General features: G+C 35.6%; 12 protein-coding genes and 1 pseudogene across 21 annotated transcripts; 5 read left to right on the top strand and 8 right to left on the bottom strand.

The window, feature by feature from the left end:
• The first annotated feature begins 4,813 nt into the window (after window positions 1-4,813).
• Window positions 4,814-9,769, top strand: LOC145562590 (uncharacterized). The gene is made up of 5 exons (XM_081622911.1): window positions 4,814-5,563; window positions 6,077-6,339; window positions 6,872-6,989; window positions 8,220-8,428; window positions 9,027-9,769. Exons 1-5 carry the CDS (start codon window positions 5,099-5,101, stop codon window positions 9,442-9,444), a joined length of 1,473 nt encoding a protein of 490 aa, XP_081479037.1. The 5' UTR covers window positions 4,814-5,098; the 3' UTR covers window positions 9,445-9,769.
• A 1,990-nt stretch (window positions 9,770-11,759) lies between these two features.
• On the top strand, window positions 11,760-16,082 carry LOC145562589 (zinc finger CCCH domain-containing protein 12-like). The gene is made up of 2 exons (XM_081622909.1): window positions 11,760-13,121; window positions 15,576-16,082. The coding sequence occupies exons 1-2, from the start codon at window positions 12,374-12,376 to the stop codon at window positions 15,839-15,841; spliced, it is 1,014 nt and encodes a 337-aa protein (XP_081479035.1). The 5' UTR covers window positions 11,760-12,373; the 3' UTR covers window positions 15,842-16,082.
• Window positions 16,083-19,674: 3,592 nt separating this feature from the next.
• LOC145562588 (protein RGF1 INDUCIBLE TRANSCRIPTION FACTOR 1-like) lies at window positions 19,675-22,501 on the bottom strand. Its single transcript, XM_081622908.1, has 3 exons — window positions 22,034-22,501; window positions 21,718-21,933; window positions 19,675-20,481 (listed from the first exon to the last, which is right to left on the bottom strand). The coding sequence occupies exons 1-3, from the start codon at window positions 22,259-22,261 to the stop codon at window positions 20,185-20,187; spliced, it is 741 nt and encodes a 246-aa protein (XP_081479034.1). The 5' UTR covers window positions 22,262-22,501; the 3' UTR covers window positions 19,675-20,184.
• Window positions 22,502-31,969: 9,468 nt separating this feature from the next.
• Window positions 31,970-32,975, top strand: LOC145564200 (putative gamma-glutamylcyclotransferase At3g02910 pseudogene; annotated as a pseudogene).
• Window positions 32,976-36,216: 3,241 nt separating this feature from the next.
• On the bottom strand, window positions 36,217-39,635 carry LOC145564198 (uncharacterized). Of its 3 annotated transcripts, none has more exons than XM_081624529.1 (6): window positions 39,315-39,635; window positions 38,766-38,898; window positions 38,544-38,619; window positions 37,846-37,919; window positions 37,641-37,711; window positions 36,217-36,634 (listed from the first exon to the last, which is right to left on the bottom strand). In XM_081624529.1, exons 2-6 carry the CDS (start codon window positions 38,850-38,852, stop codon window positions 36,580-36,582), a joined length of 363 nt encoding a protein of 120 aa, XP_081480655.1. In that variant the 5' UTR covers window positions 38,853-38,898; window positions 39,315-39,635; the 3' UTR covers window positions 36,217-36,579. The 3 variants fall into 3 exon arrangements, with proteins under 3 accessions (XP_081480655.1, XP_081480654.1, XP_081480653.1); XM_081624528.1 differs by having other exon boundaries at window positions 36,218-36,634; window positions 38,766-38,893; XM_081624527.1 differs by having other exon boundaries at window positions 36,219-36,634; window positions 38,766-38,843; window positions 39,315-39,634.
• A 716-nt stretch (window positions 39,636-40,351) lies between these two features.
• LOC145564197 (uncharacterized) lies at window positions 40,352-43,935 on the bottom strand. The gene is made up of 5 exons (XM_081624526.1): window positions 43,784-43,935; window positions 42,601-42,736; window positions 41,869-41,965; window positions 40,824-40,907; window positions 40,352-40,728 (listed from the first exon to the last, which is right to left on the bottom strand). The coding sequence occupies exons 1-5, from the start codon at window positions 43,920-43,922 to the stop codon at window positions 40,588-40,590; spliced, it is 597 nt and encodes a 198-aa protein (XP_081480652.1). The 5' UTR covers window positions 43,923-43,935; the 3' UTR covers window positions 40,352-40,587.
• Window positions 43,936-44,804: 869 nt separating this feature from the next.
• On the bottom strand, window positions 44,805-54,604 carry LOC145562586 (protein PARALOG OF AIPP2-like). 3 transcript variants are annotated; one of them, XM_081622906.1, is made up of 11 exons: window positions 54,189-54,604; window positions 52,087-52,725; window positions 50,701-50,786; window positions 50,126-50,610; window positions 49,534-49,998; window positions 48,809-49,454; window positions 48,473-48,703; window positions 48,239-48,363; window positions 47,163-47,590; window positions 45,840-46,992; window positions 44,805-45,257 (listed from the first exon to the last, which is right to left on the bottom strand). In XM_081622906.1, the coding sequence occupies exons 2-10, from the start codon at window positions 52,597-52,599 to the stop codon at window positions 45,844-45,846; spliced, it is 4,128 nt and encodes a 1,375-aa protein (XP_081479032.1). In that variant the 5' UTR covers window positions 52,600-52,725; window positions 54,189-54,604; the 3' UTR covers window positions 44,805-45,257; window positions 45,840-45,843. The 3 variants fall into 3 exon arrangements, with proteins under 3 accessions (XP_081479032.1, XP_081479033.1, XP_081479031.1); XM_081622907.1 differs by lacking the exon at window positions 44,805-45,257 and having other exon boundaries at window positions 45,481-46,992; window positions 47,163-47,275; window positions 47,363-47,590; XM_081622905.1 differs by lacking the exon at window positions 44,805-45,257 and having other exon boundaries at window positions 45,481-46,992.
• Window positions 54,605-57,818: 3,214 nt separating this feature from the next.
• On the bottom strand, window positions 57,819-64,360 carry LOC145562585 (putative alpha,alpha-trehalose-phosphate synthase [UDP-forming] 7). The gene is made up of 4 exons (XM_081622904.1): window positions 64,129-64,360; window positions 61,803-63,915; window positions 61,444-61,717; window positions 57,819-58,685 (listed from the first exon to the last, which is right to left on the bottom strand). The coding sequence occupies exons 2-4, from the start codon at window positions 63,788-63,790 to the stop codon at window positions 58,374-58,376; spliced, it is 2,574 nt and encodes an 857-aa protein (XP_081479030.1). The 5' UTR covers window positions 63,791-63,915; window positions 64,129-64,360; the 3' UTR covers window positions 57,819-58,373.
• Window positions 64,361-69,171: 4,811 nt separating this feature from the next.
• LOC145564196 (GPCR-type G protein 2-like) lies at window positions 69,172-80,121 on the top strand. Of its 3 annotated transcripts, none has more exons than XM_081624525.1 (14): window positions 69,172-69,317; window positions 69,996-70,096; window positions 70,491-70,598; window positions 71,575-71,695; window positions 71,768-71,897; window positions 72,551-72,629; window positions 73,575-73,663; window positions 75,402-75,494; window positions 75,937-75,963; window positions 76,050-76,136; window positions 77,124-77,195; window positions 77,428-77,558; window positions 79,338-79,494; window positions 79,600-80,121. In XM_081624525.1, exons 2-13 carry the CDS (start codon window positions 70,006-70,008, stop codon window positions 79,486-79,488), a joined length of 1,179 nt encoding a protein of 392 aa, XP_081480651.1. In that variant the 5' UTR covers window positions 69,172-69,317; window positions 69,996-70,005; the 3' UTR covers window positions 79,489-79,494; window positions 79,600-80,121. The 3 variants fall into 3 exon arrangements, with proteins under 3 accessions (XP_081480651.1, XP_081480650.1, XP_081480649.1); XM_081624524.1 differs by lacking the exon at window positions 69,172-69,317 and adding an exon at window positions 69,351-69,839 and having other exon boundaries at window positions 79,597-80,121; XM_081624523.1 differs by lacking the exon at window positions 69,172-69,317 and adding an exon at window positions 69,351-69,839 and having other exon boundaries at window positions 79,600-80,120.
• Window positions 80,122-80,708: 587 nt separating this feature from the next.
• LOC145562584 (growth-regulating factor 5-like) lies at window positions 80,709-84,635 on the bottom strand. 2 transcript variants are annotated; one of them, XM_081622903.1, is made up of 4 exons: window positions 84,127-84,635; window positions 82,924-83,308; window positions 81,248-81,651; window positions 80,709-81,170 (listed from the first exon to the last, which is right to left on the bottom strand). In XM_081622903.1, the coding sequence occupies exons 1-4, from the start codon at window positions 84,332-84,334 to the stop codon at window positions 81,163-81,165; spliced, it is 1,005 nt and encodes a 334-aa protein (XP_081479029.1). In that variant the 5' UTR covers window positions 84,335-84,635; the 3' UTR covers window positions 80,709-81,162. The 2 variants fall into 2 exon arrangements, with proteins under 2 accessions (XP_081479029.1, XP_081479028.1); XM_081622902.1 differs by having other exon boundaries at window positions 80,709-81,651.
• A 3,338-nt stretch (window positions 84,636-87,973) lies between these two features.
• Window positions 87,974-91,718, top strand: LOC145564195 (gamma-tocopherol methyltransferase, chloroplastic-like). 2 transcript variants are annotated; one of them, XM_081624522.1, is made up of 6 exons: window positions 87,974-88,419; window positions 89,783-89,952; window positions 90,230-90,334; window positions 90,612-90,815; window positions 91,166-91,268; window positions 91,376-91,718. In XM_081624522.1, the coding sequence occupies exons 1-6, from the start codon at window positions 88,011-88,013 to the stop codon at window positions 91,477-91,479; spliced, it is 1,095 nt and encodes a 364-aa protein (XP_081480648.1). In that variant the 5' UTR covers window positions 87,974-88,010; the 3' UTR covers window positions 91,480-91,718. The 2 variants fall into 2 exon arrangements, with proteins under 2 accessions (XP_081480648.1, XP_081480647.1); XM_081624521.1 differs by having other exon boundaries at window positions 90,227-90,334.
• Window positions 91,719-92,121: 403 nt separating this feature from the next.
• LOC145564193 (uncharacterized) lies at window positions 92,122-97,884 on the bottom strand. The gene is made up of 2 exons (XM_081624520.1): window positions 97,126-97,884; window positions 92,122-93,378 (listed from the first exon to the last, which is right to left on the bottom strand). The coding sequence occupies exons 1-2, from the start codon at window positions 97,689-97,691 to the stop codon at window positions 92,742-92,744; spliced, it is 1,203 nt and encodes a 400-aa protein (XP_081480646.1). The 5' UTR covers window positions 97,692-97,884; the 3' UTR covers window positions 92,122-92,741.
• Window positions 97,885-103,512: 5,628 nt separating this feature from the next.
• On the bottom strand, window positions 103,513-115,759 carry LOC145562583 (dual specificity protein kinase YAK1 homolog). 2 transcript variants are annotated; one of them, XM_081622901.1, is made up of 18 exons: window positions 115,047-115,759; window positions 114,498-114,697; window positions 112,101-112,254; window positions 111,911-112,020; window positions 111,762-111,831; window positions 111,601-111,683; window positions 111,414-111,492; window positions 111,299-111,339; window positions 110,863-110,985; window positions 109,940-110,090; window positions 108,685-108,799; window positions 108,503-108,585; window positions 108,322-108,396; window positions 106,922-107,005; window positions 105,939-106,759; window positions 104,948-105,106; window positions 103,964-104,238; window positions 103,513-103,849 (listed from the first exon to the last, which is right to left on the bottom strand). In XM_081622901.1, exons 1-18 carry the CDS (start codon window positions 115,215-115,217, stop codon window positions 103,824-103,826), a joined length of 2,820 nt encoding a protein of 939 aa, XP_081479027.1. In that variant the 5' UTR covers window positions 115,218-115,759; the 3' UTR covers window positions 103,513-103,823. The 2 variants fall into 2 exon arrangements, with proteins under 2 accessions (XP_081479027.1, XP_081479026.1); XM_081622900.1 differs by having other exon boundaries at window positions 103,513-103,779.
• Window positions 115,760-120,519: the final 4,760 nt, after the last annotated feature.

The raw sequence follows: 120,519 nt of genomic DNA, 5'->3' as shown, positions 1-120,519 counted from the left end.
AAATGGTTGGAGTGATGGACAAATTTTCCTATTCTAGACTATGAACTAACACAAAGGGTAACAAACTCCAATCTTGCAACTGCTATATACATTGAAGGACTGTAAAATACAGAGAGATTTAGGTTACAAATTAGAGAAAATCTATTAGTTATCCCATATACATTCATGTGAGGCATACATCAAATCATACGCATTTAGAGCTGACTGGCATAAATGTACATCATTCATCATCATAAGTGATATGAGAACCCACAGTACAGCCGGGAGCCTCAGGGTTTTCAGCACCACAACAGTCATAGAACTTGGCAGCATATGGCGGATCATCAGGGCCCAATTCATAGTACCTATACAAAAGACAAAACAAGGACTGCTTGTTCATAAGAGGTAAGGGCAGAGACATCAACAACATTACAACAATAACAAGGGAAGGGCAAAGGTTGCACGCTGGTGTTAGGGTGAATAAACTACCATATAACATGCACATCGAGACCTAAGAAAACAAATTTCTGCAAAAAGTAATTGTTCTTTTAATCACCAGTTATGCTTCCAGTCTACAAGATCAACCAGCAAAACTCAAAACTATGGTCAGCCCAAATCAAACAGCCTTCACACCATGACTGTGAAACATGTAGCTTGCATTGACTGGTCTCAGGGCAATCAGTAATTCAGTATAGCTGATTTAACATTGCATTCTCACCAGGCATTGTAAAACAGTCATTGGTGCAGTACTGCTCAGCCAAATTTGATCTACGTGCATAATTCAGTTGAAAAAATTGAGAAGCACAGAAAGGGGGACAAAGATGAAGAATTTGGTGAAGGGAATTATGTGAACTTTCATTCTGAATTCAAAATGAACCAAGATAACATGATAGATTGTAATTAGGTAATATAACATGATTAATAGACCAAAGCATTGCTAATAGCTTAGGTTTGATACATCATGCTAGCTTTGCTTTTGCATCATTTATTCAGTTTTGGTGAAATAACTGGTACCACCAAAACCTAAAATCAAACATAACCGATGCTTCAAGATTTACAATTATATTAAATTTGGTGTAAGTTTGTAATTCATATACATACAATGATTTTTTTTTTTTTTTGTAAAAAAGAAAAAAAAAAAAAAAAGGGAGATGCTTTTGATTGCAGTGCTGAAAGGTTTGCTTCTAGGAAGGCAAACAGTTGATAATACACGTAGCAACATATCTACGTGCACAACAAATCACAAAGCAGGGCGAGTGTTCCAGTGAAGTTTTATTTAGATATTGAGATACAAGGGCTCCAAGATTGATAACCAAAAACAGCCACAAGAGACAAGACTATCGTGCAACACATCAACTAAATCTGAATTCTCTATTGACTTAATTCTTTAATACATATAGATTCTTCCTTCTCAGAACTAATTTGATAAAGATAAGAGTTCATAGATTTACACACCAGCCCAGTCTGACTCATAACTTAACAAGGGACCCAAATCCAGAAGAACAATAATCAACTTCTTTATACTTAAAGAGAGACTCGTAAAAAGAAGAGAACTCCCACTCAATAGCATCACGTTCCCTACTAATAACTCCAATCTCAATTTATCTCTTATCTTTGAAGGGTCTCATCTTAGTAATAAAGTAAATTTGAAAGCAAAAACCTTCATGATGTCACGACTTACAAGAATACTTCCAACCAAAATTGAAACAGCATGTTTATTGAAAGAAAGTGAGAGCACAGAAAAGAGGACAAAGATGAGGTAAAAATGTGAAGGCACCTATGCGAGCTTTTCTTCAACAACTTAAAATCAACGAATACAACATGGTAGATATTTGTAACTAGTGGATATGGCATGATACATAGACCCAAGCATTGCTCATGACTTAGGTTTAATACCACATGCTAGCTTGCTTTTGCATTGTTTATCTATTTTGGTGATATAACTGTACCACCAAAACCTATCAAATCAAGCTTAACCAATGCTTCATGATATACAAATATACTCCGTACTAAATATGCTGTGGGCACCATATATTCAATTATCAGTGAAACAATATTTTTCCCTTTTGAATCCGATTACGATCCCGAGTTTCTAGACACGAACGGTGCTAAAGGTTGTGGGCACCATATCAAATCAAGCTCAACCAATGCTTCGTGAATCATGATATACAAATATGTTAAATATGTTGTGGGCACTGGGCACTGGGCACCAAATGCTAGAGGTTGATTTCCCTTTTATCCATCTTCCTTATTTCATTGCTTTACAATTACATGACATTATTCACCTATAAACTACTTAAACCCATCATCAATTCATCACAAAAAGATGGTTCTAATAAAACTACTACGTATAATGAAGATAACATTGATTAATCCTACAAATTAAAAACCCCTTCTTTAAATTTTCACAAAAGCCCTATCACAAACACCCAATTTATATCATTTCCGCAAAAAAAAAAAAAAACGCATAAAAATCTATTCACATGCAATACTACAATACCCATTTCACAATAACATGTTCAGAAATTGAAAAATACAGTAGTAGATTAGAATAAGAGAAGACTAGAGAATACCTCTTCTGATCATCGTGACGACGACAAACGAAGAAAGAAGGATGAAATCGGCAGGAAGAAGGGGTGTTTGAACAAGGGTTGAAGCTTGATTTGCATCTTTTGCAAACTTTTTCTCTCTCTTCTTCCTTGTTTCCTGTAGTCTCCTTCATTTTACTCACCAATCAAAACCAGAATCTTCTCTCTGTGTGTTCGTCTCTCTCTCCTTTTTTATGTTGGCAACTTCCAGAACTGGAAAATGGAAAACCTCTGAGGGTTGTTTTGGACTGGTATCAGCGCCAGAGGTCAGTTATATAACCGGGCATTTAGTTTCGGACCCAACATCGATTTAGTCGGGTCCGGTTTTAGGTTTAGAAAAAAAAAATATCCCTACCTTATAAGAAGTGGAAAATTACAAAAATTAGCAACTTTAAAATAGAGATTTAGTAAAAAAAAAATAGTTTGATTCAGTAAAATTAATTTAAATTCTGTAAAAATAATTTCTATTCACCAAAAATAAGGTAAGGTGAATTGGGCTTTACTACTTGATTTCAATGTTAAATCCATAAGTGAAAAAAAAAAAAAAAGTTTTCTTTGATTCACCGGTAATTTTGGGTAAGAGGCGAACAAGCCTATTAATTAGGGAATGCTGTTTGGAGGCAACACTCGAGCTCCCACGTAAGAAACCCTCGACCCCTAACATCAAGATGTGGTATAATGGCATAGGGGGTGACTGAATAAGTGTGTTCTATTCACCTAATTTTCGCTTTTTTGTATTTACTATAATTTATCAGACCATATTAAAACTATTTTAGTTGTAATCTGGTATTTGGATAAACCTTATTAGAACTTGTGTTTTCGTAAATTGAACTTAACTGAACTTGTTTGAACCTATTACATATGAAATGGGTGAAAATAAAGTAAACATAACAAGCCCTAAGTTATAATAGACAATTTAAGAATGCTATTAGAGGAACCTTATATAGTTGAGTTAAAGCACATGTATGTCCCAATGTAGTTTGTCCATTTTCCTTTTTTGTAAGTCTAAATTTAGTTTTGGTCCTTGAAATGAACCATTTTTATTTCCAGTATTCTTTGATTTTCACTAATCAAAATTAAAGTCTCACACTAACTCAGTAACTCCTATTTAATTAGAAATAGCATTCGACTATCTACCACCACATTTACGACCTTTTAAAATAACAATTGATAACCCTCCACAAAAACTCCACCAGAAACTTTGTGTTATAATAATTAAGCATAATAAATTAAGGGCCTATTCACATTTACTGAATTGACCTGAATTGAATTGAACTGAACTAATTGGAGCTGAACTGAACTGATTGGAGCTGAATTGAAATGAACTGAACTGAACTGATTGGAGCTGAACTGAACCAAATTGAATTGAGGTGAAATGAATATTTTATGAGAGAAGAAAATTAAGAGATGAACTGAATTGAATTGAAATTAAGCTGAAGTGAATAGACCCTACAACGCAAGGTATAATACAATGTGCATAACTTTTGACCTTTAATATCTTTTGTTGAAATTTGTTAAATATAGTCATAGAGACTAGACAAATTAAGACCTTACAACTAACATGTGAGAAAGCGATACTTAAACAACTCTTATAGAATACTATGACAAATAATTAGCCTTGTTTTATGCAATTTACTCCATATTACTTTTTTTTTTTATATATATAAATGCATCACTTCCCCTTTATGGGTTATTTATTTAAATGCATCACTTCTATATTTGGTAACTTTATACTATATTTTGTTATTTCTCTCTCTTACTTTAAACCTCGTTCAAATTACTTTATCATTTTTCTATTTTCCATAGTCCTCACTTAAATGATAGAAATATTTATTGTCTCACATATTTTCTCTTTCATGATCTCTATCTTACTTTTATTATGATCATAAATTATTCATCCACTTATAATAATATACTATTTTTTATAAAAAAAAAAAAACTGAGGGAGTTATATGTTTTGTTTTAACAAAAATTGCAATAATGCAACCAAAGACAGCAAAATAAAATCGTGGATGAATTATTTGAACAACTTATGAAGCATGCTGTTTAGCTTTAGCTATATAACCCACTTTCATGGGTCATGGGTCCGACGTCAGCAGGCACGAAAAAGGCCCATTTCCTTATACTGGGTTTAATGAGGCCGACTGTAACAAGGGTAAATCAGTAATTTCCACAAAGGGTTACGGAGTACTTGGGTAGGTAGATTTGGATAGTCCGTATAAATATAACAACGTTTCATACTTTCATCCACAAATCCAGAAAAAAGAAGGGAAACTTTGAAAGGATAAGCAACCTTCCAGATTACACCATTACAAAGGGAGTTGAGCGAGGAAGTCCCTCTCTCTCCTCCACTGAATGTAGCTGATAAACCTTCTAATTCTGTTTTATCCTTTTAACTTTAGTAAGTTACGATAATTCAGAGCCTATTAGATTCCGACTAATTCCAACTCGACCCGAACCTCACAAAGTGTAGCACCACATTCTAGATAGATTAAAATAATTTCAATTTTGATTTCATTTCATTATTGACAATGTCAATCTCTCTCCAATTCTTAACCACTACTACCCCAACAACCGCCGCCGCCGTTGTCGCCGCCTCTTCTTCTCTATCATCATCTCTAATTCCGCCGACTGGAGCACTTTTCCGATTTCTCCGTAATCATCATAAACAGATAGTTAGTTATTCTAATGGAGTTGGACCCTTATTAAATGGAGCAAGTAAACTAAATTTAATTAGACCCAAACCCGTTTTATTCACTTCTTCGGGTCATTATTCGGGTCGATTATCAAAGGGTTTTGAAGATTCTCGACTTACTATCGCCGCCGCATCTGACGGTTCTGCTTCTATCGGGAGTAGTAGCAGTAGCAGCGCCGCCGAAGATGATGAACCCTTTAAAGATGCTGCTGAAATTGTGAGTGATGCTGAAGAAGAAGAGTTTGGGTTTAATCTTCCTGATGTTGACCGTTGGGATGTTTTGGGTCTTGGCCAAGCTATGGTATTATCTTTATTCCCATTTTTACCTAATCAAGTGTTTTTATTTAGTTATATTTTGGTTCGGAATTAGTTGTCACGTTGATAATGTTATCTCAATTAGTAATGTGACAATTGAATTGAGACGATAGAGTATTTAAGTGGATGTTGTTTTCTATGTGTTCTTAGTTTTGCTGAGTATGCTAATGGGTTTTTGCACATTGTATGATTTACTGGTTGTTTATAGCAATATTATCTCCCCTCTCCGGCCGGCGCCGTTGATAATGCTAGTTGTTAACTTCATATTTCAGCATTTGAATGACATGATCATGTATACCTGCTTTAAAAAAAAGGAGAAAAAAAAAAGTAGAATGTTGATTGTGTATGAGAGAAGGTTGTTCTGATGCAAAAGATGTTGTATTATCTTAGGCAAAAAGAGAATTTGAAGTTGTTTCTAGCTTTGAACTCCCTTATTATGCCATTACTTTTCATTGGTGTATTTTATTTCAATCACAGTCTATGTCTTTCATATGTATAGGTTGATTTCTCGGGAGTTGTCGATGAGGAATTTCTTGAGAGGCTGGATTTAGAAAAGGGGACAAGGAGGCTTGTGCATCATGAGGAAAGAGGTAAAGTTTTGCGCGCAATGGATGGTTGTAGCTATAAGGCTGCTGCGGGTGGATCGTTGTCCAATAGTCTTGTTGCTCTTTCAAGGCTTGGTAGTCTTCCTGTAGGAGGACCTGTTCTGAATGTTGCCATGGCGGGCAGTGTTGGTAGTGATCCATTGGGTGGATTCTACAGGTGAGGGTTTTTCTCTTTCATATTTCCCTTCAATTGATTTGAAAAAGTATACAGAAAATATGAGATGCTTTGTTAGTCCTTTATGGATGAGGTATAAGCACTGTGTTAGATTTTGGATGCTTATTTGATTCTGTTGAAAATTTTACAGTGAAAATACAGTTACATTATCCAACTATATATATCAAAAGAAAGTTAGAATATACAAACTGTCCATTCATCTGTTGCAAGTTGAAATCATTCATAGGTTTTTGTCTGGTTTTTAATTGTTACTTGTTGCTGTTGACTTAGTCTAGTCCTTTATACAAATCTGCAAATCTGCTTCATGGTGCAGCCTATGTATCCTTAGTAAAATTTGTATTCCTACGATAATTAGTTTGTGGGTGTATACAATGCGGAAGACTGCTCTTGCTGAAGCTTAGGACTTTGCTTTGTACGACTTTATATTATCTATTTTCTTAGTTTTATACATTTTTATACAAGTTATTCTGCAATTCTCTACTAGTATTATTGACGTTTCCTGCCATTTTTGTAGGGCCAAATTGCGTAGAGCAGGTGTTGATTTTCTGTCGACACCACTCAAGGATGGGACAACTGGGACAGTTATAGTTCTCACTACTCCTGATGCCCAGCGCACAATGCTTGCATATCAGGTATTCAATCCTTTCTCTATATCTTACGGTAATCGGTCAATGTTTGTCAAAAGCCTAAATCAATGTAGCTCCGAGGGTTTCTAGGAAAGCCACTACTTTCATGGTTATGAGGCAGGTCTTTGTCTTGGGTTTACCTGTGTAAGATTTACAGAGTTGCAATTGGTTTGAATTTTATTTTATCATCTGCTTTAGAGGGTGGTATACTGAATTTACTGATTTTTTTTAATGCTGCTTTAATGTGTAATCTTTGCCTTCTAGCTTGTGCAGTTTGTCACACATTGGATGTTTCTTTAGTTACCATTTGCTGTGTATGAAACCCCCTCAAAGTCATTTTTGAAAAATAACTAATAAAAGTGCGATTATAACTTATCCATATATTAGTAGAAAAGGTCCCGAGAAAATAATGTTGTTGATAGACTGATAGCTACAACAATGACATTTTGTTTTTTGGGGTACAATGGTGCTACTTTAAAATTTAATCAAAGTCGAAGTAATAGCTTGTACAAGAGATTTTACGTCTAGTAGCACTTTCTCCTTTCAAACCCTGTCATCACCTAAATCATTATTAGGCTTTGCCATAGAGTAAAAACAGCGACAATGACAAAGAAAATGATAGTGTTGTTGCATTCTCACAGGATGTAGAAATTCTTTGATTATGTACTATTTTCTGAAGAAAGCTGAGTTACAGTTTGACCCTAAAAAGGACTAGGAATACACCAAATATCAAGTATTTTGACCCTAAAAAGGATTTGGAACACACCAAATATCAAGTATTTTGACCCTAAAAAGGATTAGGAACACACCAAATATCAAGTATTTTGACCCTAAAAAGGATTAGGAATGCAGTCAATGAAGAAATATTTTTTAGTTATATCCCTGACAGCTCAACTGATAGGGTATGATTGCAAGAGATCATTAAGGATTTGATTGATATCTTTGTGATTTCTTGCTTATATCTTAATAAATTATTGATACCTTTCTGTGATCTTCTGTCATTAGTTTTATATTTAGAAAAGAGTATTTTGAAACAATGCACTAACATACTGACCTGCGCACATGCTTGTCTGAGTAATTTTGCCTCTCCTAAGTGTTCCTCGATCTCCAATATTTTATTGATTAATTTTCTCATACTCTATTTTTTGCCCTTTCTTAAGATTTGTTTGAAGCACATCTAATCTATTCAAATTTCCAATTTGAAAGACTTATATACCTCTATCAATCTGACTGCAGGGAACATCGTCCAAAATTAACTATGATTCTGGACTGTCCGACATAGTTTCCAAGACAAGCATTCTTGTTGTTGAAGGCTATTTATTTGAACTCCCTGATACTATTAAATCAATAACAAAAGCATGCAAAGATGCACACAGCAATGGAGCCCTTGTTGCAGTTACAGCATCAGATGTGTCCTGCATTGAGCGGCACTATGATGATTACTGGTTAGACATTTGCTATCCTTCATTTACTGATTGCATGGTTTTTTTTAGTACAGAGTAAGGTATTAATGTGAAGGAATTGTGATGAGTTTTGTGTATTTAGGCATTTGCTATGACTCATCCCCTTATTTCTTGGTGGTAATGGATGGTTAATTGGTGATGAAAATTGATTAAAATCACATGGTTGCTAGTGGATATACAATATCTTGATATCAAATAGAATATTCCATGTTAAGTTACATTCAAACATGATTAAGATTTCCTTCGTTATCTCATCATTCTCAACCTTTCATTGTCAATGGTAGCCTTCCATGCTGCTGACTACATTTTGCTGTATCTTGGTACATAAGGTTTGAAGTCTAGAGAAAACTGGATCTATCAGTGTAGTAAGCAGTATACTGTGTACGAAGTATGTGCTTGCTTTATTAAGTGGCTTTTTCTGAAGTAATTTTGCACCAACATTTACATTAAGCAGGTCATAAGGCTATTATATAACGTTGTATTTCAACCTAAATTATTCCCTTTGAATTCCCTCTTTTTTTTTTTTTTTTTAATTAAATAATTTCCATGACTGATATATGTCACCTCTTCATATGTCCAGGGAAATAATAGGGAACTATGCTGATGTAATTTTTGCAAATAGTGATGAAGCTAGAGCTCTGTGTAATTTTTCATTGAAGGAAAGCACAGCTTCTGCAACAAGGTATCTAAGCCATTTTGTCCCACTTGTGTCTGTGACCGATGGGCCCCAAGGATCCTATATTGGAGTCCGAGGAGAATCTGTATACATTCCTCCATCACCTTGTGTACCAGTAGACACATGTGGAGCAGGAGATGCCTATGCTTCGGGGATTTTGTACGGTATATTACGAGGAGTATCAGATGTAAAAGACATGGGTACATTAGCAGCTAGGATTGCAGCTGTAGTTGTTGGCCAACAGGGGACTCGGCTTAGGGTTCAAGACGCTGTTGAATTGGCAGAGTCATTTGCTTTCCATCTTGAGGATTCCTCTATTTGACTGGAATATATCTGTTCCTCTGTGCCTTCTTGTATGTTGAATACACCATCATTCCATATTAGTTCACTTGTTCATAGTAATGTTTATTCTTCATTGTACATCACCGATTATATTCGAAAATAGGAAATCACTTTACTTTCTTCCCTTGTCCTCCATTGATGTCCTCTACTCCTCTTGGCTAAATATGTTGATGCCCTTAGGATTTAGCACTGCCTTAGGTAACGAAATCAGTTGTATCATCTGGACATAATGTATGATTAAATGAAGGTAACGTGGATGGTACGAGTAGACGAACTATTGGGTTCTTGCTTGGTGCCTTCTTGTACATCTGTTCCTTGGCTCTTATTTGAATGAATTATCTCTATTTCCTTAAATTTGTTTTATCTACTTGATCGTCTAATAATTGTAATAAGCAAAGCTCCAAAATACATAAATAAAATTTCGGTAAAACTTACCTGTAATTGTAGGAAAATGAGCAAGAGCAATACTAATAACACGTTTATTCAAGAGAAAATAAATCAGGGATTGAAACCTTGTCTATTAGGGATGTTAATGGGGCGGGACAGATGGTGGTCTTTTCATTCCCATCCCCACCAAACATTTTCATCCCCATCCCTGCGGCGGGTCTAAAATTAATCCCCATCTCCGTCCCGACGGGTACAACTCCAAAACCATCCCCGCCCCACCCCCCACTTGGATATCCACCCCCACCTAATCCCCACCAAAAACCCGTCTAATCCCCACCTAAGACCCACATAATCTCCGCCTCACAAATACACAACTACATAATTAATACGGATTACAATTAAAAAAAAAATATTTTTAATATTACACACGTTTTTATTTATAATATAAGTGTAGTAAAAAAATATTATAATTATTTTATAAAATATTATAAAAGTATATAAATTTGTTTTTAAATATATATAGATGTGGGGATGATGCGGGTACGAAGCGGGGCGGGAAGGGGATGGGGCGGGTACAATTTAAAATCCACCCCCGCCCCATCATCCATGGCGGGTATGGTTTTTATCCCCATCCCCGCCCCACCACCTGCCAAACCGAGACCCATCCCCACCTCACTGGGGCGGGTCTCCTACTTGACCCGCCCCACTAACATCCCTATAATGCCAACCTTGGGTAAGACTAGTGACGCGTAAAACTTTTAAAAGTGAGCTTGAGGGGTGGAGCTCCGGGGGTAGACAAGTTTATATCAAATCTTGACATTGTTGTGTACAATAACTATGCATTATACAATTTTTTTTTGGATCGGGTAATTAGTGTGACATGATTCATCACGAGATTTTACATATCTTCATCTTTGACATTGAATTCTTAAATGTATCACACAATGACAAAGTTTAAAAGATACAAGGCACATTCTTGTGACTGGATGATTAGAGCTACTTAATATTTCATTGCACGCCTTTAATCTTAATGTTGAAATCTTAAATCGGTGCATGATTTTGAAAAACCAAAGAAAAATTTTCATAACTGAAAAATTAATTAGATATAGTTCTTGAAACTAAATGATTTTATATGCCTTCATCTCTATCATTAGATAAGGTCGGACCTAACCCATCACGAGATTTTTCACTTCATTTATAAATGTTCTTATATATTTTTTGTTCAAATTTTGCAACGCTACTCAAATTCAAGTTATCCTCTTTTAATTACAATTCAAGCAATTCAGGCCGAGTCAGTTTCATCAACTCCAACCTTTACTAAGACTATCTCCAATGGTGAGACTCAACTTTTAGTATTGAAATACAAAATGAGTTGGTTTTTTTACCTCTAATGGCGATACCCAATCCACTTCTCAATTTAGCAACTCATGTAAAGTCTAATTTTTCAATGGTAAGACTTTCTAAAGTATACTAATGTCACTTTCAATTTATGGCCCAACAAATCATATTTTAAGTTTCTTTTAGAAAAAAAAATAAAAGTAAAACTTAAATAAATTACAAAACATATTATAATATTGATAAGGGCCCACACTTTTTGTCAAATGAGACTCAAAATTGAGTATCTAAACTTAGCAACTTTATTTTGTAGTTGCTAAGTTTAAATACCAACTTATTGGTATCCTTTGCAAAAAATATTCTCTCTTCTAAAAAAACTCACTTAAGTCTCACCATTGAAGAGAGTCAGACAAAAATATTTTCAATAGATTTGCCTTATCCAACTACAATCCAAAAATAGCAAAAACATATCAAAAAATTTCATGTAACTAATCTAACCATGTTATGTAATAATAATAAAATTATGGTTAACTCATAATTCGTAAAGGTTTATAAGAATATCTACTGCTATATTATCTGCCATCTTCTCTACTTCCTCGCGCTCTCTTCATCATCAGTACACCAAACAACACATCCTTGAAAATGGTACAATCTTAATGTCAATCTCTCTCTCTTCATCTTCATTTTCTCCCACTTTTCTTTGTAAGTTGTCAGCTTTCTCTTACATCCCACCACCATTTTTCTGCAACTCTAAGATTTCTCTAGTATATCCTCGATTTTCGCAAACTCCCAATTTTGGGTGGAATCTGCTCATCTTATCTTTAGATTGTGACTAAGTTTTCATGTTTTACTATCTGGGTACTTGTAAATGTGAAATTTTTTTGAATTTCATGTACATTTTGCAGTTTAAGTTGAGAATTTTTCAACTGTAATTTCTGGGTTCTTCACATTCTGCTGCTGGTGACTGATGTGTGGGTTTTTCTGCATTTGAATGTTTATTGCTTTGATTTGATTTTAGTTTAGTTTATAGTGTGGTGCAAAATTCCCCCAAAAACTTAGCTATGATTTTGCCCTATTGCTTGATTTTTATGTTCATGAAAAATTAGGGCTTTTGGGTTACTTCACCGCAATTGGGGTTTAGATAATTAGGCTTTGTTTTGGGGGGATTTTTTATTGTAATTTTGAGGATGGATTTTGGAACTGAACCTGGGTTTTCGGAAATGGGTGGATCATTTGACAATTGGGGTGGGATTAATCCAAATGATCAGGCAATATGGGCTACTGAAGATGAATATAGAAGTTGGAATGGCAGTGAAACACCAAGTTCTAATTACTACCTACCTCCGTCCCTGCGGTCGGGTGCCGGAGCTGAGCCACCCAATAAAAAGACTAGGAGCTCCCAGAGTGGTGACTCTGCGGCGAGCAGCCGCTCGAAAGCCATTGGGAAGATGTTTTATAAGACTAAGCTATGCTGTAAGTTTCGTGCCGGGGTTTGCCCTTATGTCACTAACTGTAATTTTGCTCATGGCTTGGAAGAGCTCCGGAAGCCGCCTCCGAATTGGCAAGAGATTGTGGCTGCTCATGAGGAGGAAAGGGGTGTTACTGTTGAGCAGAGGGAGGAGCACCAGATACCTACTATAAGCACCACTGAATTGCGGAATGAATCTCCGAGGACCTATAAAGGAAGGCATTGTAAGAAGTTTTATACTGAAGAGGGTTGCCCCTATGGAGAGAACTGCACCTTCCTTCATGATGAGCAATCAAGAGCTAGAGAGAGTGTGGCAATAAGTGTGAGTCCCACTGTTGGCGGCGCTTTTGGTGCTAATGGTCCAACTCAGAAGCCTTCGAATTGGAAGACCAGGATTTGTAACAAGTGGGAGACTACCGGTAGTTGCCCATTTGGGAGCAAGTGCCATTTTGCCCATGGATTAGCAGGTATCATTCGTCCGCATTTAATATATCTGTTTAGTGTACTTTGCTTTGATTTCTTATAATGATACTATCATGTGGATAGAACTTGTAATGAGTATATTTAAAAAGCTGGTCAGATTTTGTTAAGTTTCTTATTGGATGCTATCATCTTATCTGAGTTTGCTCAACTTAAACAGACAAAAAGTAGGAAATGCAATCCATGTTCCCAAATCAGGGTGAAATAGCTTTCTTTCGGGTTGAAATAGCTTTCTTTCGGGTTCCAATGGGGGCTTTATACAAGTAACATACTTTCTCACTATAAGCAACATAATATTGGAACTATGTACAGCCGAATGAGGGAGCTGATTAATCCTTGCAATTACTATTCCATATATGTAGCCTTTTTCCTCTTACATGTTGCTGTTCTGGTAGTCCCTTCCATTTACACTAAACTCTTGCTATTCTGGCATTCGCTTCATTGTAGTTTGAAATCAATCCCATTTTAGCAATGGTTAAATCGCCATGCTTTACTTGATAACTATCTTCCTCTAGATTCTTAGTCTCTTCTACCACAGCAACGCTGTCCCATTTAAGACTCTTCTACCACAGCAACACTGTCCCATTTAAGACTCCAGTAATATACCATCATTTTAATAAAAGGTTTTTGACTTGATTATTTGATAATTTCCCTTTATGATTTTGTATTTTTTTGTGTGAAAAAGTTTGGGAAAGATTGGAAAGGTGGTCTTAAGTCTTGATGAAAGACTGAGTCCATAATTTGGCTTCCGTAACTTCAATTGTCCATAAATTTGCAGCAGTTGGTGGACTTGAGTTCCTTCTATAGATAGTGGTGAAAATTAAACGTTGTAAAACCTGATCTATGCTCTTTATGAATAGTATGTAGTACTAATGGAGTCACTTCTTCGATTTGTAAATTGTAAAAGCTTAGAGTTTCATAGAACATATAGTACTCTTATGCATAGCATGTGATTACTCTCAACATATACTGTTAGCACCTTTCTTATTTGACATCGAAGTTTCATCTACCTGTTAGCACCTTTCTTGTTATTTGCAAGCCGTTTGAGAGTTTTCTCTTATCTCTTATGAAAGATTTTAATTCCTTCTTTGAAGTCTCATGACTTGGTTTGTTTATATGAGTCTATGACATGTTTGTTCATGTTCGGTTGCATCTCTTCTTATTGTTTGAAGCTGAAACTAGTAATTATTTGTTTCTCATGAAATCTTTTTCCTTTTTGTATTTCTTTGATCATTTCTTGGGATTTTTTTCAAGTTTATAGAATCAGAGGCATGTGCTTTTGTAATTCCTTCATTAAAACTTTCACACTTAGAGATCCATTGAAGCCCCCCTGCCCCCATTTCATAGAAGCACATGATAATAATTGGATGGTTCTGTGCATATATACTGAGGGAGTTGTGTGCTCTATGCTATGAAGACTTGAGCTATGATTTTCGTGATTCCTCTTGTTATTTCCCAAAGATTTTCTAGCTTGGTTGTGTTTGTGCTGAGAGAGGGGGCATTTTAAAAAAGGTTACGAAGAATCAGTCAGCACGTATGTTTCGTAGGTTTACAGCTGACTCAATTTCAAAGCTTATATTTCTAGTTAGATTTTAGCCAAACTTGTTTTACAAGGGTCCAAGCATTTTCTAAGTAACTGTAGAACAACTAGATTTGCATTTGTTGACCAAATCAACAAAATATCTTTATGACATATGGCTGGAAGCTTTGGAATCAAATGATGTTGAAATTTTTTTTGCGATATTGTGCAACCAGCTACACGGTTTTGGGTTTGTACGCAGACATGTACTGTGCAATCTGTCTTTTCTGAAGCTGAGTGCTAGAGATCTTTATGCTTCTATCTGCACTTTCCTAATTAGTGTAAAAGAGTTTTATTTTGGAAGCTTTCTTCTAGCTCTATTGGACTATTTAAAAATAAAATCTTCGCATGTCGTGGACCTCGATACCTTACTTGAGACAGAATATATACTGGTGCCTTTTGTAATTGTGTGAATGACATTTAAGGATGTAACAGGATTACCAAATTAGTGCCAAATAAAAATTCTTTGACATTGTAGAGGATTCCTTCCCTGGATATGGAATTTGCAATTTCTATTCTTGGACCGTATACCCCCGCCCCCCTCAACCCTTCCCTAAGTAACTCACATCTCTATCTTGGCCTGTCCAAATTCATGAATTATTTTAGTAAGTCAAGCTAGGGGAACCTATCTTGTACCTGTTTGAGATTATAAGTTCTAGAGAGTAAAAGACAGTTATGGAGTACTGGGAATGGGGAATTGGGGAGTGTTTATTTACAGTGGCTTCTTGATTTGTCTCCTCTTGATCCCCAATTTAAGATAAAGAATAAAAAGAGTGGAAAGAAAGAGGAATTAGGGCTGTATTTCATGGTTTATCTTTATCCAGGGGATGCATATGGCTAACATCTTGTTGCTGTGTGGCAGAATTGCACAAATTCACTGGTACTGAGGGGGAAGGCAGAGACTCCTCTGTGCTGACAGAAACAAAGCCAAGTGGTATGACCACAAAAACAGATGCATCTCCAAGTTTATCAACCCCTCGTCAGGAATATCACCATGTCGGACTAGGAATTCCATCACAGAGGACTTCAAGTATACCTCAGGCAGTTGGGCAAAGGCCTGCCCAGAAATGGAAAGGACCTGACAAGATAAGCAGGATATATGGTGACTGGATTGATGACATTGAATAACTCTGTGATAATATCTTCAGGTTCATCGAGGTTTTCCGTTCTATGTCTATGATTACAGAGGAGGGACTGTAGATTTCTGTAGGTTGGCCCAGGAGGTCATTGTGAATCTGTCATCTAGTTTGTATTTTGTGTAATGAGCTGTTGAGTTTTATATACATATGTGACTCTTGTGTTCAAAGCCAAGGCCAAAACTTTTTGTGTCATGCGTTTTCTCTGATAAATCAATTTTATCTTGTATTTACCTATGTGCTTAACTTAGTGCAGTCTGCAGTGCTTAAGGAATTCGAGAGATTTATCTTGAATTACCTCCTTTATACTGTTGTTAATCAGCTTGATCAGTAGGAATAAAGCTGTCATTAAGGTTTGGGGCAGAACCTCTTTGCTCAACTGTAAATATATATTCTGGCTAAGACTTTTGATTTTGCCTTTTAGATTTGATTATTGATGGCGATTGCAGAAGGATATCTAGCTTCAGACACAAACGATGGTGCTGATCAGAGCAGTCATAAAAGCGTCTTGAGTTAGAGTGGCCTAAGACCAAGGAATTCTCTGTTCTGTTCTTGTAGCCAACCACGGAACCACCAGCTTAGCAAGGTATCAGCAGGACAGCAGGGGACCAAAGAAGCTGATGGGAGACTGAAATCTCTCTTTCCTTTACACCAGTGCAGCAGCAGGGCATCAAGGAACATCCGTTACCAATCCGGTTAGTTTGGGTTATATATTATGGGGGTATTTGCATTGATTAATACACTAGGGTCCTTGAATTGCAACCTTCTTTCAAAAAAGCACGGAGTACACGAGCTTTGCACCAGCCATCTATCTCAAGTATACTCCTGTGAAAATCGACCGAGTGAAACATGGAAGCTCTTACTAGTATTACCATTTCAACTTCTAATGGTTAGTTACCCTATTAGTCACTAGTTAGCCACCTTCAATCTAAATATCTCTTCCCATAAAACCAAAAAAATAATGAAGTTTCTAATAATGAAAATTAACAATTTATAGACTTTTGAAGGTTGTATGAAATGTAACTCCAAATTAAGCCATATTTGGTATTGAGAAGGAAATCACTATCTCAAGTTAAAAGGAGTACCTTATGAAATAAACTTTTGTAATCTGACTATATTATTTTTTTACACTGTTTTTATTATGTGTAAAATAGATGAGGGCATATTTAAAAGTGTGGTGTACGTGGATTAATTCTACTTTCTGAAAAGAATAGCATCAGAAAGCATTTATTCCAAGTCACATGCCATTATTATTCATTTTATCTCGATTTCTAAATAGTGCTGTATAAATCATTTTACCACTCAAATGTTAGCATTGTCTAATTACTATTTCCACGAGATGAATATAACAACTCATATGACTTTATTTTACTTAATGTATAAATCACAAAAAGATACTCCGTATTAAATTAAATGATATACAGCGATAGAAAGAAACTAAAATTGGATCAATTATTTGATGATGGAAAAAGGATAAAGCACAATAAATATGAACCATAAATTATTAGAAATATTTTTGGCATTTAAAAGTGAGTATTGTACCATTGTGGTTGATCGCCTAACCAACGAAAGGCACTGAAAGTACAATTGATGTTTAAGGGGGCCATCCAAAATGAAGAATAATTTGGTATTTTGGCGTTGCTTTTCAGCATAAGTTGCAACTAACTCTTTATTCCAACGATATATAGGCCCTCCTATATCTAATAATAATAATAATTTATAAAAAAATAAAAAAAAAAAAAAAAAAACGACCATCTCCAATTATTGGACCGTCAATATACGAGCCATCAAAATAAAAGTACTCGTACAAACAAAGTTACCTAATACGGAGTAGATGATTAATTTATGCGAAACTTATTTGAAACTCGAAAAATGCATGGGTGACGATGTACATGAATTAGGTGTTATAAACGTTTTGTATCCTTGAAAAGGCATGGGGCAAGCTGGCTCAGGAAGTACTGAAAGGTTTAGAATGATGAATTTCTATTATGCATGCTTTCTACTCTTTCCTAGCCTTCTTAAACTATAAAGATATGATGAATTTGTGGTGAACATTAAATTGAATTATACTATTCTAAGATGGAGACATTTTTATAAGCATAAAGTAATTATGTGATGTTACTAATTACTATTTTAGTATTAATTAAATTTTGTGTTAGTAGTTATGGTTACTGCAGCATGGTAGCATGCATGGAGCTAGACACACAAAAGAGTGATATGACGCATACTTAAGGCTACTTGTTTTGATTAATTTTATTCACTTGTTTTACTGTTCGTCATTGACTTGTACCACCCACAAAGAGGGAAAAAAAAAAAAAGGATTGTGTCAATATTAATGATTATTCCGTGATTCAATATATGTTGGTAATGTGGATGCTAACCAGCCTATTAAGTTAAGTCTCATAGTTGATTTAGCCCATTTAAGATCAAACACCGTATCATTTGGTAAGAAGGGCAAAGAAATATATTTGCAAGTAAAGAAGCAGAAGCCCTATTAAGGTGGCCGAACATTTAGAGATATAGAGTCGAGTACAAGTTTATAATATGTTACAATAGCTAAATTACAAATTACATTTCTTTCGAATCTCACTAATTGTAAAATCTTAATCAAAATAAGAGATTAATTCTCATCAAACTCATTTATACTGTAAATTAGTTCAAAATGCATCACTACAAGTAAAACTTGATCCAACTTTTTTTTTTTTTTTCAAGTAAAATTTAATTTACTTTAATGTAATAGATGTAACATATTGTCAAAAAAAAAAATTAAAAAAAAAAAAAAGTATGTATGTAACACATTACACATTTGATTAATATACGTAGATGTTATATTTAAATGTCTAAATGATTGAGTCTTTAAATCTATCAATATTTTTGCAATCAATTATTAATATAATATTAATATTTGTTATGAATAAATAATTGCATAGGCAAGAAGGCATTTGTTGGAATTCGAAAAGTGGCGACGATTAATGGCAACGAATATAGGAGCATGGTCAGCTGTAGGGTGGATTAGCTAACCACATTACATACATCTTCCTCTCAACTGGGCCCCACCTTCTCACTCTATCTTTCTACTGTACATTCTCTAGAAGGGCAGCTCTTCCAGTTATAGAAGGCTACTTTTACCGGTATTACCGGTAATCTTTAAACCTTTATTGAATTTGATCTCAGGTCTCGAGTATTATCTATGGTCCCGTGATTGTATCAAGCACTTCCAAGTAGTTGGTGATCACCCCAACTTTCGGATCTTGCACTTTCCTTGTCACCCAATTGATTAAGACAAATCCCATAATTTATGTGTATAGTTAACAACTTTTTGGACATAATTATATGTAATTAGCTAGGGGTAGATGCTCTACTTCTCTAGTTTTCTAGTGTAAAAGCAGTTGAACTTGTTTAGTACAGTAAAAGAGTTGCAAGAAATAAGCCAATTCAGAACGAACCTACACACAAACCGATGATTATACTCCGTACCTTTGGGTATGGATCAACACTTGTACACGATGAATCAACTCGTCTCATATATAATAGTTCCGAAACAATCGAGGTTGATAAGTTAACCAAACTTGAATGTATCGTAGCTTAGCAAGGCATAACTAAACAACCTAACTCTCACAGGAGACGATCATCACCTACTCCTACAATCTTGCTTTGCCAAAAAACCCCAAAACAACAAATAAACTGAAACAAATCCACCAGTTTTAGTTTATGGATTGCTTCTACTTCCTACTTTCTAAGTTGCGTGCTTCTGTTTTCGCGCACTTACTACCAATAACATGCTTTTCAATCACAAATCCAACTTCATAAATTATTGCTAACAAATATGACAAGTTACTTTCATCATTCAATTATATACAAACATACATTACATAATTGTTTTCACATTACCTAAAGTATTATGATCGATTTATTCCAATTTTTCTTTCTTTAAGAAAATAACAGAACCTCCCCTGTATCCGAACAAGCGCCATATACCTACACCATTACATTACATATACGTAGTATATCGGTATTTACATCAAAGTTCGATTTCCTCCCCACATACATATACCTTTGTGTGTGTACCAAAAAAAGAAAGGAAAAAAAAAAAAAAAAAAAAGCTCTTAAACTTACTTGTATTGCTTCTATTCATATCTTCTATAAGTCTTTCCTAACTGTCTATATTTATGTACATATACAATACTCGAGAAGAGAGTACCTGCAGCTATTAGTCTTGTGTAATTTACAGAGTGCACTCCTGCACGGACTAGTATAGATCGCGTTAACTAGCAAAGATGTAGCGAGCTGTGGTAGCTGTAGTAGTAATATTGTAGTGGCAGGCTGGCAGCAGTTTTAGTACTGTATGAGAAGTGCCCCGAGAGGGGCTCTATGAGGTATACCCTTCCTGCGCTTTGCAGACCTGTAACCTGCACCGCCTGAGCCAGATGAAGTCGTTCTTGGCGGTGTTGATGGTGAAAAACTCTGCAGCTTCTTCCTGTAATTGTAACTGTAATTATAATTGTTATAAGCAGCACTCCCCTTCTCATTGTAATAGTTATTCAAGGACTCTTCCGAGTCTGAATTTGAATTTCCTGTCTCTCCGATCCTTCTCTTATTATCAGTCCAGAAATTTTTTGATGTCCCATTTATCTGAAAAGATGAAACATAAGGAGAATGGTTAAATTTGAGAAAAATCTTACTAATGTAACAATTTTGCTCTGTAAAATTTATCAATCTCAATCCATTCTTATCAGTTTTGATCAGTAAAAAAAACAGAAATTACATAGTTCGTTTTGCAGTCGATTTTAATCACATTTATGCCATTGATCTAAATTTATTAGTTACAATAAAAAATGTTACGGTTTACAAATGAAAAAAGAATCTATGCCATTGATCTCAATTTATTAGTCAATCTCATTTTTAGCTCAACAATGTTCATTTGTTAATGCAATTAGCACACAATAACATTGTAGTCATTGTAAGAAAATCCGTCATACAAGTAACAAAAAACCATTGATGACGAGGTAACATTGATTAAAAGAGTATTAGTGTAGTTGGGAAAGGTCGTGATCAAGAAGATGGGAGTTGTCGCCACAAGAATGGTTGAAGAGAAAAGTCAAAAGCTTAATAGTATAAGCAACCATACTATAGTTAGCAAAAAAAGTAAGGTAACCGTAATTGAATAGGACGCTTGTGGTTGTGGAAGGTTAGAATGCCTAGATTGTGCAACTGCCGCCGCCCTAATCACCTAATCAACTAAACTAATAAACTTGTTGCCCGATCCAACTTAGATTAGCTTATCTAAATGTACACGCACATTCTATCTCGAATCATCTACCAATTGATCATGAATCGATAACAACGAACTATATTCGTTTTTCCCCAAAAATTGGAATCAAGCATATACCTAGCATAAAGTTAAATCAATTTCTTTAGCATTTTTTTTATGATGATTTACCTAAAATTACTAGACCATCCGATCCCTTTTTATTTTAATGTTGCACAGAGTACGCAATTGGCAATAATGTGGACGAGATTCGATCTCATTCGTACATTTCAAGGGTACAGACGGTCACAAAGAGCAAATAATACAAGTAAATTCAATACCCGAATACCACCCAATACTTTAACCAATTTGGGGTACATACATGAACTCACATTGATTAAGGGTAACATATTTTACACTTACACCTCCTAGTAACACTATCAATGATTAAATTTACATTATTGAATGGTTGTTAACATGTTATCCCATCATTTTTACCAGATTTAGAACACAATTAACAAATTAATTTCTTAATTTAATTTTGTGCTGGACCAAATTCATACCAATAAAACAAACAATAAATTGACCAAGTAAAATTAGAAAGAAGAAAAGAAACTAACCTTGCAGGAAAGTGAGCAAAAGGAGAAGGAATCAAGCAAACTACGGTGGCAAACAAGGCAAGTATTGGTAACGCCTTTACCGGGGCGAGGCTGCGGCCGCTGGTTCAAGAATACGATGCGGGCGCTATTGATAATGTAAGTCTGTATCCCTGTTATGTCCACATATTTTTGTATCTCCGTTACCCTTATCACATCATGGTAAGAAGACCGCCTTATCTGTTAAAAAAAAAAAACAACAATTCCACCGCCTCCAAAATGTCAGAAACGGCTCTGCTCAAACGAGCAATTAATCAATCAAATAGAATAACAAAAGTACCTGGATTGCGCGGTGATCCTTGTGAGACGATAAGCAAACAGAGCAAAGCGCGCCGTCCATACAATCCAAGCAAAACATATTACATTCACTTTTATGAGCATCTGGATGAGTCTTACATTGCCCAAAGAAGCTAGTTTTCAAAAGGGGTTTCAACCAAATAGGCCATTTTATCTTCTCTTCATCTTCTACTACTTCTGTTGTTCTCATCATTTGTTCCATTATTCCCATTTTTTTTTTCCTTCAAATCAGATAAAAATTCTTGACCTTAGTTTCTATTTTATAGTGGGAATTATTTTTTTTTTTTTTTTGGTTTTTTTTGGGTGTTAATAATATAGCCCACTATTTATTGGCTAAGTAAGAGAAGATAATGATCTAACGATCAAAAAAGAAAGGAAGAAAGTACGGGAGGTGTTGTGTAGAAAAAAATAATAAAAACTTAAAAAGAGGGTGTGAGAAAAAAAAAAAAAAAAAAAAAAAAAAAAAAAAAAAGACTAGTGAAGTGATGAGGTAGTTATCAATTATCAAGCATGACAAAGAAGAAAGTGGGAAGATTAAAAAGACGATACTTTTTCTTTCTTATTTTATATTTTCATGTTTATGTGTGTATGGCCGTGTGGGTCTTGGTCTATCGTCTATGTATGGGACTTGGGTGGGTGGAATTTTTACTTGTGCATTTGTGCTTATCTTCTCCTTTCCCACCCCTTTTTTTGTTTTTCAATACCCTCTCTTTCTTTCACACATTATTATTATTATTAAATTTAATTAATTAAACACAGAGTATCGAATAAATCCAAAGATTTTTATTGTTTGGTATCGCTATTGATTTTTTACATTGTTCATATATTAAGGTTGATCATAAATTTTTACTAAAGTATAAATATAATTGTTATTATGAATGTAAATGTTGCTCCGTATTAGTAGTGGTTGGGTTCGTATGTTAATGGCTTAATGCTCATGTATTACTGAGTAGGGATTTTTTATTTTTTATTTTTTTTTTTGAACGGACTAGTATTTAAAATGGTGTTTCTAGATTTCTATTCCAATATATGTATGAACAATAAAGTTTGTTGAGTGAATGCCGATGGTGGAACTGAAACTTTATATCAACCATGTTTGGGGAACACTCTGATTATCTTTTTTAAGATGCGATATCTTCATCTAAACTTATTAAACTAAATTGTTAGATAATATAAACTCCTTCATTAGAGTGATTTCCATTGATCAATATTTATAGGGTTACAATGAGAAACCTAATCATATTAGGTAACTATAAGATATGTACAGATATCAAAGATAATCTTATACAAAATATATCCTAAACCTAAGATGATAATATTCTATGGATATTCTCTATCACACCCCCGCAGTCAGAGCGGGAGAAAATCGGATGCTCAGACTGGATCTGAATCACGCATCGAGCGGTAAGGATAGTATGGTAATCCATGATCAAAAGAGAAGTAGTAGACATGTGCCGGTGATGACGATGAGAAGCAACAACCACGACCTACATACAGTAGAGATAAGCACTGCTAGGCCGGAGGAGAAGGAGAAGAGCCGCACACAGACTTGGGCTAAGTTGCAGATCCAGAGAAGAAGAAGCTAAGGGATCAAACCATCATCAGGGAGAAGACACAACACTACTACATGAAATCACAGTTGAATAAAAACAAATAAAATAGCGCAAGAAAAGATTAAATTTCACCGCTTGAAATTAATCTCAAAAGAGAAACCCAGGTAGCAAGAATCAATACTCCACAAAGATTCCAAGTGCTGCAACAATAAGAGGAGCCAACTTGATAGCAAAAGAGATCTGCAAAAGTAGTTGACCTTATTCTGATATACGACCACCAAAACAAAATCTATGTGATTATGTGTAGAAAAACCAATGGGGCAATGTAAGAATCATTATTGTTGGTCATGAGGAGGTGGAAATAGAGTGCAGCACATGGAGAAGGTTAGCAGATGTGGTTACTGCCAGTAGTGGGAGGCGGTAGTGTATGCGATTGCCACCAATGATGGAGGCGGCTTTCGCGGTTGCTACTGTCGGTGGGAGGCGCAAGGTTACATAAAGATTCTAAAAAAAAACTTTGAGAAAAGGAAAAAAAAAATTTATATGTGTGTGTTTGCGGAAGCATAAAAAATTTGTGTATATCCCGCCGGTGGGTTTAATTTTCCAACCCACCGGCAGGGTGAGAATTTTTATATATGATCCCAAGATCTCACCTAAGTTGTGATAAGATAATATAAACTCCTTAATTAGAGTGATTTCCATTGATCAATATTTATAGGGTTACAATGAGAAACCTAATCATATTAGGTAACTATAAGATATGTACAGATATCAAAGATAATGTTATACAAAATATATCCTAAACCTAAGATGAGAATATTCTATCTATCATAAATTAGTCATAATTTTTAGTTTTCACCTTGCATAACTTATTTTTGCTAAAAGTGAGTGGAACATACTTGTATACCTTACAGCAATACAGCCTAGCTACTCTCGTCACTTCTTGAATTAACTTGATTATTGTCAATAAAGCAAAGAAGAGGCAATGGAATTTTATACGAGTATTTTTTTTAATGCAAAGTCAAACATACATTTAAGTCAATAAATTAAAATATGTAAGTACAACAGTATTCTAGAGACAAATAAGTGAGGTCAAATATTATGTACTCATATAATTAGTCGGGCAAGAAGGCAAAAAGCTGGCACTCTTAATTCATAAGTCCTCTCAGATGTATGAAATAATTTGCAGATTTCCAATATCGTGTATGGATTCTCGAGCCAAAATACTCTTAGATGTACTTCCTCCGTTTCTTTATATTTACAACACTTTCCTAAAATGGAAATGTCATAATAGTTACAACACACTCTAATTAAAAAGTATTTTATGTCAAAAATTATACTATTATTTTTATTATAATCTCATCACCCACTAAATTATACTTTTAACTACCTCTCTCCTCTATTTTAATATTTTTAAATCACATAATATTCACTTTTCTTAAATACAAAAAACGGATCACGGATTAAAAAACTCGATATCGGGTATGGATTCCCGAGCCAAAACTAAGTAAACCAATTATAGGCCACGGGGGGAAGAGTTGCGTTCTCTTAAAGGAACTTCATCTTCTCACGTGCTACATCTTCCTCTCAGCTTTTCCTTATTTTGTCGCACATTTCTATATTCTTATTTACGGAGTATTTATTACTCCTACATTATTATCTTTAAAACAAATTCATAATTAAAAAAAAAAAAAAAAAAAGTTGTCATTGGCAATGGAGGCTAAGATTCTTTTTACTTTTTTCAATATTTATTTATTTATTAAAGAAATTAGTTAATTGAAGGCCGCATTATTTAAGTTAGGTTGGAGGGCTAATGGCCACAACACATATCCACTTGCAGAAACTGACAAGTGTCCCATTCAGTTTTGCCACTTGATCTCAAAATTTGACACGTACTCATCCAATACTGCTCCCTTTTTTTTAAAAAAAAAATTATGCCCCTTCAAAATATAATATTTCAAAGCTTTTTTAATGACTTATTTTAGTAACAAGATATGCTCCATTAAAAGTTGAAAAAACAAAATTAATACTACTCCGTACTAATATAATAGATAATCTTTAGATATGGTGGTCAAGATATCCTCGAATCCAACTACGTACTATCCGTATAAACTTTGTTTGTAACAATGAATTTATAAAAATAAAATCATCAGTGAAATTAATGCTTTTTGTAAAGTTTGAATGCATTTGTAAGATATGTTTATGTTTGATCTTCCTATCTCATTTATAATTTTGTAATATCTATGTGACTCATTCAAATTACACAAAAAGTTAATAAAAAACAGGAATATTGCGAATGAAAATAGAAGAAGCGTCAAAATGGACCGCATTTTTCATGCCTAGCTAACATTTGGTTTCTCTTGAAAGTCTAATGTTAGTCTCATTTTAATGCAATTTTGTTCATATGAATTCTTTATCACATACAATTACCACGAAACTTACGTTGCATTACATTTAACATTTGGTTTCACTTGAATGTCTCAAGTCACCTATTTGGACGAATTATTTAGATTATTTACTATTTCAACACTTTAGTTAGTATCGGCTACTATAACAACTACTTCTGTTCCCTTTGCTTAATTTCAGTGCTGCTCTAATAAGTTCAATTCAGTTTAGTTTCTAATTTCATTCTCTCATAAACAATTCATTTTAGCTCTATTCACTTTAGTTTTGTTCAATTTAACTTCAATTAGTTCAGTTCAATAAATCAGAACAGGCCCTTATTTTAAAAAGATGTGATAAAGAAGAGACAAACAAACAAGTATTTACAAGAGGCAAAACTTAGGGTCAAGGTGTTAAAGTACCCTAAGCTCCTTAAGAAAGAGGGTATATGCACTTTTGGATTCCATGATGATTATGATATATAGCTGAGTTTGCTATCTACTTTTTCTCCACATCATTTTGTAATTCAAAAGCAATATAATACTTGTAAAAAAGTAAGGGAGGACATGCAATTGAAAGTGCCAATTTCTTTTTACCCTTTGAAGAAGTTTGATGAGGTGATTTTTGGTCTTAAAGTTGAAATACTAACTCAAGAAAAGTTCGTGTTTGATTCAGGTGATCAAAGTTAGAGAGTCTAACTTTTACACGTTTCTTAGCAAATCCCTTAAACATTTTCTAAGAAGAAATGTCCCACACCAAACTACAAGGTTAAAATTCACTAGATGTCAATCCGATCCAATTTAATAAACTAAATATTTTCAAAGTGAGAAAAAAAATAAAGATTAGAGATTTTCATCGTTAAAGTGCTTTTAGTGGGGATTAAAATTTTAAACACGAGTACAATCATAGGTTTGGTATGGGAAAAGTTAAGGCTATTGTTTTAAAAGAAAAAAAAAAAAAAAAAAAAAAGGCTAGTATCATATTATCACTATGCAAACACAAGTGCTCCAAGCTAATAGGAACCCTTGTAGTTCAGATAGATAAGGCCTCGTCATTCAATTTTTTTATTTATTTTTTTTTTTTTTTTACCATTTTCGATGTTTTTTAAAATTTAGTGATTTTTTCTATTAATAGTGATTAAGTTTTGGATGAGTGTCTTACTACCTTGTAACTTTATCTAATATAGAAGAGCTACTTAAGTCTCGGATAGCACAAGGAACGATAAAGAAAATATTGTAATTATTATGAGACAATGTGTGGTGACTGTCATAAGTATATCAAATTTTGTGAAATATAAATAATTTTTGAATAGATTTTGTTAAAAGAATTCAAAAAATGTGTACAACATCACAAATGTATTGTCGGGAATAAAGACAAGAACAGTTTGACTCATTAAACAATCATCATCGATTTCATATTAACAAGTAAAGATCGATCAATAACCTAACTAAACCTAATCATTCAATTAGTCACAATCCCTAATTGAAAAATGAGAGGAAAAAAAAAATCTCATTATCAGAGAGTTCAATTTTCTAGAAATAACTTGTACACATAATCTTAATTTTATCTGATTATCTTGTCTAGTATAGCCTGAACAAAACAATACCTAGGTCTACAGGTGCCAATTCACAGAACTAGATTACATTCGGTTGAATCAAGTCAAGTCCGGTTCGATTAAATCTAGTCGGATTAAGGGTCTTTTCACATTTACTGAACTGAGCTAAACTGAACTAATTGGAGCTGAACAGAACTGAAATTAAGTTGAAGTGGACAAGCCCTAAGTGTGAGTCATGCTAAAATACTGCACCTATATAGATTGAATTTTAACCGAGTTTCTTTCAAATCAAACAAAATAGTAAAATTGAGTTGATTTTTGACACCTCTACTAGTATCACCAAGCATATCCTAGAGGACTAGACTAAGAAAGCCATAGTATGTCACCATCAATTTAATCAAGAATGTTCAATATATATCTATATATCGTGTACTACCAAAATAGATATAAAAATAAATTTAAATTATGTAGAATTTAATGGGAGTGCCTTGTGAAGAGTAGCAGTACTAATAAATAACTTGGTATAATGGTCAGAGTCAGCCATCTCTGCATTCATTCTGCAAGTTGAAGACAAACAATTCAAGCACTCCATCTTTTATTTAACGTCATGATTCATGCTTTCTTTTTTAATTTGTCAAATTTTTTGTCAACCCTTTGAAAATGAAATGAAGAAAATTAATAAATAATAATCCAATTGATATCAACTTTTTAAAGAGTTGACCCAACTATAATTCTGGCTTTTTCCATGACATTTTATCATGGGCTTATACTCTTGCTTTTAATTGATGGACTTAGTTGGGCCAATTGTTTTGTTATTGGGCTGAAATTCCTATTTGAACTACTTTCTTTATTTGATACTAAAATGGACCTACTTTGTGTCCTTCGAATAATTTTTTTTTTTCTCTTTTCGGGGTTGAATTCTAGTATGAGACGATTTTATATCATTTGACGATATCACCCTCTTCCTCAGCGATAGTCCATTCATGATCAGCAAATTCACCCATTGTGAAAAGTCTCATACTCGTAGTATTATATTTTTTAGGTGAAATAGAGAGCTATAAAGAACAATAATGTGGACGAGATTTGATCTTCTCCCAATTAAGTTACCGACATCCACAAATAAAATTCTAGTATAGATAGTCAAGCTAATTTTAGCTTACATGTGCTCTTGTTTCTTTTATACGGATCTTGAAAGCTTTTAGACTCCGCAGTTAAGTTTTATAATAACATTAGGTAATCTCAAATTTGAATGTCATACTTGCAAATTGTTTTAGAAGGATCATTATTATCTTACCTTATAATCAACAATAATGGTACAATGATCTAAAATGACAGCCAGGCAATGATTGGTGAATGTTGTAGTTAGTTGTACAAATCATAAAATATCTATTGTTCCTAGTGACAAGAGGCAATATATGAGGAGGGTGTATTTTGTGGAATTTTAATTTTGTAAGGAAGAATAATTGTTGCTTCAAGTCATTCTCAATAATTTAATTAGTGAAGCAAATTGATTCCTTAATTTGAATAAGATTGCTTACGAAGAGAAAGATTCAATAATGAAGATTTCAACAATTCTTTAAAATATGTGGGTAGTAGAGGTTTATTATTGGTCTTTTCAGCATGATGCATGACAAAGATATAGTGAATTTGATACGCACAGGTTGGGATTGCAACTAGCTGTTTTAATTCAGGATAATTCGGTTGTGGTTATAGGCAGATGGTGTGTTAGTCAATTTAGGTCGTGTATGGTTTTGAGTTGACTAATCGAGTCAAGTTTATTACTATCCGCGTTCCATATTTTTTGCAATTTTGTAATATTTTATATCTCTTAAATAATACCTTAAAGTTGCAAATAATATGAAATGGAGATAGTAGATTTTAAAGGCAATGTTATAGTAAAAAGTTTATAAGAATTATACTATAAACATAAATTCGAGATGGACATAAACCTATCTAGTTATTTCTGTGTACAACATGTTTAGATGAAATGTATTTCTTTAATTTTAAATGGGGAAAATTTCTTGAGTTCTTTTCTTAGGTTAGATGTAGATGTACAAATAGAAGAAAAATGATACTCGTACAAACTAAATCAAAAATAAAAGATGAAGATGAAAAGGTGAAAATCTATAGAAGTTGGTGGGAGATGAAACGCATGTACTAATTACGGAATACTTGTTATCCTTTTGCCAAAAGCTACAACTTAAAGAAGGATTGGTGGAAGAGGGCTTGCCTTTGGTTGTTGGTAAAAGAAGGATTGAATAGATAAACACAAATTACACAACTTCTTACACAGAATAGGTAACACAGATTGAAGTACACTCTACTAATAGTATGATTTAGAGTGTGGACCAAAAATGTATATCCACCGTCCAAGCAACTAATAAACGTACCACTTGTACTTTTAATTTTCACAAAATGTACATTGTGCACATGGGATGTCCATTACTAGATATGGTAGGTAGTACTCTTTTGTACGGAGCATTTTATGATACTCGTAGATGTTTGGATGTATATTTTGTTTAGCGAATGTAGTTAATATGTCAAACTCTCTCTGTATATAATGTTTTGGTAAGTGATATATATTTTTAATTTTATCTATAAGATATAGGGCGCGTTTTATTCATTTGATTTTTACTTATCTAAACTTATTAGAATTTATTTTAGTTATTATTAAACTTGGTAGCTCTGATTAACCCTTATCATAACTTATTTGAATTTGTTTTTCTTAACTTATTTATACTTATTAACCCTTATCTAAACTTATTAGCCCTGAAATAAGTAGAAATAAAGTGAATAGGGTTTTAGGTAAATGTTTTACACTTTTAAAAATGACTAACTTAAATAAGTTATTCACAATTTGATATCTGAACCACTTATGACGCCTTTCTTTTAACATGATTTGATGTTTGGTGGTTAATATTCAATCCAATACCAAGCAACTAACTTCCCTAATAAATATAATTTCCTTCAAGTTGGCATCTAACATTCATATGCTACATTTTCGTCATTTCATATAAATATAATGTAATACAAGTACTTCCTAGCAAAGTAAAACATCTTATAATGTTTAAGTGACTAGAACTGCACAATGCACATTAAATTCAATGAAACGATCACTAAAATTTTCACATCTCAATATCCATCCAAAAAAGCAAGTACAGATTCATTGTACAAAGAAGAAAGCTAAAATTTCATCTTTCTTCGATACTAGAAAAAGTAAAAACCTTTAGAATAACTCCATTTGTCTAATGCAATTGTTAAGATTTTTTCAAAGTTTCTTTCGCCAATTGGCCGCACTTTACACCTGCCTACCCGTACTCCAACTTCACTGCTACGAGTTAAAAAAGGTACTAAACCCGTACGTATCAAATTTTAATAATTTTTAGATCCCAATAAAATAACAACCGTCCACCTGTCGAACCTTATAGGTTCACTCCTGCCAACCGTCCAAATTGCGAAACCCAAGACCCGACTAACCCGTTATCTATCATATCATATCTCCAATATCACATATCACATGGGATTTTTTTTTTACTTTTTTTTTTTTTTAAAATAATTTTATAATTTTATTTATTCACCATTTCACCTGGTTCGTCACAAAATGATGTTTTGTTTCACAATTTCAATACGTGGTTAATCACATCATGTGACAATTCATCATGAAACCTAACTTGTTAGCGTTATAAGAGTTACTTGATCAATATTACAAGAGTTATTTTGTGTTACAAGGGTTATCTGTCAGTGTAATAGAAACTATTTGGTCAGTATTACAAGAGTTATTTTGTATTATAAAGGTTATCTGTCAGTGTAATAGAAACTATTTGGTCAGTATTATAGGGCTTACTCAGTTAGTATTCCGTATTAGATAGGTTCTCAATCAGTGTTATTGATATAGAAATTACTCTGTTCTTTTACTGTATAAATTTTAAAACTTTGAAAATTCATGTCAAGTATAGAGAAACTGATTTTGGTATATAATAATTGATTTTAGCACATCTATTTTATGAAAAAAGTAATGAGTATACTAAAATCAATATTTGATATTGCAAAATTATTTTTCTATGTATAGTTATATATTAAGGAAAATGCTATACAAGTATTATACTTTAAAAAATTGCTTAAACACACTAATTACACTAATTTACGCGTGTTTTTAATCATGAATTTCTAATATAAAATAATTTTTTAGTGTATATTTAATGTTTATATGTAACCCTAAGGGCTATATATATAGCATTGCCCTTATATTAATGGTATTTTTTTAAGTTAAAATATTGTATAAACTCAGTTAAAATAGTGATCGGTTTTAAAAACAGAGAGAGTATTTTTTATTTTTTATTTTATTATTTTATTATTTATTTTAGTTTATTTATATCTAAAGTACCTCCCATATAAATAACCTAATTCTTGAAAGCATAGTCTTTTTCTTCACCACAAAAAAAATACTCCTCCATTCCCACAATTATCATCTACACCAAAAAAAAAAAAAAAAAAAAAAAACTCAATCAAATCCTCTCCCTTAGTATCAATCAATGGGGGCAGAGAATAACAACAACAATGGAAAAAGAAGACTGATCTTCACCTACGGAACATTAAAAAAGGGATTCTGGAACCACCGATTAATGGTGGAATTAATGGCGGGGGGAGACTCAACCTACATCGGATCATTCCGAACAGCAGAAAAGTACCCCTTAGTATGTGGACCCTACAGGGTGCCATTCCTTCTGAACCTCCCCGGAAAAGGTGAGATGGTATGGGGTGAGGTCTATTCGGTATCGGAGATGGGCCTCGCCCGCCTCGATGAGCTTGAAGGTGTCTCTCGCGGTCATTACCAGCGATTGCCGGTTGAGATTGCAGGTTTACCAGATTTAGATTTGGGTACGGCGGAGGCGGAGGCGTATTACGCGGATCAATCTTATGCACAAGAGATGTGGAAGAGGAATGGTGAGACTGCCTTTGTCAGTTATTCTCATAAGGAAGCTAAGGGTTATGTTAAGCGTCAAGATCGTCCCCAGAATGTGTCGTTTCTTCAACATATTTCTCGTTTTCTTTCTTCTTCTCCGACTAATAATAATTCTTCTTAATTTACTAATTTCTCCTTGCTACTAGTCATATTTCCTTCGTTTTAATAAATTTTTTTTTAAAATGTTTGCCACTTGTTGGTTTTCGATTGGTGTTTTTATTTGGATTTTTCGGTCGGAAAATTATAAACTCTCTCTAGATTTTGATTTTAGATGGTTTATTTTAAATTATTCTCGCTCATATCACATTCTATCTTCAAGTACACTCAAGGGAAGAATGTATTCTTGTAAAAAAAAAAAAAAAAAAAAAAAAAAAAGGAAAATGTGAGAAGTGTAGGATGAAAGTTGTAAACCTTTATTAGTGTGTATCTATAGTACTCTCTCTGTTCCTTTATTATACGCCTATTTCTAGCATTCCTTTATTAGTGTGTATCTATAGTATTCTCTCTGTTCCTTTATTATACGTCTATTTCTAACATTTATTACTCACATAATAAAGAGAAATAGACATCTAATTAAAGGACGGAGGGAGTAGTGAATAGTGATTAATATTTATTGTACTTCAGTTCCAAAAAAAAAAAAAAAAACTTTAATGTACTTAATATATACATAGCGCATTAATGCGTTCTCAATTATGTTTGTACATATAACATATTTAATCCGTGCTCTAAAATTATTAATTCTTCACTTCCAATTCACAGTGTTAAGTGGATAATTCAAGAGAAAAATTACAAAGATTGTTTGCACCATTTACATTTACAAAGGAGTCTCGCTTTTTTCTTTCTTGGCTTTGCCTCCTTTGAATCCAAAAAAAACATTTACAAAGGAGTTAAGAAGTCAACTTCCCACCCCCAAAAGGTGGAAAAGACTCGTTAACTATCCTACGCTACATATTTTTAGAATTTGGCCTCTCTATTTGCCTTGCTTAAAGCATTTACATAATTAATAAATTTATACTAATATATTAAAAGGCGTTTCTAACAACGTCCACGTGTCACGTAAACTCTCATCATTACGCCATGTCACCCATGCAACTACTCATAACGTCATGTGGCTCTCCCTTCCATTTGTTTTCGTTACATGTCATGCATTTATAATAATAAAAAAATAGTTCACCACAAGATTCGAACTCATTTAATCCTAAAATTAATTGTCTTACCACCAAGGTATGTGATTTTTTTTATGTGATCTTTTGAATACAAAATATTAATATATAACATATGACATAATGAACAACAAATTTAATTAGACGAAAATTGAATCATAAATTATAACATATATTACTGATAAGTTCCATGTAATAATCCGGGTCATCGCCCGGGCCCAAAAACTAGTTTACATTAAACCCTCGTCGCAGTGCAAATTGAGACTCGTATGATTAATTACAAGGATTTAATTATATATCATAATACTAACTACTTCGGGAGTATTTGACAAAATATAATAACTGTGCAAGTAATTTTTAGCTGTTTCATATATAAATCAATATTATTTCCCTAAAACTATAGATTAAATTTTCAACAGTTACTTCTAATTTTTAAAAAGCTAATATTTATAACTTTTGATAAAAGCTACCTCTACCACTAAACACTACTCCTACTATTACATTGCCAAATTCTCATAATCAAACCACTAAAACCTTTTAAAACTATTGCTGAAGACGCCCTTCGTATAAATATATTTTGGTAATCGTCAGTTGAGTATAATGTTCAATCTTTGATCAAGTCAAATAAGTTTGGCCACTAGAATCTTTGAAAAGCTAAATTTTCTAAGGATGAAGAAATAAGTCCTTAGTCCCTACCCTCCAGTCCACCACCTTATAGTGTTAACTTTACAAATTAATTTATTAATTAACCAACGAATAGATTCATTCAAAGTTCTACCTCTGACTTTCATTATACTTTTATTTCTTTTTCTAATATACAATTGTAAAATAAAATTTCCGCACATACTTTAACAAGTTAACAACACCCTTCATTTTTAAAAATTTATTAGTAATAAGTACAAAAATGATATAAGCATACAAAAAACTAATACCCCCTCTCTTTTATTTATTTATTTTTTTATTTGCATCACTTTAGATTGGACAAAGTTTTAGTAGAGTAATATAATATTTGAGTGAATAAATTATTATATTAATAGTAAGATGGGAACCATAAAAGAGAAAATATGTGAGAGAGAATAGATATTTTTATTATTTTAATGGAGACCGTAGAAGAGATAGATATGATAAAATGAGTTGAGTGGGGTTTAAAGTAAGAGAGAGAAATGATAAAATATAGTATTAAGTTATCAAATATTAAAGTGATGCATTTAAAAAAAAATACCCCAAAAAGGAAAGTGATGTAAATAAAAAAAAATACGGAGGGAGTATCATATGTTTCATAATACTTTATGTAAGAAGTGAAGGCCTGTTCACTTCATCTTAATTTCAGTTTAGTTCCTAATTTCCTTCTCTCACAAATATTTATTTCAGCTCTACTCAATTTAATTCAGTTCAGCTCCAATTAGTTCAGTTCAGTAAATGTGAACAGGATAATATTATAGTATTAATTAAACAAAGAAAATAAAACAAACAGGGACAAGAATGATGACGTTAAGTAACGCAAATTAATAAATAAAAAATTGAAAGCCATTTTCAATTACGTAAAGTTGTAAAATTATATGCATAGATTATGGTCCTAAGAAATGTCATCTCTCTCTTTATTATTAGAATATCATTATGTTTCAAAAAAAAAAAAAAACATCATTGGGTGAAGGTAGAATCATTCTAGTAATCTAGATTATACTAACCTATTTTCTTAATTATTGTACTCTGCACTTCATACTTTGTAGTAGTTTACTCCACAGTATTAACTAGCCAGTTTCTTTCCAAATCAAAATGCTCATTCTGGACTTTAGAGGCATGGCCCATGGACGTCCCAAAAGACTCCACTCTTCCTACTCGATTGCGCAACCGGTCCTTGTGGACTCCTCTCTTTTAAATCAATTGAAAGTTCTACGACATTTTATACAACAGTTGCATTTGACTTTTTAAGGTGGGATCGAATGATAAGAGGTATTCTAGTAACTCGTCCACAATTTGAAATCATTGATAGCAATTAGCAATTAATATCTTGTAGAAGTGTTGCACCTAGAGCAAGAGTTAGGTCTCTTAAAACAAATTTATGGGGAAGATATTTGATTTTTGAGACTTGCATCCAATTTATACCACTCTTGTTCGAAGATTGTTTGTCACATTTTACTTTTGTTACATAAACTTCCAACTTAGTGCGGTGGATATTTTCCAAGGCATATTTTGTGATAACCAATCTTGTATTTGATACTTATGGTCCTACTAACCATTACCAAAACTTTTGATACGACTTTCTATATTTGCTTAGATTTTGTTCACCCCTACAAAACTCTAAAAGATGTCACTCATGACCTTCCACAGATATTTCACAAATTAGTGTAGAGTCTGGTGTCATCTATGGTTCATATGGCGTGTATAGATCTTATCGACCCAAATCGAGGAGACGACACTCCTTTAATTTTCTATCAAGACTTTTTCAATCAGTGAAGTTGTATTTCAAAACAGACCTTGCATCATTGCCACGACAGTTAACAGCATCACCTAAGCTTAACCATTTCTTCTGAAGTATGTTATTTTCTCATTCAATACAGAATAAAACAGAAAATTGTGTGTGCTATTTTCAGGGTATCTTTATTTCATAAGTACAAGAGAATGAGCTCAACTGAGAGCAATAGATTATTAAGACACCAGTGAAGAATGAATTTCTCACAAAGCACTTACTGCACCTTAGCATTACTACCCTAAAGCCATTTTCAATCCCTAACATGCTGTGCAAACCATGATAGCCCTGAGATACAAAATACTAATAACTCTCTTTTACTATTGTACAAGTGCAACAACTTGGTCCTTCATCTCGCCCTCCCTCTCCTAACTTTATAGACTAATCATAGGACTCCACTCTTTGTAATTGTAGTTTGGTAAACAAAAAAAATGGCAGGACACTCAAACTTTACCGTCTTCACATTCATTTGCTTCCTTGAGGTGATGATTATGAGACCTACAACAAATAAAAATGGGATGAGAACTGGAAAGAATGGGAACTAGCTAACCTCAAAGAAATAAGGTGCACAAAGACCTGGAGCACATCATTCATCAAAAGATCTTCTAGTCTTACCTGTATTGCTAATGAGTGAATTTTTAATCTCCTTTTAAGAGTCTTCGGTGAATAAAAGTCATGGAAAACATGCATATGCACCAAAAAAGACTATCCCCGAATCTATTGAAATTAATTCTATATGTTGAGACCACCTCTACTAAATTACTTGTTTGTGGATATCTGACACAACCTTAGTGGCTTTCCTCACGTGATTATACTTCATAGCACTAGAAAGGGTAACCACCAAACTATCATAGTAAAGATACTCGTCCCCAATCCACACCACAAGAGCTAATGCTAGAAATCAAAAGAGTTTCAACATAAGTGTTGGGTAAACCAACATGGATGATTGCCTTTGCTACCATGCACTGTGGTGTCTCACGATGAAGGTATTTCATTATATTTTCTAATTGGGCTTCAAGTTCTTTTAAAGATTACAATTTGTCAAAAGCAGAGTGCATAAACCTGGCAGCAATGAAGGATCAGAGATGGTCTTGACTCTAGAACTAAAGCCCTACATAAGATATTGGTCATGAGAAAATACCTACACCTCTTCTTCTTAGATAAAACTAGGATACACACAAAATGATAGATTGATGAGCAGGTTTCTTCCTTTGATTCCACTTTCTTTCGGTGAATAAAATGAAGTTCAGCAGCCATATACTTCTAAATTTCACAATCATTCAACAGTCCAATAATCATTCAACCACCATGACCAATCACAAAAATTAAACTCATCTTTCGTCGAACCACCAAGCTAGGCGATTGATTACCTACTTGCTTACTGCTAAGCTAATAGGATACTTGATAAAATTTCAAATCTGCAGGAGAGAAAGCAAAAAAAGAACTCCAATTTTTTTTTGGAATCAAAGAAAGTCATTCAAGGGTAAATTTAGCATTGTCATACCAAAGAGAACAGTGATTGATGCCAAGACCATTGCAGGTTAGTATCATTCCTTTGAACCTGGCAAGGTATTCCTGGATTCAGGATCAACATCAATGGATTAGCCATACCAATTAACAAACATAACCCACACAATAACAATTAACACAGAAAGCATATAATTTTGTTTAGTCTCAAATAGCAAATTAAAGAGTACAGATAACCTTACCGGCAGAGAGTACTTATCAATCTCATAATCCCCACTTAGATCATATTCGAGTCGTTTTGTAGGATCACTCAAAACTGACAAATCAAAACAGATTAGCAAAAGAAAGAGTGAAAAATGAGAATTTAGCAGAAAGCCAACATACTCAAATACATTGAGAAATAACGGTGAAAATCTGAAAAATAGTCAAGAAAAATTTCCTGGAATTCAAGAGATGATTCAATCATGACCACTAGTCCAAGAACTTTGGAAAAGAAGTAGCAGAACACATTGTTTCAAAAAAGCAAGACCACAGAATGAAGCAGCCATTGGTTTTGAAAGGAATAGTAGTGAGTGATCACAAATTTACAATGGACATACATTTGCGTTGATTGTGAGGAAATTTTCCTCTTGGAAAGAAAAATAACATAATAACAGTCCACGACATCAATAAAATGGTGGTACCAGTGACAATGAAATCACATAATTATAACAGAATGCAGCTTCTCTCAGCCAACTTAATCACAAATGAATTATATATTTCAAATAACATAAGAAAGTTGCACTATAAGAGAATCAAATGATCAATGAAAAAGAAATACATCTGTCCATAAACAGTACAATTGGGATAATGTCACAGTCAAATGCATGAATGGATTGGTGGTTTCAAATGTTCAATTCCAAGTACCTTGTTAGTATAATGTAATTAGCATAGAGAATACCTCTGTAAGCTTCGTTAATATCTTGAAATTTGGCAGTAACAGCACTATCGTCCTTGTGCTTGTCCGGATGCCATTTCTGTGAAATCAACGTTGAATAATGTGAGCATAACAGCACAACTAAATTTTGAAGAAAAAAACTGCATAAACTCAGCATTGCCAATAAGCTATCAAAATCAACCATTTTAGTTCTTCATAAAAGTGACAATATAGGATTAAACTCACCAAAGCGAGCTTTCGATAGCTTAATCGTATATCCTCGTCCGATGCATCATAATCAACTTCCAAAATCTTGTAATAATCCTTTGTCATAATTAATCCCAGTTAGGTAACATCTCACAGCAATGACAACCCTAAACTTAAACGGAAGTTAAATTTCAGATTTGTAACAACAAATATGCCAAATTTACACAAACCCAATTTCACATTAAATCAAATCAAACGAAAAATGCAGCAGAAAATTGAAATTAAGTCAAATATGAGGATGATTAATGCCCCAACAAAAAAACCCAGTTCAAGAAAGATTCACGATATGTGCTTATCATTCTAAATTCCTTCCTTTCTTCACCCAAATTACACAAATTTATACATTCTTGACCTAATTTACATCAAATTTTGCAAGAAAAAAAAATTCAGATAAACCCCGGAATAAATTGAACAGCTTACAATACAATTCCATTAAAAATCTTACTAGAAATATATAATTTCATCAAACCAAGAACATTAATTTAATTTTTAGAAATGTAATTAAATTAAAATGCATAGAATGAATACCTTGTAAGTGGTGGTGTTAGAAGAAGTGTAATCATTGTGTTCCATCTGAAGAAGAGATTATGTTATATTCTAAATCTAATAAAGTTGTAATCTTTACACACTTCATTTGAGAATTTTTACTGCGATTAAATTAAATTATTGTTCTTCCCGGAAAAAAAATAAATTAAAGAGGTAATTAAATTAGATTTGTAAAGAGGAGGAAAGACAGAAAAACGCAGGATTTCTCAGGGATTGTAGCTTTGCCTGTAAGAGGTACTGAAGAGAGAAGATTTTTTTTTTTTTTTTCTTTTTACAAATTCTTTCTCTATTAATTATTTTTTTTTTAAAAAAAAAACCATTATCTACTATACACGTGCGGCGCATGTTGCTCCAATGGCTTTTTTTTTTTTTTTTTTTTTTTTTTTTTTTTTTTTTTTTTGACATGTTGTTCCAATATGAAATATTAGAGAAAAAATGTTACAGAGAAATTTTCTCCTCTCTTAATTTCAGCTAATAAATTCTAATACAATAAGGTCTAATACGAATACGACACATCAATAAAATCTCCTTCATATTTAATTGTATTTTGTGTTATTAATTCATTATCCTCTATGCATGTTTGGTGGATATTGCTCCAATCTTAATTTTCTTTCGTTTCCTTGATGAGAGATTGAAATACAATTTTTTGAAAAATATTGCAAATAATATAAAACAGAGATATTTTAATTCCTAATTAGCTGTATGGATATCCCTATTATTTTTAAAATTTGCGTATTGCATACCTGTTTCATATCCATATCCAACTTTGTACCCATCCTTACGCAACTTGGTACAAGTATACAAGTAAAATTGAAATTTACGGCAAAGATAAGGTTCGGTTAAGTACCCACATCCCAACCATGACGTTTGAGGCTTAATTTTCATTTTGTGCAGAGGATAATCAACAGTTTCAACTAGTCAACATGGTTCAAGAAAAACCAATTATTTAATGCAACAAGAAGTCTTTAAGTAATCATTAATGTCTTACTGATGAGTAATAAAAGGCCAGATAATTAAGATGCCACAAATATCACATTCAATGGCTTTGCATTACAAGTTTAACCTAATAGACCATATATTATAGACTATTGTCGACGTTCAAGAGTAATGTATTCACAAAGACCATGCAAAGAAAAAGGAGTATAAGGTTGGTATCAATATGGCTCAGCAAGACGATAACAGCAGATCATGGTTGCAGCCTCACAAAAGCTTTGCTTAAACCAGCAACAGCATCATATGTTAAAATAACCACAGTTCACATTGTAGCTTCTACTTCTGAATCAGACTCTGCAGGCACTGAAGCAGTATTATTGTTTCCACCTCGTAGACGAGTAGATACATTGTCAATTGCAGCATTCAGTTGGCTCAATTTGGTATTGAGGGTTTGTCTAGTCTTCTGATTTTGTCCAAACAAAAAAGGAGTTTCAGTATTTGTGTATGTAATTAAGATGCCTCAAGTGGTATGTCTAGCCTATATAGTAAAACACATACCTCCAGGCCCTCATCATCATAATACATTGGTCGCCTAGCTTTCCGGAAACCATATTCATCTTCATTCAGCAGAGATCTTCTGATCTGATTGCAAAAAGAAGCCAAACACCATGATTCCTTTCACTTTTTTTCCCCTTAAACAAGACAATATGAGAACAAACCTATCATTTGGTAAAAGCAATTACTAAACAGCATACACTAAGTAGCAATGAAGGTCCCAAGAATCTGCACTCTGAAACTAGTCTCCCAATAGAATAATCAAAACCACCATAAAACAATTATAATTGATCTGTTATCAATTCTCAAAAGTTCTTTGACTCTTCAAGTTCTTATCCACAACATTGAACAGTAAAGCAGTTGCATACTCTCCATTCCAAAAGTATGTCTTTGCTCCATGGAAACTTCCTTCAACATGTGGCACTTCATCTGAACCAACAATATGGACACCTGACACTACATTTTGGACCACGCATTTTTTCATTATATAACTGGGTCTAACAACAAGCATACCCATGTCCGCAACAGACAGTATTAATCAAGTCTAACACTGTGCTAAAACAGGTTTCAGGGACTCTTAATTTGATCAAAAATATGGATCACTCTAAGATAAGGTTCTTTTCCCAAATTATCCTCATCCTATCACTTTTTCACCATTTAATGAGTATTTAATTATGGAAGCAGTAAAAGACATCTCGGTCAAATTATAATATGAAGTATTTACTTTCTTCCTTGTTTTAGGAATATTAGGATTCTTGAACAGGTGACTACAGCTGTTTAAACCTTAAAAGATATTTATATAGAAATTTAAGTACATAAACAAGTACATAAAACAGTTATAAGAAGTAAAGTAACAGCTAATTCCTCACATATTATAAGTACATAGAGCATAGCTGTGCTAAGTTCCTACATGTTTTAGTTCATCAATCACTTACTGTACTAAAATATATAGGTAAGGTCAACTGCAATTTACATTTACATGCAAAGAGCTCTTATGTGGGAATTAAAGAGTTAAGCAGTTAAACCTTAAGTGCAAAAGCCAAATCACCTGAGGAGCAAAAATATATGCCAGAGTTCCACAAACTGCACCACCAAGAAGAAATCCAGCAATAAAATCACCACCTCCTCCACTTCTTTCAGAATCGCTGTGCATAATTGAGTGAACAGCATAAGGACACAAAAAGAAAGCTCTCCTTCAATCTAATGAAATGGGGAAAGGGAAGCCACCCAATCATATTTTGTATTTTTTTTTAAATTCTACCCACAGTAAAACCAACATATGGTGAAATATTTGACACATCCCTGAGCAATGCACCAGATCAAAACACCTACAGAGTACTATACTCCTGTTTTATGAAAATGTGACAAATTTTCTTCTATGAAAAAACCTTGTCAAACTGCGAAAAAACAGTCTTCTGAAAGAATTTAAAATGAGAGTGGAGTTATTCTAACAACGAGAATTTTACATTATAATCCCACAGCCACTTTAACAAGTTAATGGTCAAAGTCAGCAAGCAGTGACAGCCTATTATTCAGAAGTAAAGGAGTATAGACTATATAGGTCAATATAGGCAAGGTTTACAATCCGTATCCATTTTACAACCAATTTCTCCATGACTAAAATCATTATTACACAAGGAATTGGGACCATAATTACAAGTTACAACCATGGTGAAAGCAAAGTTACTTATGTATTCTCTTCTCAGCTTTCATTTCATTTTTGGGTGAGGGATGAAGAAGACGCAAATAATGGGCAAAGATGTAAAGGTCAAGAGTAAACCTGTACTGAGCACGACAAGCAAGCTTATGTTGCACTTTTGATCGCTTCGACTTTGTTGGCATAGCAACTATTGACATATTTCCTAAGGAGGTACATTTTGAGAATGGAAGCTCACAAGTCTTGATATTAGATCCACCTTTGTAATAAAGAAAAGTAGAAGGCGCAACATGAGCTTTTATTAGTTGTGACAATATAAATTATAGGAATGAAACCAGTGGCATATCATATTCATCATCAATAACTAATGCCAAGAGTAAAAGATATATCAAGGACATTGTTAGTAAGATGACAGACATCATATATCATACTTGTATTATATCAACCTTGCAGATTTCCATCACTTATCTCCAGGACAGATCGAAATTCGAGCCATCCAGGAAACATATTAAATCAACCTTCCATCATTAAATTCTAGAACAAATCAAAATTCAAGACATCCAGAAAACATATTAAATCAACCCAGCATCATTTATTTCCTAGACAAATCAAAATTCAAGACACCTAGCAAACAAATTAACTCAACCTTGCACATCATTTTCCCAAACACTTCATAATTATGCATACCACATAGTGACACAATTCCCTTCACTCAATCTTAGGCTCTTAGCAAGGGTAGTATAGCAGAAAATCAATCACAAATTTTTTCCCAGGCATTTTAAAATAGTATACGAGACTAACATCTCCAAACACGAGGCTAATAAGCGAAAAGTCATATTTACAAAGCAGATCCACAAAGACAAAGACCAAAAACTTTCACATACGAATACACTTCAACAATAAATACTCCACAGATTACAATACTGCAAGTCCACAATCCATTGTAAGATAATCAGGTCTGAATTAACTCCATTCACATTACATATACCCTAATTTCAAGAAAAACTGCAAAAATTCACGAAAAAACCACTCATTTCTAGTACAAATAAAAAAATTCAAGCCATGCTCACAATTAATCAACTTATGTACATAATTAAATCATGATTAAGCAATAAAGTAAACTAAGAATGATTAATCTGTCATCATTTCACCATTTTTAGTTCGATGTTTCGGATTATCGAAAAACCTCAAAATTTCCGCCAGTGAGTTGCAGTGAATTGATTAATTTTTGCAGCAAAAGTAGAACTGAAAGGATGATTGAGAAGCTTATAAAGAGAGTAATGGAGGAGAGAGAAAGAGAGATTACCAGAAATAGCAGAGGAAGAAAGAGAAATCGCCATTATTAGTGAGAAAAAACACAGTATAACTTCGGGAAGAGCAGATGAGTTCAGGTGTAGCCGTGTAGTGTATTGTTGATTTGTATAGCCGTGTGGCATGTAGGCCATCGGATAGAAACTCATAAAAATTAATAATAATAATTTTTATTATTAAAAAAAAAAAATTAAATTAATTTTGAGAGGAAATATTGGATATTATTTCAAAAAAAAAAAAAAAAAAAAAAAACAATTCAAATACTTTATCCGTTTTCTTGTCAAAAAAAAAAATACGGAGTTCATCTGTTTATTTTTATTAGCAACATATGAAAGCTACACACGTAGTATTAGTGTCTTATTAGTACATAAAGTGGTGGTACAATTATAGGTCTAGGTGAGCAATGACATTGTCATTGCTGGTCCGTGGCAAAATTAGTTTTTATTATTATATACGAATTGATATAAATGGTAGAGTAGTAGTTTAAGAGGTCTATTTCCATGGGTGGTCATTTGGGGCGATGGGTGGCTACTCACGGTTTCCACATTAATGACATACAGAGTATTATTTTGCATTTGTGAAATGATGATTAGAACAATTTTCATAGTGTTCAAAAACTATTGTGTGATTTGTTTCATGTGATTGAAGGAAAAAAATTTGAATATTGATAAGCTTATAAGAGTGTAGCAACAACAGCCTCGTAGCCTACAACATGGATGAAGATCGATTCACTCCACCTTCGGGATGTTACTAGGTTAACGCGGAGATAATGGTTGCGAAAGACAGCGAAGGCTTGATTTTGTTACTAGCGGAGAAAATATTCCAGTGATTGATTGTGCCTGAACTTTGTAGACTATGAAGCTGTTTTGTTGCATGCTCTTGTTCAGCTAATCTATACTTGTATACAAATTGTACACTTTTGCTCTTATTAAACGATCAATAAAATAAATTTATCACGTTAGTATCCAAATTTCAATGATCAAGTGTAGTCATTATTAGATGCTCAATTGAATATAGTTGACCAACTGGATAAAAAAGAACGGCACGTCTCAGGATTTTGGAGACAACCAGAGAATTCAATGATATTCTCATCTATTTTCCTCACCAATGAGAAGCCAGATTGATTACAAATTCGAACTCAGAAAATTTCAGGCAAAGATCAGTAGTCGTCTCTACAGATGACAACATGCTTCCCAAAACATGCATTTCCCGTTGAACATATGCCCTACAACAGGCTGCATCTCAAGCCCGGTTCCAACCCTTTCTATACAAGCTGCTACTTTTCCACTAGTTCTTTGTCTTTGCATTATTTTTGGGTGGGTGAGGAGAGATATGGGGGAAAGGATCTTGGTACAACTATACAAGTATCATATACATTGTGTTCATTTAGTTATCCCAAACAATGGTCATCTGAGCAGAGGTCCAAGCAAAGCCAAGATCAGAAACAGTTCAGCTTGCACTCCTAGCCACTGGCAAGATGAGAGACTCGTCGAATCAGAATACAGCATGAATATTCTTGGTGCGCGACTTACCAAAAATGGTTTGTAATGATAATCTTTAACACTTGTTACAGCTTAGTCCTACAATCTGGCCTTGCCCACAAGCGCCAGTCATTACTAACACTATTCTCCACCAGTACAAACTATGTATAAATTCCATCATCCTCTACTTTTTACTCAGAACAAGAAAATATTTCAGAGACTTATTTTGCTATCTTGTAAAGAAAATGTTAATTGAAGTACATTAGACAAAACTAGACAACAATTTTCGGTACATAGAACATCAGTTTGGATCATTATGCATTTGTGGACTGTGACGGCTACTATTCTCTTTATATACAAAGAGCCGTGCTTATGCACCATCCAAGAGAAGATTAAAAAAAAGACAGAAGGGATGGGGATTTTTGAGTAAGGGCAGGGTAAAATATCAACAAATCCTGTGGGGTTATGAACATGAGGCATTGGTCCTCTCAAAAACCCATGAGAAGGATCAAGTATATGACCAATTGATTTGCCATATGTGAAATAAATAATATACATATGATTACTGACCTGTCTACTTGCCTGGTGTACCCCTGAAAAGAAGCAGAGAAGTATTTGCCTCATGCCTTGCAGGAAGCGCCTGTTCCAGATTTGTCAGGGGCCTCTCAGGCCTCACCGGGCTTTCCTTACCCGAGAATGGAAATGCAAGGGAAAGAGAGAGAGAAGCACTGGCATCTTCATCATCTTCCTTTGAAGATGGTATGTCAGGAGGCCTGTCAGGACCTTTTTTATCAACTATCCCAGCAAAGAAAGGCAAGACTCCTTTTCTTGACTGTTTCTTTTCAACTCCTAAAGCAAGTTCCAAGTTCGGAGATCCATCAGGTAGCCGATTCTCATTTCCTAACAAAGACGACACTTTCCAAGGCGATGAGTGATCTTCTGATGAGTTACTTTGAGCAGCATGTGGGTCCACAAGAAAGAAACATCTCTCAGCTGATTCTGAATTCACCAAATTTGACTTCCCATCAACAGCTTCATTAGATGTATTTTCAATACACGAGCTAGTGCTCACATCACGCATTTGAGCTGCAAACCTATCACTGAAAGCACTTGGAACACTACGTAGATCACAACCATATAGACCATCATCCTCTTTTAATCTTTTGCTGACGCATGCTTGTTCACTACCTTCTGAGCCGTCTTTCATTTCCGCCCACAGCCTCTTTTGGCATGGGATCACAGAAGTAGCTTCTATTGTAGGTTTTGATTCTTCATCTGAATGTCTTTTGGGTGAACATTGCAAGACAGGGAGGGCTTCCATGCTACCATCAACAGAAACATTTATATCCACAAACCCTTCTTGCTTTAATCCCTCCTTCCAATTCAAATTGACTTCATCATTCTTCCACACAGAATGATTCTTGTCCACTCGCCCCACACTATTCTCAAGTTTCGCCTGGCATCCATTTTCCTGTATGTTATTCACACACTGATCTTCTTGCTTCAAGTGATTCTCAGACTTTTCATAAATTCTGTTGCATACTGTATGCAGCACTTCCTGTTTTTCTATAGCGGAAGCAGAGTAATCTTCTTGCTTACTCTCCATAAGCACTTTGGAAGAATCAGATGAATTATCTCGTTTCTCCGACACAAGATCTGACAGGGACTTCTTGGGTTCATGATGCTTTAAAATTACACAAGGGTCTTGCCGATTCTGATCTTCCTACATACAGTGGGGAAAACTAGTCAGGATTACATACAGAGAATCAGTACAACAAATTAAATAAAGGAGATGTATGACTGGAATGCAACAAGTGAAGATACATTATCTAAGTAAATCCTGCCAAAAGAGCCGAAAATAATGAAGAAAAGATCAAGGAAACCAAACATTACCAGAGCAACAGTCCGTGACACAGAGCATGCTTTTGTACCTAAAAATGAAGAACATTTTTCGGTTATTTTATCAAGGTCCCTTTGGCTGGTTGGTGAGCTCAAATTGGTCCGACCTACATTATATCCCTGGTCAGAACAATCTCCATTAGACAAACTGCCAGACTTTTGAAGAGATGACCCATCTAAAACTGGAGGCTCACATCTCGGTACAGCAGTATCATTGCCTGATACAGATAAGTCTTCTACTGCGGGCCTCTGCAAACATGTGTCCTCAGAGAGACAAGCAGCTGAAACATCTTTGTCTCTAGGGACCATATTTGAAACAGAAACAGAAATTTCAGGCCTCTCCAGAGAAGCATTTCCGTCATCTGAGCAACGTGCCCTCCGTCCACGGAAAACCCCCCACATAAAATATAAAGTATTCCAACCTGCAGAAGAATGGCAAATTACAATAGCACAACTCTTTACTACCTATCAAAAACAATTCTATGTAAAATATAAAGAGTAACCACCCATAGAAACAAGACAGCTCATGAAAAAATGTTAATAAGCGAAGAAACATAACAGATCAGGTCACAAATGAATGTAAAACGTGTTGCGTATTTTCTTCATAGGACATCAAAAATATAATTTTGCATTCTAGCATTTCACAACGGCAGCATCAACCCATCCTAAGGAGAGAGAACAAGTCACGAAATAACAGTCAAGTAATATACAACCAAGAAAGCGATTGTGGAAGAGGAACCTCATTCTGTCACTCAAGAAGTAAAGGACAGTCATAGGACATTACCATACAAATGTTTTTCACACAGAGCAGAGAAGATGTAAGCAAAAGTTTGGAATCAGCAAGGATCAAAGAAACAGTAAGTCTTTAAATCCAACAACTTACCCTAGGTAACGAGCCTTTTGCTCGGCAAGGCCCTGGGCTAACAACATATTGTGTTGTTGCATAAAGATTAGAGAGGTCAATCTAGGTCAATTTTAGGAACTATTGCCTCCAAGCAGTTAAGATTATACACATCAAAAACAATTACAAGATCACAATAGATCAAGATATGTAGACTTTGGGAACTTACGCTGTGATCTATGAGAAAGTTGGTTTGATGGAAATATAAGGAGTTCGACCCCATTCACATTGCCTTTAAGAGCTAAGTCATGCTTCATCATATACTCCAACGTATTCTTGTAACTCCTCATATAACTGGGACACAAGCAACAAAGGCATCACAATGAAGACCAGAGCAATTACATGTATAACCACAAAAGTACTTCAACTATGAATATAGAAGAAAATATGTGCTAGCACAAACCTCTCAAGATCTTTGGCAAAAAAATACAACGCAATGTTATCCTCGCGAGGGCCTGCTTCCTTGAACTGAATAGGCCACGCACATGGTCGAGATACTTCGTTAAAAACAATTTTCTGCGGAAGCTTACTCACCACTTCAAGCACTTTTCCAGATGCACAACTTGATAAATGAGCTTGAAACCCACCCCAGACTTCTGAAAGTTTTCCATTTCTATGTATCTCAAAACCACCTCTGCAAAAACAAGCAAGCATCTCATCAGCAAAATATAAGATAAAAGAAAACAAAGCTAATATCAGCCAAACATTACGAAAGAAGGCCTGAGAAAAGAGCTCATACTGCCAGACAGCCTCTTGTTCAGGGATGACTGATGATGTGAAAACTGAGTCTTCTTCAGAAGAAAGGACAACATCAGCAGGGTAAACTTTAAACTCCTTTGCAGTACCAACAGATGTATGTTTGAAAGAGTTTGATGTATTGCTGAAAAGTCCTGCATCCCTTGCATGAACTGCTTCCTCAGCGATTAAATCCATCGGTTGATTTAGAACTGCATCTCCTTCCTGATTTCCTTGACTAATTGCCACTGACAACTCATTAAGTTTCTCAGGTATCTTATTCTTTTTAAAAATGTGCTGCTTTTTTTGCATTGCTGCCTCAATAGCAGCCTTTAACTTATTTTCTTCATGCATCCCATCTTTTACTCTCGACAGGTAAACATCTGAGGAAGCCCCTCGGCGATTTCCACTAATCAAAGCACCATTAACACATTGTCTAGGGCGACCTAAATTATTTTCTAATGCTTTTTCAGTCTGATTGTCATGCCCATCTGCCTTGGCCCCGTTGGTGCCAACAAGGGATGCGTCAGCAGTCCGCAAAGAATTTAAAGCTGGCCCGTCCTTTAAGCTGCCATGGCTGGGCTTTGCTTCGGCAGAGCTACCAGTTCCAGATCCCCTGATACTTGTCCCTGATAACCTCTTAGCTTCACCTGATAAAAAAAAACCTAACTATCAAAAACTTAAAGAGGAAAACAACAAAACTAGGAACATTACTGGATTTCAAAGTACCTGAACTACCCATAGACTCTGGTGACTTGTGAGCCAAATTGCAGGCCTGCTTCGATAAACTAGTCAATTTTCCATCAGATTGAGCATTCTTGTAATCTCGACTATTGCTTACAGAGATGTTTTCAACACGAGGAAGACGCTTGGAAGAATTAGCTGCTGATTGAACAGGAAAAGAATGGTCTGATTTGATGGAGTTTTTTCTTTCAAATGAGCCACGATCTCTTACTTGCTTCTGACCTTTCAATTCCTGAACGGGAGCACACTTTGGAGACAGCATTTTGACTTTCGGTTCAGTCAAACTAGAGCGTCCTAATCCTTTAAAAGATGTAGATTTGCCAATCAATTTCCCTAACCCATCTTTTGCATCAACACCACCTTGCCTTGGCTTTTGAACAACTTCTTCTGACACCTTTACAGTTGCCTTCAAATTAGAGGAGCCAAAGGAATTTGACTTTGCGAAATTACCTGGAACAAAAAGCAGGTAATCAATACTATATAACCTAAAAAAAGTTGTTATAAAAATGATGATTACAATCATAAAAATTTAGAAAGAAAAAAAAACAGCCAAATCCACAAGCGCATGAGAAGTTACCTTTCAGGATGTGAGAATTTTTGGTAGGAGAACGTGTACTTTCCGATGAATCCCCAGCAGATTCAGTGCCTGTTGAATTTGTAAGCTTTCCTCTTGTCTTATCCATATTCTTCAGTGAACTATCCCTAGAAAGCACAGGCACTCGACTAGGACTTAATGCAGTTGGCGAACCTGCACTTGACTCAAAAACCTGCTTTTTTGCTGTTGGACCAGCTTCAATGCTGTCTTCAGACCTCTTTGCCGATAGTTGTTTACTAAGACTAACAGTTTTCAATTTACTACGTTCACTTAAGGAGTCCTTATTATCCATCTTAGTAGAAGGGTCTGAATTTACAGAACTTGTCCTTCCAAGAGATTTGCTTCTTTCAGTACTACCTAACTTTATGGGCTCCTGCCTCCGTGCTTCCAGTTCTTCATTATATTTGCATTCTTCACAAAACCAGTCACCTTCTGGAACTTTCTCAAGCATCACGCGCATGCAATACCTAGTTCGAGAAATTGATACAAGTTAAGATGTAGTCAATACAGCAGTTATCACCAGATCAAAATTGAAAGAAGAAAAGCTTTAAACATACGTGTGTTCTGCACCATCACTGCACCTACTACATACAGCTAGCAAATCTTCACGGCCAGCATCACCACAAATATCACACACCTTCACCTGTCATATTCCCATTTAAATGAACTCTGAATTAGTCTGGCAAAAAATCAAGAACAGAAACTAACAAGATGTGAAAACAAGTATTTTCATGTTGTAAAGAAAGCAAGACAACCTCATATAGCCAATTGCATACAATGAAAACAAATGGTTAACAATACAGATATATAAGAAAGCAACCTATGAACATATGCAATGGCCATATGAACTAATAAAATGCTAGCTTCCTAGTACTGTGCTTGAAATTATGCATTCGATCAATTCAATGGACAAATGAACAAGACACCACCAAGAACATGTTCAGGCATGCCTTTTTGCTTTAAAGAGAAATAAAAAAGGCATTGTACAAGCATATGCCTATCTATAATCTGTTAAACCAACAAATATAACAGGCCTCCAGGTCAATCAGAATATGGCAGTGGGAACATTGTAGGTCATAACAACCAGCATTCAGCAGACTGAGCCATTGATAGGACCAGCATACAAGCTTCCATACTCCACGGGAAATTAGTTATAAGAGAAACAAGCAGGTGTAATATGGTTTAATGCTCTCAACAAGGATGACTGAACTAGATTTATCCAAATATTGTCATTTCTAAGGACGTTAATGTCCCACTAGGATGATTAGCATAAAATTCTTGGACAAATTACAGTTGGAAAAAAACACCAATGTTGTAAAATTTTAAAGTAGATGTTCCCCAGTCAAGTAGTTTTACCAAAAACACCCCTTTCTAACAGTTTTCAAGGAGTAGCATTGGTGGAACTGAGCTTCCCTCCCGGTTTCAGGGGATCTTCTCCTTCACCAAACTAAGCTTCAAAAGGAAAGAAGATACCTATAATGCAAATTTTCAAGGAGTAGCATTGGTGGAACTCATATGTGCCAAACCCCATTCTATACTAGGGTGACTACGAGAGGCAAATTCAAAATAGAAGTGAATCAACTCAAAACACTCCTCAATTAAGTTCTAGTGAGTCATATGACTCATATCATACCAAATTAATTAAATTAAAAACACTCTGTTTTATGTTCTTAATACATTCCATTTCTGATTTATAATGTTCTAAATATATTCTGTTTTTGTCTGATTCATAACGTTCTTAACATATCTACTTTATTCCAACAGGTCGATAATTTCTAAACAGGAAAAGCAGAGTTTCATGCGATAATATGCCCTGAATTTTCTTTCCAGCAGAACATATTAAATGACAGCTAATAAATAAAATGGCAAAGAGAATAGTGTAGTAGATCATGAAAAAGTCAGTATATTTTAACAGGATAAAAATCTCAAAAAACTTTACTTACATCTTCTTCCTCAACATCAGATTCATCAACATCATCTCCATGAGATGTTTGCAAAGAAGATTCAAACTTTTCATCAGATTCCATTACATCATTTGACTGCATGACCTTCTCATTCTGGCCATGAAAACTGTCACTAGGTGATGCGGATAATCTCTGAATAGTAGCTTCTGAAGATTGACTATTCTTTCTAGATTCAAGATGCCCGTCTTCCATATCATAATCCAAACCTGGACTCCCAGGGTTATTCCTCAAATCAACTGCCTCAACTCCTTGACCCAGATTGTTAACTAGACCATTCTCACATGACCCACTTCTATCATTTTTATCTGTACCTGAGCAAAGAACCTCATTCGCAATACTGGTTTTTTTATTAATAAAAGTGTCATCGTTGCCCTGTCCTAAACCTCTCTGGTCCCTCCTCCACTCAGAAGCCACCAAAGTGGAACTAGGATCCTCACTGTCATCAGCTGCCTGGCAAAGGTCAGCAGTTTGATCATTCTTCTTCAGCATCATAATAACTAGTTATGATGCTCAAAAGGTTAACAAAATGCTAAAACAAACGTGTCTTCGATAATTTGCTTTTTATAAACCCCCTTGCCTCAGTACACACCTCTCGTGTCCTCGAATACAAAATATTTCCTGAAAGAGGAAATGAGAAATCGATTGGAAATTAGATTAAAGTTAATAATCATGAATGTTCAAATAATTTTATATGTATACATATATATATATAAAAAAAAAAAACCCATATGCAAGCATATCAACAAATAAACAATACAGAAGAAAGGAAAGAGGAAGAAGTCATGTGTATGGAAACTGAGGAGTTATAATCTCGAAAAATTAAGTCAGAGCTTAGAAGCCTCTCCATTTCACAGTTCCATTTGATTCCTAAAGATACACCATTTTCCCTTGTATAGTTGTATGTACACTTGTTTAGTTAAAATCTAAAACTCCGATGCTATATTTCATGAGTACAGCCAGCCAAATATAATAGTGAATAATAATAATAAATAAATAATTTTTTTTTTAAAAAAAGGACCCATCATGCTAGTGATTGACTACCAATGTCATGCTAAGAGCAGCATCATGATCCACCCCTTCCCCAAAAAATATATAATGTAATGACCAACACAAAATTTACAAAGTGAAACCCTGTCATAACCAGATGCAACCATGGAACAAGACTGTAAATTGTCACTTAAAGAAAAGAATTTCAACAGCAATGCTGTTGAAATCTCCTGAAGAAATGCTTCATGTTTCCAAATAAGCATGGCAACTTAACAGTAAAAAAAAAAGTCATTAGCTGGCACTCGCATTTTAGAGTTTGTTCTATGTAGAAGAAATGCAGAGCAATCTCAATCAAACCAATCCAACAAGTCACCATATTGAGCACAATAATATCACCAATATAAGCTAGTAGATGATAGTAACAACAACAGTGAAGGATGATAATATAAACTGTCCAACTGAAATTCCAGAAGTGAAGGATAAAACACTCTGAAAAACGAACAAAATCGAAACGGTCAGATTACAAACACCAGCAATCCTTTCATCTTCTCCTGTCCCCCTAACCATCTTCCCTCACTGAGATTTCAGTGTGACAAGCTGACTGAAGCGCGAGTTCAATCGATAACTCATAAGCGCTGCAATCCGTGATGATGCATGTCATAAAACCCACAACAGATATACATCAAATTCTACAATCCCAAATATGAAATATAAAATACAACGCATGAAAATAATCAACAAATTCAAAAAAAAAAACTAATCATTTCTTCAACATTATGACAAAATCATGTTGCACGCCTAAAAATCAATCATCCATTAACTAATCTATCATCAATCTAGAAGGCCATAAGCAACAAACCCTAATTAACAATTACATCAACACTCACAAATTTGAAACCCTAACCATAAAAAATCAATCGATTTTACCCAAATTACTCACAAATTAACCCAGTAATCACAAAAATCAATCAATCAGCCCAAAATCACAGCACCCTTAAACTAAAAAATCATCAAAAATCCAAAAAAAAAATTAACACAAAATTACAAGTGAAAAATCAAACAAAAAGATCAAATTAAACCCAAAAAAAACTAACCTTAAAAAAATCCAAAGATCGCCCATGAAAAAAGGAGACAATTAAAGCGGCAATGTCACCGGCCGCCGAGCAGAGGAGAGAGAAATTAGGGCGTGTTTGGTGTTGCAACTGAAAATTCGTCACCGACTATATTTTAAATTTATAAATTTTATTTATATTTATCAATTTTTATTAAAAGTATTAATACAAAATTATTAATTTTAAATTAAATTTAAAATTTATTCAGAGAGTTCTAAACTTTCTCTCTCTAAAACTTTCTCTCTCTTTCTTCCAAGTTATGGAGTTGGGGATTGAATCTCTCGCTTCAACAAAAAAAAATGGGGAGGGACTGCTAAGCGAAATGAAGCAAAATTGAGGGACTAAAAGTGAAATTATTGGAAAGTTAGAATGGTTTAGATTTGCAAATTCTGGAGATTTATATAGGGACCAGTTTTTTCGCGAGTGTGGTTTACACGTGTGGCGGTAAGGGTTAGGGTTCAGATGGATTCAGTCGTCAGTTGCCCAGTCAAGGGTCTTTCAAAATTTATAACACCTTAAAAAAAAATTATGAATATTTTAAAAATAGAATAGGAAAAAAGGAAAAAAAAAATGTTATTTCCTCTGTGTTTTTTTAATGTGTTACACTTTGATCAACACATAGTTTTAGGCAAATTAATTGACTTGAATAAAATAAGAGGCAAATGGGATAGTTGGAGTATTAAAAAATTGTAAAAGAAAGATAGTGGGGTTAATAGTTTATTGAAAAGTAATGAATGTGAGAAGAAAGATATAATAAAAAAAAGTAGTAGTGTGTTTGGGTGGAGACCATGAGTGGAGAGATATATAATATTTTAATGTAGTTTTTTGCCATAAAAGAAAGTGTAACACTTATTAAAATACGGAGAGAGTTTTTTTTTTTTTTTTTTATGAAATAAAAGAAAAGGTTGATTGAACTTTTTTTTTTTTTTTTTTATGGAAAAGGGCCCTATTAGACTGGAGCCTCTCACAAATCCTTCCGACCCGAGTTAACAGGCTATGTACTTTGGGAGTGGAGGGAGAAAGGTAAGGGAATCCCCATCCCAACATACCTCTAGTGGGGTTTGCTCCCATAATCTCAAGGTTGATTGAATATAATATTGTAAGAGTAAGATTCATCTCGATAGATATACATACTCTGTATTAACATAAAAAATAAAAAAAATAAAAAAATTTTAAAAAAACATATGGAGTATAAAATGTCGATTTTATGTAATAACATGTATGTGACTTTAAATCCGTGATTTCTATGTTTCATAGTATTTTGTAATACCATAAGGTTGAGTTTTGCATTTTTCGTATAATACGTATATGAATTGTGATGCAATTTTTATTGATATTTTAAAAAATAGCAAATGTTATGGACTTATGGTAAAAGGTTTTGATATTTTTCAAATATCAATTTATTTTTTGGATGAATTTGTTAAAATTTTGCATTAACAAATGTAAGAGGTAAAAGGGGATGTACATGGCACTTAAAAGTAATTTAACAATATTAACTTCAGTTTATGCGCAATTTTTCTGTGAATTTTCAAACCAGTGTTGTCAAAATAGGAAAAATATTTATTGCATCTTATTAAGCCTTAAGGGATGCATGTATGCATACTACATACATCAAAAACGTGTAACATCCGTTACATAAGGGTTATACTTTCGTGCAAACTTACCTCAAGGTTCATGTTTTGATTTTTCATTCAACAAAAATGTGAATAGATCGAAATAGGAGTTTGTTGTTGAAATAACTAGTCAAATTAAAGCCATGAGAGCAATGGTGCAGACAAATTCAATCTCATCATTTTTTAAAACTTGACCAACTATAACGCCTTTAAGTTAAATGAAATCCATAAATTAAATGATATGTTCTAGTTGTTCTATTTTATGAGGGTTTTTGTGATGGTTGTTAATTTGTTATAACTAAACAATTGACATTTTTGTATTTCATTTGCAATAAATAACCTTTAATACTATTTTTAATAAATGGAACCACCAATTTGGACTAAATGTTATAGATAAGCAAAGCATTTGACGCCACTCATTTAGTCCATTCGAACTCCATTCAATTTACTCTACGTCATTTTTTTTTTCATTGCACCTTTAAATCATCACTCTTTTTTTTTCATATGACTTGTTGAGTTGTGGATACATCCATCTAGGTGATTATCTCACCTTTGCCAATACCTAAATATGGGAGCTTCATCCAATTGATCTCAACTATGTACAAAGTGTATATAATACAAAATAGAGTCTTAGATGTTAAATATATGGTTTGTGATATAAATTTGCTCTGTTAACATACCCGAGAGATCATCCAAATTTGCCTCGAAGACATTAATCACATATTCTTGCTTTGGATGTTAACTCGAGGATCAACCAGAATTACCTTGGAGACATTAATCACATATTCAAGCCAGCAAATTGTGTTTGAATCTATTTGTTATTTTGTACTTTAGAGTAATGTAAACAATCTGATGCATTATTATAATTAGGTAATGGTAAAACTACAGAGTAATATTTTACGCAATATTTGATAGTGCAAAAGATGCAATCGAGGAGGAAAAATAAAAATAACATAACAAATGAGTTCACTCTAACCCCAAACTGTTATTGAGGTTTGAAACTTAACTACTTTAGTCATTATTCTTATCAACAAAGTAATTATTATTAGTTTTTGGGTTAGATAGATATTGTAAATTAACCAATATTAATTTCGCCTCCTCATCTTCTAGTTCAAGATTTCTCAAAAGACTCACAGTCAAGTCAGAAGAATCGTTGTCTAAATTACACTTTAAACGCTCTTTATTAAAATGGTTGTTAAAAGTAATGCTTAGTATCTATTTTTGTCAACATATGGCATATCAGATCTTAAATTGCTTGGTTGTGCGCTCATCAGCAATTAAAGGCACACCTACTCAAACCATTTAGAGCTAATCTAGGGAAACAAACCCATAAAACAATCGTCCTTCAAAAAACTCTTTCAGATTCAACACTGGAAGTTCAGGGTTCGTCGTCATAGGTCTGTGAATGATATGAGTGAAGGCCGATAGGCGGTAGCATCTCATCTTGATGCTTTGATAGATGAACTTTTAGACAGTTGCATTGGAACCGGTGTTAGCTTCACATCTCGGTGCTTTGATATATGTTGAACTCTTTAACAGTTGAATTGAAACCAATGTAGTGCGACATACTCAGTATCATGCAACTGCGTCAATTTCTGCTCAGCACTGAACTGGAAAGAAGATTTGTAGCAGAAAAACAGGAAACAAAATACCGCCTGCAATTCAATGTGTGCCTCCATGCCACCACCAAATGCCTAGGGTCATGGGTAGAATACAAATGCACTCCTGGTGTACAAAGTTCCAAGATTCGGACTTCCCATTTAAAGAGCAATTGCAAGCCTTAATACATTGCAATCACTGAAGGAAGGGTCCGAAAATTTTTAATACTAGTACTACGGAGTACAGACTATGGATGTACCAAAGGCAGAATCATTATATGCAGCAATCTTTTGCTGCGTCACATCTTGAAGGAATTTTAATAAAGAATGAGTAACACTCCTATTCTGGCATTTTAAAATATAATCAGCAGCCCAAACAATTGCCTATGGAGTACACCTACTAAAGAATTCAACATTGTCAAGTAAACATAAAATGAATTCACTCTCTCAGAATAGAGCAGTGAGGCAAAGAACAATTGCTAAAACATCTATACCCACAACTCAATGCGGCAAGTTACAAGCCAACCCGTTATGTTCTTGCCAGACATCTGACTTCAATACTTATACGAGTCAATCACCAACCAGGCAGTTAAATGGAACAAAGCAACTCTTACATATGACAAATTTCAGAACGGATCCAATGGCAAAGCCTGGTGAGCCTCTCTATGTACATTTGACGCAGCGAAGTCCCCCATTTGCCAATCCTAATCAGCCTTTTCCAAGCATGAAAATATCAATTGCGTATACCTTTAGGCAATCCGGAAAAAAAGTTCTCAAAAGACCCATCCCCCACCTCAATTTTTCAGCCAGATTCAATTTCAGACATTTTCTGGATCGCCCAGTAGGGTATGAACCAACTCTTGGTCCCAGAGGTATCAGGCAAGAAAGGAAATCCTTGAGTTATGCTATTTTGAAGATTAAAGCAATATTTACTTGAAAAATAACTGAAGCAACTATCAAGAGGGGCTTCCTGTCTCATCGTCACTTGACGTTAAAGGGTCTGAAACTTCAGCAAGGGCATCAAGCATGTTTATGACTTCAGCGGTATCATCCAAATAATATTTTGCCTTGCTCGGCTTTTGTCCAACCGTACAAGCGTACACTGACGTATTCGCTGACAGTATACAACTGTTCATCGCACTCCCAATGATCTCAAACATGTCTTCATCAGATCTATCATCACCAACACAGCAAACAAAATCAGCACGCTTTCCATCCTCAGCCATTTTGGCGAATATCTTCTCCGCAACTAGACCTTTACTTACACCCTGAAAGAAATAAGAAAAAAATAAAGTCAAACATAAAGAACGAAGCCAAATACCATTAGTGAATTACATGAACTTCATATTGCAACATCTTAACATTCTATCACATATTACTCAGTTACCAAGTATTGGATGTTCCAACATGAAAATAGCATTTGTGAAGTACAAAGTACCCTGCTTAAGATAATCATAGCAACAATGTAGCAAACCATAAGGAAGATACAACCAAGGGCCATTTAGCATTTGATGCGGGAAAAGCAATCTCTCTCCCTTAGCTAGTCTACTGTTTGTTGATAAATAACTCCAGCTTTTCCCCCACAAAGTCTTTCTCCAACAACCCACACTGTGTTGCCCAAGCTGCTCATCACAAATCCCTCAGCCACAAAGGCACTAACTCTACCCTAGCCCAGTTCCATCTCTAAATATCTCTCCTTCTCCCCCATCCTCTTTCTCCTAAAGACTTGATTCACACACAGAGCACAGAACAGTACACAGAGCAACATTCCAAGAAAACAGAGCATGTCATCAAGGCATGCAGCATTAGAGGTATTGATGGAGTTTGATTTAGAATAATATTAGCATTAAACTAAGTATATTTACATATAATATTGGAAATTTCACATGAAATCCCTCAGAACTAATTTTGTACAATATTTACGCCTAAATTTACATGCACAAGGAATAAATGTGTTTTTTACTTTCAATTGACTATAAATGAGGCAGAAGGGCTTGACAGTCTAGTTTGTTGGCATAATTAATCCTAACTTCAAATTTTTTTTTGTTGTATTATGTCAAATATTGTTGATGTGTTGTTATGCTGTATCTTGTATCATTCACTGTACAAAATCCAAAATTTTGAAATTGATATTTACAAGGTATATTGCAATAAAAGAATGCAGAAGAATCCTATGAATTTATACATATAAATAGTATTAATATTTTGTTTGTACTACATATACTTGTAGAATAATTTATTCAATAACTAAAAACTATTTGAATGTTTAAATCAATAGAACAAAATAATAATAAAATGTATTCCAATAGTTCAATTAACAACAGAGAGGAAATTAAATCAATTCATGTATTTTATATCATTTCATGTATTCATCAAATAGTACTGAATGATTATGAATCTTTTATATAATTTAAGAGTCGGTTAACTACAGCCCTCCCCAAAAGCCTAATTCTTAAATCTCATACATTTTAGTTTTTTTTTTTTTTTTTTTTTTTTTTTAATGTTTTGCTTTAATCTCCAATTAAGAACTTCCATTTTTCTTTTTTTTTATTTGCTATAACATACAATTAACTAACTTCCATTGCTGCAAATTTTTTTAAAATTGTTTTTTATAACTTCCACACCTCCTATTGTTTTTCTTTCTAAATACATACATGCTACGTATATACCGTGCATTAGCACGGATACACTCTAGTTAAACTTAAATTGTCAGCGTAAGTGTGTAGAAAAACAGAGCTACAAACCTTTAGATATTACTCTGTACCATTCAAGTTATCTAAACTTACCATTCAAATTAAAGCTATTCCTAAAAGTTCAAACATTCAAGAGATAACTAACGGTGATTTTGTGTGATCCTCTCAAAAATCAATTATTATGAGGAAGTTCAGAAAATCCTATCAATGATATTTGGATTTGATTCTTTTATTTATCCTTGAACCCTTGATGACTAGTTCCAATAACAAAATCTCTAAAGGTTGACCTATATTGAGGACCATGCATAGAATAAAGTAGCCACTCATATGGATATAGAAAGGAACGCATAGTTTACAGTTGACAAAACAAATAATAATGAGAAATATATTGTTGATGGAACCCACTGAACTGTAAATTGTTACATTCATTAGAGAAAATATCTAGATAAAAGAGACTTTTGGCAAATTTCATTAAGTGTTAAATAGATATGAATTTCATCATTGTACCCTGAATATGCTGGTTATTTGTGTTAAGCATAAGCAAGTATAGCCAAGAATAGAAAACTTAGTGTTGGAGAAATCAATCGTGTACAAAGATCTAACATAAGGATTCAAATGCAATAGCATTATTGTTGACTTTCACAAAATCCAAATAAACTCACTGCCTAATGCCTAAAGATGATTTTGTTTAACATACTTCTGAATAAAATGAGAGATTTTGTTTAGGGAGATGATAGTCACAAAACAGCAAGGGTTTAAATATGGATACAACAATAGCATAATAAAATAATATATGACTGTAATGAACATTTTGGTGGGTTTATACAGTTTCTTATAGATTAGTAGTGCTTCATCGTATATCTAGTAACTAAACAACATGGAGGGATTTAAATTTTTCCATGCCACCTAGAAATCCAAGTGGGAAAACTGATTCCACTTCAAAATCATATACAAGTATGCAATAAGAGGATCTAGATGATTCCTTCTTTTTCCCATGAAACCTTGTTTTCCAATATCTAAATCCAAAGTATAAGCAAAATAGGACAAAAAGGCATTAGAGCAACTTCATTGCTGCTGACTTCAAAAGTTTTCAGCACTCATACCTTCCTACAACTAGATCCCCACAATACACCTTAAAGACTTTAAATGCTAATGTTATGTCATAATCTATTCCCAACTTATGTCTGACTGGCACAATATTTTGTCTACATCTTTCCGTCATTAGCTAACAAAGTTATGGAGTTGACAATTCATATAGTAAATCATCAAAAGCAGATGGCATGATTAACTTGAACAGAAATATGAAGCTGAAAATAAGTTAAAGCAAAGATACCTGAGGCTTGACTTCAACAATATGCTGGCCACTTTTTACAGAAACAGGCTCATTTGCTAAAACACTTTCTAGATGATCTAACATCTCCTTCGCTTGACAAGACCCAAAACCTGGGTCAGCATCTCTATAATGCCAGACCAAGGCACTCTCCTTAGTTTCGATAAATGAACCATCTGTTGCTTCAGTATAAAGCTTCATGACAGGTTCAGCTATCTGCACCCATCCAAAATCACAATTCTGACCACACATTTCCCATTCATCCTCCGCACTCCATCTAACCAAGTATCATATAAATGCATTAGTAAAAGAAGCACAAGAAAACACACAATCAATGCTACATACAGGTGCAATATCAGTACCTCATAAAGTATCCATGTTCAGCTGCAATGCCAACCTTTTTGCAAGGTGAAAACCATTTTCCTAAGCTATCTTTTCCTCTTCCGCTGACAATAAAAACAGTGTTTCTGGGGTCTGCAGATAACAAGTTTATGATATTTATTACCTCTTGACTGGGCTTCTTGTCAATGGATGTCTGCGGCATCATAGTGCCATCATAATCCAATAGAATGGCCCTGCTTTTAGACCTAGAGAATGCTGAGACTATAGCATCAATAGTCAACTTTCTGAAATTAGGGTCAAGTGCCACTACCCTAAAACCAAAACCCAACCCAATCCCCCAGCAGCGTCGCCTGAAATGGTCCCTGCAGGTCCTCTCAAGATCTTGGAAAAAGCTTCTTGACCAGAATGCCACATCATGTGTGCAAACATATCTATAATGCTTCTCGTGGCGCAGCTGCTTCTCAGCATCATTCATAGAGATAGCCTCATTCATAGCCTCAGCTGTTGCATCCACATTCCATGGATTTGTCCGGATAGCACCACTCAGAGAAGGAGAACAGCCTATGAATTCTGAGACGACCAACATACTCTTCTTGGGGCTACTAGATGATGAACCAGATGAAGATTCAGAAACCCCTTGCCTGCAGACAATGTACTCATATGGAGTGAGGTTCATTCCATCCCTGACTGCAGTGACAACTACACACTCAGCAACAGTATAATATGCAGCTCTTTCACTCAGGGAAACTGGTCTATCGATAAAAACAATGGGTTCGTAGCCAGGACGTCCAAAAGTTTCATTAATTCTCTTACAGCTAGCTTCAATTTCAGTCTGAATCTCTTCAAGATCCTTCCCTTTTCCCCTGGAGGGATTTGCAATCTGAACCATAACTGCTTTTCCCTGCCACTTTGGGTGTAGCTTCAACATTTGCTCCATAGCTAAAAGCTTCAAGTTGACCCCTTTAAAAATATCCATATCATCAACACCAAGCAGCACAGTCTTCCCTTCAAATTGCTGTTTGAGCTCCTTCAATCTCCACTCTTTATCGGCAAGCCTCAAAACCGACTCAATCTGACCCATATGGATCCCAACTGGCATAATTTTTATTCCAACAGTCCTACCATAATATTCTAATCCAATATATCCCCTTTTCGATTTATACTCCAGGCCTAACATCCGACTACAACAAGACAGAAAATGACGAGCATAATCAAAGGTATGGAATCCAATAAGGTCAGCATTAAGCAATGCCTTAAGGATCTCCTCCCTCACAGGCAAAGTCCTGTAAATCTCTGAAGAAGGAAAAGGGCTGTGAAGAAAGAATCCCATCCTTAATTTGATGAAACGTCTTCTTAAAAAAGTTGGCAAGACCATCAGATGGTAATCATGAATCCAGACATAGTCATCCTCAGGGTCAATAACCTCAATCACCCTCTGAGAGAAAATTTTATTGGCAGCCACATATGCTTCCCACAATGACCGATCAAAACGCCCACCATGACTAGCCGAAAAGGGCAGCATATAATGGAAAAGAGGCCATAAATGATGCTTGCAGAACCCATGGTAAAACTTGGTATGAATATCCGGGGGCAAGAAAGCCGGTACACATTTAAACTTCTCCAACAAAATCTGTGAAACATCATCTTGTTCATCCAAGTTCACTTCCACCTTCAAAGACCCTACATACAAAACCTCCATTTCCTCAGGCAACCCATGCTTTAAATGCAACAGTAATGAATCCTCGTCCCAACTAAAACTCCACCCCTTATTATCCGGCCTCCTCTTCGCCCTCACCGGTAACTGATTCGCTACAATGATCACACGGTCTTGCACAATCGAAGACGGTACATCAGACGATACACTATTCGCCTGATCATCGTCTAGCTCCGATATCACTCCTGCCACCGTCATCACCCTCGGAAGCCGCTTTTTCTCCCGCCCCAACCCCATCGCAGGAAAATTCCCTGAAGCTAGATCTAAAAGATTGGTATACGATCTTGACATCATTTTGTTCCCCCTTTTTTACGAATTCCAGTTCTTTCTCTCTATTCCTTCAAATCAATCCACTAACAAGAGTAACAACTAAAAATATCTTTTCCCCCAAATTCCAAAATCGCTTCCTATATACACAACTACAGAAAATCCAAATCAATATCCAATTCAAGAAACATTCAAATTCATTCAACAAATCTCATTTCTTCCAAGAATGATCCAACAAAACAAGCTCAAATCAAAAAATCAACAAAAATCTGAAGAAATCTCAACAAAAATCTGAAGAAATCTCAACAAAATTACATGAAATGCAACAAAAATGAAGACCAAAAACAAAGAAAATTAATACTGACCTTGGCGATAATATCCAGAAGATCTAAAACGATTGAAAAAGAAGATTCAAAAATCCTAAAATTTGAAGAAAGAACAGATCTAGGGTTTGTTCGTTGTCTAGCAAAGAGACCCAAAGTTTATTTGTTATTAAAATTGGATTAAATAAATTAGAAATTGTTGTTGAATTATTATATCCAGAAAAAAAGAAATGAGGAAAAAGAGTTGCTTTTAGAATATAGTGACGGAAATGAAGAAAACAGGTGATTTGAGGAGATTAAAAAATAAATAAAAAAAATGGAAAACGAAAGAGGATAAGGTTGGCCAGCTTGACTGGTCCGGAAGTCCAGCTGGCAAAGTTGAATTGTCATTATGTCACGCGCTTTAAATTGTGTTCTTGGGTTGTTGGGCCCATTTTTTAGTCGGGCTCGCGTCTTCGCCACGTCATTTTTTTTTTTTTTTTTTTTAAGGTAGAGGGAGGACTTCCAGAAGCACGCGTAACGTAATGGTCAAAGACGGCAATTTATGACGTAATCTAGATACTAGATGTGCAAAACATGTAGTCCTTCACGTCCTTGTTAAGTTTTTTTTAAAAAAAAAATTGGGTATGGAGTACTCCGTAGTAAGGAAGTCGAATAGATGAATTATCCGTTGAATGTTAGGGTTGAATATAACTGAATTGAACCGCACTAAATTGAATTGAATTGAAATGAATTGTTTATAAGAAAAGAAAATTAGGAACTGAACTGAACTAATTGGAGCTGAGCAGAATTGAAATTAAGCTGACATGGCCCTAAGTTAGGCATTGGGGAAGGATGATGAAAAATTGAAAATGTGACCACAATATAAGTTAAGGGCATTTTAACGCAATTTAGTTGTGCTTTTAGGAATGGCATGTTCAAATAATTCAAATACGAGACAAATATCTACGAATGTGTTGTATTGGGTTGCTCACGACGGGAATGACCGCACAACACAATCCAACTTTTAGGTAATAATGCCTTTTTATTTTTTTTTGACAATAGTAATGTCTTTTCATAGTAAGTTATTTAATTTCATATGTTATACACCGTATTTCTTTTTTTAGAGTCATGCTTTCACTTGCTTTGCCCATTAATTTACAAATTTTCCGTGTCGTGGTGGCTGTTGGATGGGCACTCAAGCTAGCTTGTTAATAGTGTGACTAACAGCGCATTACTCTAATGTCTCTAATAATCAAGTTCTAGTGTTCTACATTTCATTTGGAGAGGATATAAAAGTATAAATGAATAATTGATGGTCAAATCATAAACAATAGGTTTCAATACATGGTACTCAAACTCTTCATTTTACCTCTAATACTTATATCGAATTCGGTTTAAGTTATATCCTATAACACTTGTACACCTTATTTTTAGTTCAAATTTATGGATTTTTTCACAAAAATAGTTAAATCAAATTTGAGTACTCGCATCTAAGTAACATAGGTATAAAAAAAGACTCAAATTCATACTAGTTCAAGTTAGAGTTTGTATGCACGCAATTGTGTACAATACATGCTTTTTGTTTCTTTTTTTTTTTTTTGTGTGTGTGTGTGCGTGTGTATGTGTGTTTTTTTTCCATGTATGAGACATAGTTGTGTATTATGGAGTAGTATGTATATTATTCATAGTAGTTGGTAAAACAAAATTGGAGTTAAGTTTCTACCATAAATATCCATTAAGGCCTTGTTTTGATTTTTATTTTATTTTTTTAAAAAGGAACTAATTCGACCAATCTTGAGGGTTGACTTTATAAAATAATTATTTAACTAGTTTTAGGCCAAGACAATGTCCGGGTCATTTTTTGTATATAAAAAATTATAATAAATTAAAGTGAAATCTATTGGTGGTTTTATAATTTAAAAAAATATTTTTTTTTAAATATTATTGAACATCACCAAAATCCATTAAGAAATATGCAGTAATCTAACTTTTATACTTTATATTAGTTTGTTTTATTTGTTAAAGGAATTTTTATCTGCCATTAAAATTTTTTTCAAGATAAACACATGTTGTGGTTTTGAAATTGCTATGTATTTTTGTGTTACATATTTTAAATACATATAACCCATATGAATTATGGATGAGTAAATGAAAGAATGAGATTATATTGAAGTATATATATAAGTTCAATTAAAAATTTAGAATTTATGAACATAAAATTTTTGTGAGGAAACATTGATGATCGGTTTTAATATGACAGGACCCCACATCATTTATCAAGTCATGACGACACGTGGCAAGAACGATGACACGTGGCATGATTTTAATTCTTGCCACGAGTTTATATATATAGACTTGGTTGTTCCGCAAATAAATCTTTTCCAAAAGACTAGTTAAACTCAATCTAATTTGAACAAATAAAATGAGAATTGAAGCTATTATTGTCGAATGTACGTGAGTCTTACAAACGAAATTTTTCAACAGATAGAGGTAGAACACTTTATAATGGTAGATAACATAAATAATCGTGCAATTAATACACTTTAATAATGAAAAATACAAAGTAAATGTGCATGCATATAATACATAAACAATTGTTGTTGGTGAGAAAGTGACAAGTTTACTTATTGAGTGTTTTAAATACTCATACCTATATATAGGAAGTATATGAACACGATTTATTCAATTAGCTTTTCGCCAGAGCATATATGGTGTTTATATATAAAAGGGTAATCTATTAGGAATTAATAAAAATATTAATAGTTATTAAAATGAATTTGCAATATAAATATGCATCATAATGGTTGAATATTTCAATAGTTGAGAGGACAATAATTTATAGATGAATCCATTAAGGAAGAATCCATTGAGTTAGTTTATATTGTTTTTCTTTTATTTATTTTTTTTAAATTTTTTTTTTTTTTGGGGGGGAAAAGAGGGGTCAACCCCCATTGGAAAAGAAAGTAAAAAACAAAACTAAGAAGAAAAATAAAAGACATAAAAACAAAATAAAGGAAAGCAGCTAAGCTACTGGTCTCATAAGCCATCTGAACTACTGATGCTTGTTATTATTTCTCGGCACCATCCTCGGCCATGCAATTCCACCAAGGTCCTCTAATAAAACTACACGAAGATCCGACGGGATCGCCTCGAACATCACAACCTTTTCTTTCGATTCCATCCCATAGTTTGCAAGCCAATCCGCAGCGCGATTTGCTTCTCTATAGCAATGGTTAATCGTCACATCCCACTCTCTACCAAAGACGAGAGATTTACGTTTTCGGAGAATATGTATATAAGGGGAGTTGGCTGGAATTTCATCTACCAACAAACGCACAACAACCTCAGAATCCACTGATATTTGCACCTTCCTATGTCCTGCTTCCCAAGCTATGAGTAGACCTTTTAACACCCCTTGCAGCTCCGCTTTCGTACATGTGTAAGTTCCACAGTTCAGAGCAAATACTTCAAACACTTCCCCATTACATCCTTTGATAATCCCCCCTGTTCCAGCTTTACCCGGGTTCCCCTTTGAGGCACCGTCTGTGTTAAGCCTTACCCGCCCTACTTTAGGAATTTGCCATCTTATGAACACCTCTTCCTTTACTCACGGCCCTCTCCCTGGGTGAGTAATCTTCCTTTCCGCAACCTGCTTAAGTAAGCCAACTCTAGCAAACACAAAGCTTGTTTGATCTAGAGGAATATTCTAGTTCTCTTTAAAGCACTTCTCATTTCTCCACCTTCATAGCCACCAGCAAGTAACCCCAAAGACTCTAGGCCATTCATTACCTAAAATATCTTCCCCCCCTTCATATTCCAGAGCATCCACCTCGAGAAACCTTAGCTTTGTCTCTCTTCATTATCTCTAACACCCAATTTTCTCCATACTAAACGGGCTGCAGGGCATCTCCAAATGATGTGTTCTGAATTCTCTTCAACCTCCCCACAAACCAGACAACGTGGATGATAATCTGTTAAGTTCCTCAAGAAACGGTTCGCATTCGTCATCAATCGATCTTGAATTGCCAACTACATAAAGAAACAAATACGTTGGGGAACTGGGAGTCTCCAAACATCTTTCCACTTCTCTGTATCAGCACTTATGCTTGCATCTTCCTCTCTCATTATATCTAGTGCTGATCGCAAAGAAAATCCCCCTGAAGGACTGACGTTCCAGTAAACTTCATCCGCCGCGTCTTCATCCTCAACTAATTCATGGGCCGCAATTTCACTCAAAATTTCTGAAAGAAGATAGTCTGCAAACAATTCGAACCTCTAGCCAGTTTGCATATCCCACATCTCTTTCACTGTTGAGTCCTGGATACTTAATGGTGGTTCTGGCTGGGCACTTCGAGCAACGAGGCCTTTGTTGCCCATTTATGATGCCAAAAAAAGGTCCTCCCACCATTGTCAACCGCCATATTTACCCCTTTTTGCATAATATCGACACTGCTCATAATTCCCCTCCAAGTGTTAGACGCAATTGATTTGTCTTTAAACATACCCAAATCGCACCTATGTGTATGTGAAAGATCGATAGTTCATTGAATTCATACTATGTGTAATACTATTTTATCTTGTGTGTAAAGAGACTCGCAAGGGTGATAATGTAAAAGGATTTAGATTCAAGTTTTTAATACCGCCTTCAAGGTTTTAATCAATTAAACTAATTAATTGGTATCCACATTTTCTAAGAGCAATTATTGCTCTTCGTTTCATACACTTTGGCAAAGTGTAGGCACATTATGAGTAGTGTGATACCTTTTAGCTTTAAATCTAATTTAACTCATTGGCTTCTATTATTTGCATGTTTGATGTCATATGTTGAACCAAATCACCTCCTAAGAGGTTTGTAATGGGTTTGATACTTGTAAGTAAAATTCATAAAACTAACCCAACCTAAAATACCTGACACATACTAAAATTGTATTTGAAACCATTACAAATCGAAATCAAGTACAACTAAAATTAATTTATTCACCATAATAATAAACTAATAACCAATAGATCCGAATTTAACAAATCTTAACATGTTGTGGAGTATATATTGAACAACCCCTTGCTCAAATACAAAGTTATGTGAACCAACCCAACATACCTGACCAGTTGACCCCATAAGATCCGATAGCACTAGCCGAAGCCCAGACGAGTGACGACCCATCGAACCCTTACAGCCATACGCCATTACGCCCAGACCTTCACTGTTCATGGAATCAGGCAATCAGCCCATACCAAACGGATTACGAGCAGTAATTAACTGATTATTGCATCCTACTTTTATTTTTTCTTTTCCTTTGTAAAAAGAATAATTTTTTTTAGTGAGCATCTTAAAAAATTGGGGGGAGAAGCGCAAAATCGAAAACAATCAAAGCTCATCAAACTTGAAGAAGAAGTGAGCATAAAATTGAACAAGTGCAATCTGTTATGAAATCAAAATCAATCCAAAATCACCAGATCCAGGACATTTTACACCCCCAGTACATCAAATCTGCAATTCCCAATTGAAGAAAAAAAAGGGGTTTTTGATCAAAATCAGAATCTCAGAGGAGAGAGAAAATGGGGTGGGGATGGTCAATAATGGAGGGAGTAGTAGTGGTGGGTTCATTGGTGTTGCTGGGTTGGGCAGGTTTATGGTTCTTGAATCGTAGATTATACAAAGAGTATGAAGAGAAAAGGGTTCTTGTTCAGATCATTTTTAGTATTGTTTTCGCTTTTTCGTGTAATCTTCTTCAGCTTGTTTTGTTCGAGATCATTCCTGTTCTTTCCAAAGAGTAAGATGCTTTTATCGTGTTGTGGGTGTCCACTAGTTTAGTTGGTTAAAGTCTCGGGAGGGGAAGTGGGGTGTTGGGTTGAATCCCGTCTACATTATTGTCCATTGGAATTAGAAGTAGCTCTTATTGTTGTGCGTTTTTTGTGTTTTGCTGCAGGGCTAGATGGATGAACTGGAAGCTGGATTTGTTTTGCTTGATTTTGTTGCTGGTTTTTATGTTGCCGTATTATCATTGCTACTTGATGCTTTGTAATAATGGTATTTAAGCTCTCTTGCTAATTTTACAGTCCTTTCCATCTTAATTGTTATTTCCAGATTTTTTTGCTGCTTTTTGTTGTCAATGTTTTAGAAAGTCGGAGTAAAGATATAGTACCATTTATTAAGCTATTATTGTATGAAAAAAGTTCGAGATTAGTTAACTATACTTTGATTTCGAATGTAGGTATTTGTTAATAAATTTGATTGATTCACACTGTAAACTGTAAATAAATTTAACAGAAACTCACATATAAAGAATGTGTCTAGGAGGAAATCTGATTTAGCTGCTTCTGCTTTAGTATAGTATATAAGATGTTATACTGTTTCTAAACTAAAATGTGTATAGGCTATCCTCCTATGATAACTTTATGGAATGACTAATCGATTTTACCAGGTTTAAGAAAGGAACGAGCTGCACTTGGGGCTATATTATTCTTGTTTGCTTTCTTGTATGCTTTTTGGCGAATGGGCATCCACTTTCCCATGCCTTCACCCGACAAAGGTAGTTGTTACAGTCTGTATTTCCTGTTAATGCTCTGAAATTCTGTATTTCTATGTATTCTTTTATCGCTTATGTGTGTTTGCTTGCTTGCTTCTGGATGAGACTCCTCACTTTTCTCATATTTCAGCTTTTCAATATCAAGGCATGCTTTAGCTGAATTGTTAATATAGGTTGCCTTTTCACCCCCTTGGCTGTATGCCTGTACTATAGTGCTTTATGCCTATATGATAGTTGCATGTCTTGATAATTTGATATACAGCAACCGTCAATTTTTGATTGTTGCTGTCAGGGTTTGGAGAAGCAAGGTTTATGCAGACTTAGTTAAAACAGTATAATTTATGTTGTAGTGTTGGCATTTGAATTGTTAGTTATAGATGGGAACTTTCACCATCAACTATTTGCTTGTCATTGAGACCTGGAATATACCATATAGTTCATTAGTGAAGTTTGCAGGGAGTTTGCAGAGTTTTGGTTCAGTTCATTTGAAACAATCTTCTTTTGTCTTAATCCCTTTGAGTTCTTTGTGTTTTTTCCTTAATATCCCTGCATAATCCTCCCACCACAGGTTTAAGCAATAAATGGGATTAGTATGAGCTAGATTGGGTGTCAATGTGACTAGCCACCGATGCCTTGTGGATTCCATATCCTATTTACAGTGTATATTGGAAGCCAGCTCTAGCTGAAGGCATTAGTAGTGAACCCCACTTTATGTTTAAAGCTCCGCATTTGATTGAATTAACATTTCTTTCATGGGAGAGAAGAGATACCACTTGAACAATATGTAATTTAATGGTCATAGTTACTCTCCCACTAGTGTCTTATTATGAATGAACAAGATGTGATTTTTAAGGTTGACTTCCATATCCATAGTTCCATTACAATGGTCTTTAACCCATGAATTTTGGTTTTTTTCCCCCCACACTTTACTGTAAAAAGTTGAGAACCCTTGTAAACAATTTGATTTCTCATGTCTCAGGATTTTTTACCATGCCTCAGTTGGTTAGCAGAATTGGTGTGATTGGAGTGACTGTCATGGCTGTCTTATCAGGCTTTGGGGCTGTCAATTTACCTTACGGCTATCTGTCGCTTTTTATCAGGTATGTATTAGTTTCCTATATACAACTATTTTTAATTTTGAGAGCTTTATCTCACGGGTTAATGTATGTTAGGGAGATTGAGGAATTTGAAATAAAATCCTTGGAGAGGCAATTGATGCAATCAATTGAGACTTGTGTTACCAAAAAAAAGAAAATCATACTTTGTCAAATGGAGATGGAGAGAAGTCAAGTATCAGAAGAGGTATGTCAAAATATACTTTACTGCTCCTTTATGTTTAATATATTACTCCCTCCGTCCCAATTTACTTACCCCATAGCCATTTGCACATAATTTTATGCAAGTGAAAAAGTAGATAGAGAAAATTGGTGAATGAGTGTGGGACCCAAATACCAAAGGCAAGTAGAGAGAATTTTTTTTTTTGAAAAGGAAAATGGGGTAAGTAAATTGGGAGACCTTAAATAGGAAAATGGGGCTAGTTATTGATAATACATTAATACCTGCTTTATCTGTTGTCATCATTTCTTCTTAAATGTTTCACGTCTTTATAAATGACTTTGAACTGTGAAGGTTTTGCACTTCTTTTGTTGCTCTTTACCCTTTTTAGTACATATATATTTTTTTTAATTACTTGACATTATAAGCTCATCTGCTCTATGGCATGAACAAAAGCTGCACGAGGTCTTTCTCACGCTTGATTAAAATATGCTTAATTGTTTAACTGCGCATCATTTTTTTCCTTGCCCTATTTGTCCTCCTAAGAGAGGATGAAAAACATTTTTTTGCTGATTTGAGAGTTTTTGATATGCAGCAGATTGTAAAAGCTGAGATTTTTAATTTATGATCACTAGCTTTCCTGGATTGCTTATTTGGCTCACTTACATGTCATTTTGTAGAAGATGAATGCTAGATCTTTCCTGAAGAGAATTGTTGGAACAGTTGTGAGATCTGTGCAGGAAGACCAAAGGGAACAAGGTTTGTTGCTTGTACTTTTGTTTACCTTGAGCTTATTATCATCTAGTAGGTTTGAGTAGCTGTATAGTTGACTTACAAGTTGCTGGGAAATTCTACTTTCATTCAAGGTTTTGCTATTTTTTTGTTGGTTCCCACTTCATGGTTTCTAGCCACTGAAGAAGCATTGTGTTTAGCTATATCACATTTTGGTCATTTTCCTCTCCCTTTGCCTCTTTCTTTTAGTTTGGGGGGGGGGGGGGGGGGGGGGTACATTATGTGGCCAATTCAATTTTTTGCCATGAAAATTTAAACAGATAATGCATAAAGAAACTAAGTCTTGGTATACCACCAGTTTGTAAGCTGGCTTGTGACCTCTGATTAATTAATGTGAAAAATGATTCAGTTCCTTAACATCTATTCTGGAATGTATTAATACTTTGGTTTTAGTCTTTTGGGGTGTAGGGGTTGATTTGATTCCACTTTGTAAGTGTATGTCTCTGCTGACCAGCTGTTGTCTGTTTATTATTGAGGGGAAACATTTTACCAACTCCAAATATTCCATTTTCAAATATATTTTCTGCACCAGGGGCTCTATAATTACCTGGCTAATGGTTGACTGTTGCGATTCTTGGGAAGCTTCCTGCTAGATGTTCTATACTGATTGAAACACATTTAAAGGGATTTTGATATTTTTAAACGTATTTCAACAATAGAGATCCAAAGGAATTGGATGTTTGGATCAGTTTGTAAATGGCTTTATATGCATGAAGAGGACTTCTCTTTTTATTTTTTTGTATACTCGTTCTGTAATATCCCATGAAGAAAGAAATGATGAAAGTTTTTTGCATGCATGGTTTTCTCTTGCTGTTCAGTTTTATTTTAAAACTTATTTTCCTTGTGAAAATCTGCATGTTATAAGGTTCCTATTTTTTTTTTTTTTTTTTTTTTTTTTTTTTTTTTTGGTAGATATTAAAAATCTGGAAGCTGAGGTACAGGCTTTAGAGGAGCTGTCAAAGCAGCTGTTCTTAGAGATTTACGAGCTTCGCCAAGCTAAGGTATGCTCTGGTCACTTTACTGTTTCACTCAGCAATTCAGCATGCTGTTGTACCTTATCATGCTATTGCATATCATTATATCATAGGAATAATTTGAGACGATCCTTCTCTCACTAAAATAGTAGATTATAGGTAGCTAAGAGGAGCAATAAGGAGGAAAATACAAATAAATTCGGGAAACTGTAAGATATGACTGAATTGGTAATGGCCAAAGTGAGAATCACCAATTACAGTCTAGCCATTATTTGAGAGGTTGGTGCTCTCCCAAGTCATAATTTTCTCTTTTTTAATACCCCTCAATATGCATCCTACCTCCTATTATTCCCTCAGCATTGCCTGACTTTGTTTCTAAATCAACACTCTTTTCTCCTACAATAGTAGATTACCCCTATTTTAACTAACTCTGGAGAACGTTCCTTCTATTGCCTTCCCCTTTCTTTTAGTAAAAGTACTAGGGTAGGAGTCTGATCGATTTTTGGAATTATGCATGTGTCCTTTTAAGAATATACTTCCTCCGTTCTAATAATATTGCAAGAGTGAGACTTTTGCACTATTCAATACTCCTGTTTGACCACACAATATGATTCATACGTTAAGTAAAATATAGTCATGTGGGGTCTTGTTAGATTCGTCTCTATATCTTATAAAATACTTTCATAGTATCAACTTTTTATAATTTTTACTCTTATATAATTATTGATATTTAACATATAAAATGTGCTTTGGGATGCGTAATATCATCTTTGTTGCAATATTATTGGAACGGAGGAAGTATGTATTTTCTTTTGAAAATGTTTTTAGATTACTGTAGAATTGAAAATCTGACATATGTTACACATTGCGGGCAACTCATAAAGCCGTTAGGTTTCATAGGTTTGTACCTTTAGAAATCAATCCATGCTCTTGCTAAACAAAGATAATAAAGAGACTTAAAAGTATTAGAGATCTTTTGTGTTTGTGAGTCCTACTATGGGTATCAGAGGTTTGAATAAAATGTCTTTCTTTTTCTCTTCCCCCCATCCATTGATGCTCTTATTAGTGATGAAACCTTTGATGGTATTGCACTTTTAAAGCTTTTGTTGTTGGCTTCTTTATGGTGAACGATGCTGTTTTATCTCCAATCTCCATAGTCCATCCTTGATTTCAAAAAGTTTGCATCATAGTTAGTGATTTTCTCTATCCAACAAAGTGCTAAGATTAGCTCACGGTTTAAGAGCATCTTGGAGGAAGGCTGCATTGTGCAATGAGCATCTCAAAGTTGCTTATTGGATAAACATGAGCTTCTATATTTTGTCATTGAATTAATGGTAGATTTGAATAAATTATTCTAGCTACTCTTTATTTGCAAAGCTTCTTGCTTTTATAAGTTATCTATGTATTTATTCATTTCAAGAACTAGCTTATCAATTCGAAACCTACAATGTTCCAAGCTTGAAACCTACAGAATTGTATGTAAGGCACAATGCAGCTAGATTGCACCCCCTAAAAAAGAACACTAACTTTTAGGGATGGAATGTAACTGGTTTTCTTGCCTCATGTATGCTTGTTGAATTGAGATGGAACTTTAACAAGTATGATGTGCTTAAAGTAACTGCTTGAATATATCTATTCTAGGGCTATGAGCCTATGAGTTAGTCTTAAAATCTTCTTTTTTGTATGAGATAGTAGTTGGGCCTACTGGGATGTGTCTTTGATAGTTTGAAAGCTGTTTTCTGAATCATTTCCTCCGTTTTTTCAGGAAGCTGCAGCTTTTTCTCGAACTTGGAAAGGCCACATGCAGAACTTTTTGGGTTACGCCTGTTCAGTCTATTGTGTCTACAAAATGATTAAGGTAATGCATTATTTTCCTACTTGTTTAACTTATCTACTTCGGATTCGCAATTGTCCTAACATGGTATTGCTAAGTTGTTCGTGGTTCATCTTGAAACTTAAAAGGGGATAATCTTGGTATAAAATGAAAAATAGAGTAAATAGGATGGACACTTAGATTGGGAGTATTGAAACTAATTATATCAACCTCAAATGCCCTATGAAAAAAAAGTTGATGGTGAAAGAAAACTGGAAATAGGAAAGAGGATTCTGAGAGTGAACATGGCCTTTGAACTTTTTGTTTCAGAACTATGTAGCATTGTTGTACTCTCTAAAAATCTTGTCATATAGTACTAAAGTATTATGTTGTTTTTATTTCCTTTCTTTCTTTCTTTCTGGCTTCACTTTTTAATGTTATTATTGAATGATGCTTTGTATACCTGATTGATCTCGTTGTTCCGCAGTCTTTGCAGAGCGTTGTCTTCAAGGAGGTAATTTTTCTGCCCGACTGGTTTATATTGGGTCTTAGAATTAGCTGAACTGCAGCTAAGACTTTTTTTTTCCCCCCTCCTCACAGGCTGGTTCAGTTGACCCTGTCACAAAGACAATCAGCATATTCCTACAATATTTTGATATCGGAATCGATGCCACGCTATTATCCCAGGTGATTTAATGATCTCTTGACTTATTGCTTCCGGTATATAAGTATATTATAACCTGAATTGCCTTTTGCTATTGGTTACTTCCATGGCCCATACTTCAGTCCCATTTTTTTTGTCCAATATTTGGATAATTTTATCCTCTACTAGCAAGTACAATCATTGTGATCACGATATCAACAAAACTGTTTAATGATGCAATATTACTAGCATTGGAAACTAAGATTAGGATTTTATTTGTAGTACCTTGAAATACTTTGTCAGCCTGTTTGAGGCGATAATACTAGCAGTGGTTTATAAGAATAAATGGTGGCAATAAAAGTGGATTTATATTGTTAATTTTTTGGGAGAGTATCATGGCTATGTCCACGTCTCCTCAATAGTGAGTGTCCACCCACAAGTATCACTCATTTTTTTCACGGAGCTCCATCACTTGTTAATTTTGATTTTTAATGCAAAAGCTAACTTCTCTATGATCTATGGACACAACTTTTAGAGAAACTTATATTGGATGGAGTAATAGTAGTTTGTTTTTTATTAATTATTTTTCTTTATTTGATGATAGAAAGATATAGTAAGAGTTTTTAAGTTTCCTTCTTTATATTATTGTATTGATAAATTCTTTTTTAAAGGAAAAGTTGAGGTCTGTTGGTGAGCCGAGGCTTTTGGGCCATAATAATTTCTCATTTGTTTATAGGATGAGCTGATGAGAAGTTGAAATTTACAATTAACCAAATAGCCTAAATTGATTTTTGCCCAGATATTCATGATATATTCAAGTAATTGTAGTTCTGACGTAAATCTGAGTTAGATATCTAAAACCTCTGTAGTAAATATGTATATTATATAGCTGAATTGTTTAATGTTGTATTTATTTATTTATTTTAATTTTGTGCATCTTGACCTGGCATATTATCTATAATTGGTGTAAGTGTGATGGTGATTTGTTGAAATTCTGTATTAATTTCCTTTTCCGGTCTTCTATTGTGCAGTATATATCCCTACTATTTATAGGGATGTTGATTGTCATATCAGTTCGAGGATTTCTATCAAACCTTATGAAGGTAATGTTAATTTCTATGCTCGTTATATTATGTAGTATGGATGCTCATTTATTTGTGGCCGCATTTAGTGAATCTAATGAATGAAGTTATATGCTTTTATCTGTTCAGGAATTTTTCTGCTTGTATGAGTTTAAAAACTTAGACATAATGCCCTGTCAATTTTGATCTATCTGTCGGGGCTTCATGGGCATCCATGGTTTGCTTTCTAACTAGAAATATTCGGTTTTTGCAGTTCTTCTTTGCAGTTTCCAGAGTTGGGAGTGGATCTTCTAGCAATGTTGTCCTATTTTTGTCAGAAATCATGGGAATGTATTTTGTCTCATCTATTCTTTTGATAAGGAAAAGTTTAGCAACTGAGTACAGGTAATCATCATACTAAAAGTGATTCTATTCTGTTTTTGTTATTAAGCAGATATACACATTATCTTTGATTGTTGTAAATTCAGTGATTTGTTTCCCTGCATTTGCCATTATTCTCATCCTCTTGAGGACTTTCCCTTGACAAACTTATTGATTTTTTTTTTCTTTTCCCCCTTTCAAAACTTTCTTTAGCCTTGATACTCTGTAACATCACAGCTAAATTTGCCAGATAGTTAATCCTGATGTTCTTAAACGTCTAAAGACCTAGAGCTACATGTGTGAAGTTGCTGGAAGTCCTCCACTTTTGAGTTATGATCACTTGAGGACTTTTTGTCAATATTACTAGTGGCACTAGATATGCTGGGGTTCAATCAGGGTGAAGCTTGTGTGTGTCAAAAGTTCAAATTATATACTTGAGATTCTAGCTGGAAGTGTCAGGTTTATAATGGCACTTTACATGTTTTGATTTGTACATTAGTAATTTTACACGATATCATTAGGACATGGTTAAATGGGTCCTATTTGTCAAACAAAATTTATTTATATTTTATTTTTGGGTTTGATTGATTTATGTTCCCCATCTGTTGTAGATAGACATTTATTTACTTATTTACTCCCTCCATCCCCTATTGATAGTCCCTAATGGGCATTTTTCATGGGAATTAATAAACACAAATAAGAATAGTAAAAGTACATTGAAAAAGTAAATTGACATTTGGTATGCAAAAAAGTAGAGAGAGAAAGTAATAAAAGTACATGGAAAAACAAAATTTACATGGGAAATTTAAATTTGCACAAATATTGTTGCAAATTGGAGGGAATTTTGGTAAAAAATTAATATTAATGGTTGTTGGAAAAAGCAAATGAGGTGAACATTTTGGGACTAAAATTTGCCCATAAGGGACTATCATTTGGGGACGGAGGGAGTATTTATTTATTTGTTTTGGTAGAATATTCTATCATTTTCTCATGTTCCTTAGTCCAAAATTCCAAGCTGTGCAATAAATATGAACACTGACATCAAAAAAGAGAGTAATTGCTAATAATTGATAGTATGTTGAAGTTTCTTGTAAGATCTAATGATTGACCTGTGGAAACCATTAAAGGGTATTAGGATAAAAATTGTAACTTGAGGATGATTTGATAACTTAGGGATGCTTTCTAATTGAAGACCCTACTTAAGGTTAGTTTCCTTGTAATCCTGACAAAGTTGTTATGTTTTTCTGTCATTTTCTATAATCAGCTAATCCATTAGGTACTTTAATTAAACTATTTTTTAGCTTAGTTAATCTAACCATTAGTGACACACCGTTATTATTGGCAGATAAATAGCTTATCTCATACTGTATGTGAATTAGCAGCTACTCCACAGGCTATGCAGATCAGGGTGGTAGTTGGACAGTCTCATAGACACCTTTTTAGGGATTTCTAGATAAACATTTGAGGCTAGTATTATATGTTATATCATATACAACTATTGCCTAGTAACAGACTGACAGTAGGCAATTGTAATGGTTCTATACTTCTATAAGCTAGGAAGCATCTCCTATTGTAAAATACACCTTGTCTTCGAGTAAGAATTTTGGGCACAATCATCATTTGAAGATTTTTCTTCTGTTTCCTGTACATTGCTCCCATATCGAAGGAATGATCAGGGAGGTTTGCGTTCATTTTAATTATTAAGAAAATTGCAACATTTTGATAGTTGTATGGTGCTGGCTAGTGAGGAATTATATTTTCTTCTGCAAACTTAGGGGTGACTTTTGAACTGCTTCATTTCAGGATGATAATAACTGATGTATTGGGAGATATACAATTTGACTTCTATCATCGCTGGTTTGATGCAATATTTGTTGCTAGTGCCTTCCTTTCCTTGCTTTTGCTTTCTGCACATTATACATCTCGCCAAGCTGACAAACATCCAATTGATTAGGGGCATGTAAGTCCTTCCGACACCCCTTTCTTTTTTTTTTTTTTTTCTCCCTTAAGCTTACACCGTAGTCCCATGTTCTGTTTGTTAACTTGTGCGCAACTTGGCTTGTAGGTCTTGTATACTTGGCTAAAGTGTGAGGTGTCTCTGATCAAGGTCACCCTAAAGTTGAGAAACAGGTATCATCATGGGAAAGAAGAGTTCAGTCATCATGCAATATGATGGTAAACTTGGCCTTTATCTTTTGTGCATAGATCGATATGAGAATGTTGTTCTAGATTTTTTTGGTGTTTGGTACCCAGAGATCTTTCTGGGTATTGGTTTAGGGGAGCCTATCACGGGTGGCAGGATCCAAATTGTTTCCGTTGAAACCCAGTCGCAACATGCTAGTTTTGATGTGGCAGTAGCAGCTTTGGTGGATAGTTCATATGTAAGGTGTTGGCACCACCATTGACATATTGGAGGGTTCACGCAGAAGGAGCTAACACATTTATTGGCGCACTAAAAATTCTATGTAAATCTACTCGATTTTTTCTGAAAGAGGTGTTGCATCAAAATCATGATTTGAACACTTGAATTCAAAATTAATACAAGTATATGATAAATGTTCAAGTTATTCACCATTAATGTTGAGTTTGTCAATTCAGCCAGACAGTTGGAAACTTGTTCCCACAGATTTTTGGAATGTCTTTTTCCAACTGAAGCCAATAATGTAATGGCAGCTTAAATCACCAGCAGGGATTCATTTCATGGCCTACATGTATCACTATCACTATCATACTGAGATATGACTGTGCTCGATTTTATCTGAAAACCTGAACAATAGCCCCTGGACTAGGTTTACTATACTTTTCCATTTGGTATTACCCAAACTCCAAAGTTTTTAGTCACTCTAGTGTACAATGTACCCTTTAAATGAAGCATGAGAGCCAAGAATACCTACGACAGTGTCAATATAGGGCATCAATAGAAGCTACTCCCTCATCTGAATATACTATCCCCCATGTTTGTTATGTATCCACAGTTCTACGTATACTTGCTTACAGTGTGTTAAGAGGGGCAGAGGGCATGAAATACGGTTCGATCTTTTGATGGATTAACAAGAATCGGCAATCAATAATTTTGAGGCAAAGGTATGACAATCAACCAATCACCAATTGCTAGACACAAATTACTTGGTCGTTCCCTTCAAAAAAAAAAAAAAAAAAAAATTTACTTGGTCGTTTCACTGAAATCTTAGCAAACTTGAGATAGAATATTCAACAGCAAAAGCCATAACAATATTTCCCAGCAATCAAAACAGCTAGCATGTCTAGCAAAGAATCCATGAAAACGGTAACCAGAAACAAATATGCAGACTCTAAAAAGCATAAATAAAAAGCAATCCAAGTCAACAAGTTTGATAACTACACATTTGTGCTTCTGCACTCTTGGATGCTGCTTCCAAAGGGAGATGATTCCAGAACAAAATTTTATTACATCTGCAGTTTCAACCCCTCCAGCCGAGTTTCCCCTTATCTGTGCATGCCTAGCATCTTTACTTCACACCATAGTTGTGTAAAAAGGCCTTCTCATATTATCAGTATCAACTACACAACTTTAGAGAGTAGCAAGAAAACCAACAGCTTCAATTCAAAGCCAAATTTTGTGTTGGCTTTGGCATAACCACTGCTTACTTCAAGATTCTGCATGAAAAAAAAAGTCATGCAGATTTCAGAAGATGATAACATTTCCATTCATTTCATAAATAATATAACTTCACCTTGAGGGGATCGTGGAGTGGCTGAGAAGTCCGTAGTAGTCATTGGTACAGAAATGGAGAGCTGTGTTGTGGAGAAAGAAACCTGGTTGGCCCTCTCATCTTCCAAACCAGACCATACCTCCCTGGTATTTGGCCACTCCTCGAAGAAAGGGTGGAGAGAACGATTGCCTTGTTTCACAGACTGCGGTTGGCCAAACTCACAGTTGATAAAAGAGCGGTGAGAATAATCGTCATGTAATGAGGAATTATCCATCGGTTTTGATTGAGAGAGTGATGACATCTGGGGTGACAGTGAGGGCCACGTATTGTCCAAAGCTGAGTCCATAATGAGAGATCTGTTGCCACCTGAGCATTGAGAGAAGGATCTATTATCACCAGCCTCAGGTTTTGAACCCTGGAGGTGCCTGCATGTTTCCATTGGTAATAGTTAAACATCGATATGTATAGAATTTCTTTGAAGCAAGCAAAGGCAGATAGAAGGTAATAAGAAAGTGATGTTTCCAAAAAGATTAAGTACTCTATCTGCTTGAAATTAAGCCGTTAATCCTCACTTTCATATATCTCCCAAGATATCCATTACCATAAAAAGCTGAAAATTGAAATAATTCAGCTTCTTTCTTACACACATATCCCACAATATCCACCATATAAAGCGGAAATTTGAAACATAAGAATTATTTGAATCTAAATTAAATAAAGTGACTCAGGCAAGACTCAGGAGGCATTCTGTAAGCACAACAATTTGAGACACAGAAAAGCACTTGGTTGACATATCTTGGAGTTAAAACAATGCATGTCTCACAAAGCAAAAAGAAAGAATATAGATGAATGAAGAGGAGGAATGGCCCTAATTCAAAGACAGCTACACAGTTTTCTGCCCCTATTATCATCATCTTCAATAACCTCTTTCTTATCTGCTCAAACTGGGAGTCCTGAGCAGCAATTTTTTTGCTTGTCCCCTGCTGTTTTTTCATTCTGTTAAAACCTTTAGGCTGTACAAAGAGGACACTGGAGATAAAGGCAGTGCAATTTGTGATGAAGTTATATAGAAATGATAGTTTATGATAGTATCAACATTGAAGCTAAATCAATTGCATTGTGAGTTAGGGAAGGGGGTTATAATTCCGACTTTCAAATTAATGGTCTAAAACTGTCAATTAAGTAGAACAAGAAAGTCTTATCTGTTTCTTGACTATAACACAATAAGAATTGTGGAACTGTGGAAGGGCAATCTAAGAGCCTTAAGTCTGAGCCTAATTTGGTTTTCTGTGCGAGTCTTCTCTCTGAAGTAGTGGTGAAAATGAAAGTAAGAATTTAAGCAGGTGAGGATTAATGAGTGCTGGAAACATGGGAAAGTTTCTCCGATGTTATGTGATACGGTGAAGGAGAGTTTAAAATTAACTTGCAACAAAATGAGCAACTTTAAAAGAACACAAAATTACTTAAAAATGATAGGAACAACTTTCTTAGATCAGCACACACTAAAAAGACCAGTTCCAATAATATGTAAATGCACATCGAAACAATACACATTGAAAAGCAATCATGTATATATACAGTAGCCAATATTGCCAAATAAAGAAAGCCAACAGCAACAGTTGTATAGTGCAATAATGATAATGGTACCATAGAGCAAAGAACATCAAATTACTAAATTAGTATGGATGAATGTATACCTGTTGTATTGTTTGGTAGGAATGGCATAAGGGATAGAATCCAATTGAAATTGTGATTGATTTGGATTCGAAGTCGATGAAGCAGCATTACTAGCAGATGCAAATGCATTGAATTTGAGGGGAAGGCTGTGGTTTAGAGCAGACACAGAAGTCGTCGTTGACGAAGAGGAGGAGAAAGGATTGGATTCCACATGCTTTCTTGAACGGCTGCGGCCACGGTTCATGTGGCGCTCGCAATACTTAGAGTCCGGGTAGGCTTCTTTGGCACACCGCCATTTCTTACCATCAGTTCTTCTACATCTACCCGGTTCGGGATCTATCTTCTTTCCATACCCAAGCCCAATTCCAATGCCATACAAAGAATTCTCTCTACCACAATATCCCACTGCATCAGTGCATCCCCAACCAAACCAAAACAAACAACATCAATAACTATCAGCCAAAATTTTCATAAAAATCAAATTAAAATTAGTAGGTATCTCAGTATATCTCCACAACAATCAACCAAAACAAACATCAATAACTATCAACAAAAAATTAGATAAACTTAAATTAAACTTAGTGGGCATTGCTGTACATCCCCAACAAACCAAAACAAACAAAACCAATACTATCAGCCAGAATTTTCACAAAAATGAAATTACAATTAGTGGGTAACCCCAGTACAACCCCAACAATCAACCAAATCCAAAGCAAACAACATTAATAACAATCAACCAAAACATTCATAAAAATAAAAATAAAAAAATCATATAAGTAAATATTACAGCACAATTCCAACAAATCAAAACAAACAAATTCAATAACTATCACCCAGAAAATTCGTAGAAATCAAATTAAAATTATTAGGTTTCCCACTATCTTCCCAACAAACCAATACAAACAAAATCAATAACTATCAACCAAAAATTTCATAAAAATCAAATTAAAATTAATGAGTATCCCAGTACAACCCCAACAAGCCAAAACAAACAAAATCAAAATCTATCAATCAGAAATTTCATAAAAACCAAATTCAATAAAAATCAAAACTTTATCAATTAGAAAATTTGTAAAAATCAAATTAAAATTAAAGGGTATCCACTACATCCTAACAAACCAAAAACAAACAAACAAAACCCAAACTTTATCAAACAGAAATATCAGAAAAATTAAAATTAGTAGTAGGGTTTAATTAGTAATGTGTAAAAGTACAAAACTCACAAGTAGGGCGATGGAAAAATGCAGAAGAAGAAGTTCCGAAGCTATTTTGAATAGGAAGAACTAGATCTGGTGGTACAGAAAGTCCAGCAATTAAATACTTATAGATCAAAGCTTGATGCTCCAATTCTTGCCACTGCGACACTGTAAACGGCGAAACCCCTTCTGATCCTCCTCTATTCATACTTACACTTAATGTTCCGTTCACCATAAACGGCGAAAACCCCTTTGATCAACAGCTCATTCTTGTCAATCAACTCAAAGAACCAAACCAAACCCAGGTTGAATTTGCGGAAATTAGAGGAAAAAAGGGTGGATTTTTGGTGGGTTTTGTGGGTTGATTAGATATGTATTATCAAATCTGGAAAAAGTGGTACAAAGATTCAGAGAAATGAGGTGATATTGTTGTTTATGAAGTGGATAAAATGGGAGTATTTCAGCTTAGTTGTTAGTTTGACCTCATGAAAATGAAACCCTTTTTAAGGAATAGTTTTCAGCATTAGTGTTAATAATGGAAGTACAATTTAGTCAATTAAATTTTCATTACGTATTCAACGGCTTCTGGGTTTGTTTCCAAACCCTTTTGATTTTGGAATTTTTTGGTTTGGTTGACAATTTTTTTTCATAGCAATAACTTTATGAGGCCAATAGGCCCAATGTAAATACACTACTCAGACTGTCCAATATCGACTAAATGGCAGCCCAGAAAAAAATACATAAACTTTAGTGCTTAACCCTCTTATCAATATCACTATATGGTTGACATATATCCAAGTAAGGTCTGGTTCATGTTAAGTAAAAATAAGTTAAGTTTAGCAAAAATAATTTCAGTTCATCGTTAAAAACAATAAAATAAATCAATTCAGTAAAAATAATTTTTATTCAGCAAAAACAAGGTAAAGTGAACAGTCCTAAGGCTTCATAAAGTCAAGTTTGTAGATGAACAACTAGGTTAATGATAAACTCTTGAAGGGTGATTCTTAATACTGAAAATCAAATCCCCTTTTCATCATTTGTCTAATTGTCTTTGTAGCTTTTTATACATAAAATAAATAGATAAATAAATAAAATCTCAAGTTTGAGTTAAATTTTGAGCATCAATTTAGCCTGAATCAGTTGGCATGGAAATTGTGACTAATCACTTATTAGTAAGAGACAGAGTGGTAAACCCTTTCCTATATCCATGACAGTTGCAATTTTCACTTTCTCATTTCATGCCAACCAAAAAGCTTGAGAATTGTTCATTTCTTATGAAATTCTACTTTCTCCTTTACTTGCTTGCAACTAAACAAATACAAAATTCTATGTATAGCACTAGCACCATCTATAATATTTTCTTACAAATGTCTCACATTGTAGTATTTTACATTACATCTTCTACCTTTGTTGGTTTATTTTGCTACTATGGTACTAACACAGTTTACCATGATTTACATTTACAGTATCGAATTATTAGTCGGCACTATCCATGACATTTGATCATCTATATATCCCTATTTTCCAAACAAACATCATATTTCAAAGAAATTACCATTCAACTATAACACATTTAATTTGGAGATTGTTTGATGTTGATAGTTAGAAGCTAAAAGTAGATTGGTTGATGGTTCATTCGAACATAGCTAAATGACGTGGTTCAAAACCAAATATCATAACCTTACCAAGCTAAGCTTGATTTCTAGTGGTAAAGTCTGTATCTCACAATCATGAGGTTGTGGGATCAAACCCCCACTAGTGATACTTTGGGGGTGGAGATTTCCTTACCCTTTCCACCCACTCCCAAAGTGTCTAACCCGTTAATCCGAGATGGGAGGATCTGTGAAAGGTTTCGGTCTGATATATATATATATCCCTTCTCCCTATCAACCAAAAAAAAAAAAAAAAAAAACATGAAACATAGAAATACTAGTTCAAATTCTATGAACATTGTGTAAAAGAACATATAATCAAACCCAAATAACATTTCTTATCCATCTGATCTCCAAGTCTCCAACATCAATCTTAATCCATGGACTTTAATTTTTAAAACGTACAATAATTCAAATCCAAAAAAACATTGATTGTTCAAACATTACTCCTAAATGCACTTGAATACGTGAAAGATTCTTTTACCACCTCTTACCATTGAACCAAATTATATTTCCCTATTACTATTGTAAACAAAATATCTCAGGATAGTGCCGACACCGTTATGGTTTCGATCAATAAACTATGTTACATCGTTACGCTGATATTTCTCCGTTAATACTGATATTGGTTTACTATTCATAACAACCCTCATCATGGCCATGTGGAGAGCTTCTTTCAATCACGTAGGCACTTGCTACCTATGAAATCCACTTGCCACGTATGTCAGGTGGCATCAACTTGGTTGTTTCCTTATAAATACCAAGTATAGTTCATTGTTAAGGTAGGATCTTTATCTCTCTAATTCTCTCTCTCTTAAACAACACCGTCGTCTCTTCTCTTGTTCTTCTCATCAAAGTGCTAACTTTAGCTTCGGAGCGGTTATCCCCAGATAATCATTCGTGTTAGCTAATTTGCATTGACTGTGTAGGTATTTATTTAATTGCCGATAAAGCTCTATGGATCCCGAGACTTGAGTTACCGGAGTTCACCCAAAACACTTGAAAACCTTAATTTTAGAAAATCCACATACTCACTCGAATTTCCATTTTAAGTTTATTAGTACCTACCAAACGAGTTTTAAAAGCCCATCTCAGAAGAAATATTTTAAAGGGGCAAAAACAGCATCAAAAGATATATTTTATTTTTGTGGACAAAATTTGTCAAAACATATTTTTGGTGTGTTAGAAACATGCCAGAAGCCCGGAATCTTTAGGTCACAACTCACAATTTCACAAATGACATAATCCCCACATTAATGCTATTTTCTTTTCTATATACAGAACTTCTGAGTAGGCACCCCACTTAATAATTTTTTATTTTCGGGTGAAACCCCACATAATAATACTTGAATACAAATACAAACACTATTACATTAATTTTTATTTAAGTGCATCATTTTGACTAGATATGTATATCGATGTAATAAAAGTTTAATCAATAATATTTTTAATTATTAATAAGTATAGGAGTATAACAATCGAATATTAAAAACCTTCATTAAGACAATTCCAACAAATACACAAGACTATATTATTTCTTATGTGTTGTATAATACAATAACATTGGTCAAAGGGCCTGTTCTGATTAACTGAACTGAATTGAACAAAACAAAACTAAACTGAATGAACTGAATATTTTATAAGAGAAGGAAATTAAGATAAGAACTGAACTGAGCTTAACTGAACTGAACTTATTGGAGCTGAACTGAACTGAACTTATTGGAGTTGAACTGAACTGAACTAAACTGAAAATAAGCCGAAGAGAACAAGGCCAAAATAAGTTTAGTACTTTAGTAATGAATTGTGCAAAGAGTTTTAGTGGAACACTAAATAATATACTACAGGCTTGTTCCGATTTACTGAAAATAACTTAACTGAACTGAACTGAATAGAGCTGAAATGAATTGTTTATGAGAGAAGGAGATTATGATCTGAACTGAATAGAATTGAAATGAATTGTTTATGAGAGAAGGAAATTAAAAACTGAAATGAACTAATCTAATTAGAACTAAACTGAATTAATTTGAAATTAAGCTGAATAGAATAGGCCCTATGTATATACAAAGTTGTGCATCAGAATATATAATACACCGTTAAAACAGAGAACTTAAATAAAAATAGAGGAAGAGACATGTGATACTTGTACCTCTTAAGATCTCTAATAAAGTAATAATAACAATACAATAATTACAATATTATAATTTTGACAGATATAATTATAATAATCTACTATACACTGCACACAAAAAAATAAAAAAAATGTGGAGCAGTGAGTTGAGTAGGTGTTGTATCACTGCCACCAATCATATAAAGACTAACCAATCCTTATTACATCTGCAACTCCAACCACCAACAAATCCATCACTCTGCCACCCTTACAACAACCTCCGCCGCAACCGCCGCCGCAGCAGCATTACCATATCCATGGCCATGACAGAATCAAGAAATGATAACAGTAATACATTGACAGGAAATATTAAGTCAAGGGAAGAGCTTAACAAAGGTATTGCAGACTTGTATGATGAATCTTCTGCTATGTGGGAAGATATATGGGGTGACCATATGCACCATGGTTATTATGACCCTTCTCAACCCGCCTCGCTTTCGCAACACCGCGCTGCTCAGATCCGAATGATCGAGGAGGCTCTCCGCTTCGCCGGTGTTACAGGTCCCTTATATCATATTCCACTATTCCTATATGTTTCATTTGATTTTTACCTTCTTTCATTGTTAATAAAAACCTGATAAATGATATAGACGGAATTCAATTCCGAGTTATTAGGTTGTTTTTTTTGATAAAGGGTGCTATATGTCCGTTTTATTTTATTGCGATTAATATTTTTTTTGATGTTCCACTTGCTTCATTCTTTGGGCTAATCCGAATCCGGATCAATTTTAGGTGGTTAGGTTCCAGCCCCCTTCTAATTGTTGTTGCAAGGAATTGAATATGCGGTCCTTTCTGTTATGTATAGTCTAAATCACCACTGTATCAACAACTAATTGGTTTGTTATGATTAATATACTTGTAGATTATCATTTCCATATGTCTGGTTTTGATGCGGAAAGAGTCCTAAACAGGATAAGTGATGTGGAAAGGATTTAATCCGGGGTTATTAGGTTGAATTTTTTTGTATTGGTATTTGCTGATTTACTCTTACTGTAGTTTGGGTTCTGTTTTGTGGTAGGGCCATTTTCTTCACATTGTTGCCTGCAGTTTGCAGATGTACTGCTCAAATTGCAGTATTAAATTTGAATATTTGATTGAGTTGATATTTTCCGTTTGTTTACTTTTAAATGACAAATACCGTGACTCTTTTGTGGTTGTCAGTAGTCACGTACTTCAACTCTATCCCTAAGAATATGCCTTTTTTTTTTTTCCTTTTACGAGCAATTTCTTTTACCACTTTTAGAAATGATATTGAATGGTAAAGAAAAATTAATGAACAAATGTAAATACTCAGAATTGGAGGAGGCTTTACTAATTATAAACAAAAAAGATGGGATTTTTTGTACGAGATTGATGTAAGGTCATTAGTATTACCACTTATCAAACAAGCCGTTATAATTATTAAAGAAGATACAATCATAAGAATTGTGATGAAACTGTATGTAGCTGATATTTCTTTAGAGACCAAACCAAACCAAACCATTACACGAATGTGTTGTGGGATATAACAAAAAAGAGGAAAATGAGGGAGGAGTTCATGCCTTTTACGCTCGTGCTAAGAGAAGTGTACAATGTGCTTAAATTTGTAAACAATTATGAACTATTATGAAGTGTGTTTGGCAAAATTAGTTGTTGTAATAACTGTAGTTGTATGTGCTAGTAGATTTTAGTTGTCAACGAATGGATGTTAGACTAACGCTAGCCTAATACATTTGGGGAAAATACACTCACTCCCTCTTATATACTCCTATATGGCTATATGGCTTTATGAGAGGATCCTGCTTAGACTTGTATTTTTTTTGTTTTTCTCTTTTTTTCTGATTAACTAAATTCTTAAACTTCCTGTAATATCTTTGGTCTACAGATGATCCAAGCAAACAACCGAAAGCTATAGTTGATGTTGGGTGTGGGATTGGAGGCAGCTCGAGATACCTAGCCAAGAAGTTCGGGGCTACAACTCAAGGAATCACCTTGAGTCCAAAACAAGCTGAAAGAGCTCAAGCTCTTGCTGTTTCTGAGGATTTAGCTGATAAGGTGAGTATGAGAAATGTGGCATACACATGTAAATGCTGTATATTTCTTTTGATTGACCGACACATTCGTGTAATGGTTTGGTTAGGTCCTCTTCAACTTACAAACAATTCAGCAAAATCAGTTTTCATCAGTTTTAATCAGCAAAAACTAGCTTTGGCAAGTGACATTCTGTTTTAATCCCCAAACGCTCCATCTTAGTAATGCATATAACATAAACACTAGTGAGTTAGCAATAATGAAAGGATAAAGATTAATTCTCGTGAATTTAAAATAACAGGCATCCTTTCAAGTAGCAGATGCTTTGGAGCAGCCATTTGAAGATGGAAAGTTTGATTTGGTTTGGTCAATGGAGAGCGGTGAACATATGCCTGACAAAAAGAAGGTTTGGTTTCTCTATGTTTATTAGACAAAAATTGATTTTGGCACACCCTTAATTGATATTGGCACACCTTTATGTGAAAAGAGCATAAAAAACTATGCTCTTACATAGGGTATGCCAAACTACCAAAATCAACTTATGGTGTGCCAAAATTATTTCCCTTATTAGACCTATACTGTCATACTGGTCTGCATAAATAACTTGGTTAAGTTCGCGTTTCCTGTTTCTAGAAGACAGTGCTTTAGTGAATACGCTCCCCTAAACATTTTTTTTTGTTCAGTTTGTCACTGAATTGGCTCGAGTTGCTGCCCCCGGTGCTACAATCATAATCGTGACATGGTGTCATAGGGACTTTTCTGCCTCTGAGGAGGCGTTGAAGCCTGATGAAACTGAACTCTTACGGAAAATATGTGATGCTTACTATCTTCCTGCCTGGTGCTCTGCAGCTGATTATGTAGACTTGCTGCAATCTCTGTCTCTCCAGGTGCACACCTCATTTTTTTTGATATTATCCGTTGTGTGAATCACACTGCTACTGCTGTCTAAATTGGCAAAGTACATCCTAAACTTGCCCACCCAGGAGGCCTGGAGCGTGGTGTTCATCAAATGAATATGATCCTTTCAAGTTTGGACTGAAACTGAACATGTTATATATTTTTGTATGGATTACAATATGTCAGCGTAGTCAATTAAGCTCATGTTCATTCCCGATAGATTACATATGAAGTATTTATTTGAAGTATCTAGCGCATAGTGCTCCCAAGGCACGTTATACTGATTGGTCTAGATTGATCTCACAAGTTAATGATACTAAGTTCTGAGTTTGTATTGCAGGACATTAAGGCTGAAGATTGGTCCCAGTATGTTGCGCCGTTTTGGCCAGCAGTTATACGCTCTGCATTGACATGGAAGGGCATAACTTCGCTATTGCGCAGTGGTATGCTTAGATTAAGAATAATAATGACTCAAAGTTGATACATCTACATCTGCTCTTTCATGAGGTTAATGTTCAGAGTCTCATTTTGGCTTAAATTATCTGTACAGGATGGAAAACAATAAAAGGAGCATTAGCAATGCCATTGATGGTAGAAGGATACAAGAAGGATCTTATCAAATTTGCAATTATTACATGTCGAAAGCCAGAGTAATTTTATCTGCTAGTTACAGAAGATTGCTTCTTTGATCTGTGAAAGCTCAATCCCTTCAGCAAGCACCTACAAAATTAGTAGCTAATTCAATTCTTCGATTATTTGGGTATTTCTTTGTCTAGGACTCTTGGGATGTTCCATTCCCAAAACAGTGGAGGTAGAACATAGAGAAGATTGTTATTTTCGTTCTCTTTATCCTCCAAATAAAAGTATGTGAAATTCGATTTCATATTGATGAATGATACCGTATTATTCTCTTAGTTTCTAAAAGTTCGACTCACTATAGGTTACTAGGAAAGTTGGAAAACAGAGTGAGTAGGTGTGCGTAAAAGAGATTATATGGAAAGAGGTAAAAGAATAAGATGGAATACAAGGCACCAAAATGAAAAGTGAATTAAAATTTCTGAAACACAAATAAACAAAAAGTGAAACAAACTTTGATAAACAAAGGGAATATTTTCTAACCTGAGGGAAGGCTAACTTCATAAAGATTTTATTATTGTAACCTAAGTATTAAGATATCAGCATTCAAAGCTAGGGTTCTAACCAACTTGACTATCCCTTGGACTCAGCTTGCAAGCAGAATCTAAGCCATGCTCAAATATTTCCCAGACAAGTCAAGACCATGATAGGTCCAACTGTTTCAGCTCAATTTATACTAATTGGTGCTTGAGTTTTAACTTTGGATATCAGATACGTAGTACATAAAAACTTAAAATGTAGAAAGCACAAAAACTGGAACAAAGTTTTTACAGTTATACGGACTACGGAGTAACTAATAACACAGATATAACCTAAAGGCAAAAAAAAAGTTAAATTTTCGTATCGATCTCGTAGGCCCCATCCATGCTCTCCCTCAATTTGGAGGTTCAATAAATTTCAGCAGATCATGAACAATTTCACATGCAAGATATCTTACTCATTTAAGAATCTAAAAGCTGGAAGGAAAGGGGTATCCCCATTCCCAACCCTCCTTCAACTCAACCATTCAATTCCTAGGGACTGATTTTATACATGGGTATGTCAGAAAATAAGGTAACTCAAAACCAATTAATTAAACATCTAGGCTGTTGTTACACTAGTCCCTATCCCCGAGTGACTCAGCTAGACGGAAACTCAGAATTCCAAGTGATGCTCAAGTAACAGCCTGCATAACAGATTTTGGAGCTAATGCTTGTAATCCAAGAGAGCTTATGCTCAAGACAGGGTATATAATATATATATTTCAGCTCTCAGAATCACCAGAACCCACAGCTTATATATTATCTAGAATTTAGATCAAACTCCCCACTTTCACGCCACTCTTCTTGCATTCCTGTGTCTCCATTTTCTGCCTCTTCATCGTTCAAAAAATCATCAGAAGGTTCTCTCTCCCCCCTCTGTGCATTATTGCCCCACCCGTTGATCATCTCATCAGGGATAACCCCTTGCTCTTGATCAGTTAGTTCATGATTCATAGATGCACCATTTCCTTGTGATCCAAGAGCATTAACTCTGATTGGAGCTCGAGCCATCAATTCAGCATGAGCCTGTGATTCAGCTCGAGCTTGCTCAGCTTGCATGGCTGCCATCCGCATCTTAGCTTCCTGAACCTCCCGACCAGCTCTTGACTCCATTTCTGCTCGTACTTCCATAATAGCGCGTTTCTCTTCTTGTAACAGAGCCTGCTCAATCATCAATCTCTCCTCGGAGCGAAATTCCCCCAAGGCCCGCTTTCGAGTTATAATATTAAAGGCCAGTGCCTGTTTCTCAAAAGTTGATGTGAACTCAGCTACTTTAGCAGCAATATTGTGGTCCCACTGTTGGGAGCGCGAGAGTATTTGCCCAGTAGTATCAGAATCAAGAATCCTATCATCTTCTTCTGCTTCATAATCTGCCACAACATGGTATGGTAGCAGCCTGTATTATAAAAAATTGAGCAGAGCATTTAGATAGTTGTAGGACTTCACGCAGAACTTGAGCAAATTGAGAGAAAAGGATGCATGAGAAGTCAGTAAAAGACCACGTCAAAATAGAGCATACAGCTGAATTCCTTTTCATGTTATTATTTATCCACACACCAATAAAAAGATGCAACATCCTCACATCCGAAACCATACATTATCAATAGAAATTAGATTGGCTTCAAAAAAAAAAAAAAAAAAAAAAAGAGAACAGAGATAACATTATCGTTTTGGAAATCAGAACTAGCAATGTAATACTTCTCCGCCTGAAATGACTGATAATTATAATGCTAAACTCATACCTTATATTTCTAGATTTATTTTACAGGTATATCGACTTCAAGCCAATAAAATTATTAAACTGTAATAAGTTAATAACCATGCTGGGTACAAGTAGTGGGCCTAGTGGCTAGTACCCTGGGTGTTGACTCATAACCTATAGCTAATAGCTTTGGCGAGTTTGGTCAGTAGTGATAGTCACCAAGAGAAAATATTGTAGCGAATTTAATTTGGAAGCACAAAAGGTATTCCCCATGTCCAGTTGGATCCCCCTCAAAATACATTGGACACCACTCCACAATTAATGAGCTCTAGGTAAATCATGTAAGATTAGCAGAGGACGTGATGCAATTCTGGAAGTCAATTTTCCAAGAGAAGATGAACTCTGACAGAATTATCAAGACATAATCACAGCTACATGTGTATCAACTTCAAGATAAGACAATAAGCTAACAAAAAAATTCCACCATTTCATTCCACTAATCTAATACCAGATACAAATATTAGCTGTGACAAAAGCCAATCAAAGCCAATATAATACCATATCAACAAACAAGAATCAATAGTGGATCTTGACCAGGTAGGGTTCTAACATTTCAGGGATATTAAATACATTCCACAATAAATATGCAATCTAAAATAAGAGGATATGGCGCTTTTGGTTTCACAAATCAGCTTCGACATCATACAGACACATGCTGGAATCATTCAAAAAAAATATTAGGGAACCCGTTTAAATCATCAGAAAATGTAATATTCTTGTGCCAAAACTACTTAAAGCTAACAAAAATCCCTCCATATCCAAGCTTACTACTGGAACAATTGCCAACATAAGTCAGGTTAGGTAGAACATCTGAACATGCCAAGTGACAAGGGGCAGCTCAATAAAAGATATGGAGAAAATTGAAGAGGACACTTACAAATATGATAAGCCAATACAGAAGGAAAAATGAAAGTGCTCACTCATAGCTTAAGACAGTCAGTGTGTGTGTGGAGGGGGGATGATGTTGCAAGGGTAATAACCAAATATATCAAGATCTCAAGCTATCATGAAACATTTACAAATTGACATAAAGTCTTGATCACACTTGATTCTGAAAAAACTACAACCTTCCGATCCCTCCAAGAAAAAGGAAAAGAAACACTTGACAAATGCAAATTCAACCCTGAAAAAACCATCAAATATCTGTTTCCAAGTGCAACAAGACAATTGTACCCCCAATCTCATATAAGGCTAAGAATAGATGCCATCAAGACAGTTAAGGATAAAAGAGAACTTTCTCTTCACAAAAGCTAAAATGACTTGCAAAATTAAAATGCCTTACTTTTTTTCCTTAAATGCTGCCCATGCACCTACTGGAGAGGAGAAAAGGGAAGAAAAAGGAGTAGAGGAGCCTCTATCTTCAAATGACATTAGCTAAGAAATCAAAATGTAAATCTCCTTGGAGAATAAACACAAAACAACTTCCAAATCATCTAGTCTAAAAATCTCATTACTCCCCTCACTACCGAACTAAAAAAAAAAGCTCAATCAGCAATTAGCTTCTATAACTTTGATACTCAAATCTTTTTTCAAGTAATTTTAATACAAAGCATATAAAAAGAAAAGTTCTGATGCCTTTGAGTACCATTTTAAGCTATCACCTCATCAAAAACATCCTTAAGACGCAATTGAGATCTAGTCTCAGAACTGACCCTTCAAGGGTAGATCACCAGTCACTACACCATATGCCATTCTAAAACACTAATATTGAAACACCAACTAAAGACTTGAATGCAGCTTTCCAAGAATACTCCATAGAGTGAAGATCCCTTCTAAATGCAACCTAAAACCTCAAGAATTATCCCTCCATAGAGTCGGCTCATAGAAATCTCTAAACAAGGGAAATATGCAAGAATAACTTACAAGGTAGGAAACTCCCCTATAAGCTTCAAAGAGTCAGAATCCTAAGGGACAAACTACCCCACCCATCTTACCATGAAACAAACGTTGAGCACACAAACTCATTGTTGCAATCCTACTAACTTCTTCCATATTTACTGCTGAAAAACTGCAATACAACATCAGAACTAATTCCAAATTCCCTTTCTTCACATGGAAATAAAGCTTGTTCTCATTTCAAGAGGTAATTCTCACTGATCATCAACAACATGGTACTTCTTAAGCCTCTTTATCTCAACATTGTGCATTGAATTCCTCTCCTTGTTACTTCCATGGACGCCAAACACCTAAAATCAACCCTCACAGATTTCAACGAACCATTTAATCCTCTTACAAAAGAGTTCAGTGTGGTATAGAGGCTATCTTTCTTCCAGGATTTAAGCTCAAGCTGGAGGTGGAAAGTTGTTCAATATATGCATCGTTAAGCTTATGAGAGCCATATTCTCTGTAGTAGCTAATTCCAAGACATGACAATCACCAGATCGAGACTTTCTCATACCCATAAATCAGACCTCATTTAACTCCCTAGCAACTGCTCATCCTAGGCAAACCCAAACTACCCCATTTCAAAGAATATAACTGTACCCCCGCAAAAATGGAAGAAAAATGCCTAGAAATGGCTAGCCAGAAAGATTCTAAGCCTGAAAACTAACACAAAGACCGATTTACTGACAAAGACCTCCCACAAAAGCAAGGTTCCAGCCTTCCAGGCTTCCAGTACATTACATAACAAAGCCACAAATAAACTCTTCATATTAGGTTCCTTAAATTTCATCTTATACTAGTTGGAAATTTCCAAAGTCCCCCTCACTTACACACACAAACAAAATAAAATGAAAAATGAGTCCAAATGTGGAAGGCTACCTAAGTATCCTTGGTAATTACACCCTAGTCAAGTTTCTTCCTCAAGTATTTTACTAATTTCTATTTTCACTATTGTAATACTACATCTTCGGAATAAATCACACAACTTTCACCTTTTTACACGCATTCAAAATCAAATGTCATCAGGACCAAACTAGAATACTAAACAGATAAGTTCTTCACGATGCCAAATTGAGAATTGGGTAATTTAAGGACATAATTGTTTCCAATAACCAAATTCTTCAGCTTCTTGTTCTTAAATTAATCAACTTTATCAAGGAAATTAACAAACCGAATTTCTATTTTCACTATTGTAATACTACATCTTTGGAATAAATCACGCAACTTTCACCTTTTTACACGCATTCGAACCCGATGTCATTAGGACCAAACTAGAATACTTATCAGATAAGTTCTTCACAATGCCAAATTGAGAATAAGGCAAACTAAATGAAAGCATAATTGTTTCCAATAACCAAATTCTTCAGCTTCTTGTTCTTAAATTAATCAACTTTATCAAGGAAATTAACAAACGACTTTAATTTAACATCATAACATTACTCAAGAAAACATCATAAATGAAAAAAACAGTAAAATGTTGAGAAAGAGTGGAAAAACCTTTCACAAGCATCTTCGAGCGACGCGAAAGGCCGCTTGAAATCGGGATGACAAACGCGCCAAGCATCCTGATACGCCATCTGAAGCTCAGCTTGATTCCCAGCAAGAGGAGGAACAGATTGCTGCTGTTGCGACTGAGGTGAAACCCTATTCATCTTCTGCTGCAAATGCTGTTGCTGAGATTGGGGACTAGAGCTAGGGTTTCCCTGCTGATGAATAGGATGCATAGAATTCGAATTAGGGTTAGGGTTTTGATTTTGCGATTGCAATTGATTTAGACCTAATGGACGATTCCCTCCAAGAGGCCTCAAATGCGCATCGATGTTCGACGGAAACCGTGCCATGGCAGCTTGTTGTTGATGCCGTTGTTGTTGTTGTTGTTGTTGTTGCTGGTGTTGATGCTGTTGTTGATGTTGCGGGTGTTGATTTTGTTGCTGGTGTTGTTGCTGGTGTTGTTGATGTTGTTGTTGCTGGAAATGCTGAAGAAGGTAAAGTTGTTGCTGCTGTTGTTGCTGTAACATTATTTGTTGTTGTTGGCGTTGCGCCAACGCTTTCGCTTCGTCCATGATTTTCTCTTTCTCTCTCTTACGACTGAGTCTGAAAGTATGGCGAGAAAATTGGGGGAAGTTGGGATCTAGCTACTACTACCATGGGAGTGAGAGGATTTGCAGGAAATTAAGACTTTTGAATTGGAGAAGAAACGACTTTCTTTTCCCTTACTACTCTCGTAAATTCAACAATTGTAATCCTCCGTATTCAAAAATTGTTTTTTGTCGGAGTCTAGTAACCCTGATTGATCGCGTAACCCGTCAGAACACAAAATTTTATATGTATGTGGCTGGTCACATCGTATGGCCGAGGTTACTTAGATTGAGCCATCGTTGACTGAGTAACTCTTTATCGATCGGAATTACTTATTAGTAATCCCTGATTGACCAAGTAACCCGTGATCGAATAAGTAATCCCTTAATAAGTAACCCCTAACCAAGTAACTCATGATCGACCGAGTAACCCTTACATAAATAATTCCAGTCACACGGTGTGTCTAGCCACATATAAAATGCGCTGGACTGAGAAATGGTTCAAAAATTGTTTTGTCACGGTTTAAGTGTTTTGATTGTGGATCATAAGATTAGCTTCCATCTATTTGATGAACAAGGATGCAAGTCGGGTATGGAAAGGGGTTGGGCTTGTGAGAATGTAACGATAAGAGCGAATGTTGAGTTCAAGATTGGGTGATCTTACTAATTGATGATTAGAGTAGAAAAAAGGTTTGGTCGGGGATGGTGAGAGTTGTGATGGTAGAGAAAGTTAAGGTGGGCACAACACAAGCTGGTAATGAGCCTAGCCTATTTGTGAACAGTTAGAGCTCGGCTCAGTCAAAGTTTGATTCGTGGTGGCACAGCTCGAAACCTTAACGAGCTGAAGCTCGGCTTGAAAAGTTCGTGTATAAACTTTACTACTCTTTGCATATAAAAAAAATATATGTATATAAACATAAATGTATTTGTCATAGTTAGTATTTTTATTATCATAATAATAATAATAAAAATGAAAGCTTATTACAAAATTAAAAATTTAATAATGAAAAATAAAGAAGACAAGTAAACTAAGAATAATAATAAATCAATGTTGTTCGTAAATAGTTCGAGTTCGGCTCGCCTTAATGCTTAGTCAAAGCTCTAAGCTTGACAAATAAAATTTCGAATTCGTAGAAACTTAAACGAACACAAGCCAAGCTAACCATATTTCAAGCTCAGCTCGCAAAATAAGCACCCCTAAGTCTGATTATGATATTAATTTTTTTAGATCAGATAGAAATTTATGGTGCTCTAGAACACATGGTAACACAATATTTGTAAGTTTTACACCACAAATATTTAGGAAATTTTGACATTTCCTACCACTAAAAACACCATGTTTCATATTTGCTACCCATTAAATTTTTTATTTTTTTTTACTTTACTAACACCTAAATCAGAGTTTGTTAAAAAGCACTATCACATGCCTTATTCTGTTACCATTTCCGTCAGTGGGGTCCACTCCACCGTTCAGCGACCTTCTAGCCACCATTCCATCCCCAGCCACCTTCTAGCCACCCTTCCATCCCCAGCCACCTCACTGCAATCTTCCAACCACCATCCATCCCCACCTCATCTTCCAGCCCCTCCCTGTCAACCACCCATCCCCCCTCCCCATGTCGGCATCCCCTTCCTCTACCCTTTTCGGCATTCCCCTCCCTCTGCCGACGATCGGGGTCCCCTTCCCCTACCCTTCGGAGGTCGAAATTGCTCAGACAAGAGCTGGAATTGCTCGGAGAAGATGATTTCGCAATGGAATCGGCCCCCCTCCCTGTTCCCTTCACCGGAATCGACCCCCCTCCCCTTCCCCTACCCATTTCGACCACCCCTAACCCTAAACCACCACCCCAAAACCACCATAAGCAAAACCCTAAAACTCGTTTAGGGTGGTTTTAGGTTGGTGGTTTAGGGTTAGGGGTGCTGGTTTTTGGGTGAGGGAAGGAAAAGGGGTCGATTACGTTGGAGCTGTTGGCGCCGGCCGCATCTTTGGGCGCCGACGGGGGAGGGTGGCTGACGGGAGGGGCTGGGCTTTTTAAGAATGGCTGGTTTTTTTTGAGTGTTTTTTTTTTTTTAATTTAACTTAACGGAATCCGTTTATCAAAATCTGATTTAGGTGGTAGCAAATGTGAAACATGGTGTTTTTAGTGGTAGCAAATGTCAAAATTTCTAAATATTTATGCAAGACAAACTACTTCAATTACGATACCTTGGATATCATTAAAAAAATAAAATTAAATTTCTTTTAAATATACAATATTTCAATTTTAATTTGGGTATCCAAACTTGAAATAATTCTATTTACAGTACTTGAAAGTTGAAATCAAATGATAGGGCCAAAGAATAAACAACTAGTTTGATTTTCATTATTGTTGTCTAAAATGGAAAACATGAACTCACTCATTCTTGCAATATACGAAGTACGAAGTATCAAATAGCATGAATCATCATTTTGTACTTCTATTTAATAATTGCTATAAAATATGCATCACAAATGGTCGTAATATTTCACCAAAAAAAAGGGTTGTAATAAGATTATATCCTGCTTTAGAATTTTTCACTGATATTTTTTTTCTCATTACTGTTAATGGTCAAAATTCAACCGACAAGCACAAAGAAGTTGACATCTATTTTCCGACCACTACTTAGCCTGATAGTCTATAATCATGCACAAAGTAGTTGATATCAATTTCATTTCAAAAGTTTGCCTTACTACATGCCAGCAAGAAGTAAATGAATCGGTTAGGTTTGTCTTGCTACCCATCATACAAGTTGCTATGCTTTCCAAAATTTTCACACAAACAGAACAAACAATATTATGCTTCTAGCATTGCGTCAAATCTCCTCTATATCAATATTAATTAATATAGAAAACACAAGTCCAGCCAATTTCGAAGTCCTAAAAGTTAGAGCTCGGTGGTGAGGAGACGTAAAGCAATGCAGCATCTATGTCAATTTAATATGCATGTATTTCAATCAGAACGGCCAAAAATTATTGAAGGAACCAATCTTCTACATTTAGATTTTGAGCTCCCCGGATATCCAAAGTGATGTAAAGCCGGGAGATGCTGGAATCCTGGGACAAAGCCGAATAGCGTGTTCTATGGTCAACTGATGATGGACCACTGATAGCTAACATATTGAGAGTACCGTCAAGTTAGCCTCAGCATGACCATACAATTGATGAGAAACGGATGCCTTCACCTGCTTGGCTCGTTTGACAACAGTTAGATATGTTCAACATATTCTGTCATTTATGAATGCTTCTAAGGCTCGGAAAAGGTTTTATGCAGCTCTTAAGCTTGATATGAATAAGGCCTATGATCGGGTCAACTGGACCTTTCTTCTGAGAACTTTACAGGCCTTTGGGTTTCCAGCCTATTGGATTCACATTATTCATCAGTGTGTGTCGACGGTTTCTTATCATGTTTTGGTGAATGGCAGGCCTTCACCCACTTTTCAACCTCAGTGTGGTCTACGGCAGGGTGATCCTTTCTCTTCGTATATGTTTGTCCTATGCATGGAGGTGTTCTCAGCCATGTTACGACACGCGGAGGGTACTTCTCGTATTCAGGGTATCCGTATTTCGCGGGGTGCCCCTTCTATCTTGCACTTGTTCTTTGCGGATGATTCCCTGTTATTTTTTCAGGTTTCTCCAGATGCTTGTGATAACCTTTTACAGGTCGTTCAGCACTTCTGTGATGCGTTCGGTCAGATGATCAACCTTCAAAAATCTTTCGTTAAATTTAGTCCTAATATACCTTAAGATTATAAGGACTATTTGGCGACGTGTTTGAAGCTTAAGCATCAGCCAGCTCTCGATTCATATTTAGGTCTGCCAGTGGATTTGGGCCGTAGCAAAGTTTCGGCTTTTCGGTTTCTTATTGATAAGGTTTCTGATTGTTTGGCTCGATTCGCTTCGCTCCATCTCTCAACAGCGGCAAAGTTGGTCATTATTAACTCAGTGTTGGTAGCCTCGTTTAATCATGTCTTGTCCGTCTTCAAGGTGTCGGCTTCGATCTGCAGCTACATTGATAACTTGTTGACCAGGTTCTGGTGGAGGTCTTCTTCCTCCTCGAAGGGTATGGCGTTTCGTTCAGCCTCGCTTCTGCACCTACCGAAAGGTTTAGGAGGGCTGGGTCTCCGTAGTTCAGCTTTGGTTAATCAGGCTTTGCTTGCCCGTCAGCGTTGGCACCTTTTTCAACATCCCCGGCTACTTATCTCCTGGATTTTTCGGGCCAAGTACCCTTCCCTCCACTCGCTTGGTTCAGTTGATTTTTCTAGGACCTCTTGAGGGTGCCGAGGCTTGATGGAAGGCAGGATGCTTTGGCAAAGGGCCTAGCTTGGAAAGTTGGTTCAGGTTCCTAAGTTAGAAACCTTGATGATGAGTGGGTTCTCGAAGGTTTGACTGTCAGACCGTCAGTTTCTGAGTCGGATGTTCCGACTCACGTTTCTTGTCTTATTATTCCGCGTTCTGGCGCATGGGACACTTCTAAGATTCATCAGCTCTTTTGACACTCAGTTGGCCCAGAGCATTCTAGCTCTTGAAAGGCCACATTGAGCTATGGATGATTTTGTATACTGGAAGTTTTCTAGGGATGGTCGCTTTTCTACCAAGTCGGCCTACTCTCTTTTGGTTCGACAATCCGTCGTTTCGGTTGTCAGCACTCCAGTTCCAGATTAGTGGTGGAAATCCTTCCAGGGTCTTCCCCTCCTCCCTCGATTCAAGGTGTTTTGTTGGAAGCTGCTTCATAATGCCCTTCCTCTATTGGCGACTTTAGCTTCCAAGGGTCTTCCGGTGGATCCGGTTTGCCCATTTTGCCGTACGAGTCTTGAGACGACTTCCCACTTGTTCAGAGATTGTCCCTTTATTATTAGCTCCCTTTGGGATTCGGCTTTCTCCTCTCTGAATGGTACCTTGTCGGAGTCTGCACCATTTGTCGACTGGGTAGTGTCTGTGGTCTCGTTCTTCAAGGAGTCCAAGGATTTGGTAGGTCTGACATCCTTCGTTTCTTTCCTATGGACAGTCTGGATTATTCGGAATGGTTGCGTTTTTAGGCAAGCAGTTTGGTCTCCCTCCTTATTTCATCATTTCTCTCGGGAATGGACAGCTAGAGCTGTTCAGGCACAAGAGCTCCACCATCATCTTACTTCCTTTGGCAAGACCTCTTCCTTGCCTGATCCAAGAGGTGGTTCCTTTGTGTTTGCAAGGAGATTCTACAGATCGCTTGGATCATTGTTTAGTTTTTGACGGAGTCTGGCTATGTCGTGATAATCGGCAGGCGCTGGCTGTATTATTCGGGAGGTCGCTTCAGTAGAGTCCTCGGGGGTGGAGCGCGTGCTTGCCGAGTTCATAATGCTCTTCAGGCGGAGTTGCAGGCCTGCTTATGGGGCCTTCGGTCGGCCTTACGTAGAGACCTTCGTATTCTCATTTACACAGGCTATGCTCCTTTGGTTTCCTTGTTTCGGTTCTCTAGGTCCTCTGATATCTCGTGTTTCTGGTTATTACGGAAAATTCAAGAGCTTCTTTCCCGAATTTTGACCTGTCAGCTTTGTAAGGTGCCTCGAAAGGGGGTTGCTCCTGCGCATTGGTTGGCAGTTGGTGCTTGTGAACGCCGCTTCCTTTGTTGGTCCTTTTAGTTTTATTGTTGTTTTTGTTTGTTTTGTTAGTGATCTTTGTCCAAAAAAAAAAAAAAAAAAAAAAAAAAAAAAACATATTTTGAGACTTGTGGGGAGACTTTTGTAATTACTTTTCCTTCACTCAAAATGATGCACATTGCATAAGAGAAAACAATAGAAGGAACACCACTAAAGCAAACCAGAAGATTTACTTCCAAAATTCGAATAAATGAAACAGATAATAGCCCAAGACAATGAATGAGCACGTTCAGGATGGGAAATTCTACAGCACAAGCTCACAAAGGAAGCATGTAAAGTGGAGCTTTCTTGCGAGCTCCATGGAATATAATGGAAGTGAATTGTGGGCAGTTGCAAGGTCATGAATCTCATCATATCCTTCCAATGTCTTTTCTTCCTTGTGATGGTGGAATATTGATTGGATGGTTTGTTCTGCGACCTACCAAACAAGGGCAAGGGCTATCAAAAAGAACAGTATTGTATCTATCTTCTTCCCCCCCAATGTTGACCTTCAAAAAAGGAAATAAACAGCAAAAGTGAAGGAACAGGCAAACAATTATTTCACATATGCGGGAAGACAAATTTAGAACTGCTTGAAATATCAGGATCAAGTTTGTGCATACCCCATGGCATGCTGTTATGTGGATATCCCGGATCATAGCTATAAGAATTGTGATGTGGCCTCGTATTAATCCCATCATTCCCATAAGTAACAGATGATCTCCCATGATTTGTACGCTGAATAGGCGGCTGTCCCAAACGGCTTAGAGAGGTCGGTGACAACTGTGACATATATTGTGGTGCCCTTAACATTGAACGACCATACCCAAGAGGCAGATTGTGAGCAGGTGGGCTGTTCATATCTAGTTTTGAAAATGCTTGAACAGGTCCACTGGGCCTGGATCAAATCACAAACATTAAAACAAATTCAGTAACCAAACCAGCATCCTCTGGGCCCTGGATCCAAATTTCCCTACACTGAGCTCGACACTCATGCCCATGTTGAATAACCATGGCAACATCAATCCAACAGAAATCACAACTCCTATTACTTAGTGCTTGTTTGGTTCATCATATACCATGGGAGGTTATTTCCCTTGCTAATTGCATACTACCCCTGTTACATATTAGTTGCAACTTTGGAATATTTTATCTTTCACAAATATTACCCAAAGTTGCAATTAATATGTAACGGAGGTAGGTACAAATTTTGCAAAAGTGTTTGGTTGACATTATGGGAATTAGTATTTCCTAGGAAATAACTTCCTATGTATTGTAGGAATTAACTCACCTGGGGGGGGGGGCTTGGTGAGTTATTCCCTTGTTATGTGGAAATTTACATTTCCCTTGGAAATTCACCTAATTACTAATAGTATACAGGCAATTAAATCTTCTATAGGACATCTTAACTCTTACAGAATGCTTTGGATACATTTTCTAAGGGCAATTCTCAGCACAGCCATTTAGATAATAAATTGACCACACACAAATGAATAACAAAAATCATAAGGAAACAGAAAACCAATGATATCATCTACATTCATGCCTCAACTCCTACAAACGACAGATGAAACAGAATAAAATAACTCAGCTAGTACATTAATTACCTCCACATTGCATTAGAAACTGCATTTGAATCATGGCTGTATGTTCCAAGACCTAAAGTTTGTGATGATGCCGTAGCTTGATCTATGTTCACCACTTTACCAAACTCGGAAGTGATGCTGCTCACATCAGAACTATCCTCTTGCAGCAGTAATTCATCACTGAAAAAGAAAAACGGCAAGCTTACAAAAACGCATAGGCTTTCAAAATTAGAAACACAATGACAGATATTTTTTCCATTTTAGTCTTCCACCTTGAATAACAGAAAGAAAAAAAAAAAAAAAAAAAAGAAAGCACAAAACTTATTTCACATATCCTCTGTCCAAACAGAGGCATAACAAGTTCACAAAAATCCAACAACCATTGGCATCTTCTATATCAAAGTATTCTTTTGAGAGAAAATCCTGCAAGAACATTTTTCTTGTTCAACCTCACAAATATAAAAGCTGTGTGGATGTTGAGTAGCACAGCTTGTTGACTGCTGGCATCAACTTGAGCCTAATCTAATTACTCCAGCAATAACATAGACTGGGGCAGATTATGAGCCAATCCCCAACTTTTCAAATGGAAGATATTTATCTTTTAGTGGGTTGGGTTTAAGCTGGTAAGCTCAAGTGAGGATTTGGCATCTTATTGTGAGTTCGACTTCCAATAGAATGCATGAAGTAATAAAGCATGATTGACTAGTATCCATGCTGACTGATACAACTTGAAGTGATCAGCAACTGAAGTCTTATGTTATGTTCCCTTTCATAGAGTGATATTTTGAAGTAATATAAGATAAATAAATAAAGATAAAATCCTAAGAACACAAAAGTAAATCCATAAGACCATGACAGAGTATTCTAAGAAAAAACAATTTGTTTATGAAAATGAAATAAACTACAAAAATGTTTGTGATTCAAAAATATCCGGTGAGTAAAACTGTAGATCATCTAGAAACAACAAAAGGAGTCCAAGTTTTCATGGCCAAGGGAGGTACTATTTACATACCTATAGTTTGGATCCCAATCGCCAGGATCAGGCAATGATGTTACATCAAGCTTTTCATCCACAGGCCTTTTAACTTGTGAAAATTGAAGGCTTGAACCATGCGAACCAGAAATTGGCATGTGGGAAAAAGAGTTATCAGTACTGATATTACTACTACCAGATGGCGGCTTCCAACTTGACATGTTAGAGTTTATAGGTATATGCAGTGGACCACCAGGTACCTGTGACTGTGTGTTGCCCTCACCTTGACTGAAGCAAAGACCTCCACTCAATTGTCCTTGACAATGCGCAGAGGATGTACCTTCTTGAGACTGCATATTTCCAGAATGTCCCCAACTTTTTCTCCTGTTAAAATTGCTAACAGCAATACCTTTTCCGAGAGGAGACCCTTGACAATTTCCCCTTGCTGGAGATGCCGCACTATAATGTCCAGGTGAGCCAGAATTCTGAGTGAAACTGCTTGGCGGAGTAAACTGTGAAGGACTAATTCCAAGCGGGAATGGTGCAAAATTTCCTGCAGATGGACTAACACCAAGTCCATGTGGGCCTTGTGGCCGGTGATAAATTTTCCACCTTGTATCAGGGCTATTTCCGACCATTGCCTTACCACCTTGAGTATGAACATTCATTGTAGATTGGCAACCGGGTGAAAAGTATGTAAATGTATTAAAATTATCCCCATAGCTCCCGTAGCTACTTCCAAGCATGTTACCATCATTATAACTATTATGGCTTCCTAAGCTACCATAACTACTGCTTTGTGCATACGGTTGCATCTGAATGTGTGGAGAAGCATGCATTGATACAGTACGACCAGAAACCTGCATAAATGATATCAAAAGTCAGTCACAGAGATGTGACAACAGGATACTCCCTCGAAGCCCACACTTAAAAAGTGAAGCATGGAGGCAGTGGGCCATAGCACATTTAGTACAATAGCCTAGGGAATGAAAAAGAAGCATCTAAAGAGCCTGCAAGCTTACATGTGGAGAGAGACCGGCTGCAAACCAGTGCCCTCCCCCAGGATGATGGTCCACCTTGAAGTTTTGTGAAACTGGGCTAACCGGCTTCCCAATACGGAATCACAGAAAAAGGAAAAAAAAAAGTTTTAGAAACTTTGACAAAGAAGAAGGGACAAACAGAGGATAACAAGAAGAAAACAGAAGACTTTGAAAGATAGAATGACACTAACCATTGAACTAATTACAATGGCAAAGCATCCACATATGGAAACAAGAAGCTTGCAACTAAAGAAATTGATATGTACTTGCAATTAGGAAAAAAAATAAAGATAATATTTCAGAGACCGTGTCTCAAAACAGACTTATTAGTTCAATGAATCCCAATATCAGCATAAATTCATATTGGTAAATCACAAAACTTGCTGCTTGGAAATTATTCCTCTTTACAATCTTTTTCCTCAGTCCCACTCTATTTGAAGGCTGAAGCTCCTTTGCAAATCAGCACTTTTAAAATTAACAAATAATCTTATTAAAAGACTACAACAAAAGCTTAAGGAAGACCATAAAGAAATATCACTAGAATGTGTTTCTTTACAAAGTAGAGGAACCAGCCATATGTCTTATTGGTTCTTCACATGGTATTTTACAAGTGACAATTCAAGGATTCTGAATTGATAAAGCCACATTGATGTACCAGTAACTTTACTGACCAAGTGCATACATGTTTTTGATATTATAATTAATGCATTTGGCTTGATAGGATCAGAGGGATGCCAAAGTCTCAGTAAATAAACACATTCCCTGAGCACATATCAGAATAATCAATTATGAAGGAATGACTCAGAGCTCATCGTTGTTCATAACTTAATTCCATACTCTCATACATGTATTGCAATCTCCAAACTTATAAAACTAAACATAGCCATGCTAACTAAATAGCCATCTAAATAGAAAGTTACTACACCCAATATAGAAAAAATACCATGTTCCACGTATAGTTCTTCCCAAAGATTCAAAGTTTTGAGGGTTTGTTATTCTCTGTTAAGTTCTTCCTTATACAAAGGATCATGATATCCGTTGTAGTGTTGCTCTAGAGTTTTATTTTCTTAATATATTGTAGTCAATGGGTTTAATCATTTGTCACTCAACAAATAAATAAAGTGCAATTTCAGCATAGTCCATTCAATTCAACATAAAAGGATGTACCGCCTGAAAGACAACAAGGACAGTAGTGAAAAAAAAGTTGCTAGTATAATTGAAATTATATTCCAAGTGTTCCTGTGGAAGAAGTAAAGTAAACCCAACACTTTGAAAAACAACTTATTACAAATACAAACAGAGTTCAACGATAGAATTTTAAAAGCTTCAAATTTCCACAGTAAAATTATTTAAAAAGAATATGGGTGTGCAAAACTGCTCACCACACGAGGAGTCTCAGAAACAGGTATATAAGGGCTTGTGAATGGCTCTCCAGTCACAAAAGGATGTTTCAAAGCCTGCATTCAAATGCCCATCATCTAAATTAGTCATCCATATCATACTACATCAAATTACTAAGGATTAAAAACACAAAGTTGCAGCTATGACAGAAAATTAATAAACCTGAAATGGAGACCATCGCTTTGCAGGATCAAACTCCACAAGCCCCCTTAGAAAATCAATAAGAGCCAACCGTACTTGCCTCTCTGCAAAAGTCAATGGTAAAATATACCAAAAATTAAGCATGACTTGACAAAATTATCATACAGGAAGCATATTAAAAAGAATTCAAACATGGTACAGACCTTTGATTATGTCTTCTTCGGGTAAATTTTTCTTGTAAGGATAGGCCGCAACAATTCCTTCAAGATTCATATAATTAAAATATTCTTTTCCAATCACAGGTTTCTTCTTCTCCCTCTGTCACAAATTTACAGAATACTTGCATGAAGACAGGAAACAGTAAATCTGATAGTTATTTAATAGAAGGACCAATCATAGTATCATATAGCGCCATATTTTAAAACATAAAACTTGTCACTACTTTGAGAAACTATGCTTTTCTCAAAGTATCTCAAAGTAGTGACAAGTTTGATAATTATTTTGAAAAGCTTCTATTTGGATTGGAATCTAACCCAATCTGCAATAGCTACCCGTGTTCTATAAGAATAAGAGACAAAATCTCCAACTATTTGGATTTCCTCGAGGTGCTCCCCTAAGTGTTTGGAACCCCACTATCTAGGGCTTGCAGATTTTAATTAAGCTACTCCCTCTGTCCCAAATTACTCGCAACGGTTTGACTTTTTGCACTATTCACACATCTCCCCTTGACCATCTTTTTTAACTATTACATGAAAGTCAATGTAATCATGTAAGATGTTGTTGGGTCTATTTTAATGTATAGTTTCTTAATATAAACTTTTTATAACTTATATAAATATATAATAAAAGATATCAACGGCCAAACATGTGCATCAGCAAGGGTGTCCAGTTAAAATGTTACAAGTAAATTGGGACAGAGGGAGTAATAACCAAGGGACAGAAATGTGATGACAAATTGACAATTTGTCAATGTATCCTATTTGCTTCAGAAATATCTTCATTACTCCAGGGTTTCTGCTACAATTAGTTAATGTATCCTATATGGCCCTTCTCTCAATGTCTCTAAAAGAAACACCTGTAGAAAGCATGAAAAGCTAAAAAGAATCTAAAATTCGGTGGATAGAAAGAAGAAAACTAGAAAACAATGGCTTTAAGAGGAAAAGGTGTTGCCAGTGTTTTAAGGTCCTAGCCTATTAGCTTCAGGCCACAATCGCCTTCTGTTTCAGGCATTCCTGTTTTACAAAGGTTGCACACCCTGGTCGGAATCATACTTGTCATTGCATACCAAAAATCCAAAATAATAGGTAATGTAGTATTTAAAGAAGCAAAGCCTAAACAGGAAATATCAATCCTTAATCAACCATTTTTTTCTTTAACAGGAAGTGCCATCAACCAATGATTAAATTCAAATTTTATTCTATTCATAAACAATCTCAGATTAAGGGTACAAACACATACTGCTTCATATTCTTCCTCAGATAATGCTTGATAAGCACTTCTTCCTCCCATGGAAACATGTCCAGCATCTACATGATCGACACTTCCAACAAACTTAAAGAACTTGTTCGTGCTTTTTGCATCCTTTAGTAGATAATCAGGGGGTTGACCCCTACAAAAAATCAAATACATATAACACTCAGTAAAGATCAAATTTAAGGAAAATATCGTAATGATCTTCTCTTTGGCCTAATAAAAGATGTATCTAGCTAAGATAACATCAAGTGTACTTTTAATTTAAGAAAAAGAGAAACATACACGCACATATAGGGATTTAGAATTCAGTTCAAAGGTGTGGGGACATGATATTGATGAGCTAAAAAAAAAAAGCACTTTCAGTTGAAAACAATGAGCACATTTAGCTAAAATTAAATGCACATGAGTCCTTGCCTTCACTGGACTACTACTAATAGTGGATTTGAAATAAAAAAGAGTAGTGATTGATCATGACTTGTAAAGCAATGAAAATGAAAATGAAAATTGGAGATGGTTACATGATGAATATACAGTGTACCTAAAACAAATTTGAACTGTAATATTACTTATATTTATAAATGTACTTGAAATGGATCTGGGATTATAAATGAAACATTTTCACTTTGAGTGGGGGGATTTTACATTTTATTTTGGGACTAAGGCTTTGTTGTTGTTGTTGCTCTTGTTGTATAAGAATTGCCAGTATTGAGCCATTAAAAGCCTTTAAAGCATAGGATATAATAAACGGCTTTCAGTGAACTAACAAAATATGAGATTATTTGTTACAAAACAGGACATCGATTTAGCATCATAATAGTTATTCCAGAACTGCAGTCATGCACAAGAACCACACCAACACTTAATTTATACGTACAAAAATGACTCGTTAGAAAAAAAGAGAAGCATACCCGAGTATGCGAATCATCCTTCTTAGAAGATCAAATTCTGAAGCTCCAGGAAATAAAGGGAGGCCTAGAAACAACTCAGCAACAATGCATCCAAATGACCACATGTCAATGGCGGTAGTATATCTTAAAAACACAGTCAAGGTATGCAACTATGCATGTCATTTAATGCATCATTCATAATTTATTTGGACAAGGAACAGCCATATATCGAATCGCAACTGAAACAGGTCAGCTCTATCTATATGTGTTTGTACCCTGGTAATCTGGTTGTGCAATAAACACAAGCAGATAAGTAGCAAGATAACTGAAAATTTTGATTTGGAATGATTCTGGAACGATCATCTTCCTTATTCAGGAAGTTGGGTGAGAATTAACAAATCATCAATATTACTATACCTAAGGAAGAAAGACATAATAAGCAAGTAACAAAGGATACTGATAGCCAAGAAGAACTTCTGGAGACCTGTAGTAACGACTCTGCAAGAAATGTAAAAAACTAAAGTAAAAATCGTCAATAGAGAAAGTGAATTAGTGAATGGGAAGAGACTTACCTGAATATAAGAGTAGACAGTCTTATCCTCCATGCAGGCAGATCCAAAGTCAATAATTTTAATTTCTGCTGGTTTCATACTGTCAATATCATAAGAGTGTCATACTTTGCTATGAAGAGGACCAGAAAATCACCTTTCCCATCAACATGTTCCCACTATCCCTTGTGTTCACAGGAAGAAAACTTACCTTGTGCACAGAAGAATGTTCTCCGGTTTAAGATCACAATGGATAATACCAGCATCTTTCATCAGTCCCAACCCACGCAAAATCTATTAAATACAATATTTAGCAATACAAAGGATATTAAAGGTGCTGTAGCAAGTACTATAGATATCAACAAGTTCTACCTGCTTTGAGAAGAGCTGTACTATGCTCAACGATAGCCCTCTAAAATTATTAAGTTTTATCAGCTCATATCTGCCACAAAAGTATCAATACAAGTCACATATAAAGTCTTAACGGCTATATAGCAAAGTCACGGGCAGACCAAACTTACAAATTTGTGTCTAGTAATTCAAAAGAAATACACAGATGCCGCTGGAATACAAAGTAATCATGAATGCGAACAATATGATGCTTATCCTCAGGATCAAGCTTCTTATTTAACTGCAAAGGGGGCAGAAGGAAAAGTTATTCAGGTCCAGTGATAATAATTTCACGGCGGGAAAAATTAGCAGCTTAGGTACCGTAGTCAAGATTGAGACTTCAACCCAGGCCTGTTGATAGTAAGCTGGCTGGTTTTTTATGATTTTGACTGCCACAAAACTGTTAGTATCAGGCACCCAACATTTGGCAACCTGTCCAAATGTCCCATGTCCAAGAATATCTTTCACAATGTATCTGTTAAGATAAAATAATAAATCTAAATTACCAGCACTTGTAAATTGCAGCATGATATTCTTGTCTATTATGACCCCTAGACAACAGAGATAAATAAGGAAAATAGACCACTTACATCAACAAAAGCATACCTTAAGAGATACCAGCACAAAACATGCACCTAATACTTATTTAACTCCCATCTAATGAATCAAACAGAGGCTAAATAGCTAAATAAAAGCCATAAGTAAATCCAAACACTCAAAAATCCAGATAACACACGAAAATTAGTTATATAGAGTCAATGGACCGGTAATGCAAACTACCTATCCTCAAAAGCTTTTTTTTTTTTTTGTTATTGGTTTGGCCTTTTCTACAATTATTGTCATCCTCCACAGTAATATTTATAGCAGAAAATTTTGCAAGCCTGCATCCTCCCATTGTATTTCCATAATATTTTATGTATATTCATATGCCATAGTGTGACCTGTGACTCCACAAAGGTTGCTAGCAATTATCACATTTGTTGTCTTTTATAGATAATTTAATACCACCACTAAAATTAGTTGGAAAAGATACAGTTTTAAAACGAATACTTTCCTAGACAGGAGAATCTTTAAAATGATTCATAAATTCTCGGAAAAAGCAATACCGTGGTTTGCGATTTTTCAAATAATATACAATTGGTCTTGGAAAAGGAGATTCTCTTATAGAAGGATGAAAGGTGACGCATGTCACAAGGCGTCTCCTACACCACAGGAGGCGTTGTGGGTCGTTGGACATGTGGACAGCATCATTGCTTAGTAGGTGCTCATGGTTGCCACTTGCCAGGAACAGTGCTTCTCCTAAAGAGCTTTAAATTGGATTTGTCTTCTATGAACACCCATTAGACACTAATATTATAATGGGCTGTTTGGTGGGCCAAACGGACTCCAAAATGGGCTCTCACATGTATGCAAAGTATTTTGAGCCAATGAAGATCAGAAGATGATGGTTGAGACGGATTCTCAAGATGAAGTACCAAAAATGCATTTTTTGTTCCCAGCACGGGCGTAGTGCATTTCTAGAGTGCTGCAAAAAGCAATAAGGTGTGCTAAACTGCTAATGGGGAAGGTTTTGGCATAAAAGTTGTCTAGTTGTACGTACTAGGGAAGGAATTTTGTACAACCTCCTTGTAAATAAAATCTTTTGGAGGTGGGAACATTATAAAGAGGATTTATGTAGAATACTCTTTAAGAGGAGGATGGAATTTACAAAAATTGGATGTTTCAAGAATTAGGAGCTTGGTATGCCTAAGGAATATGAATAGACCATTGCATTCATTTGTACAAATCAACCAACACATTGTATTCTTTTTCAAAGCAATCAAATCCATTGCACATCCATCAAACTAACTAATTGATACAAAATCGATCACCCTCTTCACTGGCATCATACTTAAAAGGCCTATGTCCACATATCTTAAAGACATAAAACTCCACAATGCATTCTTGATTATAAGTCCTAACTCATTCTCATTCCATATTTGCACACTATATAAATCAATCATTATCAAATTAAAGTTCCAAAAGCAAGCCTTTGTCCAAATAATGATCTTTACCCTAAAAAGGCTCATCTTCATCATCAAACTTAAACCCTTCTTGGTATAAGCCCTAACTCTTTCTTAGTCTGCATTATAAATGCATCGTTGTAGTGTCCAATAAATGAGAGGTTTCGGTCAGAAGTTTTAAAGCTAGCCATCGTCCAAAATTAACAGTCTTCTCCCCTACAAAGACTCTTCACTCTCAAAATCTATTGCAAGAGGGACTTGCATAAGCCTTGTATTGGAAAGGGGGGCCAGTGTAAGTAAGCGCCTCACTAAAAGTCCCATCTATTGGGAACTGAGTGCACTTGACTTAAGTCATAGAAGATTCACTTATGAATCCGCTTTTAATGTATGAAAATCTGTATCAATTACCAATTTACCACCACTTTCAATTCTACAGTCTACACCCTCAATTTTAACAAAGCTACGACATTTAAATCAATGTCTGAATATTTCACATTGGATTGCGATTAAAACTTCTTGATAAATTACATCAACATTCTTAGTAAATTCTAACAAAGCTACTACATTTAAGCACTTTGGCACAACATTAATTCTTAGTATATTCTCCATTGGGCCCGGGAGTTTTTTTTTTTTTTTTTTTTTTTTTTCTGGAGGGAAGGGGGGAGGAGGGGGGGTTTATATAGACTTATAGTAAAATAAGTATAAGAAATCACACCTTCGTTGTGTATGAGAATTGACCAAGACATAATTTACTGAAAGAATAAGATCCGAATTTGCATTATCATGGCCATCATTGAACACTCCATCAGATGGACTTGTTAAAAACCTCTTAAGGTTCAGTTCATCTGTATACTTGAAGTCGGGATTGCATTCTTGATAGGTTTCAACTATGTGCTTTGTAAGTTTTGCCACCAACTACAAACCAAAAAAATAACACATACCATACACACACATTAGCATGCTACTCATTCAACCATCAATTTCAAAGGCCAATCAACTACTTACAATGCCCACTCATCTAAAATATTGCTAAACAACATTACTCCGAGACTCTATTTCACCTCAAGTACCCATGTCAAATAATCGACACATGTACACTACATTGGTATGACACTTCAACATTTCAATTTCAACCAAAATTAAGCAATTTATTCATAAAATCATAGGTGCTAAATATTATAATCATTGACTTGAACATTCCAATCATTAACATAATAACTAACATCTCAAAAGAATGAATCAAGACATTAATTGAGAAACTTACAGGTCTTCTAACCACAACCCTCAAAGCTTTAGACTTGTTACTCGTTTCCTGGGAAAATATATAGGGACGAAACGCCAGCTGACGGGGGCAAAACCCCGAAGCAAACGATGGCGAAGACGACGGCAACTCATTCAAAAGCTCGCCGCCACCTCTACGGTTGCCTCCATCCATAGAGACCACTGATTAATCTTCTTCACAAAAAGTCTAATTGCGAAATTCAATCATCCTCGTCTCTTTCTCTCTCCTCCACCAATCAATCAACAATTCCAATCAAAACCGCACACTAATTCACCCAGAAGACTGCAATCCCATCCTCATTCAAAAACCTCGAAAACTGATTCAATTTCTTCAAATTATTGAAATTAGAGCTAATGCCTCATCTTGTAACCATCCGATTGCAGATAAATTGATCAAAATTGAACCTTAATTAGGGTTCGGATCGATAAACGATTGAATCCGGGTGTAAATTGAGGATCCGAATTAGTGAAGTGTGAAACTTGATGAAGATCAATTACAAGAAGAAGAGATAATTTGGTTTGATTTGATTGAAAAATTGAGGAAGATTGAAAATTTGGGGGAAATTGGGTTGAAATTGATAGAGTCGACCACCGTATTGGTGCCAAAATTGATTAAAAATTTGGGTGACTGGAGTTTTGATTATACGGTCATCGGCGGAGCATCTTCCGTATAATGAACCCGGTCCATTTTTATGACTTTTTCTTTATTGTATAAATGTATTCTATTTTACGGGTACGAAAGGTAGAGTTGAATTTTGGAAAATTAAAAATTATACTAGTACAAGTAATTATTTAAGGTGGGTGAAAAATAAAGCTCGTTGACATGAATTATCCATTTGGTTAAAATTAAGATTAATAATAAAATAATTATTGAGTTTTCATGCTATTTTATTAGAGGACTTGCGTAAAATGGCTATTTCTAGAATGGTGCTAAGGAAGAAGTATTTCTATTGCTTTAGTCTTGTAGAGTAACCAATTAACAACTTTGGATTACATTATTACATGTATAGGTGCATTTAATGATAAGTTTTGGGTGCACTACGACGCTATTAGAATTTTCATGGGCTTTGGACCAAGGATTTGATTGAAAGAATTTGAGGTGACTTTTTTTCACAATGGTTTGTGTTTCAGGTGATTTTGTGATTTCCTCGGAGTCTGGTCGCGTTCTTCTGACAAGTAGACTCGGACACCTGCAAAACATGAATATTACGGTGACGGAATATTCGCCTCCAACGATTAAGTTAGTAATCTGAAATCGGAAAGGGTAGAGAGAGAAAGTAGAGAGAAGTTGGAGCTGTTTTGTGCTCTATATTAAATGCTGCCTTAATCCACCCCTCCCATCATAAATGATTGGGGTATTTATAGGGGAAGGAATCTGAGCTTTTTAGGGTTTGTACCCTAGAATGACGTTTTCTGATTGGCGGCGCAATCACGTAGGGACACGTGTCCTTAGGAAGCGTCGTTTTGCAGCTTTCTTGGGATTTAAGCCTCTTAATGTAAGGAGGCCCTTTTTCTCTCATTATTCAGGTGCTCTTAATTAGGTTTGCATATGTGGCTTCTTCCTATAGTGACACGTGTCGCCTTCTGATTGGGCCACGTGGTCACCAGGGGATTGGTCCACGTGTTGGGTAATTTTTGCCCCTAACATTTTCCCCTCAAAGGGGGTGACTCGTACACCACGGGCCACCTACTCTGATTTTCTACTCATCCTGATGTGTCCGAGTATACAGAGATAGAGCATTTTTCTGAGTAGGCGGCCAGGGCTCCAGGAGCAGTAGCTCGGCCGAGGCCGCTAAACTGGACAATGTATTGTCCTCCGAGTTTGGGGTCGCCCCTCACCCTAATGAAGAGGAGGCGGAGAATGAGGCGGCGATAAAGGAGCCCGTCGCCAATATTGACAACTTTAAGGACCCGTACGCCTGTACGGTTGGTAGCACGGCCTTGGGCTACCTTCATGATGGGCTGGAGGAGTATAGGGAATTCCTCCAATTTGGAGAGGGCTTTAAGCTAAAAGCGCCCAAGCGCTCTCTGTCTGTGGTTGCCTGGGAAGAAGAGCGGTCGCGCCAAAGGTCCTTCAGCGTCTATCACGCTGCTTTTGATGTAGGACTTCGCTTCCCCCTCTATCCCTTCGTCCGCACCGTCCTGGACGAATATAACATTGCTCTCTTCCAACTGATGCCGAACAGCTGGTTGAATATTTTCGGCTACTTGGTGACATGCATTCGGAAGGGCTTCATGCCTGATTTTCCAGTGTTTTGTGAGATGCACTCCATGACTCACCTGGAGAAGCATGCGGACGGCTAGTTCATCCTTAGCACCACTAAAGATTATTTGGTGGTGATGGACCGCATGACAAAATGGCGAGACTGGAAGAACCGATTCTACCGCATCAAGACAAAGGACGTTGAATTTAACTTATGGGTGAATCAGTTTAATGATAAGTCGATCCAGCTTGGCCGGGGGCAGCACAAACCATACAAACCACCCGTCCACCCTAGCCATGCGCACCAACTTGACTACTTTGGTGTCAAGAAGGTACAAAGGGGCGGCAAGATGGTGGTCGTGCCAAAGAACTGGATTCCTTTGGCCGGCTGGCTTCGGGACCCGATATTTATGTCGGCATGCGGCCTTACCGGAACATTCCCTAAGTTGGGGCCTTGAAACTTTCATCGTTCGCATGCTAGCTTTTTATTGAAAATTTTTCTAACTCTTTTTCTTCTTTCCTTGTGTAGAAAAAGCCTTCTCCATGATGGAAAAAGAGCAAAAGGGAGAGGTTGACATGTCCGAGCTGGACTTGGCTCAATACAAGGCTCGGTAGAGACTGTATGAGGAAACCAAGGAGGTACGGTCAACTAACTCAAGCTAGTAACCTTTTCTTCTTTTTCATTTTTTTTACCGTTCTGGTATGTTGAGGGGAGGGGTCCTTTCCTTCTTCACTCGGACGCCTTTCGTCCGAGTTGTATGTTGGAAAGGGACTCCTTCCTGTTTTTGCACGGTCATTGATTCATTATTTCATATTTTATTTCAGACTGACTTTTTGTTTATCTTTTTTAGTTGGCCACTCCTACTCCCAGGGCAAAACGAAAACAGTCGTCCACTGCTACCAAGGATGGCCAGGCGTCCAAGACTAGGAAGACGGGTGCATCAAAGACCCCTTCCGACCCGGCGGCCAAGACAAAGTCGCTGACTGCTCCTAAGCAGTCCAAATGAGAGCCACCCCGACTGTCACCAAGCAAGGACTCCAAGTCCATGGATCCAACAACTGAGTCGATCCATGATGAATCTGCGAAAGCAGACGATGGGGGTAAGTCGTCCCCAGCAAAACTGACCGGCCCCACCTCGACTTCGCATGTTGAGAGAGTAGGAAAATCTGATTGGCAGGCATCTGCCAGTCAGTCAGCTAAGAACAACCCAGCCGCATCAACTAGGGGGGTGACGAGCCACTGCCGCCTCCTCCATTTGTATTCACTTCTCCTCCAAGCTTCTCAGATGGTAAGTCAGAGTTGTGTTGTATTGCAACCATTCTTGTTTTTTTTATAAGCCCGTTTTGCTCAACTTAACACCATTCATGGCCGCGTGTAGATATTGCGGAGGAGATGCACATGAAGCTGCCCGGCCAGTCACTTACTGGAGCTGACCGAAAGGCCATGAGAGAAGCCATGGTCCGAGCTGTTCCCTAGGCGCAGCGTGATAAGTTGAGGGGAATAAATGAAGGGTTCCTCGGCCCTATGATTAACTGCAGCACCGAGGTAACTATTAGTAGTTTCTAACGCTTTGAATTTTACACTTAGGATATTTTTCACAATTTTGCTTTTACTAACTCATCATTGTTCGCTTGCAGCTCTTTCTCAGGCTTAATGCCTTCCTATATTGGAAGGATAAAGAGAATGAGAAACTGAGAGAAAGCTGGGAGCTGCTGCGACAGGCTGAAGACGCCAACACTGGGAACCTTGCCCTTCAGCGTATCCACTTCGAGATGGCCATGCAGGAGCTCACCGATAAGGCGGCGCGTCAGACCGAGAACCTTGTCAAGCTGGGCAAGGCTCTTGAAAGGGAGACGCTGGCCAGGGAGGCCCTTCAGCAAGAAAAGGATGAGGCGGTCTTGAACTTCCCAACAATGGAAGGAGGGTTTTGAGACCTTCGAGAAGCTGAAGGAGGAGTTATCCTCAGCCCAGCAGGCCCTTAAAACGGTCTTAGACCAGGCGGACTCCCTCAAGCTTAAGGTGGAACAATTGAAGCAGTCCATTTCAGACTTAACTGAGCAGCTGAAGGCACCCCGGCCACCCAACCCCCTAGAAGTCGTCCGCATCGAGCATGATGCTAAGGAGAGGCTGAAAGCCACTTCTTCGAGGCCTTCGAGTTAATGATCAACGAAGGGGAGGCCGCCTACTACCAAGAGCGCTTTACCAAACGCCTCAGCTATATCTGCCTCAGGGAGGAGGCAAAGAAAGCGGGGCAGTCCCTTCCCGAGCTCGTTGTCACTTCGTCCGAATTCGGGGAAGATGAGGAAGACGACGAAATGGAGGAGGAGGAGAAGGTGGAGCCAACTGGTGAGAAGGTGCCAGCTGAGGAGCCGTCTGCCACTACCGCGGCCACTGACGGGGAGCCGGCCTTGGAGGAGCCTGTCAATGAAGAAAAACCAGCTGAATAGAGCTTAGGTCCTCCCATCAGCAGTTATCAAGCTCCAGTCTTCTATTTTCTATACTTAGTTTATTTTTGGTTTTTTGTTGAACAATTTTATTTACCGCCTGTTTTGAGCTGTTGTGTAAGATATTTTGCCGCCTTCTGAGCGGTTTTAATTTATTTTGAATTTGCCGCCTTCTGAGCGGCTTTTATGAATTTCCATACTTAGCAAATTTTGCACATTTTGTTAAGTTTTTTATTGCTTTCGTACGAACACTGGGGGTATGCCCCTTTATTCGGTGTTCGCCTAGTCCATATCCTAAGTGGTTTGATTAACTTAGTAGTTTTTATACCTAGAAGGGTATGACGACTAGTAAGTTAATCAAATCATAGTAATGATTGCCCTTGGATTAGGTGAATCGCCGAATCAACATTGTGTATACGGCCGCTTGGCTGTCTTTATATGAGTCGTCCGTTGAAACTATCGCTCGAACACACTCAGGAAATTTCAAGTAATATTTCAACTTAAAAATTTCCAAGTTTCGGCTGGGCTAGAATGCCTAGGTATGCCCTTTCCCCCTCTTGGGGAATAAATGCCTTAGACAATTTGGAGTACCTGGTGCCTAGTCGTCCGACCTGGTTGAGGTCGGACGCTTCCTTTGACCTTTCAATCTCTGGCTGAATTAATTAACTTAAGGATGCCCTTGATAAACAATTGCACGACCGCTTGGTTGTACCCTTTGCAGCTGAGCTGGTGAATTGCAAGCACTTTGTTGTCATTTTTATTCGGACTTTTGTTTAGTCTCTATTGCGGCCGAGCTGCTATGTTGCAA

This window comes from Chenopodium album, chromosome 10 (genome assembly GCF_948465745.1).
Source record: "Chenopodium album chromosome 10, dcCheAlbu1.1, whole genome shotgun sequence".
Classification (NCBI taxonomy): Eukaryota; Viridiplantae; Streptophyta; class Magnoliopsida; order Caryophyllales; family Amaranthaceae; genus Chenopodium; species Chenopodium album.
This window is presented reverse-complemented; position numbering and strand designations above follow the sequence as displayed.

What these genes read in the sequence shown, in the direction of transcription:
- LOC145562590 (XM_081622911.1), top strand. Translation starts at nt 5,099, where the DNA reads ATGTCAATCTCTCTCCAATTCTTAACCACTACTACCCCAACAACCGCC. An exon ending in TGGGTCTTGGCCAAGCTATG is followed by an intron (nt 5,564 to 6,076) that starts GTATTATCTTTA and finishes TCATATGTATAG; the next exon opens with GTTGATTTCTCGGGAGTTGT. An exon ending in CCATTGGGTGGATTCTACAG is followed by an intron (nt 6,340 to 6,871) that starts GTGAGGGTTTTT and finishes CCATTTTTGTAG; the next exon opens with GGCCAAATTGCGTAGAGCAG.
- LOC145562589 (XM_081622909.1), top strand. Translation starts at nt 12,374, where the DNA reads ATGGATTTTGGAACTGAACCTGGGTTTTCGGAAATGGGTGGATCATTT. An exon ending in TTTTGCCCATGGATTAGCAG is followed by an intron (nt 13,122 to 15,575) that starts GTATCATTCGTC and finishes GCTGTGTGGCAG; the next exon opens with AATTGCACAAATTCACTGGT.
- LOC145562588 (XM_081622908.1), bottom strand. Translation starts at nt 22,261, where the DNA reads ATGGGAATAATGGAACAAATGATGAGAACAACAGAAGTAGTAGAAGAT. An exon ending in AGGATCACCGCGCAATCCAG is followed by an intron (nt 21,934 to 22,033) that starts GTACTTTTGTTA and finishes TTTTTTTAACAG; the next exon opens with ATAAGGCGGTCTTCTTACCA. An exon ending in TTTGCTCACTTTCCTGCAAG is followed by an intron (nt 20,482 to 21,717) that starts GTTAGTTTCTTT and finishes TCATCTTTTCAG; the next exon opens with ATAAATGGGACATCAAAAAA.
- LOC145564198 (XM_081624527.1), bottom strand. Translation starts at nt 39,359, where the DNA reads ATGGAACACAATGATTACACTTCTTCTAACACCACCACTTACAAG. An exon ending in TTGATAAGTACTCTCTGCCG is followed by an intron (nt 37,712 to 37,845) that starts GTAAGGTTATCT and finishes TCCTGAATCCAG; the next exon opens with GAATACCTTGCCAGGTTCAA. An exon ending in ATCAATCACTGTTCTCTTTG is followed by an intron (nt 36,635 to 37,640) that starts GTATGACAATGC and finishes TATTTGTTGTAG; the next exon opens with GTCTCATAATCATCACCTCA.
- LOC145564197 (XM_081624526.1), bottom strand. Translation starts at nt 43,922, where the DNA reads ATGGCCTACATGCCACACGGCTATACAAATCAACAATACACTACACGG. An exon ending in TTCTTCCTCTGCTATTTCTG is followed by an intron (nt 42,737 to 43,783) that starts GTAATCTCTCTT and finishes TTTATTACAAAG; the next exon opens with GTGGATCTAATATCAAGACT. An exon ending in CATATATTTTTGCTCCTCAG is followed by an intron (nt 40,908 to 41,868) that starts GTGATTTGGCTT and finishes TTTTGCAATCAG; the next exon opens with ATCAGAAGATCTCTGCTGAA.
- LOC145562586 (XM_081622906.1), bottom strand. Translation starts at nt 52,599, where the DNA reads ATGATGCTGAAGAAGAATGATCAAACTGCTGACCTTTGCCAGGCAGCT. An exon ending in CTGATGTTGAGGAAGAAGAT is followed by an intron (nt 50,787 to 52,086) that starts GTAAGTAAAGTT and finishes GGAATATGACAG; the next exon opens with GTGAAGGTGTGTGATATTTG. An exon ending in AAATTCTCACATCCTGAAAG is followed by an intron (nt 49,999 to 50,125) that starts GTAACTTCTCAT and finishes TTTTTGTTCCAG; the next exon opens with GTAATTTCGCAAAGTCAAAT.
- LOC145562585 (XM_081622904.1), bottom strand. Translation starts at nt 63,790, where the DNA reads ATGATGTCAAGATCGTATACCAATCTTTTAGATCTAGCTTCAGGGAAT. An exon ending in GAACATGGATACTTTATGAG is followed by an intron (nt 61,718 to 61,802) that starts GTACTGATATTG and finishes ATACTTGGTTAG; the next exon opens with ATGGAGTGCGGAGGATGAAT. An exon ending in TTGTTGAAGTCAAGCCTCAG is followed by an intron (nt 58,686 to 61,443) that starts GTATCTTTGCTT and finishes TATTTCTTTCAG; the next exon opens with GGTGTAAGTAAAGGTCTAGT.
- LOC145564196 (XM_081624524.1), top strand. Translation starts at nt 69,625, where the DNA reads ATGGGGTGGGGATGGTCAATAATGGAGGGAGTAGTAGTGGTGGGTTCA. An exon ending in ATTCCTGTTCTTTCCAAAGA is followed by an intron (nt 69,840 to 69,995) that starts GTAAGATGCTTT and finishes GTTTTGCTGCAG; the next exon opens with GGCTAGATGGATGAACTGGA. An exon ending in TTCTATCAAACCTTATGAAG is followed by an intron (nt 77,196 to 77,427) that starts GTAATGTTAATT and finishes CGGTTTTTGCAG; the next exon opens with TTCTTCTTTGCAGTTTCCAG.
- LOC145562584 (XM_081622902.1), bottom strand. Translation starts at nt 84,334, where the DNA reads ATGGTGAACGGAACATTAAGTGTAAGTATGAATAGAGGAGGATCAGAA. An exon ending in ATTTTTCCATCGCCCTACTT is followed by an intron (nt 83,309 to 84,126) that starts GTGAGTTTTGTA and finishes GCACTGATGCAG; the next exon opens with TGGGATATTGTGGTAGAGAG. An exon ending in CCTACCAAACAATACAACAG is followed by an intron (nt 81,652 to 82,923) that starts GTATACATTCAT and finishes GGAAACATGCAG; the next exon opens with GCACCTCCAGGGTTCAAAAC.
- LOC145564195 (XM_081624521.1), top strand. Translation starts at nt 88,011, where the DNA reads ATGTGGAGCAGTGAGTTGAGTAGGTGTTGTATCACTGCCACCAATCAT. An exon ending in ATATGCCTGACAAAAAGAAG is followed by an intron (nt 90,335 to 90,611) that starts GTTTGGTTTCTC and finishes TTTTTTGTTCAG; the next exon opens with TTTGTCACTGAATTGGCTCG. An exon ending in AACTTCGCTATTGCGCAGTG is followed by an intron (nt 91,269 to 91,375) that starts GTATGCTTAGAT and finishes TTATCTGTACAG; the next exon opens with GATGGAAAACAATAAAAGGA.
- LOC145564193 (XM_081624520.1), bottom strand. Translation starts at nt 97,691, where the DNA reads ATGGACGAAGCGAAAGCGTTGGCGCAACGCCAACAACAACAAATAATG. An exon ending in CTCGAAGATGCTTGTGAAAG is followed by an intron (nt 93,379 to 97,125) that starts GTTTTTCCACTC and finishes TTTATAATACAG; the next exon opens with GCTGCTACCATACCATGTTG.
- LOC145562583 (XM_081622900.1), bottom strand. Translation starts at nt 115,217, where the DNA reads ATGGATGGAGGCAACCGTAGAGGTGGCGGCGAGCTTTTGAATGAGTTG. An exon ending in GAAGTTCTTCTTGGCTATCA is followed by an intron (nt 110,986 to 111,298) that starts GTATCCTTTGTT and finishes TGTGTTTTTAAG; the next exon opens with ATATACTACCGCCATTGACA. An exon ending in GTTTCTAATGCAATGTGGAG is followed by an intron (nt 104,239 to 104,947) that starts GTAATTAATGTA and finishes GATTTGATCCAG; the next exon opens with GCCCAGTGGACCTGTTCAAG.